Source organism: Anopheles stephensi, chromosome 2, assembly GCF_013141755.1.
Source record: "Anopheles stephensi strain Indian chromosome 2, UCI_ANSTEP_V1.0, whole genome shotgun sequence".
Lineage (NCBI taxonomy): Eukaryota > Metazoa > Arthropoda > Insecta > Diptera > Culicidae > Anopheles > Anopheles stephensi.
In genome coordinates, this window is record NC_050202.1 from 28,860,636 (window position 1) to 29,000,468 (window position 139,833).

The 139,833-nt window shown below is 44.9% G+C and overlaps 15 protein-coding genes and 2 non-coding genes across 20 annotated transcripts; 9 read left to right on the forward strand and 8 right to left on the reverse strand.

Annotated features, from left to right (window-relative positions):
- Positions 1-1,783: 1,783 nt before the first annotated feature.
- On the forward strand, positions 1,784-22,373 carry LOC118506092 (ATP-binding cassette sub-family A member 12). Of its 4 annotated transcripts, none has more exons than XM_036042772.1 (16): positions 1,784-1,988; positions 13,037-13,898; positions 15,224-15,590; positions 15,668-16,032; positions 16,099-17,183; positions 17,248-17,559; positions 17,702-18,039; positions 18,111-18,297; positions 18,365-18,848; positions 18,921-19,150; positions 19,230-19,991; positions 20,068-20,248; positions 20,325-21,179; positions 21,246-21,749; positions 21,823-22,104; positions 22,187-22,373. In XM_036042772.1, exons 2-16 carry the CDS (start codon positions 13,818-13,820, stop codon positions 22,250-22,252), a joined length of 6,099 nt encoding a protein of 2,032 aa, XP_035898665.1. In that variant the 5' UTR covers positions 1,784-1,988; positions 13,037-13,817; the 3' UTR covers positions 22,253-22,373. The 4 variants fall into 4 exon arrangements, with proteins under 4 accessions (XP_035898665.1, XP_035898666.1, XP_035898667.1 ...); XM_036042773.1 differs by having other exon boundaries at positions 1,784-1,965; positions 22,187-22,299; XM_036042774.1 differs by having other exon boundaries at positions 1,784-1,922; positions 22,187-22,299.
- Positions 22,374-25,076: 2,703 nt separating this feature from the next.
- On the forward strand, positions 25,077-25,148 carry Trnam-cau. Its single transcript has one exon. It is a non-coding gene; the product is annotated as a tRNA-Met (tRNA).
- A 6,161-nt stretch (positions 25,149-31,309) lies between these two features.
- LOC118506096 (DNA fragmentation factor subunit alpha-like) lies at positions 31,310-64,514 on the forward strand. The gene is made up of 4 exons (XM_036042780.1): positions 31,310-31,712; positions 58,394-58,606; positions 59,432-59,664; positions 62,074-64,514. The coding sequence occupies exons 1-4, from the start codon at positions 31,683-31,685 to the stop codon at positions 62,531-62,533; spliced, it is 936 nt and encodes a 311-aa protein (XP_035898673.1). The 5' UTR covers positions 31,310-31,682; the 3' UTR covers positions 62,534-64,514.
- A 716-nt stretch (positions 64,515-65,230) lies between these two features.
- LOC118506095 (aminoacyl tRNA synthase complex-interacting multifunctional protein 1) lies at positions 65,231-66,636 on the reverse strand. Its single transcript, XM_036042779.1, has 2 exons — positions 66,257-66,636; positions 65,231-66,173 (listed from the first exon to the last, which is right to left on the reverse strand). The coding sequence occupies exons 1-2, from the start codon at positions 66,389-66,391 to the stop codon at positions 65,301-65,303; spliced, it is 1,008 nt and encodes a 335-aa protein (XP_035898672.1). The 5' UTR covers positions 66,392-66,636; the 3' UTR covers positions 65,231-65,300.
- A 129-nt stretch (positions 66,637-66,765) lies between these two features.
- Positions 66,766-70,331, forward strand: LOC118506093 (tetratricopeptide repeat protein 7B). The gene is made up of 6 exons (XM_036042777.1): positions 66,766-67,061; positions 67,138-67,417; positions 67,479-68,965; positions 69,029-69,267; positions 69,349-69,545; positions 69,631-70,331. Exons 1-6 carry the CDS (start codon positions 66,938-66,940, stop codon positions 69,761-69,763), a joined length of 2,460 nt encoding a protein of 819 aa, XP_035898670.1. The 5' UTR covers positions 66,766-66,937; the 3' UTR covers positions 69,764-70,331.
- Positions 70,332-70,378: 47 nt separating this feature from the next.
- Positions 70,379-72,694, reverse strand: LOC118506094 (T-complex protein 1 subunit theta). Its single transcript, XM_036042778.1, has 2 exons — positions 72,528-72,694; positions 70,379-72,341 (listed from the first exon to the last, which is right to left on the reverse strand). Exons 1-2 carry the CDS (start codon positions 72,585-72,587, stop codon positions 70,761-70,763), a joined length of 1,641 nt encoding a protein of 546 aa, XP_035898671.1. The 5' UTR covers positions 72,588-72,694; the 3' UTR covers positions 70,379-70,760.
- A 236-nt stretch (positions 72,695-72,930) lies between these two features.
- LOC118506098 (guanine nucleotide-binding protein subunit gamma-1) lies at positions 72,931-74,750 on the forward strand. The gene has a single exon (XM_036042782.1). The coding sequence runs from the start codon at positions 73,265-73,267 to the stop codon at positions 73,475-73,477; it is 213 nt and encodes a 70-aa protein (XP_035898675.1). The 5' UTR covers positions 72,931-73,264; the 3' UTR covers positions 73,478-74,750.
- Positions 74,751-74,822: 72 nt separating this feature from the next.
- LOC118506097 (39S ribosomal protein L30, mitochondrial) lies at positions 74,823-75,690 on the reverse strand. Its single transcript, XM_036042781.1, has 3 exons — positions 75,453-75,690; positions 75,250-75,379; positions 74,823-75,177 (listed from the first exon to the last, which is right to left on the reverse strand). The coding sequence occupies exons 1-3, from the start codon at positions 75,590-75,592 to the stop codon at positions 74,881-74,883; spliced, it is 567 nt and encodes a 188-aa protein (XP_035898674.1). The 5' UTR covers positions 75,593-75,690; the 3' UTR covers positions 74,823-74,880.
- Positions 75,691-76,523: 833 nt separating this feature from the next.
- Positions 76,524-76,664, reverse strand: LOC118508594. The gene has a single exon (XR_004905811.1). It is a non-coding gene; the product is annotated as a U4 spliceosomal RNA (small nuclear RNA).
- Positions 76,665-77,367: 703 nt separating this feature from the next.
- Positions 77,368-79,555, reverse strand: LOC118506100 (rac guanine nucleotide exchange factor JJ). The gene has a single exon (XM_036042785.1). The coding sequence runs from the start codon at positions 79,266-79,268 to the stop codon at positions 77,499-77,501; it is 1,770 nt and encodes a 589-aa protein (XP_035898678.1). The 5' UTR covers positions 79,269-79,555; the 3' UTR covers positions 77,368-77,498.
- A 131-nt stretch (positions 79,556-79,686) lies between these two features.
- Positions 79,687-81,161, reverse strand: LOC118506106 (40S ribosomal protein S20). The gene is made up of 4 exons (XM_036042792.1): positions 80,883-81,161; positions 80,517-80,672; positions 80,337-80,426; positions 79,687-80,073 (listed from the first exon to the last, which is right to left on the reverse strand). Exons 1-4 carry the CDS (start codon positions 80,883-80,885, stop codon positions 79,957-79,959), a joined length of 366 nt encoding a protein of 121 aa, XP_035898685.1. The 5' UTR covers positions 80,886-81,161; the 3' UTR covers positions 79,687-79,956.
- A 222-nt stretch (positions 81,162-81,383) lies between these two features.
- LOC118506104 (40S ribosomal protein S7) lies at positions 81,384-82,940 on the forward strand. Its single transcript, XM_036042790.1, has 4 exons — positions 81,384-81,532; positions 81,895-82,062; positions 82,145-82,477; positions 82,702-82,940. The coding sequence occupies exons 2-4, from the start codon at positions 81,895-81,897 to the stop codon at positions 82,777-82,779; spliced, it is 579 nt and encodes a 192-aa protein (XP_035898683.1). The 5' UTR covers positions 81,384-81,532; the 3' UTR covers positions 82,780-82,940.
- A 1,376-nt stretch (positions 82,941-84,316) lies between these two features.
- Positions 84,317-87,661, forward strand: LOC118506101. Its single transcript, XM_036042786.1, has 3 exons — positions 84,317-85,044; positions 85,124-85,367; positions 85,444-87,661. Exons 1-3 carry the CDS (start codon positions 85,001-85,003, stop codon positions 86,275-86,277), a joined length of 1,122 nt encoding a protein of 373 aa, XP_035898679.1. The 5' UTR covers positions 84,317-85,000; the 3' UTR covers positions 86,278-87,661.
- A 122-nt stretch (positions 87,662-87,783) lies between these two features.
- Positions 87,784-89,806, reverse strand: LOC118506102 (protein CWC15 homolog). The gene is made up of 2 exons (XM_036042787.1): positions 89,583-89,806; positions 87,784-88,717 (listed from the first exon to the last, which is right to left on the reverse strand). Exon 2 carries the CDS (start codon positions 88,542-88,544, stop codon positions 87,852-87,854), a length of 693 nt encoding a protein of 230 aa, XP_035898680.1. The 5' UTR covers positions 88,545-88,717; positions 89,583-89,806; the 3' UTR covers positions 87,784-87,851.
- Positions 89,807-89,945: 139 nt separating this feature from the next.
- On the forward strand, positions 89,946-91,546 carry LOC118506103. Its single transcript, XM_036042789.1, has 4 exons — positions 89,946-90,662; positions 90,770-90,946; positions 91,092-91,217; positions 91,288-91,546. Exons 1-4 carry the CDS (start codon positions 90,575-90,577, stop codon positions 91,530-91,532), a joined length of 636 nt encoding a protein of 211 aa, XP_035898682.1. The 5' UTR covers positions 89,946-90,574; the 3' UTR covers positions 91,533-91,546.
- Positions 91,547-91,684: 138 nt separating this feature from the next.
- On the forward strand, positions 91,685-95,760 carry LOC118506105. The gene is made up of 3 exons (XM_036042791.1): positions 91,685-93,786; positions 93,858-94,159; positions 94,231-95,760. Exons 1-3 carry the CDS (start codon positions 93,722-93,724, stop codon positions 94,341-94,343), a joined length of 480 nt encoding a protein of 159 aa, XP_035898684.1. The 5' UTR covers positions 91,685-93,721; the 3' UTR covers positions 94,344-95,760.
- Positions 95,761-108,369: 12,609 nt separating this feature from the next.
- Positions 108,370-112,617, reverse strand: LOC118506107 (alkaline phosphatase 4-like). Its single transcript, XM_036042793.1, has 3 exons — positions 111,725-112,617; positions 109,036-110,172; positions 108,370-108,974 (listed from the first exon to the last, which is right to left on the reverse strand). The coding sequence occupies exons 1-3, from the start codon at positions 111,852-111,854 to the stop codon at positions 108,517-108,519; spliced, it is 1,725 nt and encodes a 574-aa protein (XP_035898686.1). The 5' UTR covers positions 111,855-112,617; the 3' UTR covers positions 108,370-108,516.
- Between the last annotated feature and the right edge of the window lie 27,216 nt (positions 112,618-139,833).

The window sequence follows — 139,833 nt, forward strand, 5'->3', positions numbered from 1 at the left end:
ATGTCTCGGTGCGGCAGGATGTGCATCGGGATTACGGTAATAAAAATGGGAAACGGTCATGATAAGAGCATGCCGGCGACCGTGACGATCATGCTGTACCGAAGCCTTTTCCCCTGCGCTGATGCTGAGGAACCGGTTTTGAGCATCTTCAACGGTTGTAAACGAAAGCGAGAGATGCAGCTGGATAGGTGGAATAGCCTACTGGGGCCTAGTGCAGAAGGCGGGGAAAGTGTCCCGCACGGAAACCTGTCCCGCACGAACGGCTTGACGCGCGGTGGAACCTTTGGCGAAGGTCGTTTGCAATGAGGGCGAGAATTGAGGGGTTGTTTTGGACGCTTTTGAACGTGACCAAGGGCGTGTTGGTAGCTTCGTCTCAAGAAGGCTGACATTTACATCATACACTGATTCTGGGCCGAAGCAATTGCGGCGCCGGTCTTCACACGGTTGGATCGGGGTTCAAATCCCATCCAGAAGACTGCCTAGGGTAAAAATCAAGTCACAGAAAGCCTGAATTTATGGCAGCCCTAGAAATCTCGAGATTGTACCAGAGTCACGCAAGAAGAAGATTCTGATCGCCAGCAGCAGCAATCGGCTCGAAGCTTATCGCTCAAATATTGGTACGAATTATTCAATTCCAATAAAAAGATAGACCGATGGATTTATAAGGGCGGCGGGAAATCAAATACAGCTCGCATTAAAATTGCATAATCTGACCGGGGTGCCGTTTTCCGCATAGCCCAACCCTTCGGCAGGGTTTGTTGAAGCGCTCCGATGCCGGAGATCACTCCAGAGGTGTGATGATGAAAGGTACTTTTCCATTTTTCCGCTTCGTTTGTCACGAATGATTATTTGTCCGGCCTGGTGCTGGTTGGTTTCGGTTGCCATTACCGTCCGACCGATGGGAGCAGAGTTATTTGATCTCTCGGAACCGGAACAAACCGTCATCAATTGTAGAGATGAGCCTCGGTGGAATGCGGTCGGAGTTGAGGAGATGTGTGCTGTCACGAGGTTAGCCTTTTATATCATACTAGCTTGGCACGGTTGCAGTACAAATCTCTTCTCGATACATTTTCACAATGGAATTGTGAGACTTGAATGCATGAGCTTATTCAAAACCAGATAATCGACTGCTGAAATGAACTATTGCATACATTCAGGCGTTCGAATGCATTGCACAATTTTGTTTGCAAACTCCGAATGAAAGTAAAATGATCGTGCGATCGTCACTTTCCAGTGTCTCTGTGACCAAGTAAACATGCAAAAGAATGAACTTGAACCACATTTGAACGAAGCACGAGGCTCTAATCAAATTATCGACTACCGTCAATGAGCGCATACAAAACTGAAGGTCATCATTGTGCAGAGATTCGAACAGTGGGAGAGATTGAGGGATTGATGCATGCTGTCACCAAAGACTCGTTCCTCGTATCTTAGTACGTGTTAACATAAGAAAATTTACCAGACCAAATAGCCCCTTTAGCCCATCGATCGTCGATCAAGGTTTCATCGATTCGTCGACTCTTCTTGCTGTCTGCACGATCATTTAATCGCTCGTTGCGTGTGGATGATGATCGTAAACCGATTATTCTCTCTCGGTGGTTGGTGCTCTTTCTATCTCTCTGTACCCGAGCTGGTGAGTGATGGCGCTAAAACCAGCTTTTCATGCGTGTGTTACCTGGCGGCATATGCTTGCTGGCAGCATGTTTCTACGCTCCTTCTTGGTGGTGTGTGCAGCTCGCGCTCGCGGAAGCTTCGCCTGAACGCACACTTCGTCCGCTCGCGAACGACAGTTCGGCACTGAATCTGATCGCTCGCGGTTGTGTTGTCCGTTGGCGGTGCAGCTCGTTCGTTCGTTCGCGCAGTGTGGTCGTTCACCGTGTGCGGATCGGTGCAAAGAAATCTGAGAGCCACGTGCCGCTCCGGTGTGTGTGTGTGTGTTTGTGGTGTTGTAATTGTGTAAATTTCGTACGTGTGCCGTACAAAATTAGGTGCAGTTTTATTCTACCTACAACCATGTTTTTGCAGTACAATTTTCGGCTGCAAGAGACATTTTTCTTTGCCCACTGTGGGCAAATGGTGTTACGGATCGTATGGAAGCAACCTGTCGTTCGTTGATCATCGTTTGCCGTTGACCCGTTTGGACGATTGTTTTGGCTACTTTAGACAAAATTTGTGGAAGTGTGCTTTTGGTGTTTATTTTTTGTGAGCATGGCGGTCAAGTGAGCTGATTGCGATCGAGTGACAACCGACATGGTTGCAGTGCCAGTCTTATAACACAGTGCTCTCAAAGTGTCGCGATCAAGCCATCGAATATTTAGTGCAAAGTACTAGTTTTTGCAACTCTGCACAACTTTCATCTGTGGCCCAATTTTCCGCGCGTGTCACACTGTGTCACGGTGAAAAGTGTGTGAGCCGTGCTGGTGCAACACGGCTGCACCAGTCGGTCGATTAAGCAAACGTTATTCGGAACTCGCTAGCTACCAGTGCTAGTTGTAGGACACTGTCGTTTTTTGTTGCTGTTGCTTTCGCCTTTTTTTGTTTGTTTTATTTATCTCCTTTACTTTTTAAACATTTTATTTGTTGTTTCAACATATAATGGCGATGTTTTGATATTTTCTCTTTCCTACCGCTCTAACTCGATCTCCTATACTTGTTGGTATAGGTATTTCTTCACTATTCTTCGGTTTCACTCTCCCTCTCGATCTATCGGTAAATTTCTCCTTTCTGTCTCTCTCTCCCTCTCACACACACACTCTCGATTCTGTTTTGGTTACTATTTCTGTTTTACTTTCCATCCGCACGATCGCCAACCAGCATCCCCCTTGGGGGTGAAGTTTTTTTTTCTTCCGCCGGCCCTTACACCACACCCACCGCAGCAGCTCTTGGTTGCTTGGTGGTGGGAAATGGTACAATTTTCACCTGTCCGCCAACTCCACCATTAAAGCTCCGCAAGATCGTCTCGCCCAGGGTTTGGACCAAGGGTTTGGAGCATCACATCGGTTTCGTTTTAACTGAACGCCGCATGTAAAAGCGCTGCATCGGAGCGGTGTGGTACCTTCACCACTGGGACCTGTGTGGAGGTGAGGTGTGTGTCGGCTGAGTCGGCATACCAAGCATGCCCGATTTCCTCCTTTCTCTTCCGATTTCTGCCCCGATCACGTATCACGCCACTGCACGGCGTTTTGCTTGCTGGGAGCACCCTGCCTATTTCTTTCTGTTGTAACGTGCGTGCAAAACAGTGATCGCGCGTGGTGATCACAAATACTAAAGCAAACGAACACGAATAAAAATAACAATAATATGGCCCAAGAGATACGGCGCACATGGCGCACCTATCAGCCAAACCGAAAGCAGTGACTTCCTTTCGTACTTCTTTCGGCACGGAACGCCGCACCACCAAAGCCGATGCCGGTGCTAGTACCCTCGAAAGATGCAGCTTTATCTCGTACAAAGTGTGCAAAAATAATTGTTTTACTTGCTACCAGCTTTTCGGTTCGGTTGTGGGACGATCCGAACGGAGCTGTAGCTGATCGATCGAGGCCGGTGTGAAAGCGGGCGATCGTGCTTCTACTACCATTGGACAGAGAGTAGTGCAATCGTGCTAAACGTCAATCAAAAGCGTCAGCCTGAAGGTAGGCTCCGGTCCGCGAGAGGTTCGTAATTCTTCATCCAAATTGGATGGACGCCGACTCGGCTCTGGTAAAGATGGATGAAAATTATAGTGACGCCAGCGCTATTGGTACGAATCAATCGATCAATCGATGCGATCAGTAGTTGCATTCCCCACATGAAAACTCACGAATTGTGCAACTTCACCGTCACTCGGAACTGAAGGGTACGTAATGGAATGATTTTCCAAATCTTCACAATCGTCGTCATTCCTACTGGCCTGATCGCTGATGTGAACAAAACAACAAAACAGCCACTCAGGTCAACAAATGCGGTGAATAATTATCTCCCTGCGAGTTCTTTCCTGAGGTTGAACAACAAGAAACAAAAACCAACAAAAAAGGCAAAACGAATTATAAATCTGTTGACTCATGGGTTCTTCTTCCTCGTGCAAAAAAAACCCTCGCTCTGTATCGTCCATGCTTGCTTGCAAGATGGTTTTTAAAATTTATGTATCGCTAAGCTACTTCCTGCTTTTCCGATTAAAACAACCGGTACAAGAAAACCCCCAAAATGACTTACCGTCGAAAAACACTCCTAACGCCAGTCTGTGCGCGTGTTGCCTTGAAGAAGTGTTCTCAACCGTGGCGAGATGCAATCGTTGCGACTCTGGCAGCATGTCACTTTCGCCTGTTTGCGCCAAAAAGTCCATTAGGCAGCAGCAGAGACCGCGTATGTGGTACGGAAAAGACGAAAATACGATCAATACGATACGTACGATCCGATCACCAAGACTTCAAAGCGGTTTTCCGTAAAACTACTCGTTGCGAACGGAGTGTGTTACAAACTTTAATACTAACAAGCAGCGACGATTAGTTCAACGAACAACTTCAAGGCCATTTTGCGAAATGTGCCATTTTATCAAGTATTATAACTTTGAAAACAGAGCCTACAACACCTCTCCGCTACATGCTCTACTGTAAACAGCTTTCAGCTGTATTAAAAGTGTGTTTTGGTCTGCGGTTTTCTTACCGTTTCTAGCTTGGGTTGCAATGCTGAGTGTACCTGGTCACTCCAAGTCGATACGGTTCGATCAAGAAAAAAATGTTTATCGAACGATAAGACGTTGGGAAATCCAAGAGAAAAACACACACAGTCCAGACATATCAGAAACAGTTGCTGCATATGGTGTTTCCTGGACAGTCGAGGAACAGTTTCTGAGTCTGGAGAACAGTGTCCCAACAAGGCCTTCAAACCAAGGCTTTACTGTCGGGGGGTTTAATCTCGCAGTCGTCGATCGAAGAGATACCCAACTGACCTCGGTGATAACCGATAGAATTGTTCCAATAGAACCTCTCTCTAAGGACCTTATTCAAGAAGTGGAAGAATCTGATCTCAGCTTAACCTCAGAAAGGTGTCAGCAACGAAGGATTCGTGCGAAATTTAAATTGAGCCGATCAAATAAAGGCAAATATTATTGATCATCAAGCTCCTAGTACACTGATGAATACAATCATCTGCTCGTAATTAATTGCTTCCCTAATGAATCTTAGCGGTCCAATTAGTGTACCCTTCCAGCAGCTCCGATCAGTGGCTGACTGACTCACCGAGCCAGTTGACTAAAAATAAATCCCAACGATGGGCGGCTTATCACCGTACAGTGGTCCGATCAAGGACTCGAACGTCGTTAGAGCCCTTTCAAACGTTCGAACGAAGATCACCGATAAGAACACGTTCACAAACAAGCACTACAAGCTTGACATTCGTTGCACTTCATCGTGACTACAGTTCCATGTTCATGCATCGCACGATCATCCCCCATATAATCCTTATCGGCGCTCCTGAGCGCCTGAGGATCATCAAACACTTATTGTGTCTGGGGTGAATTTTTGCTTCCCACACTGACCTATGCAGCTCGCAAAATCATGCTGGCCCACAAACCACCTCTACTTCTGCGTGATGACCCAGTGATACACATTCGACGCACTCGTTGGGCCAAATTCTTGTGGACAGACAGGTTAGACATGTCAGCGTACCGTCGGTCAGTTCTGCACCGAAGCAATAATCATCCCCGGGATCAACATCTGGCCTGGGGTTTTTTGTGCCCGTCGGATGATGGTGTCTTTTTTCACACCTCTCGTACAAGACGTCGGAAGTAATTAGGCTCTAATGACGTGCGTCCGCTGTTCGGCAGAGATTCCGTGCCGCGGTCAAACAGAAAACAAACAAAAAACTGTAAGTGCCCTGTGTGAGCGTGTTCACAGCCAAGACGTGTGTCGATCATTCGCATCATGTTATGATCATCATCACGAGGATAAGTTTCGATCCGATGGCTGATGATGGGAATAAAAAGAGTAGTGTTAATGCAGCTCATCAACAGTATGGACCTTGAAATGAGCGGGAATCCGATATATTCACCACCAAGATTTCCCGAATCCTATTCAGAGGGACAAACGTTTGGTGGGCAAATGAAGATAAAACCGCATCACTTTTCCTCGTTTAGTTTCATTTCCCCGCATGGGTATAATCACTGTTGCATTGCCACAGTCACGCACCCTGCGGCGTCGGCCCCACTCAGCGGAGTGATCCGAAGCTAGCTGGCCAAGCAACTGGTTGATTCGCCAGTCGAATGGGATGTAAACTCTCCTGCGAATAGATTGAAGCTATTTTTACGAAATCCGCCACCCGAAGAACGTTCCGCCACTTTCTGTCGCCACAACGCCCGTTCGACCAGGCCCGTTGGTATCGGGTCCGTGGTTTACGGACGTTGCGCGTTTAGTGTGCGCAATCTCGGCATACGCGCTGTGTGCCGAGTGAATGCGAGTTTCCATTACTGCTTGGGTCTTTTGCCCTGCTTCTACCTACTGGGATGCTTGTACCACGACTCACCGGGTTGTACAACCTACTCATTGCAACCCGGTGTGTCGTGTTTCTGCACAAAAAAAAAGAATTCTGGGTGGCCAGCTTCCCGGTTTCCTTTGCCCCGTTTGGTTTGCTTGCGTTTGGTGGTTCCGGCTATCGGGCCAGAGGAAAAGTTGGTCAATTTAACGAAGCTAAAAGAGGCAACAAAAAAAGGGCGACAAATAAGAGTTTTCTACGGTGATCGTGGTCAAACGGAACAGAGTTGCCGGTGTTTACACGATGGTATAATACGATAAATAAACATTCACATTTAATTGTCTTATATTAGTGCTGTTTGATGATTGTTGAAATGGGCAGAATGAAGGGCATTAAAACATCTGTCGAGTGGTTTCACACACGGTAGAGTAGAATATTTCAACTATTCTATAAACCAAAAGGGATAAAAAAAAACTCATTTTCCCCCTTTAAAAATTGGGATCTTTTGGCAGAAAGAATGTCTGTCTGGAACCTATCTGAATAATGGAAGTAAATTACTTGCCCAATACTTCCGGAATACAGAAAATTTCATCAAGCTTGAACTAGAGACTTGCTAGTCATCCGAGCACACCCAGAGTAAGATGCCAATGTTCACGGTTTGAAGATGGAGTGGCCTCCAAACCGACGTACATCGTCGGTAGCCTCCAAGCCGCTCCCAGCGAATAAGAAAGTGATGTGCTAGAACACTCCCCGCATAACACGGACTAAATTTCCGCCTAACTGTGTTGTTTTCGAATATTTATCCTCTTAAGTCGATGTGATACCTGATCATTTTTCACTGAGGGGCCTCAGGAAGACTTGTAAATATAATAACTCTAAAGTAAAGCCTTTGATCACAAAGGTAGACCGTCGAGAGAAAAGTCATAAATAGTTGACTGAAAATGAAACTCCCCAGACTTCAGCACCATGGATTATTTTGTACGAGAAGGCAGTTGATCTCTCTTTTTGGCCTAACGACCTCTTAAGGTCTTATGCCTGCCATTTCTGGCTTACCAGACTTAATGATATGACGTAGTTGGATAGTCAGTCCTCACACTAAGGGTAGGAACACGATCCGGATGCGATTCGTACTCCAGTCCTACCGTATAAAGGCCAGCGCCGTTGTCACCTCTAGCACCGGACCGCCCCACCTGAGGAGCTGTTGATATTCCAAGTAAATAGACGAATTTTGATACAGTTTTTGAGGCCTTTTCAAGTGAGACTTTAACGTCAGCTTGTTCGAGGTTATGATGCCGAATTGAAGCTGTGATCGATGCTCAATGTAATAATATAAATTTCCCTTAAGAATATACGATCGTTATACAAAAATTGAATTAGATTAGATTTTCTTGCTTTGTGACACAAGTTAAACCCCTCTATCTCCAATCAGAGCTCCGCAGTGGGGTGAAAAATTGACTAGTAGGGTTGAATAATCAACGGATACATTTTCCTCGAAACTTCCGGCATATCGTGCCGGCAATTGATTAGTCGACGGGTCGGTGTTTCCCCCCGCGGTGGATGATTACTAATGGGTGGAAAATCTCTCCTCACCGTACCGGAGAATGGCCCAACCACTCTGCCCTTTTATTCACCACCGGACCCTTACCCAACTTACGAGTCGCTTTAATGAAGTCATAATCGGCATGAGAATATCGGGATGAGATTTGTTACGTGTGACACGGCAGCGCAGTACCGAACACCGTGGGAGACAGTTTTATTACGGAACCGTAATATACATACGTGTCGAGTGTACGAGTGCGTCTGTGGAACTGTTTGAACAGATTGTATATTTGTACGGCTGAGTCCACTGGGCTGGAATAAAATTTCCCCACTAGAATAAGTGCTATGTTGCTAAATACTCCTCGGATCGGATCTGAGCATTTGGATTCGGAGATGGAGTTGTCTCTATCATCAGTTTTTTCAGCAAAACAGCCATCCGTCAATCTCCTGGCATCCCTCTGTTTACCGTTTTCCCCCTTGCTTTGTTATTTTGTGACGTGATTAAATGTCGATGCTAATCGCGACTTCCGGCTGCTTCACTGTCTAGATTGATAACCGTGCCGGGTTTGCTATTAAACAGCCCTACTCCACCCAACACACACTAACGGTGCACTACACCGGCACGAACATACCAATGGATCACGCAAGCCAGCGATCGCAGTGACTTGGGAGTGTTTGTGCAGAGGATCGCTCACGCTCGGACACAGAGAGTGAAAGACAACGGTTGAATAACCAAACAGTAAGTAACAGCCCCCGTCCAGCCCGTTGAAGTTGTTGCCGAAGTGGAGTCGTCCCATAGCCAGCAACTATAACAACACTACCGAGAATAGCCATCGTAAGATTGGGATGGAAGCCCAATCGTCCAATAGCCCATAACATACACTTCTGTACGCTGAACACGCTGACCGTGGTTCAAATTTTGCCGCCTTTTGCATAACATTTGCTTAAAGTAGCGCACGAAGTATTCCGACCTATTTTCCCACACCGGAACGGTGGAACTATGTTGCATGTTGCAATGGCTGGCGACTGCTAATGCCCGTCAGGTCACGTATCGGATCGGCATCCGTTGCCTGCTACCACCCTGATCGTTCTTAATCGCTTTATTCAGCCCGCGTGCAAGAACACGTTGTTTCCGTGTTGTTTGTGTTAATTGTAGAAAATATTGTTCTTTATTGAGAAACGTTTCCTTGATACGCGGGTATTGTGAGTTCTGAAAAATCTGGTTAAATATCTACTAATATTTGTCCTCCGAATTGCTAGCTGAATTCAGCGGATTTTAGTGAACGAGCCCGGCCAGTTCTTTTTTGGGCAATTCAGTTGCGAGTTCACTGAAGCATAACTACGGCCGACCATTCCGAGGTTACCGACCGGTGCGTGTTGCCGCAGGTTGCGTTGGACGTGACCTCAAGCGAAAGCACGCTTCGTTTATGGCCGCGTTGGCCCTTTTTGTTTTGTTCAGGCTAGGGATGGGCAGATCCGACCATTTGTCGGATCGGATCTGTCCGGAGCGCTCCGCCGCCCGGATCACGAAGAGGAAATGCCCGTCGCCTTCAAAATTCTTCCCGTAAATTATACCACCAAGCAACCGAAATGGCAAGGACAAAGAAGAGAGGAGATAACGCAGAACAATGTGTACGACATACATTTGCAGCAGAACGGAAATCCGGAGCGCGGAATCAAAAACTAGTCCGGAATCAAAAACGAGTCCGCAATCAAAGACGATTCCGGAACTGGTTGGAATCATTCTTTTGGATCGGATAGGACTCATTTATATGCTGGATCGGATCGGAATCGTGATTCCGAACCGGAGCGCCCATCCCTAGTTCAGGCACAACCAACGACGCAACAAAACAATGACGAGACGCCAGACAGCAAATGTATGAATGAACTGATGCCCAAGGGATGCACGATCGCCGGTGCTTGCGGGACCGATCTTTAAGTATTTAATTAAAACAGTGGACCTCCAGCAGCAGGAAGTAGCTAGCCAAGATTAGGGGGTTTTCCGGCGATTTCAAGTTTCGAATTCTTAAGTTGAGCTATCTTCGAAGGCTAAGGTCAGGTAGACCGATTGTTTGAAGTTTACGATATCCATTTCAAATTGAAAAATTTAGCAATCAGAAACAGATGAGCAGAAGAAGAAAAAATAACCTTCCGCCTAGACAAGAGTTCTGAAGGTTCGTTTCAAAGTCCAATCGACAACGAAACGTTTATAATAACATAAGTGATTTGAAAGATCCCCTTCGGCACCTTCGGCAAGGCGAAATTTGTGATGGTAATCAATTCCAACGAATCCCCTTCAACCCACTCGATGCGATAATCGCCAAAGGTGCATCGATGGCAAACGTGTGCAAAGCTTGCCAGCTTACCGTACTGTAGGAACAACTCTCGCTCCGAACGTCATCGCGATCAAGAATTCGTAATACGCGGTGCAAATCAAGCTGATCTATCGAACCGTCGGAATATTCCACCGAGGCAAGTCCACAACTGCTTCGATCAAACAATAAATACGCGAATAGAAACACTAACCTATCGAAGCGATCCTCTCCACGCGTCCAGCGATTGTTTGACGCAAAATGGAGGCAACATTCCGCACATTTGAAATCAACACTCGAAATCGAAAGCATCTTTAGTCGTCACCTCCACCGAACCCCGCCGAGCGAGCTTCAAACGAGTTCGTTAATCAACCCCCGGCTTAGGAACCGGTTCGTCGCTTCCGAAACGGAATGGCACTGTTGAAATCGTAAGAATGTCTTGAGCAAAAAAAAGGGGGTTGGCGTATTTTCCTGACGAGGTATCCACACTTCAAACCATCCACTGTTGCTTCTTCCTTTGCTTTGCCGACTCCGCAAACGATTTGATAATCTTCTTGCCTAACCTTGAACCGAACCGGAAAACTAGTCTTTTCTGGGGTTTTGGTCTTGATGGGCTGAAGCTTCGGTTGTTGAGCGATGCGCCACGAGTGGGATCTTCACATTGGTGCACAAGGGTAGCTTTTTTTTAGGGGGTTTTCAGGTTGGCTACAAGTTATTTGGGTTGGTTCTCCCAGAAAAAAAAGCATAACTGCAGATGGTCAATGTCGAAACACAAAACAGGGGGTCACCAGTGAAGCGTCAAGCACTTGTGGAGCAACAGAGCTCCACTCCTAAGCAACGGACGATCGCCACCGTTTGCCCATGAACGATCGGTTAATACGAGTGTAAATAAGGTGTACGTCAACGCAACATCCTAACCGGCGCTGATGCACTGCATGGTCGGGGAACCGGTTTTTCGTTGTCGATTTTGGTATACAACCTCTATCCATCTCCAGCTATGGTTGCGTCTGTGTAGTTCGATCTGCACCTGCACCGGCAATATCAGATCAATTACGGCGAAGATTAATTACGACGCTAAGGTGAGGTAAGGTGCGGACCAACTTGAAGCCTTCGGGAACATTGCGTAATGGGTGCGAGCCGAGGGTCTGGATCTGGGGAGGTCTCTACCAAGGTGGCATGATTCATATTCCGGTACTCCTAGCGTCATCAGACTGGATCAAGAAGAGGCTTCCTATTTGATTGCATCCCGCCGTAACGATCTTGTCGTGAAGAACCTGCCGAGAATGCTTAACCAACTTTGCAATGTACGCTGTAAATGCTATTTACATGAAGATGTGCTTTTTTTTCTCTCTCTCTCTCTCTCCCTGCCCAGAGAAAAAAATCGAGTGAGTCTAGCTGGCTAAAGTTTGTTTCGCACCTCCACATCGCCAACGTCTATGCAAATGATTCCACCAGCGATTAGCGTCTCGGAATTGCAATGACAACGCAAAGTGCAGTTTTTCCACCACCCCTTCTGCGGTTCCTCGGCCTACCCACCTGGCCAATAATCGTTTAAAATGGAAATAAGCCACCTTGCGTGTTTACGCTTTTAAGCGGCGTGTTTTTTGTTTCTCTGTTGTTCCCCGTTGACCAATTCGACCAAAGTTGATGGATGTATCAAGTGTCATCACCTACTTCGCGGTACGGTGATCGAAGTGCATTAAAACTGCGGACACCCTGCCAAAGACCTTACAAGAAGTTTGCGCCTTGGCTTAGGTCGTTTGCCTACGGTAATGAGAAGCAGAACCACCACTTAGCCGCAGTGAAGCCGTAAAGGGAGGGCGCGAGTTAAACGATTGCTTATGCTCGTGAGAACCACATTACTCATCGATCGGGCGATCCGAAACAGGTTACATTTTTAAATTGCGACCGAAGCATTACTCGTCGTAGTCGTCATTCGAGTTTTCCATTCTCACCAACCAGGGAAGCACCCACGATGACGTATCTGGGTTACTTATGTGGCCGGAGCACAATAAAGCTGTGAAGTAAAAATTTCCCTACCGACGATCGGATATCTAGAATGGTTTGAGTCATGCTCCAAGACCAGCCCGTCACAAGGAAATAGTTTAAAGGGCCTCGGACCTGCAACGCAGCTCGAGCGCATCTTTATGCAGTTGATCACTTGAGGTTTGTGAGTGAGTGCTTCAACACACTGTAAGCGACTTCCCATAACGAAAGCCCTAACTTAGGCTTCTTCCTTTGCCATTCGTGATCGGTATCGGCTTCCGCTCGTTCCAACACTCTTTCACACCAATTGCATGTTTCGTAACCTGCTAAACGTTCAATCACTGGCAGCACATCATTAGCCGGCGAGCCCCAAACTAACGTGGCGAACGCATCGCCATTCCCCCGGGAGGGACATTTCGTGAAAATGCGGTTCCCGCAGTGCAATTAGCAAAACACGCACCCGTTTCGGTCGTCGTCAGCTCCGTGTGCCGGGTCTATTAGTGAATTACATTAAGTGAGCGTTAATTACGTTAAGTCGTCGGTCGCACTTTGCGAAAAAAACTCCCACTCAGTTCCCGGATCACACAGCATCCTGGGGTGGAATGCGGCTGGAGAGGGAAGAACTTCCTTTCTATTGTGTTTTGTTTTCTCAACTGAGACTGAGTTTTTATGTGATGGTGATGATTTGAGATTGTGCAACGATCATATCGTTTTGTTTTTAATTTGTTTTTGGTTGTTCCTTTCTTCTGCAGAGCTTGCACTTGTAACGGTCAATTCAAATTTGTAGCCCCAGTGAACAAATCGTCCTCAGTAGAGCGTTGAGTGTGTGTTTGTGTTTTTTATATGTGTATGTGAATCTAAGCTAAATACATAAGTTGTGTGTGTGTTGTGTCCATTTCCGCAAGTTTTAGAGGGTCTGCAAAAAATCGGAACTGGTCCTCACCGGTAACCTTCAGGCGGTCTTTCTTCGGTGTATCAGTTTAAAATTAGTGCCAACCGACGGAAACGCTCGTTAAAGCGGTTAATGTGAAAATTAAGCTTTACCTCCCTTTCTGGCCGGTGTCTGTGTGCGTGTGTGTGATTGTGACGCCAAAAACGTAACCATACGTGTTGGAAAAGAAAGTGCAAATCACAATTACTACCGTTGCATGTAAGTGGCTAAGGGTTTGGTGTTGCCGGTTGCCATAATAGGGGGACCGATCGACCGAAAGTGAGGGTAAAAGGCGATTAGCAGTGAAAGAAAGTGTAGTTAAGGGAGTGTACCACTGTTCCCAAACCTTCAAACCACCTTCAAACGACAACATTCATCGTAGCAATCCGTATCACGGCTGCCATGACTAGGCTAGGCAGTGGCTAGGTAGGATACACGAAGGGCTAGCACACGATAAACAAAACAAACACACGAATTACGCCGCCTAGGGCCGCACGCTCAGACTCCCATTAACGCCCGCCGGTGGCGCATCTTCTGGTGAAAGTGCTTGGTTTGCCGCATTTGACATCGCCCGCCGAACACGCCACTACGGGAGCGGTAACATGAAACTGTCCAAGCATGCCGACTGCATGCAAATACGGGCTTTGCTAAGGAAGGATTATCTCGTCCGAATACGACAACCAGTAAGTATGACAATTCTTCAACTCCAGCTCCTAGTAATCGATAGCACCTACTATCGACCAGTAGTAAGAGATTTAATCTAAGTAGGTCAATTCGCAGCTTCACTGCGAGTGATGCTTTTCCCCTCAGAGTCGTCTGTGCGCAATATACTACTCGCATGGTATAACTGCGTCTCGCCATGACACATCCGGCAATTAAATTGGCAGCACTGGTTTTGCGTAATCGCCATTCGTTCTATGTAGTTTGATAAGGTCCGATTACACCGAAATTCCACGAATCCAACTCTTCGTCGGTGGTTTCACAGTGCCAGTAGACGATCATCGTTGATCGGATGTTTCATAATCACCATAAGCGTAGAGCGGACGAGATGAGGAGAAACGAAAAAAGCGCTCTGCATGACTAAATGCTGGATTTTTGTTTGCGCATCATGTGCGAAGCATAATCCTAAAAGTGAGTGATTATGGTTTGCGATTACGGGTAGAAAGTCAGTTCCATTCTAATTCCGGTAGTGATGGTGCGTCATTGAACTGTGATTCATGGGAGATCTTTTGTTCTGATGCGCCTTAAAATATGCAAACATATGTTCCACTGGCGGTGAGAATAATTATAACTGATTAAATCATTTCCTTATCAGTCAGCTTGTTTTGTTGGAACGTTTGCATAATTCGTATCCTTGAATTCGTGTCCTTAAACCCTCCAACTGTGCTAATCTCTAGTCGTTTACGTTCTTCGTGTTGGGTTGGCTTGACGTAGTGCTTCAAGTAGATGCCAGTTGACTGGTTTTCGAATCCCCTTTCAAACGTGTCCTTAATTCTCTATTCTTTGAGAATCTGATCAATCACTGATTTATGGGATTTTTCAGATTTCTGCGATCGGGCAATAGTGCTCTCAGACATTGTTCCTCTTGGGTTGTTCAGAATTTGCTCAAGCTTTATCCTTGTTAAAAACTGAGGAGTGTAGTTCGAGAGTGGCGTTATCCGAAAGTCTCATATCGACTCCATGGTTGCCAGAAAATGGATATTACCTGTGATCCAGAGTGATTAAAAACTGCTGCTCTGCTCGAATACTGCTCAGTAACCTGATCTCCTCGGCTATATAGAACGCATCGACCAGGTGCAGAGTACTGTCACAAGGTTTGCTGGTCGCAAATTCCTCGTGAAATTCATCTCCCTTGTGGCAGTTTGTGTGTCTAGGTGTTAGCTGCTGAGTCTAGACTCTCTCCAGGCCAGCAGTTGGTATTCTTAAACTTCATTCTCTTCTCAATCTTTCTAAGCTTTCTAATACAACCGGACGATCTCTCTTTCCCTTCGGTTCTATCAACTTTCAGTGGATGACTTTAATTCAGTACATATGGCCGTGCATGATCTTTGCCGCGCTGTACATACTGAGAAATCGGTTCCAGGCGGTGGAGATAAACGATTGCCAGTTCCCGACCCGTAACCTCCAAGCGAACGGTATCCTGCCCTTCTTCCAGTCGTACATCTGTACGTTCGAGAACGAGTGCCAAGATGCGAAAAACTTTGCCGAAACGGAAGAGTTCAACGATGCGCCCGTAACACCAGTGCTTAACATCATTCAAATTATCTTGGATAACGAGGCGCTGTACAATGAGATCATACAGCTACCGATCGATCGGAACTTCATCACCAGCGTTACCACGATCGTAACGCATCCCAAGTTTAAGGAAATTGAACGTAGGTTTCAAAATGGCAAGGTGAAGCTACTTCGAACCGTGTAATGCTCAGTTTGCCTGTATGCTTCGTTCCAACAGGTAATGGTGATCGGCTGGTGAAGATGCTGCCGGAGATCCGCAAAAAGATCGGTGGTTCGTTCGATATATTGCAACTGTTTTCCGACGATCAAACGTTCTCGAAATCGGGCAATATTCTGTGCGGCCGTCCTTTTCCACGCAGTGACAACATTCGGTTCGTGGACAACATTCTCTACACGCCGGACTACGCCGGAGCGGATAAGGACGAGCTGGACGTGATGCCGACGGCCTACTGCAAGCAGCTCTACCTGGACGTAACGAACACGAACAATGGCAAGATCACCTGGCGCTTTCTGAAACCGATTCTGCAGGGCAAGGTTCTGTACGGTCCAACGAGCGAGCGGAATGATGAAATTATGCAGCTGGTAAGCAATGTCGCAGGAGAGGTTTTTGGGGAGAGCTACGTCCAACGTTTCTATCCAAATTTTTAGGCCAACCAAACGTTCGCTGACATGGGTCGGCTGAGGGAGTTTTTCCGTGCGCTCGATACGACGCTGCAGCTTTTGCGCACCGATAAGGAGACGCAGGAAAGCTTCCAGGGTTTAATCGATCTGGCGAAAAGTCCGCTCGTTCAGATGCTTGCCGGTGGTAGTGTTAATATCGAGCTGATCGAGGGTATGATGAATGGTATCTTGCACGACGAAGAGGTTGCCAAGGCGGTGCACACGATCGCGAACATCTTTGACTGCTTTTCGGCCGACCGTTTCTTCCCGGTGGCGAACGAGCAAGCGCTGGAAGATCGTGCGTTTGAGCTGAATCGCAAAAAGATGTTCTTCGCCGGTGTTTACTTTGAAAGAGGCGCAACGGACAAGGATATCACGTACAAAATTCGTATGCGCACCGACGATACGCCGGTGACGGTGGAGAATCGCAATCGCTTCTGGTTCCCGGGACCGGAGGCAAGCTTCGAGCTGGACATGCGGTATCACCGTGGTTTCATCCAGATTCAGCACGCGATCGATATGGGTATTATACGGCAAAGGAAGAAGGAAGCGGCTGGTAAAGAGCGCCAGGCTGAACCGGAAGAAAGTTCTCCCTTTGGTGGTGGTGAGCTGGAGTTGGATGATGAATTGGATCAGGATGATGAGGATGAGACTGATGATAAGAGCGCTGAAACGGGAAGCGATGAGGAGACGGAAATGGCTACGGTTTCTCCATCTTCAGTTCCAACCGAAACTACCACTGAAAATTTAACAGCAGTGTATGCGGATCTCAGTAAGCGGGTGAACGTGTCACAGGACGTACTGGATCGGTTCGGCAGTGGCAGCAACAGTAGTGCGCTGGAAGATTTCCTCGACTTTAAGGACGATGAGGATGAGAGCTCCGATTCGGAACCGTCGGCAACAACCACCACCGTGACACCGTTACCTGCGCTCCGAAGACGGAAACGACAGTCGTTTCTGGATCTGATCTTCGGTGGGGGAAAGAAAAAACCTACCGGTGAGGTAGAGTACAAGGTGGCAAATGAAAAGTTCTACACGAAACAATTCCCCTACCCGAAGTACACGAAAGATGAGTAAGTTTTGAACTCAAATTGTGTTAAAGTCATTTTTTCTTACGAATTGCTTCGCCCGTTTCAGCTTCAAGAAGGGTCTTTACCTAGCGCAGTCCATACAAATGGCTTACTTCATCGCACTGATCGTGCACGTCGCATCGGCAGTTCGGCAAAAGATCTGGATGAAGGAGAGCGGCAATTCGATGTTGATGCGCGCGATGGGACTCAAGTCGGGTTCGGAAACCGTGTCCTGGATCATTGCCACATTCATCGAAATCGGTATCGTGTTCCTGATTGGGCTGATCATCCTGTACAGCGGCGGTATTCTGGTGCACTCCAGCCATATCTTCCTGTTCTGCTACCTGGTAGTGTTTGGCATTTGCTTGATCGCATTCTGGTGAGTCAACCCGCAGAGGTCCCCCCGCTTTCGACCTTACGAGGTTTGGGGGTGATAATTTACAAATGATTTCCTTTGTTTGATGGTTAGTAAAGCTCGTGCATGACCTTTCTTCCCCCCTTTGCCTCGCACTTCTTCACAGCTACATGTGCTCCATGTTCTTCAGCTCGGCCAGCATCGGATCGGTGTCGAGCGTGATACTGTTCCTGGTAACATTCCTTCCGTACATTATTATCATCTCGCTGGGCGCAACGCTGTCCACCGTGGCAAAGTTCGTCGCAAATCTGTCCTTCTCGACAGCCTTCTGCTATGCCTGGCGTCACGTGATGCGCATGGAGCTGCAGCATCGGGGCGCGAACTTTAGCAGCGCCTTCCGGGGTGCGATCGAGGACAATGATCTCAAGTTTGGCATCCTCATGATTTTGCTCGATGCCCTGATCTACTTTACCATAGGCTACCTGTACCAGTGTTTAAGGAAAGGTATTTAAATACACCCGGCTCATATCTGATTCGGCGGTCCACTAAACTGGTTGCACTCTCGTTCTCGGCAGATGAAACCACATTCCATACGGTAAAGCGCGTCAAGCTGGACAAAAGCATTGGTGCCGATCTCAGAAACGTGGACGTCACGTACGAGCAGGGTGGCAAGAAGGTATTGAGTGACGTTTCGATAACATTCCGCCGTGATGAAGTGTCCTGCCTGCTGGGACGGAACGGCGCTGGCAAAAGCACGATCATGTAATACCGCAAGCCGATTCCAGTCCGTTAGCCGTCCGATGAGCTAACGTGTTTGTTTCAATTATAGAAAACTGCTGACCGGTCAGGTAGTGCCCGTTGAAGGTGATGTTCATCTACCGCTGGACTACGATTTCATATCCGGCATAAGGAACAATGCGGAGAAAATTGGGCTTTGCCCACAGAACGATGTCCTCATACCGAATCTCACCGCCAAGGAGCACCTGCAGCTGTACGCACGGATCAAGCTGACGCGTGGGTTCGACACGGAAGTCTCGCGAACGCTGGACAATCTAAAGATGGGCCCATATCAGCACTATCGGGCGTCTGATTTGTCTGGAGGGTTCAAGCGCCGGCTCTGTATCGCAATCGCGTTCCTTGGTTCGCCCAATTTGGTAATTTTGGATGAACCGTGCAGCAGCGTGGACACGAAAGCTCGCAAGTATATCTGGGAGCTGATCCAAACGCTACGCAAAGACCGGGCGGTCATACTTGCGACACATCATCTGGACGAAGCCGAGTGTCTAAGTGATAAGATTGTCCTGTTGGAAAATGTATGTTAACAGGGATGTTGTGGTTCTTGGAGAAACGTTTCTTAATATGCATTCGGAATGATGTATTTTCAGGGAAAGGCGATACTGGAGCAATCACAAGAGGAGCTGAAGAAACGGTTCACCAACACGATATATTTGAAGGTTTTCTTGCGACATCAAACGGACCTGGAGCGGACGGCATTGATCGCGCAGCTGAGCAAACTGTTGGATGGGACGATTGATTTGCGATATGAAATGAGTGCTACCCTGCATCAATTGGACTTTAAGATCACTTCCTCTACCGGTGATAGTCAAGTGTTGAAGTAAGTTTTCAAATTGATCGTCCAACATCTTTCATTTTCACACTATTTGATGTTTTAATACCACTCTTCGATGTTTTAGCATTGAACCTCTGCTGGAGCATATGGCGCAGCTGAAAGCAAGCAAGCAAATTGAAACGTTCGAGCTGCGCAATGAAAACCTGCTCAACATCTTCAACACGGTCAACGCAAACGACCCAACGCCATCCGATCCGATGTTGCTAAATGGCAACGGTAACACCCCGGCACACATTCCAAACGGCTTCCACGGTCCGAAAACGAACGACTCCCAGCTCGGCACACTGTCCATCATGAGTACACTGTTCAGCAAGCGTATCCGCCATTTCCTGCGCAACTATCGACTGCTGGTGTGTTTGCTTGTGTTGCCAACCGTGTTTGAAATCATTGCCATGGGCTTCATGACTATTCGGCCGCCTGGAGAGTACGATCAGATGGTCAACTTTTCACCAGCGCTCTACCCGGGATCGGCCGAGTTCTACACTAACGTTACCGATGGGGACGAGTATCGGGACGCGATCGTCACTGATGTGGTGGCACACTGTACGGATGATTTGTGTTCCATGTTTAACACCTCGCTCGATGCTTACCGGTGGGTGTTGTCCACCACGGACGACTACACGGAGCGACGGTACGGGGGCATCACGATCAACAAGGAGAAAAATATCGTTTGGTACAACAACAAGGGCTATCATTCGATGCCAACCTGGCTGAACATGCTCGATACGGCTGTTTTGCGGGCCGAGCTGAACGATTCCGGCTACACGATCCGCACCATTAATCATCCGTTGAAGATCGAGGAGGATGATCTGTCCGTCTCGTCGATGTAGGTTATGGTGTACCGGGCCGATCGGTGCAGTGAGGACAAGATTTAACGCACCCGTTCTCTGCATCTTCCACAGCTTACAGCAAATAGCTGACGCGGGAATATCGCTCATCATGCTGTTGGCCTTCAGCCTGGTCGTCGCCGGTGCCTCGGTGTACATCGTCAGCGAGCGTATGCGCGGTGAAAAACTGCAGCAGCGTCTGGCCGGCGTAAACGTCTTTACCTACTGGACCGTAACGTACATCTGGGACGCTATGGTAAGTTGCGGCAAGATCGGTCGGATCTCACGTCGTCGCCTCATCCTCATGCTAACGACGCTCTTTGCCTTTGTAGATCTTCCTTATCGCCGTTGCATTGGCCATGATCGTGTTCAAGGTGTTTGCCATACCGGCGTACGTTGCGAGGGACCAGCTGGAAGGTATCTGCTTGCTGCTGGTGTTTTACGGCTTCGCCAGCATCCCATCGGTCCATCTGTTCGAGAAGCTGTTCACCGACGCTAGCTTTGCGAATATGTCTCTCTTCTGCCTGAACGTCATTACGGCGCTCGGTACGCTGACCATTATCATACTGTTCGATGTGCTCGGTGATAGCGATCAGGCGGAGAAGGTCAGAAACTTCCTGAACCGTGCGTTCCTGGTGCTGCCGCAACACGCTCTGGCCGATGGGCTGATTGAAATGTCGAAAAACTACATCACGGCGGAGATCTTCAAGCGCTACTACATCGACTCGTACAAATCGCCACTGAGCAGCGACCTCCTGCAACCGCATCTGATCGCCCTGGTGGTAATGGGACTTGTGTTCATGCTGCTGAACGTGGCCATCGAGTACAAACTGATACAGCGTCTGTTCAACCGGATTGCTGGTGTGTCTCGGCCGATAGCACAGGAACTGAACGGGATCGATACGACGGACTACAGCACCATGATAAGCCGTGTGGATGGCAAGAAGAAGTCCATTACGGCCGATCAGATCCTGTCGGTGGATAATCTGAGAAAGAAATATCGTGGATGTGGTGGCGGTGGAGGTGGTGCGAAAGGACTAGAGGTGGTTAAGAATGTGTCCTTCAAGCTGCACTATGGCGAGTGCTTTGGTTTGCTCGGCACGAACGGTGCAGGAAAGTCTACCATCTTTGCCATTCTTTCTGGAGAATTGCTTCCATCGGGTGGTAGCTTCACTTTCTACAGCAATGTAAGCAATATGCGTTTTATGTAGCTTTTGTGGATTGGATTTTAACGCGAGACTTTCTTCTTCCAGCACGGTCCCTCGTACTGTCCGCAGAACAATTTCCTTGATCCCCTGCTCACGGTGGAGGAGGTGATCGTGTTCTACGGGAAGCTGCGCAACATCGAATCGATCGACAAACTGGTAATGGAAACGCTCAAAGAGTACCATCTCGAGGCGTACCGGAAGGTGTTGGTAAAGAATCTGAGCGGAGGTAACCGCCGGAAGCTGTGCGTAGCCGTTGCCTGCTTCGGCCAGTCGGAAATCATCCTGATGGATGAGCCTACGAGCGATCTAGATCCGGTGACGCGCTCGATCGTGTACAGCACAATCGAGCGGCTCAATGGACAGAATCGCTCGATACTGCTCACCTCGCACAGCATCTCCGAAATCGATCGGATATGCCAGCGGATAGCGATCCTGAAGGATGGCGAACTGCTTACGGTTGATACACCGGACCGGCTGAAGGAACGTTTCGGGCACAGCTACCAGATAACGCTCTACCTGGAAGGCATCCGCGAGGTGGACTTTTTAAGGGTAAGCCTCATCACACTTCCGCCTGTGACTTCTGTACGCAATGTTAACCCAATCTGTAATCCACAATCGACAGGTCATCAAGCGTGAATTTGACGTGACGCGCGATATCATTCTGCACAAGAATTCCGTCCAGTTCGTGTGCCAGATTTATCCGGAGGCTGGTACGGTGGAAAAAGCTAAATCACCCAAAAACGGTCACGTAACGATCATGCTCAACGAGACCGGCAATGGGGTGGTAGCGCCGGGTACCTCCACCACCGCCACACGCACCGCCAGTGAACTTTTCCTCAAGCTGCAGCGCTTCGCCCAGGCAAACAAGCTGCGGTACACGATTTCACGCTGTCAGATGGATCAGGTGAGCACTACAAACCGAAGGTTTCAAATACAAGATATCAAGGCGGTCAGTGTGCTTATGGGTGTGATTTTTTTTGTTTCAGATATTTGAAAACGTCCTACAAAGTCACGAGGAGGACCACGCTAATCCGGGTTTCGTCGATAGCTAGAAGTAGGGGGTGATGTTGTGCGTTATCCTTTTGCTTGTAACATATAGGTAACTGATAGGATTACATTTTAAAATTTGGTAAAGTTAATAAACGGATGGAAACAGTGAATTTTACTTTTATATCACGTGGGGTTTTGCTTAAATTTTTAAGGTCCTTAATGTAATTTATTCTGTGCCACTGTGTGATGCGAGGAAAATTGCATCGTGACGTCACCGCGCTTTTGCTCTGACGTCAGCAGTAACGAAACTCCTCCTTGCCGAGCCCCTCCCTTCAGACACCAAAAAAGGACACCACCAGCTCGCCGCGACTCATCCTCAGCAGGGAACCCTTTTTACGTAATAACTTTGAACGGGCCCGCAAGTTCATTAACCTCCCACCCTCCGGTCCGGTTACATATGTACTTGCTTTACTTTGAGCAAGAGCCTGAAAACAACATTATTCACGGCCCTCACCAATTCCTCTCGGTGCGATTGGAATATTCCTATAGCCAATAAAGCCAAAGTGGCGCTAAACGCCGGAGCAAAAGAGATATGGGCTAGTAGTGTTCCTGGGAAAAAAAAACTGTCAGTGAGCAGCGCCGAAAGTAGGTCACTGGAGCTTTACCCAAAAGGCTCGCTGGAAAATTTTCTGTCTGGTAGAGTTTTCTCCACGCGGTCATGAGCACTCTCTTTTGCAGACGACCAACGGTGAGCAGTGGTCCCGTTTGAGCGACTTGCTCACCGCTTCTCGTTGCGAGAAATCAGGGGAACACGAGCTTTCGTGTGAGCTTTTAAAGAAGGTCCTTTTTTAAGAAAAAAGAAGACTTATAAGAATACTTCATGAAGTTATCCCAGTAATGTTAGTGCTGCACACACAAACATACAGACAGACTCATTCATTCGCACGGATACATAGTTGGAAGGAATATTTCCCCGGGACTCTGACTGACGCGTCTTCCTTTATGCTCCTAAACTCGTTATGTACATCGCCACGTGTCTGGTGTCTGATGGCGCGGCGTGTGGGGAGAATAGGATGAATAAAATGCAGGTTCGCTGGTTATCTACACCGCACTGCTCCAGACAACAAAGAAACACCTACTGGCTGCGGGATCCGGTCCGTTGGGCACTGATCTACACCAAACCGGCTAACCGGGTTCGTCTGGTCGGTCCCGTCATCGACCCAAAATGGGGTCATCCGAACCGCGGTTCGGGTAAGAAATAGCTGATAGAAGGATAGAAGAATTATGAGTTTAATCATTGTTTCACAGGTGGAATGTGGTTTATCACAACTCTATGAAAGTTTTTGTTCGGATCTTGTATCACTTTGTCGTATGTTTAAATTTTCCTATTCTCAACCTTTTGCGATTGCGATGGATTGTTTGAAAAATGATCTATTTTCACTTTGTACAATCTCCACCACTTCGGAAGGTCCTGGTCCAAATATCTAAATAAGATACATTCAAATGCCAAATCTTCTCACCGAACCGGGACCGGGTTTGGTAAATTATACTACACGCTCACTTAACCCTTACCTCACTCAACACAAAATCTCGTACCATTCGACGGCCGGCGTATGTTTTGCCGAGCGAGCTCGAGAAAATTGAAAAGAAAATGGAAATGTTTAGTCAGAACAGAGGAGATCGGCACGTTTTCGTGCAATTTTTCCCACTTCCATCTCAACCATTCGCGAAAAAGGACGTCTACTCTATCTCCAGTCTGGTTGGGAGCAACGGACCAGACGAAAATGGCTCGCTGGGTGGAATCACCGCGCCCGGAAACTTCCAAACGTACCACAAATCCACCCAAAACACGGCACGAATGGGGCAAATGATTATTTCGTTTCGGTTTTACCATTTTTGCTTACAAGAATGTTTTGTAAGAGCTTTGGCAAAGAATTTCCAATCATTCCTCTGCCAATATTGTGTACCGTTTGTCAACGGTTTGTTTGATCTCATCTGGTTTCGTTGTTTTGCTTCACGAGTTCCACGAGCTTCGGGGATTCTGGGGTGGGATATTCTTACCTTCGCATCTACAAGCAGCTTATCGGAGCTAAGGTAAAGTAAGGGAAAAGGCGAGAGAGCACAGCCACACATTCCCGTCTAGACAGTTTTAATAAGAAAACAAATGAAAAAGAGCGGACAAGAGATTCAGGCGACAACAACAAGAGCTTTCGCCCCATCTTGAGGAGTCCTGAGACGTTTGCGTCATCAACTTTAAGCAAAGATGGTAAGAGGACTGTGCGATAAAAGGAAGAAGACTTATATTTTCCTACTCTCGGTACGAGTTGCAAAGTAACCGCAACCGTCGGTGAATTCCTCGAACTCGGTACTCTCATTTTCAATTGTTTGGTCAAAGTGGGCTTTTGTTTGGCCCCGAAGCTGGCTATCGTCAGTCGCTACAGTTGCGTTGCTCGGTTTTGTTTGCACAATTCGTTTCGCTTACTGGTGCGGGTTTTCATATTTGCACAGCGACTGCAGACTGGAAACCTACCTCAAAATAGGTTGGATCTTCCGCACCTCCCGGGTTTTCATTTATCCTCCCGGGGCAAACACATGGGACTCCCAGGCAACCTTTTATGACACTTTGTTTTTATATTGGTTCACACACCCACTCTAACATCGGTCAGGATTAACCAGCAGGGTTCAGTGAACGAAGCGAATGTGTTTTTGGGGAGTTTTGAGTCGTCGAACCGGTCGGTTTGGGTGTCCTTTTCCGTTTTCTTGAATTATTTTTCCCATTTACGGTACATCAGGGCCGGTAGTGGTGTGGTATGGTGAATATTTATCCAGCCAACAGAGAGTGTGAGCAAGTGTTTTCGATTGCAATGACAGCTCGTCCTTCAAGCGAGCAGAGTGGCGCAGTGGAAGCGTGCTGGGCCCATAACCCAGAGGTCCGTAGATCGAAACTACGCTCTGCTATGGTGAGGATATATTGAATCCATCTAAATTTTTTTAAATGAAAGCTGGGGACGTTAGACACCACAGCGAACACATTTCCGCTAAAGCATGTTCGCTCGTTATACAATAAATGATGTTAAAACACTTAAAGGAAAACAAAGCTGAAAAATAACTTTTCGTTTGCTCATTGAACTTGAACCATTTTTCATCTAAAATATTTCGCCTTTTTTTGCCGGGTAACAGACTAGGATGAAGAGGAACAGATTTAAAAAAATAAATCAATAACTTTTACATGGCTCTCCTCTCTTTTGCTCATGCTCTGCCTAAATAACTCGCAAGCATCTGTACTTGAAATGATTCAGGGTGTCCCGAGGTTTTTTGATGTGTTGAACAAAATATTTTTGTTCTTGTTTCAGGATGTTTTGACACGTTTTCATGTGTTTTTAATTTTGCGTTCTGATTTTAATTTTATCTTGTATAAAATTTTATTAGCACTTTGAATGACTGCTGAGAAGCCGATTAGTGAATTTATTTAATTTTTTTAATTTTTTTGTTATTCTTTACTATTATTAAAGACAAAGTTTGTAACATATAAACAAATCAGGGTTTACAAATAAATAGGGTAGCTCGTTGGAAGAGACGCTAGTAACGCCGGTCTTCACACGGTAAGTATAAAGTCATGCCCGGACCGTTTCTCTGTTCTTGTGATGGGTGGGGCGATCCGAACCTACTGGATCAGAACCAATCGTAAGTTATTTCCAACGAGTCAACTAGGGGTTGCAGTCAGTTCGGGTCGTCGCTAAAGTTTGAGGAGTTCGGTCTAATTTATGGGTCGTCCCGTAATCGATGCCCTCACGGGCCGATCCGAACCTACGGGACGAACAAGCGTATGCTCTGCTGCATCTACGGTTTGACCCGAATTCATCACAACCACGGGTTGAACTCGATTCCTAAAAGGACGAACTTGACTCCGGATTGATCTGTGAATAGAGTCTTATAGAGACCCATCACTACTCTGTAAACAAGACTGACTATAAACCTTCGAACAAATTAAAGTCAAGAGAAGCCAATAAATGCAGGCAAAGACCTCTAGAAGCTTTGGAGCCAAATACAAATAAAACAAACAAAGATTTTTTAGTACAGTTTTACTAAAGGTGGATAGCATAAAAAATTATTAAATTTAACTAACAGTACTTTTTTTTAATATTGCAGCGATTTAAAAAATATTAAATAGGATACGATCGTAATAATTGATTTTCAGTTTTGGATTTTAGAATGGGTTGGATCGAAGGCTGGATTTTGGAATGGAATGGAATGAATTTTAGAATGAGTGAAGGAAACATCTCCACTCTAAATACCTGTCGCGAAGGACGAAGCTGGGACTGTACAGAACTTTTATAGTCCCAGTACTCACATACGCCTCTGAGACATGGACTCAGTCCAAAACTGACGAAGCCGCCTTAGCCGCGTTCGAGAGGAAGATGCTCAGAAGGATTTATGGCCCCGTATGTGTGGAAGGGCAATGGAGGAGCCGCTACAATGCCGAGCTCTACGAGCTGTACGATGATCTCACCGTCGTGCAGCGAATTAGACTCGCCAGGCTCCGGTGGGCTGATCACGTCATGAGAATGACACCGGACGTTCCAGCCCGTAAAGTCCTTTTAGGCAGTCAACACCGGATAGAGGACACGTGGTAGGCCCAAATTGAGATGGAGTGGTGGCGTTGATGCGTCCGCCAGAACGGCTGGGATAACGTATTGGCAGACGACGGCACTAAACCGTGAGCAGTATCGAGGATTGTTGCAGAAGGCCAAGACCGCAAAGCGGTTGTAGCGCCTGATAAGGAGGAAGGAAAGGATCGAATGCTTCTCTATCAGTACGATAGATCTTTTGCCTATTTAAATAATGTTAGAAATACTTATCTGGACGGTTTATCCTATCACTCTAAAAACTCCAAAAAATATAAAATATATGGGATCGCATTAAAAAAATCTCGGGAGGAGAACAAAGATAGCTAAGAACGAGTCAACAAACCATGGGAAAGCGTTAAAATGTACCCAGAAAAACGTTTGTCCCAAATCGCAATTATAGCTGCACAGCATGACTACGGTGGTGAAATCAATCAAAAAACGATATTTCCCACCAAAATTTCAATTATTATGCTTACTTATAAAATTTAACCCAAAAAATAGTACAATATGCTATCAAATTATATCCTCCGCCAAAAAAAAAAACACTTTTTTCTCGCTCTCTTATTCAAACCATCATTCAATCGAATCGATCGAAGCTGCCAATAGCACATAAATTGAAAAGGCTTTTCACGGTGCTTGGCAAATATTAAGTGGCGAGAAGGGGAAGGGGGCAAATTTTCCGTACCATTCACAGCAACACCAGCATCATTCATCGTGCCACCATCTCAGCCCGGCATAATAATTCTATTCCGTTCGACTTTTCCGTGTGAAGCGTGAAGCTTGAGCCCAGCTGCATCAATTCAATGCGAACATTTCCTTTCGTACCGAGGGTGGAAGAACGGCCCGGCAGAAGGTCAAATGATAAATCAGAGCATATTTTATGCAAATGCTATCCAGTTGGCCGGGAATCCTCACACATACACCCAGCAAACGTGGTAAGGATTTAATGGGTGGGGGAGGTGAATCCCGTTCTGGTGGGTGGGTTTTGAAAGTAAAATGTTTGTACTTGCATCCACAGACCATCTTCTGCATCCAGCTGAAAGCTGTTGAAACTACATTACTTCCACGTCCCAACACAACATCAAATGCCAAAATGTTGTACCATCCAACCTCCAAACTAGTTCAAAAACCAAATCAACCAAGATCAAAGTCGATTGGATTCTTCCTCCCTTAGTACTTTTACCCATCCGAATCTTGGTGGTGCACCACAACCAGGACCTTCACAACTCATCTCGTGTCGCGGGAGGTTGAAATAAGGACACTCTTTTGTTCTCGCCAACGCTGACAAACGGACAAGACAAACTTTCTAGACGTGGGTCGTGTGATTTGCCCATTCCATCGCAAACCCGAACGCTTAATTTAATTTACGCTCCGATCTGCCGATGCTCCGGCTCATCAGAACCCCGTCCAAAATGGTGGTGAAGTGGAACTATGAACTCGCGTAACCTTTTTTTGTGTGTGTGCGCGCCTGCTTATGTACCGTCCGGGCGCGATGATGAGCATCGCGAGGACCGTTGCAGACGCCACCGAATATGGTTCATTGAGCAATCTGTGCAGTCTGGATGGACTTTGTTCGTTCGTGTGTGTGTCCTATACCCGATACGATGGTCATGGCTGAAGTTGCGCTTTGAGCACGTCCTGCCACAACTTTATGCAACGTGAGGATCCGTCTGGGAATCTGGTCCCACACATTCCTTCTTGCGAGTAAGCCCGAGACATTGTACTACTTTTTCTTATTGCAACAACCTTATGTATCTGATATAGAAGCAAAGTTTCTGCACCTAAGCACTCTAGTTGGCTTAAGTATGTTGAATCGATGAAAAGTTTTATTTGATTGCCACTTATCCTAAGCAAAATTGCGAAGTCATTTGAATGGCAGCTATGACAACCGAACGGCATCACGTTCGAGATGTTTAATGAGATAAGTTTTTCTTCACAAAAATTATGTTTAATTTAGTATAATCTTTTGTATCTGAATGAAATCTAATAAAAATGGCACTCCAATAAAGCTCATTCCATCTGAATGCTGTCTGTCTATCAGCTCCTTTAGCGATCACTTGCAGCAGCAACCGACCGTATGCACCGCCGACACTTCTCACTACGACCAAGGTTGCTTGCGTGCACTTTACCCAGCGCTGACATTATATCCTCTCCACAGAAGGTAAGTATGTGAAGTTGTCCTTCACACGGTGCGATTTGTTCATCGCATCAGAAAATGGCACAGTTTTCCGCAAATGGTCATAAAACGGTGACCGCTTATGCGCTCCATTGCGAGCTGGTTGTACCGGACGGGAATGGAACGCTTTTTTATTCCTATACGATTCAATTGTCGGGAAGCGAGAGGGTGCACGCGAAAAACTGCATCGGCACGTGTTGAAAGAAGCTTTTCACCCGGGGTATGTTGGAAAAAGTGAAGGAGAAGTAAGAGTTTCTCACACTTTCTCGCACTCTCACTCGCTCTCACTCCGGCGGTTAGCTCACGGTCCTTCTCACTATCGTGAACTGTTTTCTCATCGTGATGATGCTCATTTAAAATCGAGAGAGAGAGAGACATGGTCAGAAGCTGTCCAAGTGGGCAAAAATGGTTTAAATTTGATGTTAAAAGGCGTTTCTGATTCTGATTTGATTAGAAATAACCAGCAGAATGAATTATCCAAGACTTCATGTTGGGGGATGATTTTTTGAGTTATCTTCAGAAAGTCATTATATACATCATTTGTTTGAGGCTTCTTTTGTGGCAGCAACTATTAAAAAGATATAACAACCGATGTAATTAATCGGGTTGACTATTAAGAAGTCAACCCTGCGATCGTGCTGTCAATAGAAACAACAGTATGAGGAAATTTATCTTCCCAAAATAATTGTTTTAACGAACAAAGGTGGAACAGAATAGAACATTTGAAGTTGGAATACAAACAAGAGCTTTAAGACATGGACTTTGTCCAAAATTGACATCTTTTAACATGCAATAGGATGATGCCTATACCAATTTTTCGACCCCGAATGTCTAGAAGAACAATGGAGCAGTCGCTATAATGGTGATACTCGTTAGGTTCCGGTGGGTTATTCATGTCATGCGAATGGCACCGTACGATCCAGCGTATAAAATCTTTTTAGAGCCAAATGTTGTGTTTCAATATTTCAGTTTCGCGATTTCGAGGAATTTCTGTAATTAGCCAACAGATGGACCCATTACAATGACCACTGTTATGATGTGTACAATGAACTGAATATTGGTTAGAACATGACAATAACACCGGACGACCCAGATTGTCCTCAAGGGTAAAGGAAACGTCATGCGAAGTTTAGATAAACAACTTTAAATATTTAAGTATCTTTCACTTTGGAATAAAACCTTGCAGACGGATATTATCTTACAGAAAAACCTATCTCACAGATGGCGACCTTCTACTATGAGAAAACGAAAGTATGGTGCGTTATTAAAAATCTCGGAAGAGCTAGAAGATCCAAGAATTATGTCATCGAGGTAAGGAAGAGGCATGAACAACATCTCCAGCACATGGTCATAAAACGACAGGGTAACGTTAGCTGCAATTGCGTCGGCATCGTAATGTAATGCTACGCTTATGACGACATTAACAGACCTCCTACACTAGCCGACGGATCGGCAAGGATCAAACGTATCGGCATACCTAGGCGTTAGGATGAGGAAGATCGATGTAATTTGACTTTGTAATTCAAATCTGAACGGAGAAGCTTGTGCGTTTCATCAGTAGGGTTTCTTTTACAGATCCGGGAAAGTTTCATCTTTGACTTCCCTACGGACGTTGGTCCCGCACTTCTTTAGTGTTTCCGCACTCCGTCGAAAGAATTAGGCGAAACTAGCCAGCTTCGGTCCACGGTTAAATACTTTTCCTGATCATCCAGGAAAAAGGCTTGACCCGCTTGACCGCTAAAACTGGTCTTTCCCGTTCCGGCGTTAAAAACTGCTCCTGGTTATCCAGGAAAAAAGGTTAACCGTCCGATTCTAACAAAGGCGATTCTAACAAAGGAAAAGGAATCTGCGCGAAGGGTTCCCGAATCGACCATTCCTTCGCGTGGTCGGTTCAACAACGGTTCGTTATCGAACTCACAAGACGACTGCTGCAGCTAATTGCCCATAGCGCTTAGGCCGTTAAGCTGTTGAGCGCCGGATATGTAAGTAAAGCAAAATTGTTGAGGAATTGCTGGGTTAAAATACATAAAAATACACAACTGTTTGTCAAGTATTTTTTAATCTACCAAAACTCTAGTTCAATTGATTCTAAAAACAATTCTCGACTCAGCGATAGATAATTTCCACAAGCTGATTCGCATGGCAACTGGCTACATGGGTATGCAATTGTTTGCAAACAACAACTCCGCGAGAGCAGCCGATGAGTTTCTCACGCAAGAAGAATTGCTCTCCCATTCGCAACGCGTTATTGCTCTCTCACCCAAAAGGTGGAGCCCTCGCGACGAATCATGCAACTCACGCGGTTTTTATCTCGCATTGCTCACAGCGTATTCAGTTCGCGCGGTCGTGTTTGTTGTTTGCAGCCAGCCAGCCAGCTGTCAAAAAAGAGGTGCGCTGGTTTTGCTTCTGTTTGTGGTGTTTTTGCGTGAAGTTTTCGCTACCAGCGGGCAAGTTTCATTCCGTCTGCTATTGACGGCTGCGTGTGTGTGTGTTCCCATTTGTGTGGTGATCAAATTGTAACAAAGTGCACGCTGCACTGTCGTCTGTCTGTGATATAAAGAATAACTTTCTGCCGCATACAGTGCCAGGCCGCACTTGTTCATCGTCTTACCGACGCCGTTGCTGCACGCACGCACCCATACACACGCACTCACACATATCGCGCAACGCTCGCATCACCCGGAAACCATGGAGGAGGACAACAAAAAGCCATACAAGGTAAGAAAACAATAGGGGCAAGAGTCCTTCGTTAGACCGAACCAGCCCCAAACAGATTGCAGTTGATAGCACGCTAAAATGAGAACACCTTCGCTGTGCTGTGTATGAAGGATACGCTGCAATTTGCTGTGCTGCGTCCCCATTATGCATTCTACCGTCGTCGTCATCTCGCGTCTCGCTCCTCAGTTTCAATGACACGATCCGGAGTACGAGCGTCCGCGGAAGGAATTTAGTGCTTGTGGAAGGAAATAATCTTTTCTTCTCGCGTCGGAAGCTTTACTGACCCGCTTTTCTGAGCGCGGTCGAGGAGTACTCCGGCACTTGGGCCGGAAGGTTGTGTGTGGTGGCATTAAGGGAAAGTGAACGTGCCAAGGGATGGTGCTGCATCTCAAGCACTTCTTGCGCACGAAGGATGGAAGGACAAGATTTGTTTGCTTGAGCTGTATGGCTCAAGGTGGCCGCCCCCTTTATTAGACTTTATTATTCGGAGGCGGGCGTACACTATTCAAAATATGAGACAAGAGTACTCGTATTTGCAAATTATTTAGCGTTCTTTTGTTTCCTGTGCCTGGGTAAAGTTATCTGGGATGACCCATTAGCGGAAAAGAAGCTTAACATAATAAAGAGGAAATGTTTTGATGTTGTGAACTTCAAAAAGACTATTTAAATCTAATACTTATTCAGTTGCATTAACCCTTAACTGTGTTTTTTATCCTAATGATTTTTTTATTACTTTGATAAAGATAAAAAAATAGTAATCATGTTTACTCATAGTTTAACTAATGAAAAACATTTGTTCTATTTTATTAACATAAATGTTGTCTATCTATCTAGAAAGATTTCTTGTTAATTAATATATTTATGTTGAAATTCAGATTCAACATCAGACAAGGACCGAAGAACTAAATGTGAAAATGTTTAAATTCTGATAAGATACTACTAAATTCAAACACTTTGATACCACTTTGATTTGATTTATCACAACAGCAGGACTGCTTCATAATGACGTGAAATCTGTCCAAAGTCCAATACGGCCGGTAGAACATGACACACATTTAAGGCAAAAATAAGAAGCACTACAGGGTTTTACGGTTTTTTTTTTAACGTTTTCACGAATAATTTTGAGCATTTTGGTTTTTAAGGTTTACATATACAATTTTGTTTGGGTGACAAACTTTTTGCCCAAAGGTCCAACTTTTGAAATTGCTGGAAAAAATGTTTGATTTGTTTCTTTTTAAAATAAATCATTAATTGAGTAGAGATTTGTCTATTATTTTTGCATATTTTTGAATATAATTTTTATTCTCTGTTTTCTGAAAAATTTTGTTTGTGAAATAAATTTTCAAAAAAATATCAAAGAAGATTTTTTTTTACAAAAGGAACAAAAGGAAGAACTAAATTTAGTTACTAAAAAGAACATAGCTATTTAACATATGTTTTTTTATATTCAAAAATATTTGGAAAACCTAGAAAAGATGTGAAGAAATAACTAAAATGCCCGGGTATTTTAACATAAAATAAAACATAGGAACAAAACCTTAAATATTTGGCGCACTGCCAAAAACCATGGAATTCTTCTTCTCCCTTGACACTACAACAGCGAGAGGTCTCGGCCTGCCATTTTTTGATTTTCTGTGACTTGATTATACCCGTAGCAAAGAAGTCAACCCTGCGTACGGGTAGGCGGGTCTGGATGGGATTTGAACCCCGGTCCTGCCGTGTGAAGACCGGCGCCGTTATCGCCTCGGCAACCGGACCGCCCCAAACCATGGAACCATGGAACCCTGTACCTCAACGTTTAATATTTTTAAAACTTCACTAGCCCTTTGATCACTGGAGCTTGTGTCTTGAGTAGAGCATTAACTCACACTCACCATATAAAAAAATATAAATATACAAATAAACCCGCCGTAATTCAGCATCAATCTATGTAACACATCAATCATCTAAAGTGTTTCGTACTTATTTCGCCGTATTTCTGGAACTGTTTTCCTAAAAACAGCAAAAAGCTCGTAAAATGTTATCCCATTGGAATATTTCGTTTTTTTTTTGTGCACGTCTCCTTCAACCACGAAAAACTCGGTACCATGCAGCCGGAAAAATTTCTTCCCCTACAACAACACGTGGCATTCGCAACCGAACCGTAAATGAACACATTTTTATTTACTTTACTCGCTTACCGCTTACCGCAACAGCACAGCACAGCTCACACCGGCACACTGAAAGTTTCGACCCATAACGATGAGAAAACCTTTTGCGCCACTGGTGTACATTACCGGCATGCGTTTCGTTGCCGACTGGCAGGCAAACACCGAAAGAGTTTCCTTCCAGAAAGGCGAGAGCTTTAATTTAAAGTGGCATTACACATTTGTAAGAATTCTGCGTTTGAAAGTTATGGATGGTGGAATGTGTCGGCACTTGTTTCAATGCGCATCCCTTGTGTTCTCGATATGCCGTGTTTATTCCGATTAATCGTAAAAGCAGCAACTTTTGTTTCGAGTACTGAAAGTTCTTGATAGCCTGATGGTACATAATACTCTCTCAAATATTAGTCTGACACAAAAAAAAGAAGTTATTCTTAATGGAAAGGATCGGTGTAGCGCTGACAACATTTTGAAGTACAAACAGACGCCATCATGGCGGTGTGTGTGTATCCATTTCAATGAGGTGATAAAAAGGTTTAAAAAAGCCTAACAACGTCAACCATCTGCAAGTAGCCGGAGCTAAACCAGGCAACTTTTTGACCTTTAAAGAAATTGAACGTACAAGACTGCTCTGCCACGCGCGGCACAGTCCAAGGACAGGCGTAGACGATCTGTGCGTAGGCTGGTCCTATGAGAAAAGGACATTGCACCGCGACGGCCACCCAGTTTTTCTTCACCAGACATACCGTCAACACACCACGCCCGGCATGCCAGAATTGTTCCAAGAATGCTGGTCCTCCCCCCCCTCCCCCCCCTCTCCCCTCGTTGAGCAGAATTGATTCTTCATTCATGAAATACCAGCAAAGCGCGTTGGCGTCGCTCGACTCGAACCGTTTTTCACAATTGAAATAAATATTGTGTTGCTCGCACGAAACGGTCGCTGAATGGGCCGTTCACATTTTCCGCATAAATCACTGGCACAATCAATTGCTTTCCTTCCGCTAGCTCAAGCTTCCTGATGGGATGGCTGGCTGGTCTGAGCTTTGATGAGGTTTCCTCGGGAAGGAAAATCAAACGATGAATAAATTATGCCACCGATCGTGTGCACCTTAAGAGTGTGTACATTGATTACGGCACGATTAAGCGGAATTTCTATTGATTGACACGCGTTTAGCGTTTTAATGAAAAGTTTGTGACAAACGTGGTTGATTCGGTTGCGAGAACCCTGTTGAGTTTCTTGATAAAAAATATTTTATCGAAGTTGTTTTAAGGACTTTAAATAATATAGCATTTTTCCTAAAATGCTCCTCTGTTCCGACGAATTTAAAGGCGAAAACCCCGTAACGCAGTACAAATCCTACTCGCAAGCTAACCGCAACCTCATTGAACATTCAAATTGGCTTCCTTTACCCCGTACTTTCAAGCGAGATCTCCACAATTATATCCTCCTTCTTCCGCATCCACTCGAGACATCGAAAAACCCTGGCCCAAAAACCCCACAAAAACCTTGACTTCGATCCATCAGCGGAAAATCTCCCCTCGAAAAACCCAAAACCCTTCAAAGTCGGACCCCTGAGCTGATGAAAAGGTTGTGCGACAAAGCTGTCACTGACGCGTCTCATTTGCATCCTCCTCTATAGGTTATGCTGGGTTCGAGTTTAGTGGAGGATAAGAGAAGTAAAGGAGAGGAAAAAGGAGGGATAGTAAAACGCTTTTCGGAGGCCACCTTGTCCAAACAACCGTCATAGCCATCATCATCATCAGCGGTCGTCATGATCCTGACCCGCGTCGTGTCTATTACCTCGGTAGATGATGGAAGATCCCGGCTAAGGGTTACACATCCTCGTGGACACATTTCGGTCTGCCATAATAGTGTCCCCTGCAGTGGCTGCCTTCCTGTCCCTTCCTGGTTGTGCCCCAGCATAGAAGAGTGCTGGTTGATGGTTGATGGATCTCGATAGGACCGTCCATGTTTATGTGGGAAGAAAGGCTTTATGTTTCCATTAAAATCCCCGAGCGCTACTAAAAACGGTAAGCCAACAAGCCATAGTGCACGGTTGCCTTTATTTTCCTCGGTTTGGCTAGGTTAGTCACCACCTGTCACCAGTGTAGGTGGAAGCAGGGCACGAAATATGCCTCCATGGCGGGGTATTTACTCCAGGTTGTCACGGTGTCACACTCACACGCCGTAGACACCACTGCAAGATAGCTTTTTGACTTGTACTATTTTTGGCTTTTCTTGTCTGTTCGTACCGAGCCCAACAAACCCTCAAAAGCTCGAACGGAAAGGCAAAAGAAAAATCAATTTCGTCTTTAACGAACCAAAGTAATGGCACTGTCAGGATTTTGCCAACTGTCTAATAATACAGTTTAGACAGTTCTCGAAGCTCTCGAAGGATTCAGAAGAATTCACAATCAATGGCAGAGTCCCCCACCAGCGGCAGAGATATAAATGGAACATAAACGAAACAGACAGCCCAAGGTAACAACTTTTCTCCGCAATAAAACCAATAATGCCACACATGCCTTACGCATTGCACAGGGTTGGTTACAGTGAGTTTGGAGTTTGGAGTTTTTCTTTTCTCTTCGATTCGCCTCCTCAATTCTCGAACTGGCCTGTTTACCGATGTGGGGAAGAAACCCCGTTGTGGAGATATTAATTGAGCTTCGCGTGCGTCATTGGCTGTTCGTAACAAAACCGCACCAACACCGACTATTTGTTGCGGTTTGTTTGGGCGCTAGAACTGCTGCTGCGCGTAAGCCAAACCGCATCCCATCAGTTGGCTGCACTACACGCACTGATACTCGGGCGCCCGGCTGCAGTGACGCTTTTCCTCCGTAGCTCGCCTTCAGCTAAATCACCGGAAGGTTGGGAGGAAAATCATACCTTCCATCGCAGTGACACAAGCACAGTGGTACGAGCTCCTGATGAGTTGATTGATCGTTTGTTTCCTTGTTAAAAAATACTGTAAAGTCATCTGATGCTCGGTTTGGATCAGCTCGGAGAATCTGCAGCACCGCTTGGCGTGCAACCGGACGGAATAAAACCATGAATCGGCGAAACGCAAGTCGGAAATTGCTTTTTTCTATCAACGAGCTTCTCCATTTTGTGTCCATTGCTCGCGGCGAACTAGAGAACCAGATTCGTTTTTATGTTGTTGTTGTTGCCGCTTGGGTACTATTTACTTTCCACCGGACTTCCGCTGTCTGGCTTTTCTGCCTCCAGCAATGGATCAGCAATAATGAGCACTGCAGTAATATTCCGCGTCGCGAATAGTGATATACGATCCGGAAAGGGGCTTAAGGAACGCTGGAGTGGACCCAGCTGGGCAGCTGAAACATTCGTCCGTAAAGCGAGATTATACCACCGATTATAACACGTACGATTGGGTTTTGTCTGTGTCGTGGGGAGAGAGAAAAAAAGATTAAAACAACTAGATTCCCCTACAGAGACCGTTCCCGGATTATGCTTTGGATATTGGTTTTGCGATAGAGCAGCAAAAAATCCGCTCTGCTTTGTTCCTATCGTGAATTCACAGTCCAATATCGCGATGAAAAAAAAATCATCCCAGCTCTGAGGTTGAACATTGGTCCACTCGAGATTCGTCTTTTGAGTGTGCCGTTGGTTAAGGGCTTTGACGTCCGAAAAATCCTAACAAGGGCTCAATCCCGGTACATCGCTTATTTCTCACGCTCCCTCTCTCTCTCTCGCTCTCGCTCTCTCGAACCTCTTATCAAACAAATCTGTCCAGTCAAACCATCTACCGGGAAGGCTACGTGTTCGATTCGGGCGAAATGCTTCATGCCTTCCAGTTGAGTAAATATTTGCCACGGTAAACATCCGCCATTCCTGTGCGTACTTGCCTTTATGGGCGGTGGATTCCGGGGATCGGGGGGCCATTCAATGGTCATCCTCAAAACATGGTGAAGGACTATTTTTTTCTGGCTAGAAAGCACTCACGCTGTTTGTTAGCATTACCGGTGTCCTGTTTCGATTTTGGACGATTCGGAGGACAACTCCATGTATGCTGGTAGGTATGCTTTACCAGTTAGCGTGTAGAACATTAGGACATATACTTTAATCGGACAAAGGGAAAATCTCTATTGCGTTTGTTGTAAAATATATTTTTGTAAAACAGTAGCCCTCAGTGTTTCATATGATTGGTCAACATGTTTATTTCGTTTGTTTCTCAGTATCTTTAGGGCCAAAGATAAATTTCATATGAGATACGTCTATACACATCTGGAGGCGCCCAGTACTTCATTAAGTAGGCAAATGATATATGCATTATAAACACTACGGAGCCTTAGTTAAGCTACAAAAAATAGCAAAATAGGATAAATTAATTTAAAAACTAAAAAAGTCTTTATCAAAAAGTAGTAGTAGAAGCAAAAACTACCAATATTTCAGATAAAAAATTCTCAGAGTCTTTTGCGACCATCAAGGATCTGCGCCAGGAAAATGGGCTTGCTTGCCTTCTTTTCAATCTGGCACTGGCGAGAGCCATCCGTGACTCCAAAGAAGAAACTTCGAGGACCATTTCTTTCTTGGCACTACAACCTCGAATTGTCTCGGCTTGCTTGCCACTTCTAGCACTCTGTGACTTAATTTTACCCACAGCAAGGTTCCCTGCGGTCTCTGATGGGATTTGAACCCCGGTCCTGTCGTGTGAAGACCGGCACAGCTGTCGCCTTAGCCACCAGAAAGCCAGTCAATCCAGATCCTGGTAAAAGCTTATGACACATACATCATTGGGTTGAAGTTCTCCTTTGAAGCAGACGCTTAAGAAAAAATCCAGGAAACTGCACATAACATCAGGATAAAGATTAACGAGAAGCAAAGCCAAACCATCAGCGGCCCTCCTGATTTACGCAGGGGTGATACACCCATATACCGCCCCTTTGAAGTCGTTCAAAACATTGCCTATCTGAGGGCAAAAGTTAGCACCGACAACAGTATTGACGTTGAAAAACGCACAAGAGTGGTGATTGCTAACCGGTCTTTATACAGCATGTGGAAACTTCTCTCACCTGTCGCGAAAGACAAAGTTGGGACTGTGCAGATCATTTATAGTCCCAGTACTCACTTTCGCCTCTGAGACATGGACTCTGTCCAAAACTGGAGAAACTCCTTTTCAGCCTCGAGAGGAAAATGCTCAGAAGGATTGTTGAGTTCCGTATGTGTAGAAGGATTATGAAGCATTCGCTTCAACGACAAGCTATACGCAAAATACGGTGATCTCACCATTGTCTAGTGAATTAAGCTCTATGGGCTCCGGTGGGCTGGGGCATTTTTGCAGCAGACCAGGACGACGAAGGAGTTGTAGCGCATGACAAGTGAGTCAGTCTATTTGAAATAGTGCTTTACTCAACAATTTTGAAGAACTTTGAAGAAGAAGTTCTGGAGACTTTATGTAATATCATGAACATCATTCCTTGAATGGTATGTCCCTGTGGTAGAGGCGACAGCGATGCCAGTCTTCACACGGCAAGACCAGGGTTCAAATCCCATTCGATCCATCACACCGTAGTGAGCACTGACTATCCAACTCTCTCTCTCTCTCACTCTCTTCTTGGCATAACGGCTTCTGGCTTACTAGACTTATTGGTACCACATAGTTGGATAATCAGTTCTCACTAAAAGGGGAAGGATTAGATTTGAACAAGTCCTCTACCGTATGAAGACCTTCGAGGGTTTGGACAAGAAAATGTCTTCATTCCACCGTGGATTTTATTCGTTTTGTAGTCTAGGTTAAAGTAATACGGCCTTAGAAGAAAAGTAAAAGGAAAACGGTTCTAAGACCATCAAGGGACATTTTTGAAGTTTTGCTACTTAGTTGTGAATGTGATGCAAAAGTGTGTTTTATCTTGCCTTAGCAATTCTGATATTTGACTGGTCCTTGAACCACACCTGTTTCAAACACTTTTTCCAGTTTTCGAACTTTTTTCTGTTAAATATTTAATACTTCTTCTATACAGAAGTAGAAGCCTATAAAATGCCTTTCCATCTCACAACGATACTCCAATTTATAGGCCCTTTTTTATGGGAGAACGTACGAAAAAAGCGATAAAGGCATGGTTCACTTGGATCATTCGAAAAGCTCACCCAATACAGCAAAAGCTCGTTCGATGTGAAGCAAAAAGAAAAGCTCCTACAGAATAGAAAATAGCCAAAAAATGAAACTGCATCGTACACGGTGACGGTGCTAGCCCTGGAAAACGATAAATTATGCAACATCATTAAAGGTGTGCAGTGTGCTGACGTGGCTAGCTTAGTTTGCTGTGTGTATGTGGATGGTGCTGGTGGTGGTGGTGGTGGTGCAATAACCGTTACCGTCATACTCACTTAGCACTTTTCCGCTGTGGCGAAAAGCTCAGTCCCAGCACGGGCTGGCCACACGCTGCAACCCTACAGGAAGATCCTAATTTATAACTTTCATTCGGGCGATTTTACTTTTTTTATGTGTTCATTTTCATGCTGCCATCATGCAGCACGATGAAAACTGACCCCATGTGCAGAAATATAAAGGAATGAAGGCCGTGAAATTTTCCAGCCGTTTTTTTGTTAATGTTGTTGGTCAATTTTCCATTCTCATTTTTCATCACGTTGGACAGCGACCGTCAGCTGTTTCTGGAACGGTGGAGTTTTTTAATAAAATTGTCTGTGTCAATTTTTGGGCACGGCCGGAACTAAGGGAGTCTGCTGCCGTGCAGCAAGTTATCCATATGACTTGCACATTTAATTTTCATATTAAACATTTCGTGCGCAAGTTTTGAAATGCCAGCGTGTCGACTCGGTCGGTCTGGATGTAATGAAACGCTTGGTTTCAGAGGTGGTGGCGAGCAAATATAATTAAAATCACATTTTCATTCTCATTTCTTGGCCAACCTTTCGGGAAAAAAGGGAATGCCCTTAAGCAACATTTGCTCCTTTTTTCTCGCTCGCTTCGTGGAATGATGCTGTTAACACCAACACGGGTTGCGTTTCGCTGCGAGTTTTCCACGCTAATAAGCACCGGGAAAGCACAATTCATTCAATTTAACCGTTTCCCCCTCTTTTTTTTGTTGGTCGTTACGCCGTTCAACAAAGAAAGAATGCCAAAGGCAAGCGAAACAAAGCCTGACACGAAATGCTTCAGGAAAGTTCAGAGGTTCGCGCGTGAAGGTCCTCTTGTACCGGGGGTTTTTGTCGGTGCGTTTGGTGAACCGTCCGCGAAAGTGATAAATAATTACCGAACGATCGAACACGATGGTGGTAACACTTTCGCTATTTAGCCGCGGCATTGGTTTTGCTTCGGTGAAAATGTAATTCAGTCCTTATTGAATTCCGTGTCCTGGAACTCCGTCAGACGGTTGTTCGCGGGCGTTTGAACTAATCTGTATTCGATATTCATTGGGTTTTATTATCTTTTTTGTGGCGTTTTGGCCTTGGGAATGGTTAGTTAATCAGTAGGTAGACGTTAATAGGACGGCAACTCGAAGGAACGGCACCATGTCGAGTGGGATGATTCGAGCAATAAAATAAATGAATCGTAAATAGATTATTTGTAATGGGTTTACATGAAACGCTAAATGGTTTGCACTGTTATCATCATACCATTAAGCAAATTACGGGTGTTAATGTTCTGTGCAAAAATTATCTTTGATTTCAGTAGCAAAGTTCATCTCACGATTAAAATCTGTGCCATTTCGTAAGTTATTGGCTGTTTTTCGCTTGTGGTTGATCGGTTAATTCGAGTTTATCGTCCGTTTCATGATACTACCATGAAAGGGTCATTTAAGAATTGATGCTATCGATCGTTCTGGACCATTCGAGTATGTGATTAATATGGATTAATACAGTTTGAAGCTTTAGAAAAATAACATTAAAGTTTTTCAAGTCTTTTTATCATTGATTATGTGGCTGGTCTTAAAATACTCTATGGACTCAATCGCGACAATGACATTCCCATGACTTGACTAACCTCTAATGGGTGTCATGCGCGAATTTTATTCTGTGTGACAGTGTTCATAATATTACTGACTGTCGTATTCAATTTCGGGTCATAACCTCCTTCTGAGAATTTTACTTTTCAATGTAGGAATTTTCGGAGAACTCTAGAATATCCCAAGGAGACATCCTACAACCGCCATTGCCCAATGTTTTCATTAATGATATTGCTTCTCCGTTACTGAACTGTCCCTTGTTTTTGTATGCTTACGTTTGGAACTACCTAATGCCCGATGCTAACGAAAGTCTACAGCTGATTCACCAATAATTGTCTACAGATTCATTGTATGATATATTAAAGTAGAATGAATTACAAGCTTTTGTGCTTGAAATCGTAATACTATTGTGTGTTTTGTCTAAGTATTGAATATGGAACACTAGCTAAGGCCAAAGCAACTTCAAACTTCTAGTTTACTGGTGGAGGATCTAGACTTTGAAAAGCTTTTGTCGACTTCAACTGTGGGCTATATGTGATGTAGCCAGAGGGCTTACACTTACCTGGTTAACGATCCTCGATATACCCGAGACACCTGCTCAGACACGCATACCTTCGAAGCATTTCCAGGCACAGCCGGAAGATCCGGACGATATGTACAACCTGACGGATAGTAGTGCCCATAACGCTGTGCCGTCCGTCTCAAAGGCTGGTTCACAAGGATCCAAAACCAAACCGTCTACGTCTTCCTCCACTGCAGCATCCTGCCTGCCTTTGTCGTCTTCGACGTTACAAAATTCGCCTCAGTAAGATGTACTTTCTCTAACTCTACACTAACGACTTTGACCATGATTTTTGAATCCTTTTGGACCATACTCAATAAGATCTCACATACGACAAAGCCCTCTGGACGATCAGATTCGTTTAGACTACATAGTCGTTAGGTACATGAAGGTTTTTATGAGTAGGAATTTCTTAGAAAGGCCTGATGAACGAACGAAGTTATTTTTTAGCTCGAAGATCTTTATTAGATAAAGCATCTTGAAAGACTCCTTTCGACTACGAGTTCTCTTTTGGACCAGGAGATCGTTTGGAAAATTGAGTATTGTTGAAGTCTTTCACACCAAGGATCTACAGGCTCACCACGTTTGCATTATGAACCTAGTCTTTCGATGTCTTAGAATACACTTAATGATTGTCTTAAGTTATTTCTATTTTGTGGAATTTAACTGTCAGTTTTAGAGCGACTAAGGCTAAGTAATAATTCTGAAGTATAAGCGGGAAATATAACCAGGGGTTATTATTTGTAAAGCAGCAGAATAAATATTCAATCAATAGCTAATTTCAAACAACCAGATCAAAAGGTATCATCAAATTGAAAATAATCTACAGAAAAACGTTTACCTGCTCTTGCAATAGCGCCCAAACTCAAATGCCGTGAAAAATATGCTACACTGCACCAGCGCTCCTAGACATTCAACATATTAATTACACACGTAAACCAGCATAATCGATCGTAAACGGTATGTGCTACTGACAGATTTTCTATCTCCAGTACCGCAGCTTCCATGTTTGGTCAGAGCCGAACTCAACTCTAGATGACCTAAAGGCTAGGTTCACGTTCACGTAATATTACGATGTGTCCAATGCAGGCAACATCACGGCGAAAGAAGCAAACAAAAACAAACAAAAAGCACCAGATAAATTTTTGCTCGTTCACTCGTTTCCACTGGACGACGTGCGAAGAATTTGCGATTATCCCGAAACGCTGCTGCGCCCATAATCGTTTTTGCTTGGGCCGGTCAACAGACCGAGGACGTAGCTGCAGATGGTCGACCGTATACATTAGCGTTTGAATAGGGATGGTTCTGACAGAAACCCGAGCACGCAGTTTCATTCGACGGACTCTAGCTCTGATGATGGCTAAGTGGCCAAATATCCGTAACTATACCACCCGCCTTAATACCATAGCGATTTTCGGGGAAATAATATTAAACGATTGTATACCCGCTTGAATATGCTTTTACGCCCAGCTGCCAATTTTTTTTTTGTCCTACTTCGATGGCCAATGCAAAAGCATCAAAATCATATACCAACACCGGGCAATGTTACCATAGTAACGATCCTTTTCTCCAACGCCATTATTCATCGTCAAATCAAATTACCACGTAATCAAATCAAGCACGACTACTACTGTCCATCCTTTCGCTGATCGTGTTTTTGGATGTTTGGTGCTTCCTTCGGAGTGTATTCCTATTTTTGCATCATCACTCACCGAACCGTTTGTGTGTGTGTGATCATTTTTTCTCGACTTTTGTTCTGTTTTGGAATGATTCATGTGCCGCTGACCAATCGATCATAATTGAAGTTTAGTCAAGCGAACGGAAACGGTGGCTGGTGGATGGGTCGGTTACATTCGCTTTCCCGTTTAAGATGGTCTGCCGGTAAGTGTTCTTCATTTCTAACCCATAGCCCCTTGACGAAGGAGCATAACAAAAGTCCGTCTTCTGTGCTGTTAGAAGGATGAATCCGACGCGATGTCTCGTCGGTCTGTTTTGTCGCCCCATCATCGGCACGTAGCAGGGTGCTTACACAAGATCACTGTTCGAGTGGAGCAAATGTTTTGGTGAAAATCCATCCCGAAACATACTTTAATCCACAACGGTCTCGTGGTGTCGGTCGGTAAAGCAGACTGGTTGCCTTTAGGCCTCCTCAAATATAGCAATAAGGCCTTTTTTAATATTGGCAGGATAAGGGTAGAATCGAAAAAGGGGAAACCCAGAAACGATTTCATCTCGTACTGTACATTAATCTTACTTTGAAGTAAATTGTTAGTCTGATATTGGGGTTGGCGTTGGAAAATCATTTTCGAGGAAGATTTCATATCCTCTGTTGTGTGATTGTGTGTTGAGGCCCACAAAATGCAACAAGCACTTCCAATGGTTTCTATATTCCCAGAAAAAAATGTTTTCCACGTTGCCTTTATAATACTTAAAGTAGCTGTAAGTTATTTCTACGAGCTGTACGATTATCTCACCATTAGACGCAGCGAATTAGACTCGCCTAGGCTCCGGTGGGCTGGTCACGTCATGAGAATGACACCGGACGACCCAGCCCATAAAGTCCTTTTAGGACGTCCACACGAGCAGAGATAACGGATTGGTCGACGATTGCGCTAAACCGTGAACGGTATCGAGGATTGTTGCAGCAGGCCTAGACCGCAAAGCGGTTGTAGCACCTGATAAGTAAGTAAGTAAGTTATTTCAATGCTTATGATTTCATGTGAGGTTTTGTGGGATAAAGTGAGCTGAATCACATATCCTTTTTTTTACTTTTCTGTAATTGGATAAGTGCTGTCCAGGTAGGTTATGTTGCATCGATCGGAAGAGATGGAAATCTTAAGGTACAATGTCTAGGCCGTTAGGCGGTTAGGGTAGGGATTCCCATTATTTGAATCGATCGACGTTATACAGCCGTATTTGTTTCCAATAACTTCCCCTTGGTATCTTTTTGATTGGTTGTAGCTCATGAACTTCATACGGCAGGGCAGGGTTCAAATCCCACACGGATCCGTTCCTCCGTAGCGTGAGGAGTGACTATCCAACTATGTGGTATCATTACGTATCATTAGCAAGCCAGAAATGAGAAGCAGGATCTTGAGAGGTATTTAAGCGGAGAAGGCAAAAGAAGAGAGAGAGAGAGAGAGAGAGAGCTCATAATATACAACATCCAGCTGATCCCACCAAACACACAACATCTTCGTCCTATGATTATTCGACTTGACTGTCGCTGGTGAGAGGCATGGCCAGGGTATCGTATATGTTGTACGACGATTTGGATTATTTTAGTTCACCTACATTTCATCCACAGTAACAATTTAATACTAAAATCCCTTCCGTTTTTTTGCCGTTGGAATAGTTATTCAAAAGTGAATAAACGGCTCTCATTATGTCTTGGACTAAGTTAATATGACAACCAGCGGATATGTTCCATTGTTTTTAATCGATACGAAATGACACCGGGCAAATGATCCCATCTTCTGGATCTTTCCCATTGCTTTTAGACTGTTCAGTCGCATATGACTAGATAACAGATGAGGTCGTGTAATCCAACTGTCATCCATCCTCATCCATCAAATTCCATACAAAGTTTATACAATTTGACGTATACGACTGAGCTGAGACTCCAGCCTCAAACGATAGCAAATGGCTGGTTGTGTTACTCCAAGTATCTCTCCACTAGTTTGATTGGTGATTGCGACGGATAATCATCGAGCAAAGCCTCCATTTTGCCATCTTCAAACTTTCATAGTGTTCTGGTACGTTTTTGATCTTTGAAAACAAAATGGTCACTCTTGAACCGTGCAAACCACTTTTGCTCACACATTTATTCATAAAGAGCATATTTTCTAAGCGTCAACTGATTGAAAATATCTTAAATCATCTTGAAACAGAAAAGTAAAGAAGAAATTATTTTAACAGCTCGAAATATGATCAATTTAAATACTATTAATACCTAAGCATTGGTAGTATTCGACAGTACTGATTTGCCATCTAAGATTCAAACTTGATACACATTTGAATACGTTAAGCGTCCAACCACCTGTTGGAATGTTGGGCCTTCATGCGAAGTCCATTACTATGGGACCACTCTTGAAACGGTTCAGCAATATTTCATCCCTTTTTTATTGTTCCATCTTTTTAAACACGCTCTTATTACGCTTATCACAAAATCAGTTTAATGTATTAGATTAGAGTTTTTTGTTCACAAAAATGATCGCTGCTTCGTGTTATGTGTTATGTGCACGGCTTACAAGAGCAACCCTGAATAGCCTCCATACTATAAATGGAAAGAAAACATGTTCTTCTGCTTCAAGTATGCGCCAGGTCGTCCAATTTCAAACCTGCAGCAAATGAAGCAATACGAACTAACACTTAATGAATAACACAAATACTCATTCCACCGTTTGCTATAAAACTCCCGGCCCATATGGTGCAGCTCTTCCAGCCTCCAGATGGTGACGTGTGCCGAATGTTTTCGTGGAATATGCTACTCTTGTTGTACGAGAGGATGTATTGCTGCTTTTTTTTCTCAAAATCCCCTAACAACCGTTTGTTTGTACGATGGGAAACCCATTAAAAGGATCCTTCTTTTTGTCCCTCCGCATCAGAGCTGGCAGTTGGGAATTTGGAATCAAAACCCGTCTAACGTTCGCAGATACTTGGCAGAAAGTTGGTGATTCGAAATGTTTGCGAAAGAAATGAAATTTCCTTCACGATCGATCGAGAAGACGCCGGGTATGCTTTCGGTAGCCCATGAAGATGATTGTAGTGAATCGGAATAAAGATTTGAATGCTTTTCAATTTTTTTTGAAAAACCCTTAACTTTAACTCATATTGGTAAGTGTACACTAATTCCCAGTAAAAACCGTTACCGAAAACATTCAACCATTGTCCATAAAATATTCAGGTTTAAGCGGTGTAAACTGTTGCTCGAACCGGTGTTTGGCGTTACAGCGCAGCGAACTACAAATCGTCATCTTTGCGTGTTTATCTTTCCCTTATGTTGAGCAACAGCAAAAATCCAGGCACCCTCCTTTGCCGTATAGCGCCACCTGGAGAGTACACAATACCGCAGCATAAAACATGCAACATAACGTGTGCCGGTGGAATGTTTCTTGTGGTGCGCGTGAACAAGTCGTGAATGCTGACGGGGTTTCTTTTCGTTTCGTACTCTGCCGAAAAGGGCGCTTGGTTCGTGCAGACATTCTTAAAAAGCAATGTTGTAGCTAATGTAGAAGTTGATAACATTTCCCCAAAAAAAAAAGTAATACAAAAATAGCATTTCTCTGCAGTAGGTTGGTGGATACTTTGGTGGCTTTTCCCACGAGTGAAATTGTTTTTAATCCGAGCGCTCAACACTCAACACCTTGCTGGTCGCGGTGCTTCGGGAAATGGAAAGCCTGGCCAGTAGATTGCATTATATGTTGCTCATAATCCAAGTGCATTAGCGTGGACTCGCCGGCCAATGGGGTTATGATAATTGCGTTTAAGTGCTGGCCGGTGGACACCAACTAGACCGGCCCCGGTGTAGACATACACCGTATGGCCATGTTTCCTTGGTTCGCTTCACAAAAATAGTTCAACGCGGATTTATAAAAAAAAACACACACACACACAAGTGTGAGCATCGTTTGCATACTTACCGTCCGGCAAGGTATCATCCTTTAGCAAAGTGCCTTAACCGTCTCGTGGGTAGGAGTAGGATAATAAAATGTATGCGGCAAATCATGACGAATGTAATTGCCATACTCACACAATACGCCACCCACCCCCCGGGGCGGGTGGGATGCGGTGTGGGAAGTGTTTGTTGGTCGGGGTGGGATCTGGACACTCATCTTTTATGTGCTCGTTTGACGCTCAAGCTCATGCAATATGCAGTAGCAGCAGCACTAGCTCTCGTTCTGCTGGCGACGATCAACTTGTGTCGAGTGGATGGTGGAAATGTTTCCCGTACTTTAGCAGCCGGAGAGAAGCATCAAACAGAAGAGTTTAGATATGTGGTTGCATTAATGCGCGGTTAGTAGAAATGCGCCGGCACACGGGACGTCCTTATTGTGTGCTTCATAAAGCCGCTTCGCATGATAAGCCTGTGTCTGTCTGCCTGCCTGTCAAATGTATTCAATGCATGGGGCCGTTGGTTGTGTAGTTGCATGCATTAATATGTTGTCCTAGATGATGCTTTTTTCTTTAGACAAAGCCTTTCGGCTGTATTAGCAGTAGCCTTGGGAGTCGTCAATCCTTAAGAGAGAATTTTCGCGTGATGATCTAGTGAGAGTAGCGCCTATCTTTCGAAAGAAAAACTCTAGGAAACTAGGATGGGCAGGCTCTCTACCTAAACTCTAAACTCTTTTAGGAAAAAGAAGAAGTTCAAGGAAGCTTTCGTCATCCAACTAGTTGGGTAAAGTCTCTTTACAAAATAACGATAATTCTATTGAAGTTTGTTTCAAGTATATATTTCATTTTTTATATTAATAATATATAAACTGATTAAGATACAAAGAGTTAATGTTTTATAGTTTTTTTAAGTATTATGGACCCTTTCTCATTTTTAGTATGAATATCATGTCAAAAGTCATTTGACAGCAAGGATGGATGACTGGAAGACACTTTAAATATTCGTGCCGGCCATCAAACAGGGTTATTGTGACTACTATCCAAAGCTCGCTGTATACAGCAAAACCAATCAGCTATGACATAGAGACTCGCTAGGACATTCCTCTTGTAATGTAGACCAAATCTCCCCTGATGAACCGGACTGTAATGGTTTTCGGGCCCCAGACTGACTTCAGATAGCTTTGTGGAGTTGCTAAACACGGTATGACTACAGCAGTGGTGGAGGTCCCGAGCGGAATAGCAGTTCAGAGGGGCCCTCTAATTGTGATATTAATGAGAAACAACAGAATTTCCCTGGTCGACGAGGCCCCCCTAACCGATGAGGTCCCGAGCGGCCGCTCCTTTCGCTCCTAGGTTGATACGCCACTGGACTACAGTGTGTGATAATAAAGGTTGCCAAGCATAGGCCGTACGGATGGCAACAAGATTCGGCCTGTTGCCACACCTTTCTTCTTCTTCTTTGGCTCTACAACCTTGAATGGTTTGGACTTGCCATGTCTGACTCTCTGGGACTTGATTTTACCCGTAACTAAGTAGTCAGCCCTGCGTACGAGGAGACGGTCTGGATAGGATTTGAATCCTTGCCATGTGAAGACCGGCGCCGCTGTCACCTCGGCCATCGGACCGCCCCATACCTTTACGAGGTATAAAAAAAGGGGTTTCAGAACATTTATTTGACTTCACTACACCAGGTTGTCCTAATCCATGATTGTATTGGATACAATGTAAATAGTTTGGAGGTTCCCTACCCAGAGAGCATGTCCAAGGTTCCGAAGCAGGACCACCGCGACGCGAGCGGTGGTTGTTTGGAGTTTCATCTTGTGAATAGTATTATAACTTACTCTGAATGTATTTTTTGTTCGATAATTCATTAAGAGTAACAGATACTAAGTCGGGCGGCCACGGCAGGACCGGAGTTCAAATCCCATCTGAGCCGTTCCCTTATCTCGAGCACTGACTATCCAACTATGTGGTATCAACAAGTTCAATAAGCAAGAAATGGCAGGCATGACCTAAGAGGTAATTTGGCTAAGAAATAGGAAGAAGAATAGATACTAAGAAGAATTATTTCCCTTTACGAAACTGTCTCTTGCAGAAATAGTCCAAGATGCGGAAGTCCATCATGTGGAAGGGTCCAAATTATTTATTTATATTTCAATTAACACGGCAAGCGCCGTATTGTCAGTACCGCATGTGCTGACGAGTTACAATTCTCAGTAACGACAAAAAATTTAAGATTTAAGAAAAGATTAACAAAAAAATTATTAGAAAAATGAGCAAGACATTTCCTCCCTCTTATTTTGCCTTATATCCGGCATGCTCGGTTAGAAGGATCCAAATTACTTCTAAAAAATATATTCGAAATATTAACAATTATGAATATAGCTGATTCTAATACCGAAACTAAGAAACTACTAGCAGAAATTGAAGCTTGATGCTGATGTATCTTAAACGTCACAAATCGACTAAGAGCAGATGGTGAGGTATCATTTTTTCATTAGAAAATAACACAAAAAGCTCTGAATTGCGCAAATATTGCTGATGCCATGTCCAGTAAGTGTCATTTAGGGATTTTTATATTAAAAAAAACGGCATTTGAGTCCAACGACAATTGAAAACTGTGAAGGAGACTTCGGGTGACTCAAAGTGCAAGGAGTGGTGCACAAAGTTCATCGCTTAAGAAACGGTTAGATCGAGGGCGACGATAGTTATCGTGAAGAAGTATCTTCACAGACCGAGTGAGGATCTTATAATGTGGGGCCACTCTCTAGCGGACTCTTGGTCTCACGGTTATATGCTGAACTTGCAGTTTCCCAGCCCTGCTGCTGCACAGCTAAAACCCAGTATTCTTTAGGCAGAACACTATAACTCGTTTATCAGTACAGTCAGCATCAGGGCAATGCAAGCCTTCCCATTATCCATTTGCATTTATATTAGATTTTATCAGTTTTCAACCGAATCTCCCATCTGCCCCCGGGGGGGACCGATTTACAATTTCGTCTAGCGGCGTTATTGTTAGCCGTCCCGTTCCCTCCAAAACACCACCGTAAGATAGTGAAATCCACCCTGTTTATCTACAATTTCACCCGTTTATCTTCATCCTGCAAACGATCGTACCAGCCAGTTTCTCGTACCATCCCGGCAAGCGGCAAAACTTCTCTCCGGAGCAAACTTGTTTCCAATTAAAAACTTACCATCCAGTTGTGCGCCTACCGGTGGTGCACTGACTGCTGAGCCATTCATTCTAATTATGATTGCTCAAACGACCCGTACCGAGCCGCTCCGGTAAGATGGTTTAAGCTTCTTCGGAATCCTTGGTGAACCCTCATCGTTCATCTCGGGTTCTGGCTGCCGTGTTTTAAGCGCCCACAAAAAGGGAGGAAGATTTGGTAGTGTTCTTTGTTGGTGCGCTTGCTCGTAAGATTTTAGTTTTTGAGACAAATTCGTGGAGTAGTTTGTTCTTCGTCTTAATTATCATGCCGAGTCCCAAAAAAAAACCTTCTCGAGACTATTCAATGAAATAGGTCACGACTGTGGCCGCCCCCTTTTGAACTGCGGTTACAAAGCATGGGAGGTCCTATTGTTCCTAGTTTTTTTTTTCATTCAAACAATGTGCAATATCATCTTTTGAGTGGTGTATGGCTAATGCTTAAAGTGTTCAGTGCTATCAGTGTAAAGGCAAAAGCGAACTGCACTTGACGGTAACACTATATATATATTGGCACATTTCTCCTAACAATTTCCCGACTGTCACTGCAGTCATCGAGAAAACTCGAACTCTCAACTTCGGTAATGGAATCGGGCAGAAACTTTTTCTCGATCGGTCGTTTGCAAGCAACAGCAGCAGCACCAGTAGCACCATATTGTCTTGTGGGAGAAGTTTTTAGTTTAGGGCTGTCGTGCCGTTCAGGCTGGATTGGTAATGCTCTAGTTTATGTTTAGCCATAATTCATGATTTACTTGGTCAATTTCGAATTTTCTTCCAAGCCACTGACGGGCGCAAAGTTCGACTTGTTGTCTGTATGTCGTTTGAATAGAATTAATTTTCAACTGATTTAAATTTACCGTAAATGTTTAATGCACTATGCACTGCCTCAACAAAAGTTAGGCATTTTGTGATCTATTGCTTGATTACAACGACAAAGGATTGCGCCTTCACCATTCAATTTATCATCGCACGTTCAATGGTAGACAAAGTTCTCTATTGTTTCACTATAAATAGAGGTTTTCTCCATCGTACCAAATCAGTGCCGCCGGAAATTATCCTTTCCCTACTCCAGTTCAATTTGTCCTCCGACAATGCTCGTGCTGAAATTGGCGATGGCAAAACACAAGTCTCCCAAAAACAACAGTGTCACCACCAGCTTCGTTTGACGAAACGGGGCGACGAAAAAAGGTTGGCACAACTTCATCTCCACACACACACACACACACACACCGTGCCATCGAGTCATCAAAATGCCATCGAGAAGTGAAACGACGGATATACGGTTCCAAGCATCGATCGGAGCACATGCAGCAACTCGCCCAACCTAGCTGGGAGAATCGATGAAAAATGAAGCGGAAATGGCAATGAATATTTGATTCGTAGATTCGTGGTGTGTTCCGGCGCGTAATTCGGTTTATTTTATGTCGCACGACCCTTCCCCCAAAAACGGTGAGCAGCAAGGGCGGTGGTGATGTGTTTTGTGTGGTGAAACATTTTATCGATTCGTTACCGGGAGGGCTTTGGAAAAACCCTGGAGAGAGAAAGAGAGAGAGCGAGACAGAGGGCGCGGAAATTGCTTTAAATTTTAATGTTTTCATCCGTATCCTGGGCAGCCAGGCCAGGCTAGACGGACGATTAATTGGATTTTGTTTGGGGTCGGGAAATAATGGGTCTGAATGGGTGGATTGTCCCCGGGGTAGGTATTGTCAACCTGGATGCAGATATTTTAACGCGAGTGGAGGGATTTGACATTGGAAAGAGAACCAACGCAATGCAATCGATGCACCAACGGGTTGCAGATGTTCTACCCACCAAATCCATGCTACCCCAATCGACATGGATGAAGCTTTTACATGGAGCTTTATTAAAATTTATACCTTCCTGACCAAAGTTACGGTCAAATGTTTAAAAGTTAATCTGCCATTCGTTGTAAAAGCTATGGGATTATTATTGTACCATTGATTTTTTCCCCCGTTATTGATGCCCTCATTAGCAGCAACGTTAATTACCCATGAAGCCATTCCATTCCTGTATCCTTTTGAAGCCTTCTCCCAAGCACTACTCTAAAAGAGTATTAAACAGAAAATTAAGAAAATGGCTGCTGGTCTACTTGAAAGCTTTTTCCAATAATACGCTTTCAAGACATTTTCACACCTTTTCCCCAACGAACCCATTATCTGATTAATTTTCACCGTCGGATAATACACTTTAAAATGCGGTCGAAAACTTTCTACCCAATCCAGGGGGTCTCGAGAAGAAGAAGGCAACCGTTTGCGTAGAGTAATGATGATCTGCCAGACTTTTGGCATCCTTATGGTGTGGATTGCTTTCCCATCTGGTCGTTAAGTGCCCAATCTGCGTCTTACTGCTAGCCTCGGTTTCGGAACCGACCTTGAAATGTTCGTGTCCGATGGGATTGAAGAAAAAAACGCACTCACACACACATACATTTTACCCGTGTACGTTAACCCATGATTGACAGCTGGCAGGTGGAAAAATCGTTTCACTTCATCCAGATCATAATCACGTTACGCTTCGCCGAATCGCTCTGGAAGTGATGGAGAACGAAAGGAAAGCTTTCCTTTGAGTCGTACATTCTTTGTGAAAGCAAAAGATGAAGTACTCTTGAACTGTCCACGGGCACTGCATCCAGCTGGATTCGCTCAGCGGGGTGAATAAAAGGTGAATAAAAGGATGACAAACTTATTGCATTAATAAGTAATCAAATTCAGTACCCCGAGAAGTGACGTGCCACCGAGGGAAAGATCATAATCGTATCACTTTTCCTGTTTCATCCGGTGAGCGTGTTCGTGACGGTCTCGTCTATCGGTGTTCGATTCGTACAAGAGGTTTAGTGGTTCGTACGAACAGATCCAGATGGTTCTTTGGTTCCTTAACGTTAATCGAACTAGGCATTACTTATTATGTACTCTCGTAGATCGATCAAGATGGAGGTCGCAGAGGCTAGAAATGATTGCAATATGTTTGATTAGTCCCGATTGCAATACAGTTTGTTCCCTTCCCTTGGGCTTGGTGTACTGAATGTCGAAGGAACTAACGAAGGAAGCGAAAATGATAATCTGCTTCTTTTCCACTCAATTCAAGTTCAACTTGCCTTACAGGTTATGGCACTGATACCACTTACTATAGCCGCAGCTACAATAACGATCAAACGGCATAAGATCACTTTTATATTTCCGAAGCAATAAAAAAAAATGTTTGAATTTTTTATTTGTTATTAAGCCCTATTTGATTGTAGAATATGTTTTGGCCATATTTTCATCAGAATTACAAAACAGATACACACAATCGAGTGCATGATTGATTGTAAGCTGGCATTGTAAACTCATATTATAACAGTTTTAAAACGATTTGCTATAATTCCGTCCATCACTGTGTACATTAGGTAAAACTCAAACATTAAGTTAAAATTGCCATTTTTTTCCTTCAACATATGAATAGTTCTGGTTTTGATGTCCTGGTGGAGTTTCGTGACAAAATCATGCCATACATATTTATCACTGAGCTCTGACCAAACACTGGCCAGACTAGCATAGCGATCAAAAATTGTTCCCAATAGATAACGATTGCTGGACAAAATAGATGAATTGGCTAAAATTATCGTACAGAAAGGTCGGCGGCAGTTGGTATTCATGCTTTTCGTGCTTGTATGTTGGTGAGTCATGATTCGGTCGTAGGTCCAACTAAATCGTACTAAATCCAAATGTCACTACGACCCTCAAACCATTACGACTTAATAGCAGAATGTCATTAAACAAGTTTTTGAAACATATTTTTCTGATTCTTTCCTCGGAACTGGCGTTAGTCTACAAAAGCTATTGGACTGGCCAGAGACTTTTTTTAACACTTAAAACAGTTAAAATTTGTTAGCTAGTTGATTAGTTAAAATAGAACCATTTTTTAATCTAATAAAACGGCCTGGTTGACAATACGGCATCTGTCCGTAGTAATTAATAAACAAATAAAGAAAAATAAAGGCCTGGGCGTACTGCTGAAATACATTTAAACAGTAAATACAAGTCGAAACTGATGATGAGTTCCCATACGCCAAAAACATACTACTACATATTACTACATATTTACTCTCTAAACTTACTCGGCGGGCATATTTAGTAGCATATTTGGCAACTCCAAATGCTTCATAATTACACGTATGCTCAAACTTTTCGAACCTATTTAATTCTTTTTTCAATACTTTTTTTGTGTTTGTAAGTCATACCGAACGAAAAGATCCTCTTGCTTGTTTAATTAAGCTAGAGCCGCCTGTATTTTTATCGACCCAAAAATGGAGTTTGAATTTGTTTCAAGTTACTGTTATGTTGTTGTAGGTCATTGTGTTTAATTTTTTAAAATTAATATCACCCTTTTTACACATAATTTATTATGAATGTGCTTACCTGTAAGTCCTATGAGTAAGTGAAGATTTGGATGCATCTTCCTTTTTATATTATAGAAGCGGTCTGTCTGGACTGTTCTCTTTTTCAATTAATCATTTAATTTACTTTTTTTCAGAAAGTTTCAATAACTAATTTCAAAGTAAAAAACTGATGATTGTGGCTATGGAAAATCGATCACGCTAATTAAGGATGGAAAGATTTTGTGGCTTATTCAACCAACCGAATCTTATAAGATTTGATTAAAATTCTAACGGATAATAATTCATTTTGCTTACGTTTCCAACATCATTCTTGCCACGTTGTACTTTAAAATTCATGCCTAACCTTCACAAGGTTCGTAGTTTTCCTTCCCCACCCCACCTTCGTGGGAAAAGTCCCAGAAGGTGTGCTTTTCCCCGTTCATCATAATTAAGGTTTTTTCCCCTAAGGTACGTCTGATTATGCCCGGTAAGCTTTTGCCACGCCACACGCACACACAGACACAGTGAAAACCATGCCATTGTTTACCGTCGCACATTCATCCTTTCTTGTCGCATTGCTCCGGTAGCCGGTACGCTCAATGACCAGGCGTCTCCATCGCCCATCGGCTCGTTCCTCGCGCACTGCAAGCAATTTGTCTAGTCTGTGCCGTTGTGCCTGTGTGCCATTAATTATAATCATACCAATTCATTCCGCATGCCGAACGAATGGTGGTGGGGGAAATATTTCCGTTTCGCTACAGTGCTTACCGGAGCGGCAGCCGCCATTACTGGATAGTGACTAGGGCACGTGCCGAAAGCAGCAGTGAATTAAATGATTGCTGCCAGCATTCCGCCGCACTTCGGGCTGTCAAAGCTGTCAGCCAATGATTGATTGGACGGCTCCGGGATATAACTTACCGTTTTATTGCTGACCAATAAAACACCTCACGCTGCCATGCTTTGGCAAGGAATTCACAACACTGTCACGTGTCATGAAAAACAGTTTATTTCTCACCAACTGAAAAAGAAAAGACCAACACGACCAAACACCCCCGTAAAGACAGGAGACTGCATTTTCGGTAGCGTAAAGATCGGTTCTTGCTGGACCGGTTGACACCAGCCGGAAAAGTAGAGCATCGAAACCGCTCAGGGACTGTACAGCAGTCGCGTACGTTAAAGTGATGAATTATAATAATACATTAGGATACGACGTAGTACCAGGTAGCCCGGTTACTCCATCAAACCGGGCACCCATGATCTAGTCACCTATGGGGAGTATAACGTCCCACAGCATAAAACCAACCAACGCGCCTGCATGTAGGCAATGCAGGGTTGCTGCAGGGTTTGCCGGAGCGTACCGTTTTCTCGGAAACAAATTTTATGTCTACCGACGGACCGACGTGCGCCTTATACGCACCATGAAAAAGAGGTTCAGCTTTTATTCTATAGAAAACACGGAGTTGGTTCTGTTTTCCTAGCCGGTCTGCTACGCGCACAAACAGCCGGTGTCTGGGTGGCAAAGACAAACAGATCGTTAGTGCTAAACGGATTTTCCAACGGGTGGCAATTGGTACAACTTGAGGAAGCCGGGGTTTTCTGCTTGCCCTGACTTTTCCGGGAATTCTCTGAAAGCATGAACATAATCTCCGAGCTTTTCAGTGTTCGGTGTGCTGGTAATGTGTTTTATTCGTTGCATTTAAGTTGTGTCGATACAACAGTGCATCTGGTACGAGGTATTTGAACGCTTAAAGAGTCTTCCGATTTCATTTAAAGGGTTTAAAAAAATTTACGTAAGCTACGTGATAACTTTAAATAATTTAACAGTTTTTTGAGTACCTACAAAACTTTTGATTATTTCATAATTATTTTACAATACTAAAATCTAGTCTCAGCATGTCTACAGCTTCTTCAAAAAAGTATAAAAATTTGACAAAATTCATCTTCACCCCTGCAAATGGCATCGAAACACAGATCCAATTATCGTAGCATGCTGTATTTCAGCAAAACCAGTCCGTCCGTCGTAGCTCGTTATGGCATCAAAAGATGTTATCAGTATTTCTTTCCGTGTGATTAAAATGCCATCAGCCTTTAAAGCATTTCTGCCCCACCTATTGCCATCCGTACAGAACGCATCTTTCGAGGCCCTTTTAAACTGTTAGAACACGGTAAGAACCATAACTAGTCTTGGCATTGACAACTAACAGGATGCTCGTTTTCTCGCTCGAACACAGCAATGCTATCACAACCGCAAATGAACCTCACTAGCAACGAAAACACAATCCTTTCCACCAGGGCGGAGAAGAAGGAGCGGTCGAACTTCGTTGACCCAAACAACTTCCGGGCGTGTATGTGTAGGGGCCAAATTTCGAATCCTTGATGCAGCATTGCACCTGCTCTGTGAAGCAAGTGTTCTCCTGTGGGAAGAATGTTTTCGTGTACCTTAGCCATACGAGCTGTTTGCTACGTGCGCCTGTCTCTTTGCACTGTCCGATGGGCATTGTGTTGTTTTCTTGCACTCTAACGCACTTGCAGCTGCATCGTGCTGCATCGAGTTGTGGTGCCGTTTTGTGGTTTGTGGCCATCGGAGAGAGTTTTCTGTTCGAATATCGATCAATTTGCTGAGCACCACTAAGACGACCTGCACGCCAGTAGAACATTGTGTTCACCACTAACTATTGTTGAAGTTTCTACATTCGCCATTCCAATGGTGAACCGCTGCCGTAAAGTTGCAAATGAACATACTTTTCTATTGTTTCCTCTTCTAAAGAAGTTCTCCCTTTTCAAATTCAAAAAGAATAATTCACTACTGCTAATGTGTCCAATGATCCCAACGGCTATTTTTCGTTCCAGATAAAGGATGTGACGAGAGCGATTAAGAAGGCGGTGGTGGCCGGCACGCTGGACGAGGTACGGTCGAAGGCGGCGGAAAAGTTTGGCCGTACGGATCTGCCCAACATACATCTCGACTCGGACGGTACCGAGGTGGACGACGAGGACTACTTCCAGACGCTCGAACCGAACGCCGAGCTGATTGCGGTCTTCTCCGGCGAACAGTGGATAGACGTAAGTTCCGTTCACCGCGCGCATCGATCGCGCTGTTGTCCGTCCTATTTTTGGGACGTCCAAATGCTGGACCGTAAATCTTCCGATCCAACTGATCTTAGCTTCACGAACGACAACGAGCACAAAGCATGAAGGCAAACCCCCATTAACAACTTGTAGAGCGATTCACAATTTGGCGTTACCTTGCGTTACCCCGCCACGAGCGAGAAGGATTTATTGATTAATGGTGACACCGAGTGGTGGCAGGACACGGACAAGAAGTTACACGAACCTTCACCTCATCACAGCACAAAGACGACTGGGCGGAGAAAGCCTTGGTCAACTTTCCCTTAGCATGTTTGGGAAAAGTTGGAGCTTTTTTTGTTTGTTGCCCTAGACGAACTCCCCTGCTGGGGAGACAAAGCAATTTGGAAGGAACAGATGGAGAGCATCTAATGTACTTTGCCGCTTTTTTTTTAATGTTGACATGTTTGGTAACGGCAGGAAGCGAGCGTCGTCGAATGTTGGTGCCGTAATTCAATTTTAGTTTGATTATGAAGCTTTTGGAGCGATCTACTTTGAAGCAATTGAGCTAAAGGTAGATAAGAAGCTTTTTTTTTTTTGGTAATTTAAGGTCGCTTCTTTAATCTAAATGAGTAATAACTTTATCAAAAGCGAGGTAACGAAGGTCTAGGATGCATGGATCTTAAAGTTAGGCCATAGGAGTATGCGATTAAATAGCTTTTAGGCTGGCGAAACAAAGCCCAATATTTCAACTAGTCTGCCCATCCTATACTCAAACAGTTTCTTCTCTCTACTAATTGCACTCCGATTTGGTGCTTGCAGCCGACACATTACGTCACCATCACGACGCGCCGGGACTCGGCCGACATTACCGACAGCCCGGACGTGGAGCGAATACATCTGAAGAAGCTGGTCGCGCAGATGAAAACCAACCTGTGCAACGTGTCGGTGCTGAGCGAACCGGACCTGGAGCTGCTGTCCAACATGGACCCGAACTCGGTGGCGGACATTACCGGCAAGGACTTTATCGAGCAGCTGAAGGAAGCATCAGGCAGGTTAGGGGGAAGAAAGAGACCGGGATGTGGTTCTGGTTTCTTGAAACCCCCATCTAAATACGTCTCTGGCTCTTTTTGTTTTTGTTTTTGTTAGGGTTTTTTTCGTTTTGTGCTAACCGTTTGTTCGTTTGTTTGTTGTCTTAGGTTTACTTATTTGTTTTATTTGTTATTTATTTACTAATTATTTATGTTTTCAATTGCGCTTTTCAAAATTCATCGTTTTCACATCATATCGCGATATCAAAGATGTCTGTCTATAGCCGGTACATCGCCAAGCAGTTAACAGATTTGAACAGTCATTAAAAGTTTATCGACGCACTTTAAATTGCTATAATTCCTATCCCTTACTTACTTACTTACTTATCAGGCGCTACAACCGCTTTGCGGTCTTGGCCTGCTGCAACAATCCTCGATACCACTCACGTCTAATGCACTTCACGATGGTGAGATCATCGTTCAGCTCGTAGAGCTCGTCATTGTAGCGGCTCCTCCATTGTCCTTCAGTTTTGGATAGTCATTCAGTTTTGGATAGAGTCCTTGTCTCAGAGGTGTATGTGAGCTCCGGGACTACAAATGTTCTGTCTTTACAGTCCCAGCTTCGTCCGTCGCGACAGGTATTTAGAGTGGAGAAGTTTCCTCAGGCTGTGGTATGACAGGTTGGCAGCCAGCATCCTTGCGCGTAACTCAACATCAATGTTGTTGTCGGTACTGATTTTTGACCCCGGATAGGTGAAGTTTTAGACGACTTCGAAGGTAGGGGTCTGTACATCACCCCTGCGTAAATCAGTGTTTGTTAGCAGGACCGCTGGTGGTGCCACCATCATTTTGGTTTTCGGCTCGTTAATCTCCAACCCAAGGTTCTGTGCCGCAAGCTCGATCCTTTGATAAGCTTCTGCTACATGGGAGAGCCTCAAACCAATGATGTCTATGTCATCAGCGTATGCCAGGATCTGGTCTGACTTATAGAAGTTGGTCCCCGAAGTTTCCACCTCCGAGTCGAAGATGGCTCTCTCTAGCGCCAGGTTGAAAAGGAGATATGCAAGCTCATCTCCATGTCGCAGGCCCTTGGTGGTAGCAAAGGGCCCTGAGAGTTTTCCATTCACCTTCACCTGGCATGGGATGTTGGCCATTGTCATTCTTACTAGCATGGTAAGCTTGGCCAGGATTCCAAAAGAGCTCATTGCGTCGTACAATTTTACCATGGCTATGCTGTCATAGGCGGCTTTAAAATCAATGAAGAGATGGTAGGAGTGGAGCTGTTGCTCCGCCATCTTCTCCAAGATTTGCCGCATCGTGAATTCCTATCCCAGTCGTTAAAAATATAGAATCGAATCGCTCGTTGCAGTAAAGGAGGATAAATAATTAAATTAAAGAGAACTTATCTTATCATTAAGAATTTTCGTTTGTACATTTCCATCTTTCTCAGTGAAGTCTGGCTTTCTACGATAGTTGATACAGTAAATTCCCTATCTTTCAAACGTTTCCTTTGCTTCATTCCAAGGCGCTTCATAGTCCAAGAAAAATAAGCAGTTGCTTGGGGCCCAGAGCTTTCAAAGGACCTCGTAAATATCTAAAAGTATTCCTATAAGCTGGTTATGGGATCCCGAGGCTCAATAGCTAAGAATCTCGACACAAAACAGCTCAGGTAGTCCTGGTTTTTGTTAACTTGCAGATCAATTTTCCAACTTGCTTTCAACTACGATCAGAAATGCGAGTAGTCCTTAAAGAAGACATTAAAGATGATCTGTGTCGTGGTATCCGTGGTAGCAACCACATACTTTAGAGCCAACCTGTCCTGTACACTCCTGAGATCTCATAGCACCAAGGTTTGCAGGACGATTAACGAGTGATCGAATATAACATTCATCTGGATGATCTGTGCCCCACATAATCAGCCACCAAGCTATGCAGAGAGATTGTGGGTCATACAGGGGTTCGAGAGAGACAGAAAAAACCCAGTTAAAAAGGACCGTTTCTAACGACTGTTAAACTTTTAATGATCTTTTTCGCGTTACCGGCTTATATTTCTTGTAATTCCGATAAGTGGACTCAATGTCCTCTAAAATTTCAATGTCCCGTAGAAGACTTTATCTATAGTACATGCTTCTTGGCATGCGCTCAAAGTAGTCTCTTAACAAGTTAATTGGTTTCTAAACGTTGACTTAGCATAAGCTTTGCCCGTTCATTCCGTTCTACGCTTAATTATGTTCTAATTCTTCATTGTCTTACTTATGTGTTGGGGTATTTAATATTATTTTTGTAAAAAGTGTTCGCGCTCTAGAGGCACCGCACAGTACTTGTAGCCACGAACGATCGATCAAACACCCCGTTACATCATCTTCATCCACATCAATTGAATCGAATATTGCATTTTCTTCGTATCCGTCTCCATTCTCTTTTAACGGGCAGAATCTTGCATGAAAAACGAAAGGCTGCTGACGCAATTGAGCTGCTAAAGCTGATCGCGAAGCAACCGATCGCGAGCCACGACCCGGACAACAATGGTGCTGATGATGATGGTGATGGTGATGGCAGTGCACGCCAGCTTCGCTCCTTCCTGACCGCAACGACGGTAACGACGGTACGGTCCGGTCCGATCGTTAATCAACCGCAGCGCGCCGACATGACTGCTGCCGCTGCTGCCGAAGAATCGTCCTGCTCGCCTTCCACCACCACCACCACCACGCCGCCGCCTTCCACGACGATCCTTTCGATTCCGGCTACGCTCGATAGCTACAGCGATGGCAAGCACAACATCACCGTACACCTGCAACCGGCCGTTGGCAGTTGCCACTTCGGCGAACACACCCCTGACACCTGCCGGAAGCCAATGGACAGCGAACCCGCGGAACACGGCAAACCCATTTGATATCTAATGTATCAAGTCAACGTGTGTCACAAGTAGACGACGGCGACGACGACGACGACGATTGGCTTCGATTAGTTGCGATTCTTTTCGAACCGTTTTGTGCTGAACAGAGGAAGCTGCCTTTTTTTTAATCAAAAAAACGAGTGAGTGAACGATTAATGTGCGGCCAATTTATCTTGATTGTTTGAAGGGTTTTTTTTTAGGCCAGGAAAAGCGTCCGCAAAGAAACAGTAAACAGAAGTTTGGAGCAACACCTAACGATTAACATTAGTTTAACTGCCAACCACCGCTTGTAAGGTCGGTCACAATGATGAAAGTATTACCGCTAGCAGTAAACAATAGCATGCGCAATAGTACACAGAAGAACACGAAATTCAATAGACTAGACGAGTGTAACCTAGCGAGCAGCGTTTAGCATTCGACAGCACATTGTTGCGTGGTACCAATAGGACAAGAAACCGCATAGAAACAACACTAGCAAAGCATCAAATCGAACGTCTATAGCACAAGTAAGCTTCATCAGAAAGATCAGACCAGGAATCAGGCTTCCACAACTGCTACGTCAAGTAAATATCCACATTTTAACAGGTATGCTATCCGTTTCGCACCATTAGCATAGAACCTTTACCTAGCATCTGGACATACTTCCCAGGAATACTGAACCTCAATCGTGGGTACAGGATGCGATAGGAAACTCTTTCGTTCGATAATACTTTCAAGATTACGATGGAACTCTCGAACACGTCTTTCCTCAGATATTGACTTCCACTTGCTAATTATCAAAGACGTAAGGGTCTCCACGCCACCGGCAAATGGCTAGGGCTTCAACGTTGGTCCTAATGCAGTAATCCAATCGGTTGAGGTTCGTACTGCTAGAGGAATTGTCACACATATTTGGACAAAATCTGAAGGGTTTTCCATCCGCCATTTTTGGGTCAATCCTGTTGTTGGGTAACGTTTAAAGGTGCAATAGAAGTTGACCTGTTGGTCTGCTCAAATGATATGATCTACAACAGGATTATCAGTATCGTTTCTTCTAGCAAATGCTTCGAATGTGTCCTTTGTAGTTGACCTGAGACCTTCATTTGCCGATGTTCGGATCTTGGGATTCCATTCGACAATTATTGATCAGTAATAGGCCATTAATTGGGGAGCATTTAGGGAGCAGTCCGGTGCTCATCTGGGCTGTCCCTCTATACTGAGGACTCGTCTATCCGGTTAGAGGACGTTTGGCCAAAAAGGAGAAGAAGAATAGGCCATTAAGAACACAGGTCGACCCCAACATTCCTCAGTTTTATCCTTTGTTCCGCAGTTTTCCTATCGCATATCAGAAGTTGGTTCGCAAAATAAAACAGGAACAAGCAAGGATCATAACACAAGTTTGCATAAGAAAAAACCAAGCAAATTAACCTAATCGCGCACCTGGCCACATTCATGCGCATCGGGTCGGTACAACGCCTAACACTATACAGGTTTAAATGTAAAACTAAATTACATAACTTAAAACGCATACCGCACACACACACACACAAACACCCCGGTACACGTGGAACCCGAGGAAGCGCCCGGAAAAAAAGCGAAACATTTGCAGGCAACTCAATTACGTGCCGTATGAGGGTGATTATTATAAAGACTGAGCAGTTCATTTTAGTTGTTCGAGACGGAAGGCGAAGGGAACGGCAAGCGGATCACGGCGGCTCGCGACGCGGATGATGGAAATGAACTGTCTAAAATTAATCGAAAACATTAAAAGTAATTAAAAATCAATTTTGCCCTTGAACGCGAACCGATGATGCGATCGATACGAGTGTTGGTGGGAGAGAGAAAGGGATGCAACAATACTACACACACCCAATTACAGGGGAGACAGCGAAACAAATGGAAACTTAACGTAACCCAAAGCCTGAATGATTGTGAAATCGAGTGTGGTAAGCGTACGTGGCTAAACAAGGAAAAAATTAAAAAATCAAATCACAAACAACCTTGCTGGCGGAACTGCTGGTTTTGATGAGAGAGAGAGTGTTTTGTTTAACATTTAAATTTTGTGACACGAAGTCAGTTGTGGGCTGCAACTACACATAGGCTAGCATTTTCAAAAACCGTACGTTAAAACGCGCGAATCGCCGGTGTGGCTCCAAGGGATAACTATTCGTGAGGAACGTTGAGCCGTTGTTGGTCACAGACTAGTTTTCTTTTTCCGCACCAACATGCACCCATTTTGTCGACACAACCCAAAGGGAGATCAATGAAGGAATGCACCAATTTGAACCTAAAGAAAGATACAAAAACATAATTCCACGCTGCCAAATGTGCACCGAACACGATCACCGATCACTGATTCTACACAGGGAACACGTGCACTGCAGTGAAAGGGACATTCCGCACGACTGGTACGTCCCGTATCAACCAACACGAGGATTGCGATAGTAGCTCTCTGCAGGAAGTAGGATTCTAACCGCTTAGTACGGAACCGAACGGTATGTTAACATGAGTGCATCATCTACTGTAACAAACATCCCCAGCTCATCCGTGCGCCGTAGCGATCCTTACGCCGATCTGCAATCTATTGAACGTTAAATAAACAGGTTTTAATCATACGTTTAGTAAAAAATACCTTACAAAAAACCTTTCGCGTTTCGTGGTTCGATCAGTCACCGGATGACTTCTGCCTAGTAAATGGGCGAATTCGTGCTTCGGTCAAGGTTCTAACAACGTTTTTTTTTATTCAAACATCCAGCTGTGCTTCACAACCCGCCCCATGGGGCAGTTATTTCACTTGTACGTTTTTCAGCGTTTGTGCTTTAACTGCACCCTTGCCGGGGACCACGAACGATCCCTCCCTGTAGCACGCCACCAGCTCACCGTTCGTCTTCAGGTCCGGTGCGACCGTTTCGAAGATTTTCTTCTTCGGATTCATCACCGCATCCGGCACGCGCGGATATCCCTCCACGTGTACCAGATCGCCCGGGACGGCACCCTCCGGCGGGGCTAGAATTTCTACCCTGTCCGGTGTCGAGGCGCACATCACCATCGCCTCCGACAGAATGCCGCGCATTTTGGCCGGCTTCAGATTGCACAGTGCAACCACCATGCGGTTCTTCATCTCCTCGATCGGTACGTACTTCACCAGACCGGAAATGACGGTGCGCGGCCCGTTCGGTTCGCCACAGTCGATCTTCTCCACGTACAGACTGTCCGCGTCGGGATGGCGTGAAACTTCCACAATACGGCCTACCCGCATATCCAACCGGCCCACATCGACCGGCGGTTCCTCGACAGCCGGTGCACCTGCGGCCTGTTTACTGTCGCCCGCTGGTTTTTCCTTCTTCGGTTTCTTTTCCTTCGGGGCTTTACTTTCATTCTGCTGCTGTTGCTGCTGCTTTTGTGCCTTCGCCGGTGCTTCCGTGGGCGTTTCCTTGGCAACCGGTGGTTCGGCAACGGGTTCCATCTTCACTGTCACTGGACCACTGCCAGCACGCACCTGGTCCGGTGTCGGGACGGGAATCTGTACCTTGCCGTGAGCTACCTCCAGTGCAACTAGCTTCTTCAGGCATGCATCCACCTGCCGACGGAGCGTATCATTTTCGGCCTGCAGCACGGTGATTTTGCGCTGCACCTGCTCATTCTTTATCGTCTTCAGCTGTGGGGGTAAACAAGATTGCGTTACTCGAGCGCCGGGTTGTTGACCGTGTGGAAAGTACGAAAATAAATCAGTACACTCACCTCCTGCTTCAGCGACTCGAGCAGCTCCTCCGCTGCCTTGTTGTTGGACAGGATGCGCTGTAGATCGCTCATCTTCACGAACCGTGGCACGGAGAATATTCGTTTTACGACAGTGCCAAAGGCGATACTAAACATTCGCTGCAAAGTCTGAGCTGAGGGAGACCCGGTATCGGTGAAATGTCTAACCAAAACACTTTCCGTTCCGTTTTGCCCGATTGCGAGCGCTCTGAAACGTGGAGACAGTTGATTTGGCTGAGCTGTCAAACTGCTGGCGGTTTGTTTACATTTGTCCACGGCACAGTCACACGACCGTTGGGCGAATAAATAGGGCAAAAATGATAAATAAATTAAAACGAAATGCTCATTTGAATCTCTTGCTGTCGTGATTACGCTCTGTTTACGATAATTTCTTTTCAGAATAAACGGTCATATTTTCGATTCAAACACCTTGCGAAATGTCACACGATTTTATTGCTGTTGTTGTTGTTCGATCCGGATGATAACAAACAGCTGTCAAGAGTGTCATTCTGATTGGGAGGAACAATTTATTGAAAACACAAAACACGGTCGCGAAAATTGTGCTGTTTTGTAATTTATCCTCCCCTAAGGGATTTTATCGATTGAATTGGAAGGAAAAGGACCTAGTATAATCGTAAGCCATAAAGTGCGTAACCACACACCATGACTGGACGTGGCCGTAATCAAGGAACGAAACTCGAAACAACCATCGAGCAGTGTCGCAGTGAAGGACGCTGGAAACGGGTGATCGAGTTGGCCGAAGAGCTGAAAACGGGATACCCGCAAGGTATCGTACTAAGCAATGAGTCATTTCCCGTACAATCTTGCCCCATCCTCCGCTACTGATGTACTTTGCTTTGCAGAATGTCTCGCAAACTTTCTCACGGGCGAAGGAAAGCTTGAATGCTACCTAGAGGAACACCCCCCGATAGAGGACAACTACTCCAAGGCGAAGCTCGGATTGTCCGAGGCCAAACGCTACCTAAACTCCGTCACTGGGGAGAATGGCAAGAAGGCTGGCTTTGCGCTGGATGCACACTTGCTGCTGGCGAAGCTGTACTTTGCCTGTGGCCAGTACGACGAGTCGCTGCAGAACTTTGTGCTGGCAGAGTTGAACACACTGTCGGAGAAGCATCTTTCATCGTAAGATCCCGGTTAGGGCCATCGCTCACACGCATACTAATCGTTTCCTTTATCATTGCAGGCGAAGCATTCGAATTCTTGCCGAATCGTACGCCATCAAGGGGATGTGTCTGGAAAGGAAGGGCTCGAAAGCACCGTCCAAGTTTAAGCAGGCGGAGCAGGAAACGGAAATGATTACGTGCTTTGAGCGAGCGGCCGATCTCGGCATACTTTACCTCCAGGGGCAGGACAATAACAACCAGGGCGAGGTTCGGCGGATGGGCGCAATCCTCGAGACGGGCCTGCAGCGAGCTCCGATCGTGCTGATTAAGGCAGGAAAGCTGCAAAACGCGATCGACCGTTACCGGGTAATGCTGAGCGCGGTCGAAACGAAAGCGACACAAACGCTGCGTCTAACGCTGGCCCGCCAGTTGGCGGAAGTTTTGCTGCGTGGCGTGTCAGGCACCATATACACCCTCCCGGCCAGTAACACTCCGACGCGCAACGCATCCGGTGGCAACAAACGGCTCTGGGAGCCGCGCAAATATTCCGGCCGGCAGCAATTCATCCCGAAAAACCAGCACGAGGAAACGATACTGCTGCTGCTGATCGCGGAAACGCTCGCCGTGCGGGATGCCGTACTGTCGCAGTCGCCCGAGTTCCGTGACGCACGCGTACACTCGCTAGGCAATGCGACGGCCATCTACGATCTGCTAACGCTCGCCACCGTGCGCTGGAATCAGGTGGCGCTGTTGCACGATTCGCTCGAGAAAGCACTGAAATTTGCGTTCGGAGAAAGCCACGTGTGGAAGCAGTACGCAACCTGTCTGATGGCACTCGGACGCCACATGCATGCCGTATGTGCGCTCAAGGAACACTCCAACCTGGAGCCGGGCGACAGTCTGTCCTGCCTGATGGCGGCTCGCGTTTGCTACGAGCATTTGGATCAGGTAAAGGAAGGGCTCGCGTTTGCCGAGCAAGCACTGCGCAAAGAGCAGAAAAGCCCAGTTGCGCGAAGGTCACGCGCTCAGCTGTACGTCGGTATCGGACTGCAACAGATGGCGGTATCGTCCAACCTAGTGTCCGAGCGCGATCGCTACAATCGTCTTGCGTACGAAGCGCTCGAGCGTGCTGTACAGCAGGATCCAAACGATCATCTGGTGGAGTACTATTTGGCCTGCCAGCATGCACACAATTACAACATCACGGAAGCGCTGGTGCACATAACGACCGCCCTATCGCTGCGGGCCGAACATGCATCCAGCCTGCTGCTGTTCGCCCTACTGCTAACGGCCAATCGACGCCCGAAGGAGGCGCTAGCCGTGGTGCAGGACGCGGTCGAAGAGTTCCCGGACAACTTGAATCTGCTGCACGTGAAGGCTCACCTGGAGCTGTACTTGCGCGACGTCGAGACGGCGCTCGAAACGGTGCAGCAGATGTTCGGCATCTGGCGCGAGGTGTACGAGGAGCAGCTGGCCAACGCGGCCAACGAGCATGACCACGAGAAACATTCGGATACGCGCAGCGTCATACAGATGCAATCGTCCCAAATGTCCGACAAAGATTCAAGTAAGCAAACCGTCTCTGTTCGCTGGTTGTAGCTCTAAAATGGGGTGATTCTTCGTTTTGCAGATTCCATTCATGCCGCATCGTTGGCAGCGTCGCGCATTGAGCACGCGCTCAGCGAGGCGGCCAGCTCGCTTAGCTCGTTCAGTCCGCGGCCCGGACCGCAAACAGCTTGGATGGTTCAGTTCAAGATATGGCTGCTGCTAGCCGATGTGTATCTGGCCATCGAGCAGCCAAATGAAGCGATCAACTGCATCCAGGAAGCGAGCCTGATCAATCCCGTTTCGCATCAGGTTATGTACATGGTGTGTACGGCACGGCCAACCTAATGCTCGACTCCCGGCCTTTTATGTCCGCTTTTCTTACTTAATTCGTTTCCATTCCAGCGTGGCCAACTTCACATCTTTCAGTCGCAGTGGAATGAAGCGAAACAGTGCTTCCTGAATGCGGTTTCGGCCAATCCGTATCACACGGACGCTTTGCGCGCCCTTGGCGAAGCACATCTGACGCTCGGTGAGCCCCGGTTAGCGGAGAAAACGCTCAAGGATGCGGCCAAAATAGATCCCAACTGTCCGAAGATATGGTACGGAGCTGGGGGGGGGGGGCGTGCTTTGTTCGGCCACCAATCATTCACTGCGCGACGCTCTCTCTCTCTCTCTCTTTCGCAGGTTCCTCCTTGGACGTGTGATGGAAAGTCTGGGTGATTATACGGCTTCGGCCGATTGTATGTCGACGGCGCTCCAGCTCGAACCGTACTGCCCCGTGCTGCCGTTCAACGCTATCGGGCTCGTTTTCGATTGAGCGACCCTGGTGCGACTTGACTTCAGACTTTCGCGTTCTCTCACCATTTTTACTATTCTTATCGATCGTTGACTAATTTTAGGACCCAGCCAATCAACCAGTGGGCATCGCTTGCTCCTCTTCACAGTCACAGTTGTTTATAGCCCAGCCAACGGCATAATCATATCAGTTTTTATACTAGCCGAAGGAATGGTCTCTTTTAGCATGAAAGTATTATGCGACGTTGCGTGTCATTTCCCTGTTGTTGCCGTAGGGTAATACCGGTCCCTTCTATTCGGGGAAGAAGAATTGCATTTTAAAGATGTTTGTTTGTTATTCATGTGGTTATTTTGTTATTCGCTACACCTCAAAGTCCCTATGCTCCCAGATAGTTTTCCTTTATCTCCCTGTGATCGTTTCATTGTTAATAGGTTTAGGTAGGTTCGTGAAATGGATAGGCTATATTCAGTACACGAATATAAGAAAATATTATAAAACAGTACGGGCTCATGAGGTATTATCAATCGGTGTGTTGGAAGGAAATGGAAAACCAAAAATATACAATAAAGTTCGGACATGGTTAACTCTAGTTTGAACCGTTTTCTCTTGCGCTTGAACGAAAGAATCACTCTGCACTTCGGTTATTCTCCCAGCTGAAGGAGCAGGTTTAAGGTGCTTTATTTGAGTTCCTTTTTTTTCAGCACACAGCGCCGTTCATCAAACCGTCGTGCGGCGATGAGTGAATCAGTAGCGGTAACAGCGGCTCAAAGGAAATGATCGATCAAATACCAACAGCACCACTGTGGGTTAAATCCTCGTTTTAGTCGCTTTAGCGCAGTACAGTGTATTAAGCATGAATCCTGCAATCCAAAATGAGCGCAGCAGCGGGTGCGAGAGGTGTGTTAGCAAAAGAAAAAGATTAAATTAGAGTAGATGGAGACAAAAATGCTGACCGAACGAAACAACGAACGCTCCGAATGAAAGATGTAATCAGCCCAACCGTCCGGGCCGCGGCCGCTTACGACTCATCGTCACTTCCCGGACCACCGGCTCGCGGTTTCGGACCGCCGGCCCGCTTGGCCATGATGATTTCGTCCACCTTCAGGATCGTGCAGGCGGCGCCGACCGCATACTTCAAGCCCCAGTACTTCGTGGTGTACAGGTCGAAAATGTTTTTCGTCGTGACGTCGATCGTGGCCGGCTGTTCCGATTCGATGTCGAAGCCCTCCGTCTTTTTGCCCTGCTTGTGCGCCAGGTACAGCTGGTGCAGTACCTCCGTCGCATTCACGCCACTGTTTTCGGCCAACGCTTTCGGGAAGTATTCCAGCGCTTTGGCGAACTTGCGCACGGCGTACTGCTCCAGCCCGGGCAGCGTATCGGCAAACTCGGCCAACTGTTGGGCCAGCTCAATTTCCACCGCACCGGCACCGGGCAGGAAACGTGCGTCGCGGGTCAATCCCTTGAACGTGTTCACACCATCATCGACGACGCGCTCGATGTCGTCCATGTAGTTGTCGGTCGAGCCACGAATGACGACCGTCGCGATGCGGCTTTCCGTGCCGTCCGATTTGAAGATCGTAACCGACGTGTCGCCCAGCTCGTGCACGTACACGTTATCGCAGTAGCCAAGCTCTTCCGTGCTGGGAGGGGTAAGGCGCGGCAACACCGTACCGTTCACGGCCTTGCTGAGACGGCGCAGATCGAACTTGGAGTTCAGGCGCACCGCCATCAGCCCGTACTTGTTCATGTAGTGCAGTGCCATATCACCGAACTTGGCACCGGCCACGATCACCTTTGCGCCCGTATCCACGATCGCCTTAATCTGTGCCTCCAGCAGGTTCTCCTCGCCCTGGCTGAACGTCTTCAGCTCTTCGGCCGATTTGATCAACACCGTGCCCTTCGTTTCCGTCTGGATGATGTCCACCGGGCAGGAGTACAGGGCGATCTTGGCCTTCGTTGCCGACGTTACCTCCCCCTCGACGTAGCGCTTGAAAACCATGCCGGGAATGACTTCCGACATCTGCAGTCCGCTGCCCAGAATCTTGCACACACGGATATTGTCCACGTTGAACGTCGTATTCTCGGGCATAATTGAGATGCATGCCTTTGCGATCAGATCAGCTAGGAAGTCTTCGTTGCCGAGCTGCTTGGACATTACCGTCGCACGGATTGCATTCCGCACCGGCAGCAGGCTACGATAATCCTTGATCTCGTGGCAGGAGAGCGTGGGCAGTATGTCGAGCGTCTTCTGTAGCGCCCTCTCGTATCCCTCCGTAATGTCGCTGCTGGTCACACCCAAACGCAGCAGCTCCTCCGCCTCCTCGAGCAGTGCGCCACAGAAAACGACCACAAAGTTCGTACCGTCGCCGGCTTCCGCTTCCTGCATCTGGCTCGCCTCGATCATCAGCTTTGCAGCCGGGTGCTCCACATCCAGCTCGCGCATAATCGTACCGGCATCGGATGTGACGAACTGCTTCTCGATGTGGTTGATGATCATCTTGTTCATGCCATTGGGACCGTAGGCCGAGCGGACCGAGTTGGCGAACTCTTTGCAGGCGTTAATGTTGCGGTACACCGCTTCCTCGAGACCGGAATAGGCCTGCAAACAAACATGTGTGTGTTCCTCACGTGAATCATCGTCGTCATGCACCGGTGGGGGCAGATTGTCAAGTTTTTTTTTTCTTCCTACTTTTGGTTCTCTCTACCCATCCGTCCAACACGCTGCCGGGATGCCGGGCGTGCTGGATGATGCTTTTCCGCTGTTTCCCCATTATTTTCCACTTACCCGAGCTCCCTCCTTGAGCATCGACGCGAATCCGGGTGCTTTCGGTACGTGTAGAGCCATTTTTGTGCACAGATTTTTCTCGCTTCACGGAAACAGCGGTTATAACTCGGAACAAAAACGCAATGCTCTCGCTCTCGAACAAGGCTCGTTCGCTTCTTCTGCCTAGTGAGGTTAGATCGAAGCTGTCACTTTTGTCTCCCTTGTTGATGACTCCAAGTTCGATACTTGTACTTTTGAATACCATATTTTGTGATAGTTTTAGTAATTATCGGAGCTTTGAGCTTGTTTTATCTTAATCAAATCAGCTGACGTTGTTTTGCCTGACTTTACACTCCCGTTTGGTGATTATTTACAAAAATAAGTTGTTTACTTTTGGAATTTTACCACAGTTGATTTTTCCACAATCAATTCCAACTGTCAAGCAAGCTGTCAAATGGTAAAAATTTTCTCAGTCCAAAAAAGAAAAAAGAAAGCAAAACTTCGATTGAAACGATCATCCAATTAAAGCTTGCTGGAATTTCTTCGCACGGTAAAAAAAGCGCAAGCAAAGCAGCGTAATTCACACGCCCTAAAATACTCAATCTAACCCCGTTTGCCTTATCGCGTGCTGTGTCACCCGCTGTGCTGAGGTCCGTGTCCACCCGGAGCTCGGTGTGTTTGGAACCAATTTTGCTGTGTTTTTGTGCGCGGAAGCTACCGTAAAAGCATTCACCATAGGGCTATCCGAGACAGCCGTGATGGATATAATGGCCTCGAACCTGCAGCAGCAACGAGCTATTACCGAGCAGCTCCGACGCGAGGCTGCCATCCAGCGCATCACGGTTTCGCAGGCCGTGGCGGACATCGTGAAGTATGTGACGGAGCATCAGGCCGAGGATTGCCTGCTGGTGGGATTCTCCAGCCAGAAGGTAAACCCGTTCCGCGAGAAGAGCTCCTGCAGTATCCTGTAAGCTGTTGAACGAAGGCTCCGGCCCATCTCTGCCGTCACCGCAACAGGATCTATCCCGAAAAGCTGGAAGGGATGGAACGATCTCGCGATGCGAACGGCCCGATGACGTCATCGGTGGTGGTGGAGGAGTCGGAAGCTCAAGCTCAAAATTGCGTACCGACAAGTTAATTGATGTGTTAAGTGTCTATTTGGAACAAAAGGAAGCAGCGCCCTGGCATACTAACACGTACCATCCTATATATACAGCCTATAAAGAAAAGAAAAACATGCCAAACGTAAAACGGAATTGCCTGTAGTGAAGGGAGGAGGAGGAGAGAAGCAACAGTTTGCTGCTTCGAATGTCACACTGGTCACACAACCCCACCTATCGCTTGCAATAGAACCTCAACGGCCCCCACCGTGTATCGCAACAGCTGTGGTAGTAGCATTTACAACCTCATCCACATCAGACGCTCACATCATCAAGTTCCACCAAACCACCTACCAGCATCACCGTCACATCCGGAACCATAGGGAGGATTTTTCTACCAAGAAAAATCCAACGAGTATCCATGCCAGACGTGTTTTGATAGAAATTTTACTCCAGCACAACAACACGCCCCACGCCAAAGGGTGGCCATTCGAGCAATCTATTGAATCTTATCAACAACAGACTGGGGTTTCTCAGATGCTTCCATTCGTTTTTAACCTACATGTATACTGGAAATGGGGATGACGGGCGTCAAAGCTAGTTCCGCAATTTCGTATCATTTTAAACGACGGGGAATCTCATGCGCACAACATTGTAAACCAAACTCTATTTAGTAACACGGAGGCGAAAATCACAATATGCTTACACTACAAGCAACCAAAAAAGGGTAAAGAAACACAGGACAAATAAGGTAACCACTGCTCTCGTTCAACAAGGTGTAGTAGCCAATTTAGACTATTATAGCTGCTGACTGTCGTCGGTGTTGTACAAGTATATTAGGGGGAGAAAAAAAACCAGCAAAGCGCGAAAACAAAAGCAAATCTTATATCAATGTTACTACTATATTATATTTACCGCTACCGGAACTACGCTCAGCTGTCGTCGTCGTCGTCGTTGGTGGTCCCTCGATGGATTTGTCATCGAGCGTGCAGGGTATTAGCCTCGGTGGCCGGGCGGTTTTACGACCGGTCCCTGCTTGCGGCTAGCCACAGCTACCCATCGATGCATCGACAGCGAACGGCAGACGGCAAACAATGTGTAACGTGCAACTAATAAACAGTGGACTATTTAAATGTATCGTGTACATGGGACCGGTCTTGATAAGTTTGTAACAAGTAACATCCGAACAGCAGAAGAGAAAAACAACGGCAACTACTACTATCGATTGGGAGTTTCCACGTTAACTGACTCTTATATTAGTGCACGAAAGTGTTTTACCACGCATTTAACCACTTCAGCCGGGAATCCTTCCGTAACGTTTCCCCATCCATACGCTCTTTCGCGTTGCGGATCTGTTCGGCAGCCGTTAGCTTCGTGTTGGCCACCTCGACCGCTTCCAGCTTACGGATCACCACGCACTCGCCGTTCTCCTTCAGGAACGTGCGCTCCACATCGTCCTGCGTTGGTTCACCGTACCGGTACGTGATGGGAAGAATTTCTACCAAATGTTTCACCTTCCACAGGCGGGCATTATTTTCCGGGATGTTTTTCACCACGGCTACGGCATTTTTCTACGAATGGATGTGAAATTGTTAATTGTGTTGTGTTGCAAACGGAACCTGCAGATCGCTCGAAAGTTATACCTCGTACAAGCCCAGTCCGCGCAGTATCCGCTTCTCCCAGTACGGCAATCCCTTGATCGGTTTCAACCGTCGGACGCTGAACAGTTTCGATGGTTCACCGTCGAGTGCCGGTATTTCACGGTTACTATCCCTGAAGGAACAAACGAAACCCGAATGTGAATGTGCTGTTGAGTGATGTAAACACAGGCGCGTGCATATATTACCTCGGGTAGTAATAGATCTGATCCTTCAGGATGCCATCTTTGTAGAGGAACTTTTTGTTCGGTTTGCCGTAGTGCCGGACCGAGACCAGTGCTTTCAGCTGTTGGCCTAGCAGCGTTGAGTTTTGGAACAGTTTCAGCATCTTGCGAGGGCCGGCAGGCTAGTTTATTTTACATAACAAACACCATGCCGCACGCTTCGATCCGTGTGCTTTCGCTGTGTTTGTGTCATTCTGGCGACGGACCGCGTTTGACAGATGTGTGCTTGCAAGTGACAGATTGAGAAAGGTAAACAAAAAACCTCAACAATTGTTTGAGTTTCGCGAAAAATTACGTTAATTTAATAAAAATACAAGGAAAATGTTACTACAATCGATGTCCAGAGAATAAACAAGATAAATTATGCTCGTAAGAACTGGAATGACCTTCAGCATAATTTCGTTTATTGTATTAAAACAATATTTTACTGTAAATTAATATAACCAAGAAAGCTTTCCCGACTTCTACAACAATAATTGCATCGCATATTGCTTACTTTCGAGAAACAATATAGGCAGTAAATTTTCGACTCGAGTGTCAAAACGCAATTGAGATAAGCATTTTCCCTCCAAGCATCATGACGGGGCTAGCGGCTTCCGATGTAATGCAAGCTCACACGACCTAACGCCGGCCTAAACACCGACCTACAACAATGTTTCAGCTTACTGTAAAACCGCCACAATTATTAAAAAAAAAGTTAATCGTGTGATAGCGGATGCGTGGAACGAGTGTCTTCTAATCGAAGAGAACTGACCCGACGTCGGTCTTACTGAACACACCTATGAAAGAAGAAGCGCTTCCTCCACCTAATCACATCACACAGCCATAAACCAAAGAAGCCGGCTGTAATGCTAATTAGAAATCTAGGTGAAACTATTATCCTCACGTGTCTGATAAAAGCTTCGTTATCACAGAGATGTAGAAGGATATTACCGAGATCCGATTAATTACAACCTTCAGAAGAGGATGATAACACATTCGACCTTCCAAATCTATAATATTAGAGTAAATAGAAATTTGTTTATGAAATTGTTACCCCTTTCGGGGTTTTCAAAAATTGCCATAGCGGACGGTATTTCACGTCCCCAAGGCGGGGTATTGGTATTAGTTTTCAACTAGCAATAATCGCACCTCGGTTGAACCTCATTGGTTACGATATCGCCACTGCGCAAAGCTAACCCAACCATGCTCTTCCCGGACCGCCTCGTTACGCACCGACATGCTGCACTAGCGATGCGTACACAGATCGCCAACATACACGCACCCGGCACAAACATAACCACACACACACACACACACACCACCGTATGTGCCGTCGCGGTCATCCTCGCTGATCAAATGCAACCGGGATTTTCGGACGCATCTGGACGAAACCCGTTTGCCACCCCACTGCAATTAGTTGCACTGTTGCAACTGGGGTGCAGATGCATTTCGGATGCACCCTTTTGCAGAGCAGATGCAGTTTCAAGGACAGACGACGAATCATCCCATATCCTTGATGCAGCCCGGCGGGGGCAAACAACAATTGCCTCATCGGTCAATCAACTCACTGGAACCGCCGGCAGGAACACACGGCTTACTTTGATTCCCTTCTGTTTCATGGACCTGAGGTGTGGATATAATCTCCTTCCCGTTATTGCTAAAAGCCTAATATCTAAAACCAAAATGCATCAATCGTTTTGTTTGGCGTATAAGCCAACATTTTCCAGTATAAACTTATAGGGAAATCTTAAAAACTCAACATAAACTCTAATAAAGACCGTTGCGAACGAACGTTGTACCAGCAGCAGGCTTTACCTGAACAGATCAGATCAGCCCGCTCCGCTGCAACATTTGTACGGTTCTGTACATCTTCTTTCAGGTAGTGATAGACCAACGGTTTTCGTTTCCAAGGATACCCCCGATAGACTCATCTCTTTTATTACACAGGACGTTCGTATAGAAAAACCATATGAAAAGGAGCAAGAAAACTCCCTTTTGTGTTGCGCTTTCTTCTCTCTCTCTCTCTGCCTACTTTATCCGTACCACATCGAGCAGTCTGTGCGGGACGACCGCCGGTCCAACCGCAGCAATCGAGCCGGCGACGGAACGTGCAGAAGAACCACAGCGTGGTCCAGCCTGCTGCTGGACGACCGAACCGGGCCGGGTGTTGCTGGCCGAAACGGTCACCACGGTGGCCGAACTTCCCGGCCCGATCGTATGTCGCACCATGTCCCGCAGTGCGGCGGTCGTTTTCGCCCGTGTCTTCAGCTGATCGAAGATACGCTTCTTGCTGTCCTTGAACTTCTGAAACCGGCTTTCGCGCACCAGGATGCGTTCCTTCAGCAGCGACAGCTTGTACCGCTCCTGCTCGAGCGTTTGCTTCAGGTTGTGTGCGTGCATTTTCCGCTCGAGCTGGTTGTCGATTTTCAACCGCCGCCGGTACACATCCATCACCTTCCGGCGCAAACCTTCCGCCCGGTTCGCACGCTCCTCCAGCGTTTCCACCAACGATTGGCGCCAGATGTCCCGATCGAGCCCCCGCTCTTCCTGGTTAACCGTCGCATCTTCGAGGCGTTTCAGCTCGCGGCTTCTACGTTCGCACTCCCGGATGCCTTTCTTAATTTCGATGTTCTTCAGCAGACTGGCCGACCGGAGATCCTTTTCGCTGATTTCGTTCTGTATCTTTTCGATCTGCTGCTGCTCGAGACGGGCCAGCCGCTGCTTTCGATTGCGCACCTCGATCATCTCGATGGTACGCTTCTGGCGGATCGCTTTCCGATAGTTGCGCTCCTGCTGGTCGAGCAACGATTTGCGGAACACCTTCTCCTGCTCCCAGCACTGCTTGGCCAGGACCGCTTCCTCCAGCTGTTCCAGCTCCTTGATGCGCTTCAGCACCATGCAGTGCAGGATACGGCGGTCGTGATCGGTTAGATCTGGCCGGTTCGCGATGGGATCGCCTTCGGATGGGTCGTCGGTCTCCTGTCGAAGCGAGACCGCATGCAACCGACGGCAAATGGTGCGATAGTCTGCGGACACCGAATCAGTACCGGCGGTTTCGAGCGATTCGGCCCGGCCTCGCTGAGATGCTGAACGTGGTCGCAGCACTCGACCGCCGGATGATGACGGTTTTCCTTTTTTCGCTCCCGCGCCTTGGTGTGAACGTTGCTCGGATCGGCTTTTGTACGAGGAAAGGTCGCTGGTCGAAAGGCACCGGGTAGCCGTTTTATTCTCACTCGCCAATAGTCTCTTGTTACCGACATCCGGTTCCGAAGAAACTTTCGTTGAGGACGCACTGGATCCGGCTCGGGTCCGCTGGGATCGATGCTCGGTGGACACTGGACGAGTTTTTCGTGGCAGCTCCGCAGAGCTTTCTGACCCCAGCCCTGTCATACAGCTCGTACTCCCGAACGGCGTTCCCTCGGTATCGTCCGTCCCTTCCCGACCGTTGCCATGGTGATGGTGATGTCCCAGATGATGTTGCAACCGGTGATGCACGTTGTAATTGATGTGGAAATTGTAGTTGTAGCAGCAATTGTAGCTAAAAAGGGAGGAATTCTCGCTACTGGCGCTACCAGGCCCTCTTCGTGCTCCGGCGACCGGTGCACTGCAGCAGCCTCGGGTGTGTCTATGGTAACCGCCACCTTCCGGCACTGCCACCGATGTATCGGATTGTTCCGATGCGGGCCTTGCCGGACTTTCGGATTCAAACGAGCGCACATCGTAATCTACCCGATTGCTATTGCAGTCGATCTTTGATGAGCGGAACTTTCGTTTCAGCTTACTTTTCAACTTCCACATGTCGCTGGGAGCACCACGAACGGAACGACCAAACTACTGACCGATTCACTTGCACTTTCGAATCTGTGCGCTCTAGACTAGCGATAACAATAATAACAGGGAGAAGTGAGTCCGAGTGTTTCGCATTTTATCGACCCAACAAACGGAAGCGACGCTTTTCTTTATCAAAACCCTTTTCCCTCACCATGGAAACCATGGTTGGTGGGGGGGGATTGTTGCGCGTGTAGTTACCAATGACGATGGCATTTCTTTTTTGTTCCTGCCGTTATTTCGTTGCGGCGGGGTGAAGAAGCTTTTAAATAATTAGACAATTACAGTGCGAACTGATTCACCTGTACTGGAATGTCTGCAGGAGCGCACAGCCTAAGGGGAAATGTTTTCTTTCAGAGGAACTTATAAATTACATCAACAGGCTATATCCCTTTCACACGTTCAAATGCGTTGTTTTCTTATTTTCCATATAAATGTTTCACTCTGATGATGGAACATTCATCAGAGAAGCAAACAAAAAATACGGGAACGTGTTTCCGTTACTTCGTTGCAGTGATGTTAGGTGAAGTAACGGGCTAGAGCAATACCATGCCCTAGGCTTTAGTTGCACACAGTGCAATGGTCGAGCGACCAGTGAGACAGAGAGAACTGATCACATACCGGTCGTCTTCCGAACGCGGGTGCTACGGGCAGCAGCTTATGGGTCGGCGATCGTCACCTCGACCTCTACACCGGGTTCCATGTTAATCGAGGTGATTTGTTTCACGATTTCCGATGGCGAGTGCAGATCGATGATACGCTTGTGGATGCGCATCTACAAAGAGAGAAAGAAGAGGAAAATTAGACATAATATTTCAATGATTCCGCAGTTGCCAAGTACTGATCAGAGGCGGAATGTTTGAACCAATCGGAGACTTGAAAAATTATTGACAATCGATCAAGCACTATGATGGCAGTTTAATCTGGGCCTGCCTTTTGAAGATGACGCTATCAAGGATTAAAAGTTGACCCCCACTAACGTACACCTTGCTTTCAACTTGCCCGGTCAACGTATGGTCTTGTTTTTGCTAAACGTACCTGGAAACGATCCCAAGTCTTCGAACCCTCACCGCAAGGAGTCTTACGGGTAGTGATGCGGAGGATCTTGGTCGGCATACGGACTGGACCCTGTAAATGCGTAAAAAAAAGGATACGGTAAATACGGTAATTCTTTAGCTGCAAAACGTGAGCCTCGTGGCTCATAGTATGTAGACGTACCTTGACGCGCAGCTTCTGCTTCTTAGCTCCGGCGATCAGATCGGCACACACCTTCTCCAGGCTGCGAACATTCCGGGAGGTCAGCGTGATACGGATGCGATGCACGGTCGCAGTCTCGACGACCGGTTTCTCAATGTCCTTGGTAGCTACGGCAGCCTAAAAACAAACCAGTAGAAAAAAAATATAAGCATTTACTATCCATGACACGTGTATCAACACATAAGCTGTCCGAGCCCGCGCGCCCGGGACACGAGCAACATAACCTAGCATAATAACACTACGCTGTTATCATCCAGCTACCGTGTAAAAGCGCTTCAAAACTCTATCATTTGTACACCAATGGCAAGAGCGCACAAAATTACGTACCATGATAATCGTCAATAAGAGAGAAGAATTTCCTGGTCGAGATAATCAACAAACGATTGACCAGCGCTGAACCAGTCCAATCCACTCTGTTGTACAACTTTTGACGAAATGGAAGAGTGTAGGTTTTTTTCTTTTCGGCATCAGCTGTCATTGGGCTGACAGTGAAACCGACTCAACATATGTCTGTTTTGGGGTTATTTTGTATGAGAATGTAAAACAATGCGTAAAACAACCACTAGCAACAGACATCCGTCTTGCTAAACGCAGGATTTTTGAACCAAACTGCAGGTTGTAAACGCAAAACGCAAACTCAAGTGTGCGTTTTTACAATTTCCCTTATTTTACGACTGAGAGGTGGAAATACAAGGGAAAATGTTGTAAAAAGAAGTAAAACTAATTTGAAACAATTTTATGTAGGAATTGCGCTGAACAGATTGATAAGGAAGCAATAAACCGATAGCGCTGAGTAAATGTAGCATTCAACACAACCCTGATCGCTCGCCGACAGTTGACAGCTGCCGCGAAGCGCTAGGTTAACTTCCGGGCCAGAAGGGTAAGAACTGTCAAACTCGGGCTCCTCTCGCTCTTTTTCCGGGCATCTTTGATGTGCTAGTGGACACATTTCGTTGTGAACCCAAATAAAAATCGCTGTAAGTGTCGCTTAAAATGGGCCAATTCCATCGAAATGGTGTTCAACCGTTAGCCGAACAGTGGCCACGTCCGAAGATGATTGAATGGTTGTGTGCTGCGGTTGATTTTATTTGCGAAAAGTGCTGCTATGTGTTTGGGCTGTGATGCGGATTGGTTTCCCGGTGGTTGATGTTGTCAGAGCAGGCGAATGTTGATGACATGACACCGCTGAGAAGGCGCCGCCGTTATCCGAAAAGCTTTTGCTATCGTGCTGCACGCGCTTACTGGAGATTGAATCGACTCTCACGAGCATTACGTTTCGTTCGTTGTGCAGAAAATGTTACTGACCATGGTGCATTGCTTTCTCGCTTCCTTTCCCTAGATGGTGTTCGGTTCCAAGGTGATCAAAGCCGGCAACGGCGAACCCGATGCGTTCGAGACGCAGATCGGCCAGGCCATCCTGGAGCTGGAAATGAACTCGGATCTGAAGCCGCAGCTGCGTGATCTGTACATCACCCGCGCCCGTGAGGTCGAGTTCAACAACAAGAAGGTAAGCAGCACGCCTGCGGTTAGAGGAATGCAGAGGCGGGAAGCATTGTGTTGAATTAACATTGTTTTGTGTTGCGTTACAGGCGATCATCATCTACGTGCCGGTGCCGAAACAGAAGGCCTTCCAGAAGGTTCAGACCCGGCTGGTGCGTGAATTGGAGAAGAAGTTCTCCGGCAAGCACGTCGTGTTCATTGCGGAGCGTCGCATTCTGCCCAAGCCAATGCGCGGACGCCGCGATCCCAACAAGCAGAAGAGACCGCGCTCGCGAACGCTCACCGCTGTGTACGATGCCATCCTGGAGGATCTGGTGTTCCCCGCGGAGGTTGTCGGCAAGCGTATCCGCGTCAAGCTCGACGGTTCTCAGCTGATCAAGGTGCACCTGGATAAGAACCAGCAGACCACCATCGAACACAAAGTAAGTGTGAGAGTGTGTGTAGATCGAGTGAGATCAGTGGTCGTTGTACTGATGCGAGTGGAAATGCATCGAAATGGAGTTCTCCTTCATTCGATCTTAATTCGGACCGTGAAGGTTTTACCGGATGGGAAGACCCATTCATGTTTGCTAACGACACGAAGACCACAAGGTTTTAAAGCGATTACAACAGATTAATGTTTGGTTTTTGTTTTGCTTCGTTGCAGGTTGACACGTTCGCGTCGGTGTACAAGAAGCTGACTGGCCGTGACGTTACGTTCGAATTCCCAGAGAACTACCTGTAAAATAAGAGGGCGTACTAGGATAGCCGAAGTCAGCAGCAGCAGCACTTGATTTTGGAGTGTTTGTGCTACTGTGCGTCGTGGGAGATGAAGGACTAAGGGGTGGACGCAGAAAAGCCGTTAAAAGTATCCATCAATAAAAGCGTATGGATAGGAAAAATTAATACTCCTCGACCGTGAGTCAATTTCAACCGGATTGAGAATGAGGATTCAAAGCCTGGCGTGTATGAATGTTGGCGTAAGGTACATATGATCGGTTTTGTATTGGTTGTATTTATTATCTTAGGAATGATAATCATGCTTACTTTCGGTCTTTGCGAACGGCTTCTCACGGTATGGAATCCTTTCTGGACCGGGAATACGTAGCATGTCGTTACGCGAAAAAGATATCGTTAACGATCAGCAGAAAAATGTTTCAGCAAGTCCATAATGCTCGTTACACGAGAGGCTCGTTAAAAGGGAGTTTTTCATTACAGACCGATTTGCTTTTATTTGAGAAAATGCTATTTTTTCATTCATAAAGGATGGTCTGGTCGTATTGTCGACCTGAGCCATGACACTTTTGAAATAGGTGATTGATCCCTTATCCAGTATTCATACACTGCCATCAAGTAGTCATGAAAACGGCGCCCTTTGCTGGCTGAACTGTAATGTTGATAGTTGTTGAACGCGCCAAATATGGCGCAATTGAAGAGGTATATGACACAATTTCAATGGATAATTGTACTGTATTGTATTAACTTCATAATATTCTGGCGCTTTAACCCCTTCGCGATCTTGATCTGCTAAAGAATTACTCGCACCCGTTCACGGTTTAGCGCCCTCATCTGGGAATCCAATACAATATACAGGTCTTTACTGCTGATGCCATCTTAATACGAATCTACCAGGACTTTTCTGTCCATGTCGACGGCATCAAAAAAATCTACAGGTTGGGTCGTCTAGTGCCACTCTCATGACATATTCAGACCAGAGGAACTGGGCTTGTATCGTCGTTAGAGCGAATACTCCTTCCAAAAATTCGGGATCAAAAAGATTTCTGATCATGCTGTTCTCGAACGCGATTAAAGTTGCCGTTTGACTAGCAGTTCAAATGTGAGTTATCCTATCTGTACAGCACTCTGCCATGTAATATTTTTAAATAGCGACGCTGATCCGTAGCGTATGTTCTTGCTTTTGGTTAGGTAGGATTAGTTACTTAGACGAGCTCCAACTATGTCTATGTCATCAGGATGGTCTTAAAGAAGAAAATTAATATCTAGCTATCTGCTTCAACATCCGGCATACGGCGAAGATCATCAAATCAAATCATTGTCATTGATTTTCAATTGTGGATATTGCATCCATACGTTAGTCTTAAAGACGGTATTTAGCGGTACAGGTATATATTCTGAGTTGATTACAAACATACAATCGATTAGACCACGTTCGCCGTTCGACAGTATTGTTTTGCATCTTTGAATCGCAACTGCCTGCGAAGCGCCATCTAGCGGTGAGTAGCATCGTTACCGGGCTGATGTTCGAATTCGGCCATCGGTTCGATATCGAAACCGGTTCGGCAAACTTCGACCGACTTCGGCTTTCAAAACCGCGGATGACATTTACTAGGGGGGTGAAGAAAAAAAAATCTTCAAAACAAGGAAAGAAAAATCAGAAGGACGACGACGAAGCAGGGACAGCGAAAGAAAGAAAAGCCAGCAGCACTCACTCCTCGGAACGGGGGCGGCAGGGGGAAAGTTTTTCCTGCTGCAATCGGGTGAAAATTCTGTGCGCAAAACGAGTGAAAACGAAACGAAAGCGACGAATCCGCCACAGTAAACCATCCGTTTGGCGCGGCATTTGTTTTCGTCGCGGCACACAAACCACCGTTAAATTTGGTCACCATCAACATTTGCTGCTGCGGGGGTTTTTGGGCAGTTTATTTTTTACCTTTGTAGCATTGTCCCAGGGCCCCCGAGACGGGTGGCGGACGGTTTGATGCGTTCGTTGTGGGGTAAGTAATTCCCTGAGGACATTGCGTACGGAAAAGCTGCAAAAAGACAACAAAAAATGCAACCGAGCGGTGTGTTTTGAGTGAAAAGTGATCGTTTTCCTTGTTCCTTCTGCCGTTTCCCCGTGGGGTGGGGGTAGTGTTGGTGGGAAGTGGTGGTAGGGTGTTCTGCTTTGCGTGTCGTCCTTTGCGTAGTGTTCCGGTGCCGTTGTGCTGCTTTATCCTGACCGGGGTATGGAAAGGCAAATCGTAAATGATCCTATCGCAACAATGCTCAGGTCAGTTTTTTGTTGTTGTTTTAATTCACATCGGCCCAGAGAAAAATAACAATAACAATTTGTGTGTTTTTCTTTACAGCTCGACCACCGGGACGGGGCAGAACATGAAACAGGTGGAGTGTAAATTACCGCAAGCTACCGAGCTGACCGAGCACACAGTAGCACCGCAGAAAAACTCCGCCGGCCTCAACGGTACGAAGGAACCGCTCAGAACATGTTTAATGTGTTTGTTACCCTTCGAGGAGCTGAGTTCGATCGGAACCGATTCGGCGGAAGAGTTGAAACGGATAGTGGATAATATTTATAAGATTGCCAAAATAGAGGTAAGATACGGGAGTGGATTTTTTTTTAAACAGTGTACCAACAATTACACGCTTTTTTTTCTTCATGATACGGCAGGTTAAACCAGTCAACGGAAAGATTGAACCCCTGTGCAACGGGTGTCGTGCGAAGCTGGGCTACGATTACGACGAGGATGCGTACTTCGACATGCTTAGCCAGATGTACAACAGTGAGGCACAGTGTAAATCGCCCACAATCACAATGCACAACGGCATCCCGGTGCACGTGGCCGTACCGTGCGATGCCGCCAGTCCCGACTCGCCGGCGTTGGGTGCCGGTGGCCACTACATCGATGCCGCCTGCGGTACGTTCGTGGTGACGGAGCTGGGCGTCGAAGCGCTGAACGCCGACAAGGACGAGCTGGTGTGTGCCATCTGCTCGAAAGCGTTCAACTTCAAGTCCACGCTCCGGTTGCACATCCGCAGCCACCATCAAACCGCACCCCGGGACACGATCGAGCTGCCGAAGCATCCGCGCAAACCGCGCACGTACGAGTGTACCGAGTGCAATCTTAGCTTTAAGCTAAAGTACGACTTTGACAAACACATCGGCAGCCACAAGAAGCCGAGCATGCACCAGTGCGAAGGTTGCTTCAAGCTGTTTAAGCACAAATCCTACTATCTGATGCACCGGAACCTGAAGCGGTGCAAGGCACAGTGTTCGATCGATCTGACCAACCCGCTAGAATCGTTCCTGACGGCGGTCGATGTTCAGCAGGCAGTGGCAATGGACACGGTCCCGGTTGCACCTTCGACCGGGCGGCGAAAGAACGGTGCCGCAAAGGATCGGACCGGCGGTTCCGCCACGCTCAGCTCCGTGTCGGCGTTTCCCTTGCAGTGCACCCCGGAGCTGGGTTCCCTAACTGACTGTGGCATCAGGAATGCCAGCTAAGGTATTATACTGTATTCTACTGTACGGTGCCGCATTTACGGCGCCGGATGTTGCCAGATATCGGTTCCTAGGTGGTACCGTGTTAGCACAGTACTTGTACATAGAGTAAGCGAATTGGTGATGAATTGCTTGCCGATTTTTAAAAATCTACTAACTGATCACATCCATATTCTGTTCTATGTCATGCAACGTAACCCGTTCCAAAGAATGCAACCAAATCTTTACGTTAATCCGGTGGCCATACTCTATTGCATTAGGAATTAGTAACGATAGCCAAGAATAGCCAAGAGAGTTTATGTCTTTGGTATTTTTTCCCCACCGAGGAAGTTAAGGTTAATTTTCAAAAATTTTCTTAACCTATCCTTTTTAGATGGGTGTGCAATGTTTATTTGTTTAATTTCTGTTAAGTTTATTCATCCTTTAACTTATTTTTAATTTATTCAATTTTAAACTCTTTTTATATTTCTTATTTACCTTGGCGTGCTGCAAAAAAAAAGAAGAAGGGAAAACCTCTTTTCCCCGATTGATTAGGGGAAATGAGGGCAATTAGTTTCCCTCCCCCCGCATCTTAGTGTCTACGTTTGATACAACGTTTCTCGGTGTGTTTGAATGGATGTATGGATGGGGTATGATACACAACCGAACGGATCGGTACTGTGGGCCCCACGCTAGACTTAAGGATAGGGATAAAAAGTTTCATCATTATTTAACGGCGCGAACAGTCCATATCGCTCTGTCAGTCAGCTAAACTTTATCAGACTTAGGGTGTAGGGTTATGATCAGTGCCATGGGCGAACAAACACGAGCATTACATCAATTCTTTACCGTCTTTTAGGTCTTAATGAACGAGAATGAAGCTAACGGTAGCTGTAAGAGAAGGGAGGGTAGAATTGTAAACTCAAACCTTTTTGCCATTTTACTTTCTACTGCCGTGTGGCAGTAAAGCGGTGCCACATTCGTTTGCTTTTTCCGCGTAATTTGAATTTTCGCTACCTTGCCAATGTTTCACATTTCCCGAAGAAACTTGTAGCTCAACTTCTAAGTTACATTGCCGGGACATAAATGTGTCGACGATGCCCGGATGTGGGAGCGAGAAGAAGTAGCACCGCTCCACGCGTGTCCCTGTATCCGCGTGTGGTTCGTGTTATTGTGATGAAGTTGGCATATACGAAGGAATTTACCAAATAAGAACTATAGATGTATAAATGCTTGAACGCGTACTACGGTAAGAAGGGAACCGACTATTTAGGAACAAACAAAAGAGAGCGAGAGAGAGAGAAACCAAATCGAATTCATACGTCTTATTTTTATGTTTGAATAACAGTTTCGCTGCATTCGGACACTTAAGATGAGGAATAAATTAAGAATGGAAACTCGTACCATATTAAAAAAAAGGTATTGCTTTGCTATCGGTGGTAAGATCCAAATGGTTGAGAAAACGGTGTGGGAAACAGGTCAATCAATCTCAACTAATTCAACGGGTTCAAATGAAGGAACAGACATTGATTTTACAGATAAACCCATAGAAACGGGGAGGAAAGAAAGGTACCTTATTTATTGACGACTGTTACGCCTTACTTAATATATTTATCCATAAACTTTTTGTGAAAGTCAGACCGTAACGAATCATTTACGAACTGGTTCGCCTTCTTCTCCGGTTCGGAACGGGCACAATTTTTAAACACCACATCATCATCCCAACGGCGTTTCACCTTCATTTCCGCTTTGGCAGTGGAGGAATAGTTTAGCAGCGGATTTCCCGACAGTATGTTTTCCATCCGAATGCGTTCCTCTTCCTGCTGCTTGCTGTGCTCCTTTTTCGCCGTTTCGGCCGCACGCTCTTGCTTGATTTTGTTCAACTCGGCCAGCAGCGCCGCCGTATCGTCCTCATCCGAATCCGTGTCCGAGTTTTCACTGTCAACCGGATCGTCTGCGTCTAGGTTCTGTGGTGCCTCTAGCTTCTGTCGCTTGGTGCTGCCACCGCTCACACTGCCCGAACCTTGTTGCTCCAAAGCGCGGCGGGCGGCCGTCGGTGCGGCCGATCCCTTGCCCTGCTTGTTATCGCGCTCCCGTTTCTCGAGCTCCTCGCGGAAATCACGGTTGCGTAGCTCCTCGCTGGTGCTCTGGCCCTGGTCGCGATACTTTAGCTTTGTGTGTCCGGGCAGATCGCGACTGCTGTACTGTTTGGAAAGGGCGCTCAGATCCTTCTCGCCACGGCCACTACCACCGCGCGCGGGATCGAATGTTGGACGGGCAGCGGTCGTCATTGTGTTGGTGGTTTAATAAGTTCGCTTTTATCACAAAACCAACTTTCTGGACGCTTTATGTTGGTGTTTTTACCCTACGGAACTGCGGCGATGCGTTTTGTTTTGGCGAAGGATGACAGAACGAAGGTAGTTTTTGCTTTTTTCCTTCTTCTACTCGACAAACGTCATTCCAACTGTCAAAATAAGGGTAGAAAATGTGTCATTTGAAATGAGGGAACAAAAACCGTTGGAACTGAGTCGGTCCTTAATTAAATATTTAGCATATTAATTAGAATTCATAAGAAAAGCTATAAAAATACTTAAAAATGAATGTGAATTAAGTATTTTAATTGTTGAAGTTAAATTTAAAACCAAAGCTTAGCTATGTTTCACTCAACGTAAAAGACAAGAAAATGCGAGACATGGGCTTAGAGGAGACAGGTGCAAAATGAGTGCCTAGGAAAGTCCATGCGAGGATAATAATAAATTTGAATTTATTCAAATACGTTTGCTTCATGCTTTATCGTTAAAAAAAGATTTAACCCAAAAATCAGTGACAATTTACGCGATTTTTCCCTGTTACTTTGAAGCTCATGTTGATTACTTAAACAATCGTTTCTACAGTACATGTAAAACTACATTTCAGAGTGATCTACTTAAACCGTAGATCGAATGATTATGATAGATCCAAGATCAAGCATGATCAATTCTTTCTCGATCTATATGGAGCAAGACAGGTCGACAACGACAAAAGGAAAAAAAGTACAAACAATCGTCTCTCAGGTCAGTCTAGCTCTAGTCTCAAAAACCGACTGATAAAGCTATTTTTTTATTTATCTTCCTGAATAAATCTGGTTTTCCTGACCTGGGGCGGTCCGGTGGCCGAGGCGACAGCGGCGCCTGTCTTCACAAGGCAAGGCCGGGGTTCAAATCCCATCCAGACCGCCTCCCCTTGATCCCTTGATTTTGCCACATCAAATCTACTGATCGGAAGCGAGGTTCTTTATGAATTAAAACTAACGAGCTCAGAGTCCAACCAGCGCCACTCAGTCCACGCACCGTTCATTCCACCACTGTACCCAGAACATTTGATTTTATACTTTATTAAACACATTTTAACAGAAAAATACTAATCTCGCAATGAATACGAAACACTGCACACTCTATACGACCTGTTGAAGTAACAGCAATATCCACACGCCAGCAGGTCGTCACGTAGCTGACTCAACGTGTGCCTCCGCGCAGCGGTGCATTCGATGACGGTCGGCGCCACATTGTCGCGAACGTTGCGTATTTTATGTGCGCGAACCTTTGTTTTGCGTGCAGAAACTTATCCGATTGATAAGCCAGCACAAGAGAGCTTGTAAAATGTGGCATTCAATACACGATAGTTTTCAAGTAGGTGTGAAGATATTCAGGGAGATCAATTTTGTTGGTGGAGCCGCTGCCATCTTGCCCAGAGACTTGAGTGTACCACCACACTAGGCAGTGTTAAGGTTCCACCTGAAATCTCGATATCTCGGTGCGAGTGAGTGGGCGAAGTAGGTAACACACATATCGATGATGGGAGGTCATCGTTCACACAATTGGCGCACAGTTTTCGAAGCACCCGTGTGTGATAAGATAATCAAGAGAAAACACACGATACCATTTCTTGGCGCTTCAATGCTGTTTTCCTTCTTCCCCCTTCTTCGCACTTGTTATCGGATGCAGCTATGTACGAGCGCGCGTGTGTGTGTGTGTGTGTGTGTGCATGTAAAGTTCTTTCGTTATTGAACGATACTGATAAGCTTTCTTTTCGTGGCGAAAGGGCAATAGTTTTCTTGGGGGACCAGTTGCAATTGTGATACTCCACCTTCCGGTCATCTTGATCGTCTGCCACATCGTCGCGCTGTGATGCATTCATTGCAGCAAGGCTAATCTTGAACGACGATAAACGTTGCGACGCTGCAATAAATAATCCCACCGTCAACGGCCACCTCTAGTGGTAATCTTGCCCGTTGGTCAGATCCGAAGGATATCCCAAACCCAATACAGCTCAGCAACATCAAATGTCGATCAGTTTCGGTTCGGAAATGAAAGCAATTTATGTGCTGTCGCTTGGTTTGATTTATTTCTGCAACCCCGTTACCAGCCTCGGTAGGTGCCTGTGCCACGTTCAGCGGCGGCATCGGTGCCATGTGAACACAACCGCCAGGAATGCGAACGCAGCTAGTTCAAACCGTGGGTGTAATTCCATTTTTCAGAGGAACCAAACACAACGCTAGCGCCGGTGGAAAATTACAAAATCAATCCGTACTGCTTCCGGTTTACGTGGATGGGCCCGAAATACAACAAGGACACGCCGTACAAAAACCTCAGCTGCGACAACATCCTGAAGAAGGCGAAAGGCATACCGTGCTTTCACCCGCTGGTCATCACGAGTGAGTATGCTCAGCGAAAGGCAACTTGGCTTGGCTGTGCAGTTCCGGTTCTGGTGGCCACCGGTGTGGTTTGTTTGCTTTCCACTACATTTTGTTGACTTTAAGTATTTTTTTTGCGTGTGTGGGTTCCCCATTTTCTTTCCAGACAACACGAACGTACCGGACACTAACTACATGTGGGAAGAGTACAAGGATAAACCGTCCCAAATTGCCTGCCGGCTGGTACGTGGCGAGGTGTGCGCCCGGTACTCGTACCGCTACAATGGTGCCAGTAAGTGTCTGCGTCATAACTTCCCTAACCCTATCCTAATGGGGTGGTTGGGTACACTTTTCTTTCACAGTCGAAAACATAACGTACATGTGCGCCAAGCTGAACGTGGACAATGAATCGTCCACCTCGTCCAGCTGCTTCAAGGAGGACCGGCTCGGGCGGGAGATTGAGGTGTGCGTATGCGAATCGGCCGCCGGCCGCACGCCCTGCAATCGATCGGCGATCGTACTGGCGGATGGGGCTCCGGTTGCGCCGATGATGCTGGCGCTGGCCATGATTCAGTTGTTGCTAATAAAGTGTTTACAGATGCGGTAGTTGTGGGTTAAAAAGGTTGCTTCATCCCATTTTTTTTTGTGGTGGTTGGTTTTGAGTAGTGGTGAAGTGAATCGTTTGGTCGCCATATTTGTGTCATCAGTGCTTGTGATTGCGTCGGTGATAGTGACGGTGATAGTGTGGGCCATATTACGTGTCACATGAATGATAACAAGTGCGACATTGACACCAGGGAAGGGCTCGACACAAACGGTCTTCATGAACTTTACCAATTAGTAACTTATTGCTTCAATATCAATCAGACCTCTCCTAGACACTGTATAAGTAGCTTAAAAGCGTTCGGTGAATTGAGATGCACAATTTTTGATAGCATCGTTGGAGTTCTGATAACTTCCGGAATTGTCCAATACCTCTGGAGCTCAGGTACGATGCGAATAGGCAATCCCTGTGACAGTATCGATTGTGTGGCTCTGTTCCTAGAGATCGAAACCAGGAGAGATAAATGCATCCACCGTCACAAACGCTACGCTGATCCCCGGGAAAGCGAAACCGAAGGACCGGAATATCTTCATACCTTCATACCTTTCAGAATGGCGGGTCCCGGGAGGTCCTGGAAGGCCCCGGAGTCAAACCACGGACCACGGATGGACAGTTCGAGCGTGAAAAAGGCACATCACACATTTTCCGCTGACATTAGCAAATTAATGACCGGTTCGGTTTTGACTGCTGCCAGCTTCGCAGCACGTACGGACCTTTGTGCGAAGGCTCGCCGGGACGACACGAACCCCCAAAACCGCAACGCAACGGGGTAGGACACATCGAGAGAGAAAGAGAGAGAAGGGGGAAAGGGTAGAAGCATTCGCCTGTCGGCTGCCGAATCGGGTTTGCTTATGATGTGCATGTGACGTCTCTGTAAAGGTTTCATCATTTTTGCCGAGTTTGCAGAAACATCGTGGTTTGCGTACCGTGGTTCCAGTGCCAGGACATCTCAGTTTTCTGACGATGGCTTTCGCTTTCGCAAGTGACGGCAGACGTGGTTGAGAAAGCGAGAAAGTTTTGCCACACTAAAACCGGGGAACCAGTCCATCCGGCCGGGTCCATCGACGGGTTCATATTCCAAGCCCTGGTATCGATTCGACGAAACGAAGTCCCCGGGGGAAGAGGAGGAGAAGGCGAAGGCTTTGGAATTCTCATTTCATATGCGGCAGTGCTATTTGATACGAGCCGAGTTTGGCATTATTAAATTTTCCATTTGCACCCCCCCGTGACGCACCGGCTAGCTGACATTTCGGCACAACCACGGGTGTCGTCGATGGCTCCGGTGCACCGGTACACCGTTTATGCAAATTACGTATAAACGCGCATTTTGAGCGTGCATTCTCTCGGTGTGCATTGCATTACGCGGTGGGAAACACATTTTCAATAAACACGCGGGTTGCTGAGGAATAAATGTACGATTTTCTGCTGGGAATAAGGATTCCGGAAATCGGTGTCGCATGTGCGTGTGTGGATGTGCGACTTACCAATCCAATTAGCGACACTGACACGCGTTTCCAGTTTACTAGGATGCAAGATTTTTCTCAACACACATAGACCTAACTACCGATACAGGTCGACGGATTTTTGCAGAGCTTATCAAAAAGAGGCTTCCAATAAAAATAAATCGCTTGCAGTGGATTGCACATAAAAACAGAAACCAACAAACAAGATGGATGTTTGGGGCTGTTTCACCAGACCACCGCATGCAGGCAAGACCTTAATCTAGATCGATCTCGTGCGTGGAAGATGTTCGCTCGAGAGTCCGTGGACGTGTATCAGATAAGAAGCGATTTTACAGCCATGAGCCCCGAGCCACTCGAGACGCTTTATAGCCTGCGGCAAACGGCATGGACAGGATGTTTTTTGTCCGGCGAGAGCCTTTATTTGTCAACACCAAAATGGTACTTCGGGCTAGTTGAACAGTTCCGTCCGATGGTGCAACGCTTGGTGCTGGTAGCTTATCTGGATTGATGTAGTGCAGCAAATTCCGCGTGTGTGTGTGTGTGAGTCTGCCTCGTACTTGCTGAGTGTACTTTATAACCATCCCAAAACATCAATTCGGCTACAATCCGGTGGACAAGTTTCGTGTACTCCAGCATCAAATTGGCCCCCGACTTTTCTTCGCTTCGTGCTTTACAATGGTTTTCGGGGTTTTAGTATCGCTCGAAGGCAGCATCACATGCCTTTCGTAGATGAGCTTTCTGGTTCGATGCGGCTGCCCCAATGCAGTGCCAGAAAGTCGAAATCGTTTTACATGGTTTGTACATTTATATTGTCCTGGTGTGGTAAAAAAAGAAATGGAACCTCTCACCTCTCCTTTCTCTGCAGTGATGCTGGCGGGTTTTTTTTGCTGAACCTAAGCTCGCGTTCGATCGTGTACTTCCAAATTGGAACGCCGGAAGGACTGCTAGGTAGGCCAAAATTTGCTACAGTAAGCGGATGCTTAAGGAGCTGGAAGAATTCCCCATCCCGATGGCCGTTTGTGCGGTTCTGGTCAAGCGTAAAAGAAAACACACCGAAGAACGGTGTTCCTGGAGATGCATACGTAATGGCGGAAGGATATGTGCTGGGTAGAAGAGGAACCGAAAAATGTTTGGAGCTAAGGCACGCGCACGGAAATGCTTCGGCAAGTAAATGCAAACATTCAAATGATGATCGTTGTAAGTCTGCCCGTTCAATGTCATTTGGCTCTATTTTGCAGTCGCTCCGGTTCGTCTCTCCTTGGTCGTCGTGGACATCCTTAAGGCATCCCCGAGTTTGAAGATATTTTTAGCGATGCACCGCGAGTACCGGCGACTGCAGCGTGCGACGTAACGATGTCCTCTCGATGGCGTACAATCGGCATAGTGATGACGCTGTTCCAGGCCAGTACACTCACTCGCAACTCGTTTGCCGCCGCCGAATCCTGATCTGATCGCAACCTTTCCCAGCGTGACCAAGCGCTGGCATGGCATTTGTTTTGCCCATTCCCATCACGTTCGTCACACGTGAAGAACTGGAGCGAATGCACACAAAAAAACACACGGACTCGCTTATGGAAATAGGGATGTCTATAGCGAATCTCTCCTTTCTCTCGGGACAAAATCATCCCAACACACACACACCCCGATCGATCGATGTGGTGGGCAGGCAGGCAATTGAATCCCCGTTTGCAGAAGGCAAATTTGCGTCCACACAGCATTGACATTCGAGAATGGGCGGTCGCCCAACGGCCGCTGTGACACTGAACCCCGTGGAAGCAATGTCAGAAGGACGTGCGGACAGAAGTTTGCTGAACAATTTTTCTCAATGTACACCCCCCCCGGTCGAGGACGTGATTTGTTGTCCCGGTTCGTTTCAAATGCATGATGTCAGCAGTGTGGTGTCATTTGTATCAATTTTTCTCAGCCGTTCTTCCCTCTACGCGAGAATCGGAACCGCACGTCGGTAGTACGCGATCGAAGCTTTATTCCTGCCGGAAAATCATTTATTCAAGATCACATCTTAGTAGGCGGCCTTAAGTTCCACAAGCGTACTGGAAGCTCTGGTTGCTGGGTGGAGAGCTTTTTTTTGATTGGAAGAAACAGGAGATGTTCTATTCTGTGCCTCGAGACTTGTGAGGATAAGACTTAGCGTGCATGCTTAATTAATTTAAATGAATTAATTTAATCCCATGCTAATGATAATGGAAGCTACAGCAAGCTTTTCACCTTCCGGGCCGCCTATTCTGGAAGCTTTCGTTTGCACTTAATGTCTCGTCCAATCGCGCGTTTAAGACGCTAAAGAACAAGATACTTAGGATAAGGGGCATCGTTTCTTTAACTTTGTAGCTTGCGTGCGATGTAACATCACTCAAGGTAAAGTAGAAACCCATGTCGGACACGTTTCCGAAACGCACAGCGACAAGCATGGGTGACGATAGGAGTACGCTTTCTCCAGGCACAATTGGACACGGAAGCCTGGATTGGCGGCTTATCTTTTTCCTACCATCAACACATCCCGACCGTAAAACCCCGAACGTTATTTATCGTTTCAATTTGCTGGTTAATGGCTTGGTTAAGGAGTTACCGCTGCTACTTCCCTTCGGGATGTCACCGTCAGTTTCTTCGCGTAGAATCTCGTCCGGTTGGTTCGTAAAATTTTAATTAGCATCCGATCATAAAGTACCACCCTCTGTGGGAGTAGAGGAAATGCGTGCCATTCCAGGGGTTGCACCGTTGTTGCAATAAATTTCATCCACTTACGGCAGGGACTTACGGGCAACCCTGGCGTAACGGTTGGCACCTGGCAAGCCGATGGTGCAAATTTGCACCGTTGAATATAACCGATCCGATTCGCTTACCTGTGACCGGTAACGCGCTGTTCCACAAGACCCTTTTGTGGAATATTTTGTGGACGTTAATCCTTGGGTAAATATTCTCCCGCCCTTATTGTCCGGGACCGTCCGACCGTGCTCGGAAAGAAAGGTGGCATAAGGTTGCACCAAGGCAAGGCATTGTGGACGCGCCCCGGTTACGGGGTGTGTTTGATAATAGATTATCCCATAACTTAGCCGAAAACGAGCGATGGCTTAGTGTACACTTAGCATATGTTTTGTCTGCTTGTCCGATGCGTGGCGTTGTGGGAAAAATACCCCCCACCCCCTACGCTTTCTGATCTTCAAACCAGAACCCACCCAGGTTCACCTGCTCGGTATGCATAATCGAGTGCAGCGGCATCCGTTTCCCAGGTCCAAGGCCATATGTGGTGTGGTTTGTGCTGCGATGCTTCTTGACGGATGTAGCCCTCGCTGGTAGGACCGAACTCCGTAGAATCTAACATCCTGCACACAACGTCCACAACACTGCTTTTTACGGTGGGCGGTGATCACATGCGGGTATAGCAGGAGGGCAACACAGGAACCAAGATGGTTAAAGTTTTCCCGAGAAGACCAATCTACTAACTACCACATTCGGGCGGAAGGTTTCTGGCGTCATTTTGCTGTAGGTACGACGGTGGTGTGGTTCGAGTAACGCACAGGTGTGGTGTTGGGTTGGTTCACTTTAGAGGGCACTTTGCAAAACTCCTGCACCGGTCGGTGTGCCCTCACCCCCCACAAAAGCCAAACATAAAACATTCATTATAGCAATGGACAAACATCACTATCTTAAACACCTTTCCTTCTTTTGTTCTGGTGGTAGGGTGAGTCGTTTGATAAGTGCTGGAGGTACAGCATTTTGGATATTCGTTGGGTGTAGAAACTGTGAAGTGATGTGGAGTTTACTTGGAATTTGTGAACATTTCCAATTCATGCTCAACTTGTAATATTCGCACAGTCGACTCCAAGGAGAATGTTGATGATTACCTTAACTTATCAATTAGTTTACCCCTACGACGTAAGGGTTTCTTTCTACCTGCCACAACTCCGACTCCATCATCCCTAAACTATGGGGTAAATTAACCCAAAAACACACTTTAACACAAACCATGTTTTATCCTTTAACAAGGCGACTGGGCAGCCAGGTGAGTGAGCCAGGTTTTCCGGTGAATGCGCCCTAAACCCGAAGCACCAAAAACCCTGTGACTGTGAGCACACGACTGAATAGGGTGTGTGTTTAGAAGACACTTTTAACTTTTATTTATAATTAGTTTTTTGATTTGCACTCCCGGAAGGTAGGGTTGGCCAAATACGCCTGTCTCTGTCTGTCTCGCGTAGCTCGGCTTGGTATTTTGGGAACGTGTGAGGTCAGAAATAGTTGTGGCCATCCCGGTTCCAACGCACGTAAAAGCATCCTAAACGCATCGTTCTGTGTACTCGCAGTCTTCGGAATGGCTAGACAAATATGGCACACTTTGGCGTACTTATCGATAAAATCTAAACACACTTTCGACGCGAAGGGGACAAACATTCTGTGGTTGTGCAGCGGGAAAAGGACATCTTATGTGTGGAGTTGCGGTACCCGGGTAGCCACTTAGGCGCCTTTGCTGTCTGTCGACCATGTTTGATGGTCGGTCGGTGATGGTGACCCGTTTCTTTCGAAATTAGAATAGAAAGGAGGCCCACTCACCACTACACGAGTAGGGCCGGTACGGTGAGCTTAAACGTATGTGTGTAGTATTTGCTTATGCCACACTGCATGCGAGGCACACACGGGACCGACGGGACTGTGCAGTGGTTAGCACTTTTCAATTAAATAAAATGGTTTCCTTAATAGTGGGCTATTTTAAAGGTCAAAAGGTTAGGATTGTTGGGAAGCTTTTACGATGTAGTTGAAAGATATGGAAAATGGAAAAGGCAGCGCGACCGAGCGTGTGGAATGCTCAGGTTCAGATAGTGGATGTTGTTTTTGCTTAACTTTGAAAACAAAAGTGTTGCGAATGAAATAATTGAAAGCAATTTGAATTGTAGCGTTATAACATAGTTAGAATAAACTGAATATATCATAGTGTGGACTAACTATCCAATTATGTGGAATCATTAAGTCTAGTAAGCCAGCGACGAGGTACTTGACACTTCTACTAGGTGTAACAATTACGCATGTAGAAAATTATACATTCTTTTCTGTTTATGCTATATTTATATTATTTTTGTTGTACTACCGGGCATTTAATTTATTTATTTATTTAAAGTTGTCCGCCACTAGGGTTTAACAGAATTTGTCTTAATTACTAAGGAAAGAGGAGTAAACCTAATCAATTGCCTACTATTAAATACCGTACATGCACGTAACTAGGGATTATTCTGGCCATAAATCGATTGGCGGTAGGGGATAAAGATAGGAGGCCTATCACGAAAACAACGAGAAGGAATATAAAGGGGTATCAGACGGCGCTGGTATAGTCCAGGTATAGGCCTTCAGACAGAACAGTTCTCGAATTTCAGAGGCCTTCCTGGTAATAAAACCCAGAGTTCGATTTGATTTACCGATTGGATAACATAAGTTACATGTTCGTCAAACGATAGTTTTTTGTCCAACCAAACTCCCCGGAGGAGCCGCTACATCGACGAGCTCTACGAGCTGTACGATGATCTCACTATCGTACAGCGCATTAGACACGCCAGGCTTCGGTGGGCTGGTCACGTCATAAGAATGACACCGGACGACCCAGCCCGTAAAGTCCTTTTAGGCCGTCCACACGGACAGAGGAGGCGTTGTAGGCCCAAATTGAGATGGAGTGATGGCGTTGATGCGTCCGCCAGAACGGCTGGGATAACGGATTGGCAGACGACGGCGCTGAACCGTGAGCGGTATCGAGGATTGTTGCAGCAGGCCAAGACCGCAAAGCGGTTGTAGCGCCTGATAAGTAAGTAAGTTAATATTTTTTAAACATCCCAACGGCATGACTTAATGTTTCGGCCATCATGAAAGACCATGCGTCTCCTTCACATGTTTGTCGTCCCCGGCACGAACTGCGTTTACCGAGATTTGATCGCTGCTGCACTCGATTTTAACTCACCAACGGTGTTCATTTCCATTTGTATGCAAGTATTGTCTAAATGTCATATTGAGCAGCGGATTCGCGCGGAAAAATTACCTTTGGAGTTTTTTTAAGGGGGTTTTTAAATGTTTTAGCGTGACACCAATACAATCGAACAAGTAAACAAAGCATCAAGAGCAATTATAAAACTATCTTCAATTATAATAATAAGTCTTTAATTGCAATAAATTTCTTTAGTAGAGATAACAATTAGGAGAAAAAAAGTTGATTGTTTTAGCTTCATCGGCTATATTAGCTTAAGGCTTAATTAGCTTTAATATCCAAAAAATGTTCAAAAATTATATCTCTTCCAAGTGCATATCTCCTCAACATATACATTATATATGTTTAAAACAAATACATTATCCACAAAATTTTAGAGCAAACAGATGCTCGAAGTCATAGTGGTGTCCGTTTTCACACGGCAGGATTCAGTATCGATTCCCGTCTGGACCGACTCTCAGGTCACCGACTGCCGACGAATGAGCTACTACGCAGGCTATTCAAACTGAATAGGTGGGACTTCTTTTTTTAGCTTCTTGAGGTTGTGGAGCTAAAAAAAGAAGGAAGTATTTGGGCCGTAAAAAGCAAAGTTGAATATGTGTTTCATCACAATGCGTGGTTATAATGCATTAAAATGAAATACTACTCCTTGTGTCCTTTTTATCGTACGTTGAGATGTAGTATTTCCCGCTGTGGCTTTAAATAATATCTTGAACGTTTTTGTTTTCCCTATATTCACTTGCATACTCATTTGCACTCTTGGTGCTAGCAATGGCATTGTTATTATGTGCAGAATAGATTGCGACTTTTCTACAACAGTCTCACCTCAATACCCCTTATGAATTGTGGCTAGAAAAGTAGTAAAAAAGCCCACACACACAAGGGTCGTGCACAATGTGCCTACTCGTGATGCACGCATGCAATCGGTCAGACCGGTTTTTTCCTACACTCAACCAACAATCATCACGATGCAGAACAACAAAAAAAGGTCTGGCATGGGATGCTTATGCAGGAAAACTACAAAAAAACCATCTCCTCATACACACGCTGGCTTTTCGCACGCCACTCAGCGCGCACTGCACGCCACCGCGCTGCTAGCCACTCCACCGAGACAGTTGATCCGTGGCACTTATACTCACCGGTACTGACTGACCGACTGACCGGAAGTGACGGCTAAAGAATACGTGTTGCGCTTTCCCGGCAGCTATTTATAGGCTGTCCATCCGAACGCGGCGTACCGTGATGCTCGCGAAGTGTGCGAATCAATGAAAGCTATAACGCAACGGTCAGGTCTTTACGAGGAAGCTTTTCAATGATTTTAATCTACACATACTTTCAATCACCGGCTCACCCTGTGGGTACCGCTGTTCTATTGTTTTATTGAAAAGGAGTGTGGGAGGTTTTTATTGTTGGTGTTCCTGGCTCACGCTCTACCCTGAGCCTTCGATCGATTTCGTTGATTAATACAAAATCGTTGAGTTTCCTGTTGAGTGTGCTCGTGCTATCGGGTTTGGCTTTGTTGTGGGTTTTATTATGCCGAGGTGCGTTTTTGCATACATATTCTTGACAGGGATGTGGTGGATGAGTGGTGTAGCGCGGGAGGAAGAGCTGTATTGTACAACATTGTAAGCATAATGGATTAATGAGAAAAACACGAAACAGATGGATGATCATTGCACTAGGTGTGCTGTTAAATGGTTAACAATTAATTGGGAATTCTATTTATAGTCAAATGCTTATTTTTTAGTTTATTGACTATTTTTTATGTAATTAAAAAAAGAATGATAAAATCATGTATGTTTGGTTTGAAAGTATTTTGCAATGCACTTTTGTGCGATAGAACCTGTTTTATACGAAGGATACATTGTACAATATACTAATTGTACAATATAGCCATTGTTATCCAACAAGCATAACGTTTATGGCGAATTGTTATAATATTTCTATGTTTATGTAATAATTATTCTCTTCCTTTTCTTTCCTAAAATAATCGAAAGTTATTAGCAAATGAGTACGGTGCAGTAAATTTATGACGCTTATTTTTTAAAAAAAGTGTTACTATGAGGTTATGGACCGGAATTCAACAAATCGTATTAATTTTTCCTTCAATCTCAGTAAAACGATCGACTGACTATCCAGCAATAGGTAAAATCACTTTACGGAATATCAGATATGGCTGGTCAAGACTTCTCGTGGTTGTTGTGCTAACGAAGAAGAAAAGGGAGAACCCAGTTGAAGATCTTGGGGAATCGTTCATATTGCTGAATCAAACAAGGATTCGATTATGATTCACAGTTTTGTTATTATCAGTTGTAAATAGTAGCCAAAATATAGCAAATTACTAAATAAAACCTTTAGTGAAATATAAAGGGGCCAGGTAGTAGATGCTACAGAAGTACCTGTGGTCACACGGCAAGACCGGAGTTCAAATCCCATCTGGGCCATTCCCCCATGGTGAGGACCAACTATCAAACTATGCGGCCAACTTTTATTGATCTTGTAAGTTAGAAATGGCAGGCATGACTTAAGAGGTTGTTGTTCCAAGAAAGAAGAAGAAGAATGATTTATATTTCATTCTACCAAACTTATCTTTATTGTAAATGCGTTCTTAGACATTAATATGGTCTGGCTCAGTAACAACTCAGTATAAATGGCTACAAATGTACGAATCAATTAATTCTTTCGGAATCCAGGTCTAGCTTACCCAGGTTTGTAAGAATAAAAATGATCAACACTACATGTGGCGGACAGGACCGGGGCTAAAATTCCATCCAGACCGCCTACGGACCGTACGCCGTACTGACTATCCAGCTATGGGATAAATTAAGCCAAAGAAATTCAGAAATGGCGGGCCAAGACCTCTCGAGGTTGTGGTGCCAAGGAAGAAGAACATCACATGTCACGTTAAGGCGGATGCAAAATTCCCAGGACCCTTTTCACCAACAAGTATCGGTAGAAGAAAATCAGATTTTTCTGTCTTCTACTCTGTCTGGCGCTAGAGAGGGCGCTACCGAAAAACTCAGAGGGCTCAGAGGTGAAAACTTTGGTGACCATCTTCTATGGGTCAATCTCGATTATTGGTAGACATTATTGGAGTGAGAATTACCTATGTGGCAGAAGCTTACCAAAGGATCGAGCAAGTGATACTAATCCTCAATGGCCCCCGTTGAAGCCATCCAAAACATCACCTACTTGGGGTCAAAACTAAGCCTGTAAACCGGTTATACTACAGTCTTGAGACACCTGCTCTGATCAAAACGCCTGTCGCGACGAACGAAGCAGGAAATGTATGGAACCTTTACAGTCCTAGTACTCACATGCACTTCTGAGACATGGACTCGAGCAGGAGGATAATCGAACGGGCGGAAGGACAACATGCAAGCAGTCTTAACGCTTACGGTGGGAGCTTTAAATCTTGGTAATGATCTCACGATTGAGAAGCGCATTACACTCGATTGGCTACGTTTGGTTGGTAGAGTCATTAAAATGGCGCTGAACAATCATATCCTTGTTCAAACCGCAACACATGAACAAAGTAGACAGAATGGACTCAAATTGAAATGGAGTGATGGCGTTGATGCATCATTCAAGAAGGCCTGGATATTGGATTAGTAGATAACAGCTCTAGAGCATTAGCTGAATTAAAGACTCCTGCAGTAACCAACAACTCCCAAGCAGATGTAGTGCTGGTATTTTAGTAAGTAAGCTCAGATATTATAAAAGTGTTTTTTGTAAAAAAATGACAACTTTAACCTGATGACCTGATTATCTGGTGTTCGATTTTAACGCAAAGAATCGGTCATTTCCAAACGAACGCAAAATTGCGGTACGATATCAAGATAGGTTCAATTAAAGATGTTTTTGATAACTCTGTGAAAATTACTGAAACTATTACACGTTTTACCTATAAAACAACAATCTTCAAAACATTTAAACATATAAGAATGGTCTTATTGTTTTGTCTAATGTAGTTAGTCAATTTGACTTCTATTTTCGAATTTTCCTTTTAAAAGCCGAACTAAATTTTTACATTTAAACTTTACATGCATCCAAACGTTCGATTTCGTGCTATCTATTGAACTGTCGAATCCGAAAGGCTGTTTACAAAAGCCCATCACTCGAACCCGTCCGCCCTAATCCTTCCACCCAGGGACGAAACACAGCTGAAACAGATACCACACCGGGGGATTAGAAGGATACGTGACGAAATCTGGTCAAACAAGATTAAAATCACTGCAAACAACCGGCCCGGGGTTTTGGTTGCCGATCCCTTCGGGCACACACGTTACAGCTGTTTGTTGATTGAATCGAATCCGAAACGGACGTTCGGGCCAAGTCACATAACAGCATGAGCGGATATGGCGGGATCGAAATAGTAAATGCCCCCGGGGAGTATGCAATCAATCGTTCTGCTACATGCTCCTTTAGCCGCCAGAAAATCGCCTTTAATGATAAGAGGCTTTAAAAAAAAACTAAATTGGGTACTCGAAGCGCCTTCCGCGGTCTAATGGATCCCGTTGGTTGCCAAAAACGGAACCATCAGCGTTCACTTTATCACGACGGTGATCCCATTGATAAATCCCGTGATGGGTTTTGTGTGTGATTTTTTTCTTCTGTCGGGCTTTAAGGTGAATAAAATCTACTCCCGATCGCGGACAATATGGACGCAAAAACATTCGGCGCACAAAAAGGTAACGCCAGGTCCGAACCAGGCCCAAACCTATTAGCTAGGAAAATTACCTTTTTTCCCCTTAACGAGCCAAGCTTGTTAGCTTTTCATCCATAAATGAAATTGTTTGTGTGTGTGTGTGCGGCGGCACTATTTTTTTCGATTTGCCATTTAAAACCTACGATATGCCGTTTTCCAATCACCATTTTCGGTGGGCTCTATTAGCCATTTCGAGCCAATAGAAATGGTCGCTGCGTGTGAATATTATCCATTCGAACGTTTAGCCGACAAGGAGCACATACAAAAAAACCCCGGAAAAGAAACAACTTGCTACCATCAGTAACAAGAGCAGCGAGATAAAATCGACAGTCGAGAATTTTAGTCCATTCTCCAGTAGTCTCGTATCCTGCTCCTACTCCGTACTCCGGTGCGCTGATCCGCTAAATCTTTCGTCCTTGTAACGATGAGCACCCTTATACATACACACACCATTCCGGATGGCCGTTCGAATCTTGGACAATCGTTCGTACTGCGTTCGGCAATTCGGTTTGCCATTTGCACTGACCGGACGGTTATCGAAGTTCTGGATGGGATAGCTTTCGGATTGGAAAAACCATGATAAATGCCTTAGAAAAGCTTATCTTATCTACCGAGCTGGCTTTGTGCTGTTTCGCCCGACCGGAGCCATCGACTGCACACTGTTTGGCAATCGACAAAAAGAGGCATCGCATCGTACTGTAAAAAGACTCCCTTCTATTCGGAGCGCATCATACGATCAGATTTCTGGTACCCCGGGGAAGGTTTTTCCCGGGAAAAAGGGGAAAGTTAATACAAATTGTACAGAATTAATAGCATTCAATCTGGGATTAGAGGAAAAAAAGGGCAAGTTTGTTATGGGCGCACCCATGAGCACCATGAGGTTGTGAGTGCTGTTTGTTTTGCGGGAGTCAATTTTGGTTCGGTGAATTTCTCCGGCGTGAAGCTGAAACCGGAAGGGGCACGGAAAATAATGCCCCGTGTGGTGAAGGCTAAATTCTAATAATTGCTAGGTTATGTGATTTATAAACCTTTGTGTGGGAAGTTGTGTACCAGCTCCGTACAGTGGGGGATCGGTGTGTATGCTATTATATGCGATTTTACAGCTGACTGCAGACCTGCTTGGAGTAGCGTGCTGCTCGAGTATGGGTGTGGGAGCATCGGTAGACTAACTATTCGTTAGTGGAAGCGGTTGAGGGTTTCTAGCGAATGATGGTATGATGTTGCCAGTCAATTTGAGAAATAGATTATTTTGTCAGCACATTTTGATAAATAGAGAGGAAAGAAGAGTTATTGACCAACATTCAATGGGTTTCGAGCATTTTTATTAGGGTTGTAATTGTAACGAAATGTACCAATTCTTATATATTGCTTATAAAGCCTTTTGCTACTCCCACAGTTCTGCACTCGACTAGGGTAGACATTTGAAGTTGAGTGGAAATGTGCCTCAGTTGACACGGCATCTGCTAAGCCTGCCATACCGTATCAACTCATGACATATCAACAGATTTTTCTGACGTCATGCCTGCGGCTACTGCCTTTATAGTAGATGATTCTGCCATATTAACATAATAATCCTGTGGCACAAATTTAAGGCATGGTAATGTTGCATCAAGAGGCGGTCCGGTGGCCGAGGTGATAACGGCGCACGATCAAATCTTCACACGGCAGGACCGGGATTCGAATCCCATGAAGACCACTTCCCCGTACAACGGACTGACTATAGCTGAATAGGGTGAAATGTGAAAGAGGGTGAAACCAATACACTAAATGCGAGCAATGGCAGGCCAAGACCTCTCGAGGTTGTAGTGCCAAGAAAGAAGAAGAAGAATACTACATTAAAATGTGTATTAAACTATATTGAAATGAAATGAAATATACAGCTCTCTACTCTCTCTCTCTCTAGGCTTGTTCATAATATATGAAATAAAAATGAAACAAAAGCCAATTGTTTGAGGTGGACGAGGAAATGCGGTTGGTCTTCATACGGCAGGACCGGGGATCAAAACCCGTCCAAACCGTTCCCATGCAGTGAGGACTGATTATCCAACTACGTAGTCTGATGAAGTCTAGTAAGTCATTTTATGGCTGTCATGACCAAGCAGATCGTTACGTCACGATGGAGAAGATAGCCAAAGAACAACGCTTCATGAATTCTTCAATATCATTCGGTTCGATAGTCGTTTGTCCTTAAGTGTTATTGCTAGTTGTCCATTCCAAATGTATTTAAAATGGGGGGCCTTTGGGCCTACTACGCCTCCTCTGTCTGTACGGACGGCCTAAAAGGACTTTACGGGCTGGGTCGTCCGGTGTCATTCTCATGACGTGACCAGCCCACTGGAGCCTGGCGAGTCTAATGCGCTGAACTATAGTGAGATCATCGTACAGCTCGTAGAGCTCGGCATTGTAGCGGCTCCTCCATTGCCCTTCCACACATACGGGGCCAAAAATCCTTCTGAGCATCTTCCTCTCGAACGCGGCTAAGAGGGTTTCGTCAGTTTTCGGCAGAGTCCATGTCTCAGAGGCGTTTGTGAGTACTGGGACTATAAATGTTCTGTACAGTCCCAGCTTCGTCCGTCGCGACAGGTATTTAGAGTGGAGAAGTTTCCTCAGGCTGTAGCGTGGCCGGTTGGCAGCCAGCACCCGTGCGCGTAACTCAACATCAAAGTTGTTGTCGGTGCTGACTTTTGACCCCATATAGGTGAAGTTTTGGACGACTTCGAAGGGGCGGTCACCTATCTGTACATCACCCCAGCGTAAATCAGTGTTTGTTAGCAGGACCGCTGGTTGTGCCACCATCATTTAGGGTATCGCCTCGTTAATCTCCAACCCAAGGTTCTATGCCGCACGCTCGATCCTTTGATAAGCTTCTGCTGCATGGGAGAGCCTCAAACCAATGATGTCTATGTCATCAGCGTGTGCCATGATCTGGATTGATTTATAGAAGATGGTCCTCGAAGTTTTCGCATCTGAGTCGCGGATGGCTCTCTCTCTACGGCCAGATTGAAGAGGAGATAGGCAAGCCCGTCTCCCTGGCGCAGGTCCTTGGTGGATTTTTTGTGTTACTAGCTGATAAATTGAAGTATTTTATCAAGCGGAATGATGATCATCAGTAAACCCGAGAAACAAGATAAACATTTGTCTAACTCCAGAAAACTCAAGAACAATTGCCTTTTAGTTGGAAAATGCATACCATATCTGTACCGCCTACAGGGCTGACTTTCTGACTAACGAAGGAAGCAAACATTTAGAGCCCAACACTGCTAGGCTAATATGTAGTCCTAGTGAAGATTCTAAATATGTTCAGGTCTTTTCTTAATGGTATATGGTCTTCGAAATCATTAGAGAAATCGAATTGTCTGTCAATTTAGTGACATGATTTCTGAAATTTTCCCATCTATTTAAAACATCCCAACTATTTTAATGAAACATTCTGCTATACATTGTACATACCGAATTATGATCATTATATCGTAATGATAAATAATTAATCCATTAATGATAAACACAAACAACAATGGAGGAATTGCTATCAATGGCGCGCCTACCTGCTCCAAACAATATCAACCATCAGGCATAATTGGCGATGTTATGCAGTCGACCCTTCTAAAGCTAGAGATGTAATTTAATTGAATGGAATTATAATTAGCGTCCCTCACCAACATATACTTCCCACACCCAACCATCGTCCAATGTTCATTCACCTGTTTATCATATGACCTACAGGGTGATAAGATTGTCGGGACGGGTCACGGGGGCATAAGCAGTACCGTACAGCCACGTTTCGAAACACCAGCAACAGCAGTCGCTGCAGTTTATGCAGGTAAATGAGACGAAGCGTAAGCATAAGCGAATCTATTCTGTTACACCCCTGCTTATAAGGTGGAACAGCTAAAGAACCTTTACCAATGGTGGGCGAACATGGAACCAGCATCTTTTGCCTGGGTAGAATATCGGTCCCAATGCATCATCACCTTTATAATCATCTTGGCACCTCCAGCAAGGAAAGTGGGGAATTGTTTCTAACGTGCAGCGCTGCGTAGCATTATAGCCTTTCGGACGGTGTATGCGTGCATTCATTGCTTGCACCGCTTGGTTTCTTATTTATGAAGCGCGACGTGTGATAAATGGAGTTTGTAAGAAGCATGCGACACATGATAAGGAACCGTTTTCGTTCGCGGGACAGTGTATGAACCGGGAGTGGTTTATGTGTGTCCCTGGGAATGAATATGAAAACACACATTTGGTAGGGTTAGGTGGCAGGGTGTGTTGCTGTTCTCATGAAAGGATAGACAAATGGGACCGTGCGAGATGTAGGTTATGAACAATAGCATGTCGTGTAAATGGCTAAGGGAGCTTCAAGCATGTACGCTTGTGAAAAGAAGGGCGAAGTCCTGTGTGAAAGCGCTGTATTACTTAAAGGGCTATTATAAAGGTGTTTAGAGTTGAATAGAGATGCTTTAGAGACACTCGTTAGTATTACTCTAAATACGGTGATGATACATTTCACACGATTTAAAATCTTATTTCGGTATTTATCCGTACACAGGAATGATCATCCAGCAAGCAATAAAAAAGTGCTGAGGTAGTTTCGATAAGTGCTGAGGTATTATCAGACAAGGCAGACATGACATAAGAGGTTCGTTAGGTCAAGGAGTAGTGTTGGAAAACAGAATAAACACCAACGACAATACGTAAGCTTTCCATTTGTATCCAACGCTGTATATTTTGTATGCTTATTTTTGTAAACCTTCCTCTAAGATTTCGACGCCAGCATCTTTCGATCAATGTAAAGAACAGTACTTAACGGTCTACCCGTACAATACAATAACACTTAACAAATTAAATTCGCCCCACTAATCCTACGATGGCATGCAAGAGGCCGATGACTAGCACAATACTGCAGGCGGCACGTTCCGCACCGGACGCTTTGGTAAACTCCTGGAGGAACCCATCGTCACAGGCAACGTTAAATCGTTTGGCAGGTCCCATGCACCCGGCGTAGCTCATGACGTACGCGATGTAGTTCTGCTCGAACGTACCCCGAACGAGATTGGCTCCGGGACCGGCAGCAAACACGGCCACATCCTCACCGCCGTGTGTTTCATCCGGCAGCGGAAACGCGGACAGATGCCGGTAGGTGACTTCACTTCTGTTGAGCTGGTTCAGCTTAACCCAGGTCGCCCAATCGGTAGACTCTTCCGTCAGTAAGCTGGAGTTCCAGCGGTGCTGCAGGAAGCCGGGTCCGTTTGCATAGGTAATCGTCTCGTACGGTGTCGCGTTCGGTCGATTACCGAAACCTAGGGCAAATAGAATTGAAATGAGTATTGTAACAAGAATGTTGGCTCCTCTGTTGCTTACCCAGGATATCGTTCCCTCGGTCTGGATAGCCGTTGAAGGTCATCGCGTGCGAATGGTCGGCCGTAACAATAATGAGCGTTTCGTCGAGATCGACCATATTGAGTGCTGTTTCGACCGCTTTATCCAACTCCACGACCTCAGCCAACGCTAGGTGTGCATGGTTCTGATGATGTGCGTGATCGATGCGACCTCCTTCAACCATTAGCGCAAAGCCGGGCGAATCTGGCCGCTTCAGTACCTTGATCGCCGCCTCCGTCATCTCACTCAGCGAGGGTTCTCCGTCGGGCGATCGGTCGCGCACCGAATCGTAGCTAAGATGATCATCGTTAAACAGCCCCAACAGATGCTCTACCTTATCCAGCTCGACTGCCCTCAGATCGGACGTTTTCCAGGCGTAGGCAGCTTCAGTACCGTTCCAGCGTTGCTTCCACTCCTCGACCAAATTACGACCGTCGGTACGTATGCAAGTCTTCTCCATGGCACCCTGAAACTGGTACTCCGGCTTCAGATGCGATGGCATGGATGCACCGAAATGGTTTCGTCCTCCACCGAGCACAACGTTAAGATTCTTGCCCGGTGCATCCTCCATCATCTGGCGCGCAATGTCCTTAATGCGGTTCTTCAGATTGGCCGGAATCTTTGCACCACACTCGTAGTTGCGGTTAATGGTGTGCGCGTAGCAGGCGGCGGGTGTTGCATGCGTAACGCGCGTGGTCGTTACTATGCCCGTCCGCTTACCGACCGCCTGTGCCCAGTCCATGAACGACGGCACTTTGGCTGCCTCCAAATTCGTCTCGGTGATGGTAAAGTCCACCCCCAGCACACCGTACTTTGTTTTCACGCCCGAGAACATGGCGGTAGCGGTACCGGCAGAATCCGGTACTTGTCGGTCGGTGTTGTATGTTTTCGACATACCCGTGTTGGGGAAGTTGTCGAAGCTCAGCTGCTCCTCCTCACCCGAGCGCCCGGCCCGTTGACCCTTGAAGATGCGGCCAGTCGATAGTGACGCAATTCCCATACCGTCGCCCACGAAGATGATAATGTTCTTTGCCACCGCCGGTGTGATACGACGATTCTCGTCGTACATGAGAACTTTCTTGAGGTAAGCTTCAGCATTCCGTCGCCAAAAACGTGCATCTGGAAGTGGAAGGAAACGAACGTTTAGTAACACGAATGAGTATCAAAACAACGCTTAAACACTTTGGGAAAGATTAAAACAGTTTGTTTACAGTGCTGTACCAAAGATCATCTGTTTGGTTCCTATGTGATAAGGGTTGCGCAATTGAACTACATTAGTTGCGCCGCACTGGAACTAAATGCCGCAATCGCCACCGTACTCCGTAACGATCTTGCACCACTTGTAATGCTTTTAAAAATAAAAACAAAACCAGTTCCACAGCATCCAAACACGAGCCATGCGGCGCGGGTCTAAAAATAGTCTGTCCAGCACGTGCCGCAGCATGATAGATTATGTTGCTGGTGGTGGTGAACCAGTCTCAAGACGCCAGCTGCTCACATGCAAGGATGGCGGAAATGGCACAAATTATGCAATAAGACGAGGGATTCCCCGGAGGCTCATTGCGAACCTGTGCAACCAGATGCACTTCGGTGCGGGGGGAATGTCTTCACTGCCAGTAAAATTAGTGCCCGAAGCCTGATTGGAAAACAGGGAGGCGATACCGCGATTATGATCGGTTCAGTGCGACCGGCTCCGATTGGATCGAATCGTTCGACTGTGGTCTCGGTTTTTTTAATGTCTCCCTGCTTTGGACCAGGTGATCAGCAAACGGGGTGCAATCGGAGCCCAACACACTGTTGCTATCTGGGTGAACGCGTGAACCTGCTGTGAGGTAGGCAGGCAGTTAATTACTATTCGATTTGCATTGAACCTAACCGACAGTCAGCTGTTGGGTGGGATGGAATTAATGGCTAAAGCGTAGCTTTTGTGTACAATTCGCACATAACCGTTAATTGGAAGAACAACTAAATAGCTTAAAGAGCTATTTGCAATAAGCTCTTCTTAACCCACTATGTCGTAATGGACGAAAGCAAGCCAATATTATTGGAACGCATGGACACGTTTACGATCGAAAAAGAAACCAATTCCCAAACACTTCACTGCGTCATATTGCCAATGTCACAGCTGCGAACAATTGTTGGAGTGCGGGTCTGCAAGCCGCAAAACCGGGCGCTGAGCATGTGACCGTGAGGGGGTTTTATTTTTCTTTTTAAATTGTTCACAAATGGGTTATTCGTTTGGCATGGTTTCAGTTTTGTTTTTGTCGATTTGGAATGATAATTGATTTGTGGCCAAGGAGAAACAAAATACTTGTCCATATTAGTGTTAAAATCTTGACTAGAGCGTGCCCTCGATTCGAAGGTCTGCGGTATGCAAATAGCATAGATTCGGAATGTTGAGCTGAGACTTGAATTTCATATTAAAAAAAGTCGATAAAAAGCACCTTAAAAGGATTATCAGACCAACAACGATTGTATCAACAGTTGGTTTGGCATTCTATATTGGCATTGGCATTCTATAGAGAAGAGAACACTATCGAAGTGGCGACGTAATATGAAACTTCAAACTAAAACTGCATCGATTCAATAATTTAATAAAGTGATCTACTGCACAAAATGTCACGGTTTCAATTTGAAAGGTGGTGCTGTGTGCACGGCTTACGATACGTACCGTCAAGATTAGGTGATTTGTAGACGGAAGCACCCTGTGCACGATCAATATCACAGATTAGGACGAACAATAGGCCACTTAGCAGCAATAACACGCACCGAGCGGTTGCAAACCTCAAACACGACGCCATGATAATAGTTTGCGATATCAGCAATCGCAACAGCACGGATCAACTATAGAACGGCGTCAAGGTATCGGATGCTAGATGGCGACCGTGGTTTTTGCAGGACACTTTCACTAACACTGCACGAGGGGACCGGAACCAAGGCACAACACAACGCTCAGCAAGCCATCGTCGCATACAAATGATCGGGGTGTCCGATCCAACACTGTCGATACAGCCGCTCCAACGTGTCGTCGGGTTTGATCTTAACACACACTCCACAAACGCCGCAGGTGTGCTCGGGTGTGCTATGGCCGATATCGAGGCGCACACTTTCACTGCGTCCGATCCGAAGAAGCCGCCCGAAACGATCGCCGAATGCTGTCTGCTGACCTTCTCCGGGGCCCGATCGTGCTTAAATACTGAAAGCGATGTACCTAGGCCGTATGCGAACCGGCTGGGTTCGCCACACGGTTCTGGCCGGGAACGTGGGAGAGGGAGGGGGGGGGGTTGGGGGAAGAGGGGTCAGCGGATGGGCGTGGGGATGATCGTGCGACGGTTAGGTAAGTGGGGTGTTGTTGTGCGTGCGGGAAGGGAGAGAACAACACGAACAAATAGACGAGATAAGAGGAGGAGGGCAATAATAAGCAATAGGTCTTGACAATCGAGACCGACCACCGGATGGATGGCCGTGATGAATGTTGTTTTTGCTCGCTTTCGGCGGTTCGGTGGCCCACCGCTCACGTGCGGCACATGCTGTTTACGGTGCAGCACTGCCGGCCCGTAAGCTTTTGTGCAGGTGTCATACGAAGCTCCAATTTAAACTGTCTCCGATCGATGTGCCACGCGTATGATTAGAGCAGCCCGAGAGATGAAATGCCAGACACGATTATAGGCGATGAAGAGAGCAAGAGAGAGAGAGAGAGAGAGGGAGAGATAGGTGCGAGAGAGCGAGAGATGCAAAGTATCATATTTTAGGTGCATAAGCATGCGATCGCGATCAGTATAGTCGTATCGCTGCGATACCTACGCACATACGTTCTCGTCGACCTTCCCCCTTCTTTTTGGATTCCGATGCCCGATACCCTTCCACTAACTACACGATCGGCACCGTCACGCATGTGTGTGGCGCTTATCAGCCTAACAACCTGTGTGTTTGACAGTAGCAAAAGCCGATGATGATCGGTCCATTCGTCTATGGGTAGTCGGCAAGCTGTAGTCAAAGTAGAGGGGCCACAATTTAAGCCTTGTCAGTGCCGACATTAAATGATCGGCTGTAAAACAAAGTAAACATACCCGTGAGGTGAGTGTGCGAACTCTGCGTTGGTTGAAATGGCAACTCGAATACTTGGGGCTGCAAGCGGTACAACCTGGACAAGTCTCAGGGCGCCAGTATGGCTCGTGTACGGTGCGTGCCTCTGACGTCACGCAGTGACGCAAACATCAGATCACGTGGTAGATGGGCAGACTGAATCTCTATCTGCTGATTAATAACCAGTGACGAATTATAAGCGTTCGTTCCGTGCCGAATGGGCAGCGCAAACGAACGTAGCTGATCTTTGCTCGTGGCCAAAGGAAAGACCCTGATAATGACCCGTGCTGGAACAAGTTTCCGTTCGGAACGATTTTAATGCGAACGTGTCGATAAGCTGTGTTCACCATTGAAAATATCACACCCGTCACACCTGTTCCGCCGCATTTTCCATTTCCTCTTACAGTTTTCTGTTCTGGGCAAGGTCTCGCCGGTGCTGTCTTGGGAAAGGGTGTGTGTGTGTGAGTTGTTGTGTGGGGAGAAAACGAAATAATAAATAATGGTGTTTGCAGCGTTTTGCCAGTCGCTTTTGTACACGAGTATGCGGTGTGAGAACGTGATTAGAATACTGAAGGCAGGTGTGTTCCATGGTTTTCGGGGGATGTACCCAGACATTAACGGCCGGTCGTAGGGGATATTTGGCGTCGGAGCGCAGGTACATAAAGAAAACAATTTTATTGTCAACCGGTTGCAAACGGGGTGTCCAATGTATCCATCATAACTTCCATCTATTCCACGTGTTGGATGACTCGGGAACAGTTTGCCACTGTGAAATAAAATAATGAAGTATGACTTACTTCAGATATAGCAGCATATATAATTCTAGTTAGAAACGGTGCTGCTAGATGTGAAAATTGCAATTAAAGTTTAATTAATGTACCTGTGAGTGTCCCATTGCCTCTGGTCCCTGTGAAGCATCCTCCGGCCAGACTCACTTTGTTCAAATTCACACTAATTACTCAGTACAAAGTATTACAAATTCTAGCACCGCTACGAGCGCTACTATATAATGCATCATAAACGATGCAATAACCTTTGAAGTTGAACATACCCCGTTCGGCACTGAGGCTGCCAGGTAAAGCCAAAGTGTGCAATCAGCATTAGCTCCCCCCAATAATGGACGATTGTGTGCTCCAGTGTAAATTCCTGCTAAATCCACCCGAAGTGTTCAGTGTTCGCTAATTGCGTACAAATTGACCATCTACAACCCAACCCAACTCGATACCGGCTGCCTAGAATCTTGAAGAGCTGCTGAAAAACCGCTAATACAAAGCCACAAATTTGTCGCGCAACTAATAATACCTGCCGGGTAGCGTACCGGAAAGTCAGGATCGAAATCGAAGTTTAAATATTTGTTCGTAGAATGCACGTAGATACCTCGCGTACGCGAAGCGCACCAGCGGTAGACAGCGGGGATAAATTAGGCACAGCTTCAGTTTGAAATGGATCGAAAACGTTTAGAGCCGGGACGGCCAAATCCTTTCCTCGCGGTAAATACTGCTAATACAGCATGAGATGGATACGATGGATACTTCTAGTGCAGTTCTACCGTGGTGCAAACGTGTACCGTATTTGGTGGAAACGGTAAGGTGGACTGTAGCATGACTCCGCCAGGAGAAGCCAGTGCATACGTCGACATTGACAGCATTAAGCGCTTGGACATGGTCACTGTTTGGCAATGGCACTAGCTTTCCGTGCCGGTCTGCGCGCGAAAGATGCCTCATGCCGCTGACGCAAAACAGATAACGGAGGGGCACTAGGCAGAAGCTTAGTGGACGCGTCGGCACCAGGGATTCGCACTGACGTCTGTTCAATTGGCTGTCAATTGCAGTGACGATGCGGCGCTTTCGTTTTGAAGCTGTCAGAATCTATGATGGTTCGGTCGACAAACAACAAGCGCCGTGGGTTTAGGTCCGCATGGTGGATGGAATTGGTGGGTCTTGCGAGAACGTGATCAGCGTCAGGTGACGTTTTGCTGCTGCCGAAGGAACGGATTGCAAAATGAGCGGAAATAAATGAGCGAATGGAAAAGTGTCTAGCACAGCTAGAACATTAAATAGTTTCTATCAAATTCATTGCTATAAATTCAGAGAGTTCAGAGTTCCTCCAAAGGTAAGGTATCTCAGATATTGTTGCATGGATTAATAAGACACCTGATTTTAACTTAGAATAAACTCTCGGACATCTTTCGAACAACTAAACCAACTGGCTTAAATAGTTCTAAAGATAACTTGACTAAACTAACTTACTAATATGATTAGATTATAACATTTGACACTCGTGATGGGTTGAAACAGAAGTTATGTTTTTGGCTTATTGTTTGTTTAAATTAGCTCATAGTGATATTATAATATAGTGTATATATATAAGTAAAATTTTTCATAAATACTAACTAGTTTATTGATTGTGACTTCTTCTTCTTCTTCTTCTTCTTTGGTGGCCCTACAGCCTCGAACGCACTCGAACTGCTATTTATTGCCTTACGTCAGGGGAGGCAATCCGGATGGGATTTGAACCCCGATCCTGTGAAGACCGCTGATATCCACTTTAATATCATAAATATCTTCATCTACACGGCTTAACAACCTACTTGGTCATACCGACTTTGAAAAGGATTTTAAGACTTAGTAAGCTCAAGGGGCGGTCCAGTGGTAGATGCGCCTACGGTGCCGGTCTTCCCACGGCGGGAACGTGGTTCAGATCCCATCTGGACCGTTCCTCCGTAGCGAGGACAGACTATTATCAAACTATGCGGTATCATTAAGTCTAATAAGCCAGAAATGGCAGGCATGACCTAAGAGGGCGTGCTCAAGGATTTGGGCATTCTTAACAAATAAGCCGTGGTATTCAGACGCTACGCATTTTCATTCAGAATGATCAAAGAGTATTGTGATCAAACAATAGCTTTTCCGATCGCTAGTCTGATCAAGGTGAGAGTACGACAGTATTGTTTAATGCTTATCTGTCCACATCCAGAGCCAATAAAACGAAAAAAAAAAATGGCTAAAGTCTGAAATAAGATCCTTTCCTACTCACGGGCACTGATTTATGTGACTGAGTTACGCAAAAGGGTATCTTTTTGAATCTTTTTAGTATAATTATTGATTTATTTATTGTTAATAATTATTATAAATATTTATTACAACCTTTTTTTACTTTTTTGCCTAATTTTTACCTGAACGAAAAATGAGTGCCGTGAGTGGGTTGAAGAGGCGAATGAAGTCTCAAAGACCCAAAGCCTCTATAAATAACCGAAAAAAAAGTGCCTTGAGTGGGGAGGAGATCTTATTTCAGACCTTAGCTAAACATTTAAAGTCCTTTAGAGTACTCCTATCGTCCAATTCCATTAGCATTTTAATGCATCGCCTTGGAGTCTATGAGTACGGGAAAAGATCGCTTCTATGTCGGTTTATTTTATTTTATTTTATACATTTTAAAATAAAATAAATACACCTGAACGCATTCTACAAACTTTTCGTTCGGCGAACAAAGCTTTTCCCATGCTGCTCCGTTCTGCCGTCTAGAGTGCCAGCCCCCAAAACGACAATTGCATGTCGAGTTGTCCGATTTTTATGTCATTACGACCTGTTATTAAGCGTCTGTTGACACGATCTGGCCGTGCTTAGGTATGGCAGCGAAACAGACCGAGCGCACTGGTAGTTTGGCGTGAATAAAAGCGAATCTGACTAGACAAAACCATCGATTTGAGCGAAGGCAGACGGGTGCTGAACGTTTGCCTCACGTGAGCCGAACGTGAGAGGATTGTTCGAAGGGAGGGAGTTTTTATTACAATTTAAGCTGTACCGATGTCGTCAGATGAGATGACAAAATAAAGTGTAATCGGTCTCGAGCTGGCGACAGGTTCACGTGCACCGCATGAAGCGTCGTCCTTCGGCTTGAGCACGGTGAGTCGCTTCTTCAAGATACAAACGGTGGGTTAGCTTGTACAGACTGCGGCTGAGTTTATGTGTGTGCAGCTTGCCAAGAAGCCTATCAGCAAAGTGCCGGCCGAGAATCCATCTGTTTACGCTCACATCGTTTGATGAACGGGCGGCAGTGTGCTTTTCCCCAGTTATTGACGTGAGCTATTTCAGCATCACACGTTGGCGGATGTATTTATTACTTCATGTTAGCGGACGGTTGCTAATTGTGTGTCACTTGCATGATGCTCATTGCCCACAGCCCCGGGGGCACCGTCAAGCTGACCGTGATTATTCATAAATCGCTACAATGAACAGTTTAAGATCAAGATCACGGGAGTGCGAGATACGGCACGGTTGCGTTCCTGTGATGGGAGAATGTAGTAAAAGTGATAAGTAATTGGTGGTGAATGTGTAACAATTTTATTAATGTACTTAGCGTATGGAATGGACGTCGTTAGGACGCTATTGCTGAGTACATTCGAATAGAGTAAGAGTACAATGTGACAGGTTTTTAGTGTTCTTTAATGTTGACCAGGGTTAGTACTGATTTTGTTTTGGATGTTGCGTTTTTTTTAAGAGCTGTTGATGCATTATTGATTTTTTTATTCATGAAGGACAGGCCAGCCGTATTGCTATAATTGGTTTTACAGGGAACTAAAATTTTTAATAAGTAAAGAAGCAAAGATTTTTTACATCTTATCCAATCCCTCTATCTCTTACAATTTTCTTCACTTTTTGTCATCTCGAAGACAGATAAAGAAGCAATACGGCTAGGCCGTTTATTAGAATAAAAAACAGACATGAGAAAAGCTTTCTTGTGCTCTTCATACATTTCGATTTCATAAGTTCGCAAAAGAAAAGTTTTGAACTGAAATTTGGTCTTTTTACTGATGCTGGCCTATGGAAGCCAATCCAATTAAAAGTCATTGATGAGATTTTGTGGAGATAATTACGGTACTCCCTCTTCCTTGTTCTATATAATTATCATTCCATGCCGGACTGCCCGCTGATTAACGGTTTTGGCGCTCTTATTGATATTCTCAGAACAAACTGGTTTTTATACTGTGCGTAACAAGACAATAAAGCCACTAGTATTTTAAGAATAATTGGAAAAGTTAGAAACATATTAGAAAAAATGTTGTTCTGCAATGTTTGACAGTATAAAAAATACTACATAAATACAAATTGAAAGGCATTTGCCAGCTATGTATAATAAAATGGGGCGGTCTGGTGGCCGAGGTGACAGCGGCGTCGGTCTTCACACGACTGGGCCGGGGCTCAAATCCCATCCAGAGACCACCTCTCCGAACGGTAGGCTGAATAATTTGCTACGTGTAAAATTAAGTCACAGAAAGCCAGATTTGGCAGGTCGAGACCGAGACCTCTAGAAGGGTTGTAGCATTTTTTTATTCATAAAGAACGGCCTGGCCGTAATGCTTTGTAGCAATTTTCAACATGGTGATTTTTTTTTAATTAGTGTGCGTCAGAATATGCAAACAACATGATAAAACGTTTTTTTTTCTCTAAAATCTCGCAGCACATCATTTTTACGTACTTTTTCAACTTTTTTTCAAATTTTTGTGAATTTGATTTTTTTTAAATAAATTTGTAATTTGTCAGCACATGCGGTGCTGACAATACGGCGTCAAGCCATCACAATTAAAAACAAATAACTAAATAAATATTCTCAAAAACTTAGTGACCTTATATTTTTGTTACGCAATGTATTATTGATTGTATTGTAAACAGGATTTTTAACACAAACAAATTTATTGAGTTAAGATCTCGTTTAAAGTAATTTCTTTTTTTTTTTCAATCGTCGAAAAATGCTTTAACGGTAATTAACACAATAATTTTATCCACTCTTTACCGTGAGACATACAGTGTGTCCCAGGGCTTTAAGTTGAAAACGTTATTGGTTTAATCATCCACTTTTTATATGCACTAGAGGACCGTGTAACTGTGTCATAGAAAGGTACTACTTGTGTTAATAAGTTTCTTTTACTTATTAAGCTTAAACACCCTTCCATGTTCGTTGGGAAACTTATCATAGCCAAGTACCAAACATAATGGGAACGTTATCAATTTCCATGCGAACCACCTTTCCGGACGCAGGACGATCATAAGCTATGAGTTTATCAATCTAAGGGAAACGGAAGAAATTTGAAAATCCTACATAATATTAAATTGTCTGTTAATTCTTTCTTAGGATTTTATTTAAATAATTATATTTTCTACTTTTTTACGTTCGAGTTACACACCAACACAATCGTTCAGGATCTGTCATTGTTTAGGACATAAAATGATCCTACCATTGGATCCATCAATAAATTGAATCTAAGTATCTGTACACATAGCAGTATATACAAAACAATAGTATAAGAATATTTGACCAAATTTTAATTATAAAATGTGCCAATTTAGGTCATTATTTACAAACAAACAAAATATTCCAGTTACCCTTTTTTCTACTTTTCAACTTTAATCCAGCCCATGTTTTTTAAAGCTATGATTTGTTGATTTTAATTCGTTTTTTTATTCTTACCACATGATTAGGTTATCAAAAACACACCAAAAACAAAAAACTATATGGAAATTTGGTCAAATTTTTGTTTGATTATACTTGGTAGAAGTATCGCAAGTAGTGGTCAGACAATCGTATATTAAAGAGGTCTTATTTTTTCTACGTTAACGTATAAAGCATAAAATGATTGCTCAAGATGTATCCAACCTAGCCACAGATAAAAGTATTAAGATAGCAAAATTATAAGGAAAATTTTTCAATAAACCCATTCCACACACTAAAATGAACGTTGCATCTGGCACTTTATGACGTACACAGTGATGGGTAAACTTCATTACTGACCAAGCGTTCGTTACGATACAACCGCCCGCAAGGTAACGTAAAAGCTTTACGTAAGCTTTTCGCTTGAATTGCAAAGTATTTCATTACAACCAGTAGGCGCTGGCCAACGAGGGCTAAACTCTCACCTCAATGCGATGGTTCGATAATTGATTTAGTACCGTCCGACAAAATGGCGCTCGGCAGTAGTAAAACGAGCATCACTATCACGGCAACCTAAATACGGTGTGGCGCTACGCTGTGCGAGAAAATGGGTACTTTAAGAAGCTTCGCCTGCTGCTATTACTGCATCCGTTCTGGAGCATCCCCGTAGCAGCCGGTCGTCAGACCTTAGGTGGTAAGATTTATGATCACCCGGCGTTCGAGGATATGTTTCCGTTTTAATTAGAACCAGCTTCCTCATACCTCCCGACGAAAGGATGCCGGTGCTGGTAGTGATGAGCGGAATATGTTGCGATACTGAAACCGCCAGCGTACAAATTTTATGACGCAGTGTTTACTACCACACTCCCGGTGTGTGTGTGTGTGTGTATGTGTGTGAGTCTGTATGCCTGTGTACGGCAGGATTTAGATGGTCGTTCGTTAGCGTAGTTTATCGTTAACGGTGGCCGCGCGGCATAATCCTCCTCGTCATCGTTCGCGCTGTATAACCGCGTGCGTCCGTCGGCGACACGGCCGTTGAAGTTGTTGATTTAATTAAATTCCTTAATCATATCGATGAGCAATTTAATAAGCGCCACCGACAGCTACGCGGTCAAATTTCGACGCAGCCAGAATTGGTTTCGGTGGCCGCGCCGCTTTACCGATCAATGCCGTTTGGCACGAGCACGATATAATTCCAAATACAATATTTTGCCCCCATTTGAAAGCCCTAATGGCCCCGCATTGAATCATTGCGTTGCACCTCTTCATCCGGTTTGCTGGTAAGGTTTTTCGCATTCTTTTCGTTCGCCACGGACGTGGAATGTCCTTTTTCCTTCTGGGGTTTTTGTTGTTGCTGTTGGTGTTTCTTCGTTTCGGTCATTTGTTGCTTATCCGAATCGTCTCTGCTGACCACAAATCTCCTTCACCCGGAACCGAAAGGTCTTACCCGGTATGGCGGCCGGACAGGATAGGGCAGCTTTGCCCTACCATGCCTCATTAAACACTTTAATGCCGGCCGAGATCTCCCACGGGGTTCGGTGTAATTGAATTTTCACTGTACCGCACGCGCAGACCGTAGCAACACAATCGAACGTCTCGGGAGTGATTAATCAGGGTCGGGTTTGTTTGGTGGCCTTCCTTTTGCTTCCGATAAAAGGGCTGTGAATATGGGGAGTGAAAATGGGAGGATGAAGAAGAGAAGGAAGGGGGATGGGTTTGGGACGGATTTTAGGTGATGGACACGGGATAGAAGAAAGCTTTAATGAATTTATTGTGTAATGTTTAGTGACCAACGTGCATTAAACATCGAAATGATGACATTTAAGAAATCTTTTAAAAGGATCCTAAGAATCAAGTGAAAATACTGTGCTTAAACAAATTGAAGGATATTAAGGTGTTTTTCAATATAGTTTCTGAATACTGTTTTTTGAATTTGTTGTTAGTAATACTCTGAATTGTATTAAATATAGGTATAGGTCTTCACACGGCAGAGCCGGGGTTCAAATCCCATCCGGACCGCCCCCTCGTACGCAGGGCTGTGACTACTTTACTACGGGTAAAATCAAGTCCCAAAAACACAAAAATAGCAGGCCAAGACATCTCGAGGTTGTAGTGTCAATTCAGAAGAAGAAGAAAAAGTATTTGGTTGAGCACCCCTGCGAGGGAACGTGTTAGTGCTGCGAGGAGCGTATAAAAGAAGGTCGAATAAAAATGTAGTTCAGTCGCAATCAGTTTACATACATAAAAAGTAAACTTCTTCTTATCTTTCTTACTGCAGCCTCGAGAGGTCTTGGCCTGCCATTTCTGGCTTTCTGTTTTACCCGTAGCTGGACTAGCCGTATGAAGATTACCACCGGATTACCTCATACATATTCAAAAGCTCAAAAGCAATGGTGAAAAAATACATGAAGAGATGGACAATATAATAAGACCAGATTTGGTAAAAATTTTTAGAAACATCATAAACATTTCAGCGTTTTATGACAAATTTGACTAGCAATACGGACAATCAACGTGAAAATGCCATAACGTGTTTTTAAGCTAATTGGCGCAAAAGCATAAAAACTAATAAAAGGTTGATGTCCTAGTAGTATGATTACTATGAAAGATAAACTCATTCTATACATTGCTTATTTTTCTGCTACATTTGATCATTACCGATGGACCAAAGATGGAAAATATTGTATTCATTGATGCGAAAAATAAGATTCGCTTCTGACACACGCTAGCTTGATGAAGTCCTGCCATTCCGTTCTGCCTCTAACTGTATGTGTGTTATACAAAAAAAGAAGCTAAGATTGAATGTTTTTGTATGCTCTTCTTAAAGGCATTCCTTCGTTTAAGAAGACATAGGGAAAAAGTTCTTACCAAACACGAATGCGGTCAACCTTAAGGTTTAGCACTGCCTAAAACTGTGGTGTATTGTTTTTGAAGCGGTTTCTGGTGCCCGATTTGTTTATTGCTTTCCACGCGTTGGTGATTCAGCGAAAACGGCCGGACAGAACATAAATCTTTGACAGGATCATAAATAACCGATCGGTACGTTTGCCTCACTGTGTGAAGCCGGTGTTTGGTAGGGGTTTAATGGTCGTCTGGGAGTCTCGGCTTATTTTGTACCAGGAGTGTGCGAATAGAGGGTTTGCTAAACGAAAAGATTTTTACCGTATTTGGTATTTTTTTTTGTATTTGGTATATTTGATTTCAACGGGCCGTGAGTGGCCCCCTTGTAGCATGCTAGATAATAATTACAATTAACACGTATAAGGCCGCACAGTACGAATACAATTTAAAAACGTGGTACGAGACATACAAGGTTCATAACGTTTACACACGGCGTTGAATTCACGACACATTAAAATAAGTGGGTCAGAGGAGCCAAATCGAGTGCGGCGCTCCTCCACGTCAAGTAGCGATCGTGCACGGAGAGATCTCGGCGGGACGTAGAGACCTAGTCGGGAAAGGAGCGCGGGCGAGTCAATCCGATTGTCCAGTAATGCCGCGACGAATAGCCTTTGTGCGTTGCAATTGCGTTGTTTTAGCGGCTCTAGACCACGCAGCGCACAGCGTCCAGTGTAGTCCACCTGCTCCCCCCAATAACGCAGAGCCAAACGGGTAAACTTCCTCTGGATCGATTCCAACCGGGCCAAGGAACTCGCTGCAGTAGGCCACCAAACGATTGACGCATATTCGACCACGGAGCGTATCAGCGAACAATAAAGCTGCTTCATCGTGATGGGGTCTTTGACGTCACGCGTGATGTGTTTCAGCAGTCCAGTTAGTTGGTTACCCTTAGCAACAACATGCTCAAGCTGGTCGTGAAAGCTCAACTTCTCGTCAAGGAGCACTCCTAGGTTACGTACACAGCTTTTGCGCTCAAGAGATGAGCCATCTAAAGCATAGTTGAATGCTAAGGGATAACGTTTCCTCGTGAAAGAGACGACGACGCATTTCTCAACACTGAGTTTAAGACCGTTTGTAGAGCACCACTGCTGGAACGCTTATAGGGCATTCTGAAGACGCACCTGGTCAGCTTGGCATCGAAACGGGAGGTATAGCTTCAGGTCGTCGGCATACAGGAGGTAACTACCAGTGGCAAGCACACGCGTAACGTCATTAAGGAAGATGACGAACGCCCCTGTGGCACGCCCGAGAAGGCTTTAACACGTTCGGCGCCAAGCGCAAATCGGTATAGTTTCCTGCTGGCCCAAAAATCATAGAGCGCAGCACCGAACAATGCAATCGCTCAGAACGCGCTTGAGATCTCATTGGCTTTATTGGAGAGAAAGAGACAGCTCAGTCGGTGTTTCGTTCGTTCTAACAGAAAAAGAGTGAAAGAGTGGTTAAAAAATCTGCAAAAGACGCCAACAATAACAAAAAGTTGGGCAAAAAAATGCACATTTTGGAGATGTGAAAAAAACCGCACGGAAAACCTGTGCGAAGATTGTGTGTTTCGTGCTACAGGAACAAACGCCAGGATGCGGAACGTGATCATGTTAGGAAAACAAATGCTTTTTGTGTAAATTGCCCAAAGTCTCCGCAGATGTGTAAGAATTGTTTTTACCGAAATTCACTCTGGTTTGATGTGAACAGAAGTTTCAATAAATAAGAAAAAGTCTAATTGAAAAAATAGTTTACTGCATTTTTTTATTCAGTTAGAACAGCCATTATTGTGTTTTTAAATTTTCGCACTCAAACATTTAAATTGTTTTTAACTTGCACAGGAGCGTCACCCATGCACGTGTTTCTGTTACCTATACTTGTATACCCGTCTCCCATATTTTGGTGACGCGGGCCCCTGGGAAACATACCTGTCACCCATATTTGGGTGACGAGGTACTGAGCGTGTTAATAGAATTCTTACGGAGGGAAAATAGCAGGCGACAACTTTTAACTGACTCAACCAAGAAGTATTCATAATTGCATAATTGCTCGCCTTCTTACTGTCTAATTTGAACTAGTGACAGTCGGCAATCTATCGCTCGAATATAATTGGCTCTTAAATCATATTTACAACTCTCTATGTTTTAATAACTCATTTACTATCGCCCTGCTAACCAATTACATACGTTTAGTATTATGAAGAGAAATTCCGTCTCAAGAAATATGTCTCGAGCCAACTGTCTTAAGAAACGCCGGTTTGTCTTCGCTAGCCTAAGCGAGCAAACGCTCCATGCGTAGATTTATGGCGTCCGGAAATCTGTCCAAATCCTGCCCAAGCCTTCCAAACACCGGCCATTGATGTCCGGCAGTTGTGACTGCTGGTTGTGTTCGCACAGTATTCGCATCCTGTGATGAATGATTTTCGGTAATTCTATTTTCCCCGTTCAAGCGTGTTTGGGTTTTGGGCAGGAAACGTATTGCAGTAATGTATGCTTGAAACAAGGAATGGCCAGCGAGCCGAAAGTTTGTTTTGTGTGGTGCTGGAGAATATTGTTTTATGATTGCATACCAGATCCCGCACGAACCGTCCGAAGTCTATGAACTTTACTGCTAATTGGTTTTGTATGGTCTTGCGCCGTAGTCCCGGGGGAATGGTCGGAGCGTACTTTCGGGGGAGGGAACACTGAACCATATGCCGAGTCTCAATAAAAATGTGCAATCGATCGGAAAATTTGTTTTGTATCGGCCATAAAAATGGCCATACGTTTGTTATAGTTTATTGCGCCATCTGCGAAAAGGCCCAGGGTGAAGGGTGGTTAGAAACGCCTTCTCGATGTTTGTCCGGTGGAAAGACATTGGAATGTAATATTTTGCCATGGACAAACGGGCCCGACATTGAATCTGATAATGCGTGACAATCGCAGGCAAGGCACAAAACTGCGTAAAATTGGAAAAAATATGTTTGATTGTTTGAACCGTTTTCTGTCAGTGGTTGGAGCAGTTAGCTTATAAATTTGCTTTCATGGTCAGGCTGATGCTGAAACAGTCCCTAACAGAATTATAGCAACCCATTTTTTTTAGGAATAATAGACCAAACCAAAAAAGATAGCTTAATTTTATTTGCAAGTTATTTGTAAAAAATAAAAAACAACCATTTTTTTTAAACCGATTTTAATTTTATATACACTGATTGAATGTTTTTTGCAATATTTTCAAAATTCAAATTTAAATTCCAAAATTCCAGTTTTAAATGTAGAATTTTGAAGCAACCTATTTAAAGCCTTTTTGATTATTTTTTATTTATTTATGTTTTAGGTATGCAAGCTCGCATGTGCTTCTTCTTGTATTGTATGAATTTTTATCTTTTGAACATTTAATTTTGTAAAAACCGTTTGCATTCGAGTCGATTTATTTATGCAAAATTTTCATAAAAAGGGTATGAAGTTAAAATAGCAAACGAAACTTCCTGCTCAATTATTTACACTTTTTCTTTGTTTTTGCACAGTTGCTGTCAATTCCTAGAAAAAATGAAGGTCGTACCAAAACATTAATCAATCAGGCATCTCTCCTCAACAGAAGTCTGTTATCTTCTATCTTGGCCTGCCATTTCTGGCTTACTAAACTTTATAATATCACATAGTTGGATAGTCACTATGGGGGAACGGCCAAGACGGATTTTGAACCTCGGTCCTGTCGTGTGAAGACCGGCGCCGTTATCGCCTCGGTCACCGGACCGCTCCATCGGTTATAATATTTACAAATCACATGCCTAAGTCGTGCAGTTCTTGAAAAATGTTCATTATTACGGCTGCACTGTGATACGTGGGATATGAAGCTGAACTATGAAGCAGTATGAGCGGATGTTTATAGAATACTAGTGTTCCGGCAGAGAAGACCATCCTTAATTCGTGTAGATGAAGACATGTGCAGCATATTTTGTATAACACTCGGATCAGCCTTAAGTCTTTATCAATCCAACTTCACGGAGCGCCATAATTCGAATCGGTTCAATATCAGAAAATTTGTTAACTTTTTTTACATGAAATGATGTTTAACTGTGATGGTTAATCTTATTTTCATCAATTTTAGCAAGATCTACTCAAAGATCCCTAATCTGATATAAGCTGGAACATTGATGCCCGTGAACTGATAATTTGAGGAGCTTTTTCAACCTGAACGAGACTGTAGTCTCGTGACCCAGACTTCGTTTAGCATCAGAAAAATGACGTGAATCAAGGCTTTAAATTGTTTATGGAGCATGACGGATTTTACTCACCAGTTTGATGGATTTTGAAGTTTTATAACGTTCTACGGACTTGTATTCATTACAAAACCTCACATTTTACCTTCTTACCTTTAATTTTACTTTAACAAGCCACAGTCCTTAACACAACTATACTTATCGACTATATTTTTAAGAATAAAAAAAGAACTAGAAGAGAAAGCGTAACCTGGTACTGTAGTAGGTTGTAGAGAATCACAAAACATACATGTTGAAGCAAAAAGAATTATTTTACACACACTTTAACATTTTGTTTTGCCATCTGCTAAATTTAAAATATATTTCTCAGTCCTTGTAATGGTTCTAAAAATAGTTGAAAAATACAAGAAGCTTAAAACAAACTATTTTGAAGTAAATATATTGTTGAAGCTATTTTATTCCACGGGTTTGGCTCCGTGCCGTACAGTGTTTTACGGGAAACACAAGATTTTTGGTATTTTTGCTATTGCATGTATTTATTCTAATTTTTTACTAGATACGCCTTTTTTGGTAACCTTTTATGAAATGTATTTGCATTGAAGAAGTGACAGCCACAGGCAGTACAAGAAATAGATAAGCAAAGTGAAAAATCGGATGGACAAAGCTTTACAAGGGTACAGAAAATCGAAAACTTAGTGCAAAAATTAGGTAAACTATTTTTCAGAAAGGTAAAATGTAACAAATTTTTGGAAAAATAAAGCAAAATTAATCCCACAGCACGAGTCGGCTAGGAAAACTTATTCGATAAGGCATAATATTAGCTAAAATAAAAATGGCTTAAGTCTAAAATAAAAGCCCTCCCACACACGGCACTCATTTTTCACTCACTGAGATACTTTAAATTTAGGTAAAAGGTAGGTAAAAATGTTAAATACATTTGTAATAATAATTCATGATAATTATAAATAATAAATTAATGAAAAATTATAGTCCGAAATCTGAATTCATTTGCAAAAATGAGTGCTCGTGAGTGGAGCGGATCTTATTTCAGACTTAAACCATAACAATTTAGTTGAATAATATTTTGTTAAAATAAGGGTTAATAGTGGAAAAGTATCCCAAACTTAATTCTACCATTGTGTCCTTATAGGGAAAATAATGCGATCGATAATCTCGTTCGTTTTGAGGATAGAAATTGGATGTCGTGTTTCCAGCAAAACATTCCAAGGATTTTTTTTTAAATTCCGCTTCCATATTCTACAAAGTTTGAATATTCCCAAACAATCCTAAGGAAATGTACATTGTTTAAATGAAATGAAGATATAGAATAAAGCACAGTTCATTTTAACTATGGGGTGAGTCACAGTATCGTCGATGGAGGACAGCATTTCCATGTCATCCGAGTCCGAAGAATGGTGCGAAGCTATTAAAACTTTACTACACGTACATTCAGCAAGACATTTCAATCAATTTGAGCTGCCAAGATGTTGGTTGCAGCGGCCCTCAGCTTCCATTTCACCCGCCAGTGTTAGGGTACATTGTACGGAAGGATTATCTTTGCCCAACACACAAAAGCTGCAATGCACATCCAGTTGCCGGGCTGGGGATAATGTGGTAGAACTCTTAGCTGAATGTTTTAGGACGGCACTAATCCCTAAATGAAGATGGTTAAATTTACGTAGTGTGACCCTTTTGTTTAGCCTTCCGGTAGGGTGGCGGATACTTTCTCGAAGGTTCCGTTTATGCCACATAGCTAGACACTTCCGGGGTGTTTTTTTTCAGTTCTTACGTTTCGTCCTTTGAGCCGGCTGGAGCCGCTGACCACTGAGGCTTGGAGTGTGAGTGTGTTAATATATCGCACTGTAGGATTATGATGTTCTGAGGCAAACATGGCCCGTTGGTCAGCCCGTAATGTTTATGTCGATAAGTTTTGCCTCTTTGTTTTCGAACCATTTGTGTGTGCGTGTGTTTGTGCATTTGAACAGTTTCTCAGTACGTGCCAATGAATTCATTAGGGTGTCTTATCATGAAGACGGTTGCTAAGCCTCTATCCCGGTCGTGTGGTTCACTGTTGAGATACGATCAGTTCTTTGCAGGCATTTGCTTGCTGACACTCATGGAGTGAAGGGTAAATGATAGCGATCCTTCTCGGCAGGCGACCGGGCAAAGCTCATGCAACAAGCTTTTTTGCTTTGATGGGAAACAGATGGATGATAGCGTTAGATAGAATACGCTTTTCGGTACGCCCCATCGAGCCATTGGGATTGGTTCCGGAGCAAATAGGATTGAAGTTGTCATTTTTCCTACATTTCATGAAAAAGACACACTCTCTCTCCAGCAACATGATGTATCCAGTCTGTTGCATGCATCAATTCAATTTTGATGTGATAATGTGCGGAGCTACAGACCGATTTAATGCAATTATTTGTGTGCTCCTATGTGAAAGAATATCCGATTTCGTTATACTTCATCAAAAATCGTTTCATGCTCGGAAGGGCTGAATTTCGAATTGAGTTATGAAGAAAAGGGATATTATCTGAGGCATGCATGCTACGCTGTGCTTTGTGTTGTTCTTATCGACCAGGAATTGAATAATGACGCGTAGCTGCATAGCTTGACCAGTTAAATTTGTGTGTACTGTTATTTGAGCTTGCATACATGCTTTATTGGGTGTAACAGATATGGAAAAGAAATGTATTCATACTGTTAAGTGTTGGATAAATTATTTACTTTTTGTTGAATCATGTTCGAAAGAACGATAACTTAAGACAATGCATTGTTTGAACGTTTGCTATGTTGGTAGTTTGAATACGATCTGATGCCTTATGAAATGGTAAGCAAACTAAGCAGATCCTTGGATCTCCGAAGTTATGAGGGTCTAGGACCTCCTGTAAATCTGCTAGTCCCTGTAAGAGCTGCTAGTCCTTGCTATTTATTTGCGATTAGAATAGAATATTTTGAGATCTTTTATGTTTCTAGTTTCCCAAACTCACCTGTGTCCTGTTTTCAAAGATCATTTCTGTCGATATCCTTTTCAACTTGCTCAAAGGCGGATGAAGGCCCTTGGAGGCCCGCCACAGCATGACACTAAGAGACCCCTAACACATTGCATCTGCTGACTGGGTTAGTGATCCTTCGACTCTGCGCGAAGATATTATACGAGTGAGGACAATCAAGCGAAGACATTATACAAGCCTTTCGGGCCCTCTAAGTGATCGAGGTCTATTGGACCGTACATCTAATTTTGAAGAAGATATGCCTCTGTCAATATGGCTTCTTGAAAGCTCGGAGCTCCAAGCATCTAATCAGTATATTGATATCTGCCAAGTTTGCTTATACAATGATCCGCCCATATTCTTACTCCAGTATCTTTTTTCTTAAACCTAGTAGAACTTCTTCTACATTTTATTGGTACTAATATCTTGAAAGGTCTCGGCCTGTCATTTCTGGCTTTCTGTGACTTGATTTTCTCCGAGCTGAATAGTCAGTCCTGCATACAGGGAGGTGGTCTGGACCGTCTGATCAGCGCCGCAATCGCCTCGGCCAATGGACCGCCCCATAAACTATTGAAGGTACTGAAACACGCAGCTGTTGTCGACGTTAATTTATACAAAAAAAACTTCTATTGTCTTCGAAACTAATGTTCTTTGAGAATTCTTCCATATTTTTCTCAGGCCGGATAAAATTAACCGACGGGCTAGTTTGGCCCACGGGAGTCAGATATATCAGAACCCTGATAAAAGATTCTGCTTCTTCCTTGGCACTACAACCTCGAGAGGTCTCGGCCTGCCATTTCTGGCTTTCTGTGACTTAATTTTACCCGTAGTAAAGTAGTCAGGGGCGGTCCCGGTGGCAGAGGCGACAGCGGCGCCGGTCTTCACACGGCAGGGCCGAGGTTCAAATCCCATTCAGACCGCCTCCCCGTACGTAAGACTGACTACTTTACTGCGGGTAAAATTAAGTCACAAAAATGGCAGGCCGAGACCTCTCGAGGTTGTAGTGCCAAGGAAGAAGAAGAAGAAAGTAGTCAGCCCTACGTACTGGGAGGTGGTCTGGATAGGATTTGAACCCCGATCCGGCCGTGTGAAGACCGGCGCCGCTATCGCCTCGGCCTCCGGACCGCTCTTTTACATCTATCAATAAATATGACGACTTGGTCTGTTATATTGGCTTGAAAACCTGCTGAGTCTTGTTGGCCATCTGAATGTCTACTAGGATTCAGGAAGGGACTCGATTGGATTTGAACCTTGATCCTCCCTGTACCTTTAGCTGCACGGTGTCGTCAATTCTAGTCCCAATACGTTGAGTCTAGACCAATAATTGGTAGACTTCAATTTCCAGACAGAGGTCTTCCATTTGATAGACTTATTTTTGAGTTAATATATTTTCTTAGCTTAATTGCTCAAATAACCTTTCACCTTCTCATCAGGAATGTCTCGTGCTCAGGAATTCATAAATTACAAAAGTCTGCCTGCTCACAACGTTGCAATATGTTTGAACAAATCTGACCATTTTCCGCATCTCACGCCGACAAATTACCTTCATCATTTGTGACAAAGCAACACTACAAACCATTTGCAGAGCGACAGAAACGTTTTTAACAGACGAAGAATGGTAGCTTATGATGAATTTGAGAAACACGAACGCTAAATACGCCCGTAACCGTAACCCAAGTGGTTTGTTGGCTCTGTCACCCAATCGTCGAACTAATTCATCTCGGAAGCAGCTCACTTAAAGCCGTCCGGAAGTGCTAGCGGAAGTGAAAGCAGAGGATAATAATAATCTTCACTGCTGTTGCTGCTCCCGCAATGACTACTCCCGGCTGTGTTTCCGTTTTTCGCTTTTCCCATTAAGTCCGGCCCGGTTACGGCGAGGAGACAATTTTTCAGCCCCAACTTTTTTTTCCGGTACAAATCACCATCTTTCACCGTCTGGCTTTAAGACCTTTGTCGCTGATGGTAAAGATTCGATTCTGGTTGTTCTTACTATGTCCTTCAGAGAAAACTGGGGGTCATCACACAAAAAGTAACAACTGGGAAGCGAATGGTGTACATGACGTATATTTCAAGTGCCAGGCAGACACTCTGAAGTGTTGGTGCGGCCTGTATGTCCGCACCGTCCGAGGGTTTCTAGTAGGTTTTAATTTATATCCATTTATAGACACACACATACACACATCCGGACAAAGTGTGTTTGGTGGCAGAGTAGGAACTTTGTTTCATTTGTCGCTTTCTTTGGGGATACACGCGGGACAACACAAATCCGTAGCTTTATACGTAACGACAGTGAGTAAAAATTATGAGATAATTTATTTCGCCGGATAAGGTGGTAAATTTTCTCGCCTAACGGGCAAAAGTTTATCCGTCCGGGTTTTGCCCAAGGAGAAGAAATAAAAGAAAAACTTCTGCACAAGGTGGTGGAAAGTGAGAAAAATTACCATTGGCACCATGTGCATTGTGGCTCTTGTTGGAGCACTTTCGGGCTCTAGGACTTTTCGGGGCGCGTGCTTGCCTGCGACGGACAGAAAATTGTCATGCTTGCGCCTTTGGTTAGTGCGCGCGACCGTACGGGCGGTGGTGTTGGAGTGTTAGCATAAATTAAGGCGCCAACCACTGGGTGCTGGGCGGTTATCTTTTAGTGGTGAGTTTGCTCATTCGCGCTCGCCTAATGGTGGTGAGTAGTTGTTAAATGTGGCAGTTAGCAGTCTTCAAGGTTTTTGTTTTGGTTTAGCACTTGGACATCGGGTTTTGATGTCATGCTGTGTTGTTGGGAATAAAGTTTTATTTTTTGTATCGATTAAAAGGCGATTTTTCTATGATGGTGATCAGTTGGAACCGGAATCAGAGACCTCTTTTTTAATGTGTAAGATTTCTATAGACCAACAGCACGCTAAGAGGTAGAACCGCTTAACCAAATGCGATTAAAAATTAATCCTCAAGTTCACACCTATCACTTAGAGCTAGCCTACAATTACTAGCCAATACATGGTGTAGTTTTGCTATGGATCACCCTGCGAGAACTGATCCTCATCCACAAAAAAAAAACTGCCCCAATCTGCTACGCATGATTTATAGTTCAGCACACACAAGACACGGAACCAAAAATCAAACACCCAAATCGGGGAACCATATTAAGTGATTCTATTTTTACGATCGGCGCAAAAATTTAGGAGCGCCAACATCCGTCACAAACGCAACCTTGCACTGGTTAAACGTTTTTTTCCTTGCCGGATGCGTTCAGAAGTAACTTGACGGGCAGTGTGAGTAGAATTGAACTCCATTTGTGGTGATTAATCACTGAGGAGGGTGCTTTTTTCAATAGAGAATGAGATGTTTTGGATGGCTTGTTGGGTGATGAGTGATGTGATTTGGTTGTAAGATGATTAAATTTAAGGTAAGGTTTTAATTTAATTGTACACTGAATTATGTTACCTGAGATAAAGAAGAGGAAGAGTGATATGTGTTTTCATTCACGAAAGAAGATTAAATTTGGCGAACTTGTCGAATACGCATGGATGAGACAACGACTCTCATAAATTTACAGTACTGGACGAAAAAATCGATTGGCGAATACTGAATTGTTTTTTTATATTTTCGTTAATGTTACTGTTTAGGATTTATTCGCAAAAAAATTAATTCAATAATTCAAGAGGAGTAGAATTTTTATTCGTTGTGTTGTCTTTGTCTTGTGTTTTTTTTTTTGTAACGCCACGAGTGATCCGTTGACGGAACAATGGCATCCGGGCTCAATGACTGCGTTGTCGTAAGAAGAGGGACAGACTTTATGCAACAGTGTTCTTCATCTCAGTCCAGCCTTGGTGGAGTGGGTTCGGCCTTGCTGGCGTTGGGTTCGGAGGTGGTCGGCGGGTTCAACCCCGTAATTAGCAGAGATCCTGCCGTTGCGGGATGGAACTCGCCGATAGCTTCTGAGTTCGGTGCTGGCTTGATCGAGCTCGGGCTATCACTGCTGGGATGCTTGAGGAACACCCTTCGCAGGCAATTTTGTGGGCTGTCTAGTTTGCTGTTTTGATTATTGTTTTAACCCAGACCCGATAGACGGAAGGACGATGTCCAAATTCCGATCCGCCGACAACTGGACCCCAAATCCAGCCATCACATCCATAGAAGAAGCAATAGAACCGGATAGAGCAAATAACAGGGAGGAAATGCCTTGTTAATTTTTGTAAATTTGTAATAATCAACACATGCGGTGTTGACAATACGGTGTCAAGACGTAGTACTAAAAATATAAATAAATAAAATTATTTAAGAACCGAGCATGCCCGGGATAAGGCTAAATACCAGGGAGGAAATGCCTTGGTAATTTCTTTGTGAATTTTTTGTATTTGACATTTGTATTACGTCAGCACATGCGGTGCTGACAATACGGCTTCTAGCCGTCATAATAATAAATAAATAAATAAGTAAAATAATTTAAGAGGAATAAAATGATATCATTATTATAGTATTTTTTCAAGGAATAATAACATCAAACAGTAGAGTTTCTAGTATCGATAACATAATTAAAACACTTCAAATGTCAATTCTGTGTTACTGTTCCAATGAGTCGCCCTCCGTATATCGAGCATGACTGTACTTGAAAAAATCAAAACTTGCAAGTTCTTTTAATGTGAAGCCTGTGGAACATAGGGTTATTATGTCTGAACGGTAGTTAATAAGATATGATATTGTAGGGCATGTTGAAAATGATTGTTACCGATTTAATGGTTTGATTCTATTTATAGTCGTATTCCTCACAATCCTGTTCACTGTTACATACGTTATTTCCTAACCCTAACTTATGTTTGCCTAATTGCGGTCATTTTGGCGCATTTTCGTAATAAATTTCTTGTGTCATTTACCTTATACTTTTTTAATTTCAGGTGAGCAATTTTGCTAGTTACGAGAAATCTGGTAATTTGCCAAAATCTTTGAAAGGTACTCAATTTCACATACAGGAAAAAATGAAGAAATGGAATTGGGCGCAATTTATCTGACTAGGGATGACCTCGTGTGGTACCTCGTGTGGCCATCGTGATGCCTTCAAGAATTATTCGAATGACTAATCAGATTCCGAAGTTTTCATCAAGGGAAATTGTGGATTTGATGTATCTGTATGTCAATCGCCTACCATACGCCGGCGTCTCGACGAGAGTAGTGTTAAGAATAGTTTGACATTGTCAGCAACAAAATAACGGGAGGAAATTAAAAAAAGTGCACTGGGATGTTCATAGCCTATTAGAAAATAGTATGAAATGAAAAATGAAAACTTGGAAGAGGCCCGTTAGAAATCTGGCCTGGAAACGATCTATATTTCACGACCAGACAACGATCCCAAACTTACGGCGAAAGGAACAACTGACAAGTTAACATGGCCATCTCAATATCCGGAATTGGTGGCTTATGTTATTTGAACAATCAAGTGGACAAAACATCAGTGTTCAATAAAAACACCTATTTTGAATTTATGAAAAGGGCGTGGAAGAATATCGATCATGGATACCTACCGACGGCCCCAACGATTGTAATCGGTGCTGAAGTAATAAGGTGGTCATACTAAATAATGAGAATTCCAAAATATAAGCTAACAACTGGTATAAAAATCAATTCTAAACAAAACATTTGGTGTATAGTTTAGTTTGTCCATTCTTATAGATATTGAGACATTGAGCATTATAAAAAAATAATGACAACGTATGATTTATTTTGTCCAGTACTGTAGAAATTCAACCGACCACGAGCTTTGAATGATTTTCGAAGTGGATAAACATGACCTCTACATCGTTTTTAAAATACTAATTTTATGCAACTTTGTGTGGTCTTTTTTTGCAATATTTAAAGTTGATTGCAGTATCCATTACACTGTTCGATCGATCGTTTAGTAATGGTGCTCCATAAAATTGATGATTTGCAATGCCTTCCAAAAGTGGAGATAGCAAGAGAAATGTCACAAGCCAAGTTCACTGTCACTCACCTTAAGGCACATCAATCGGGGCACGATGATCGCAGAATGTGATCCCAAAAATGGGCACAGCGAGCGTAGCTTATCCATCCCGCTAATAGTCCGCAGTGCAATGATGGATGGCCACAGTGGCCGTGTACTGTTTTACCCGAATACCGAGCTAAGATTGCACGTATCGCACGAGATGCAATCAATTTTTCCACCGGTTAATTGAGGGGAATACCCGCTGGAACTGTATTAATCACTGTTCATTGCCCGCTCGGCTTCATTTTTCGACCGACGACCACCATTGCAACACGCTCATTGAACGCTTCGGGGATGGTATGGTGCTGCTGATGTTTGATAGAATAGGAAGGCTCACCATTGTGTGTGCCCGACTATAGTGTGATGCGAGAGAATAATCATTTTTCAAAAAATGGGGTTCGATTAAAACTGTTGCAGTGATGTGAGCGGATGTGTGTGTGTGTGTGTGAGTTGGCCATTCACACACTTCCTCTCATTTTGCTCGATTTTCCACATCTCCGGTATCGTTAGAAACACTTTGTAAATGTCATCTAGTGGGTTGAGCGATTGCTTTCGTTAGGACCCTATCGTGTGCCAAGGTCAGGACAGGTGCGAGCACGATTTTTCCGACACTGAACACCGGGCATCTTTAGTGGGAAAAAATAGAGCTTCTCCCTGCGGCGATCACAACTAAACCACGAGATCGCGAAGATGGTTCGTGCAATAGTAGGGTTCGTCGCTTGCAGTTGGACGGTAGCGTTGTAGTTCTTCGTGTTGTTCAAAGGTTGTATGGACTGGCCGGTCGTTTCGGTCTATTATTTTTACCTTTGGTAGGTGGAATCGGTCAATGTATACTTTATGCTGTTATTTAGCTCATTGCACTGGAGCAGCTTCAATAAATAAGTACTGGTCGATAAATGGCGTCAAAGGTTAAAGGGGAGTTTGCAAACGTGATCGATCGATTTGCGATGCTGTTGTTTGGCAATTTCCATTGGCTGAATGTAAAATGATGGCAATTACGACGCATAGTTAGATGTTTGATGCTACGATTAGTATTTTGTATCAGTAAGACGCATTTAGTAGATTTTATTTCAAGCTTAAGAATTTAAGTATTGACTACTATCTTCTTTAGCTAGTTAAATAAAGGATATGAGGGGAAAAGAAACGAATTGAATAAACGTTTTGGCTAATAAGCTCTCAGCTGCAGAGGCCAGTGGTTTGAACTTATCCAATTAGCTTAGAATTCGAAAAATCTTGTAACGGATCTGACAGCCTAGCTAAGCTTTCTACTTAAAAAAACCCCCGACACACCATTAAAACCATACGCTCGCGATCGATTACTTTAAGCTCCGCACTCCGCAAGCCAAGGTAAATGCATTTTAAAGTGCATTATCCGTGTGTCAAAAATCTCTCAAACCAAAATCCCCTTTCTACCCGTACCCATATGCACGGCGTTCGATGTGTCCAGCCAACCGGGCCAAAGCGTTTCGTAGGTGTCCCATAATTTGTGCCTTAAACTTGCGTTCACCATCGCAACAGGGCCGGCCAATACGGAACGATGCAAATTATGGGCTCGAAAAGAGTTATGAGCATTTGCTTCCACCGGACAGTGGACCACAGCAGTCGAGTGGCGATGGGAACTGGTTCGAATTCCGTTGGCGGACGGTTATTGTGCAAGCCTAGTCAGTCTAAGACTAAGATTTTGTATCGATATTCGGTGGAGACGTATGAGGAGTTTTTTTCGGTTTAAAGGGAGCTAACTTCGAAAGAAGTTAAACAATCTATAACTCATATCAGTTGGTTGGACAAATAAATAATATTCCCGTGTGTAACTGGTAGCGCTGGCTTCATGTAGGAACTATTACAATAAACGCTCGAGAGGTTCAAACGGGTGAAAGAAAATGAAACCCCATTTAAGGAGAATGTCACCCGGCTATTAGTCATAATGCAATGGGAAAGCATTAGTTCTTTGATCGCAGCAGAACAATTTACGAAATGGAACGAAACGAAACTGTAGTGAGTTAACGTAAAGCTAAGGAGGTTTTGCGAAAGGCAAAAGGGAACGTTAATCAGTTCCGAGTTGAGCTGTGCAATAAATATGAGGATTAGTCGTAGGAGGAAAGCTATTTCTAAGTGGTTGATGACGAATTGTATTTGAAAAATTGTATTTGCAATTGTTGAAGAAGGAATGTTTTTACTATGGCTGGCATTGATCATTGGGCTTTGGGTTCAAGAACTCACTTTAAAATGTCAACAGCTTTTATAATATAATAAATAAACCATTTTTTGGGAACGTTAGGTACGTAACGTAAAAAAACGTAGGTTTTTTGATCCTACACTCATATGTCAACTGAAAATTGTAAAAGTGGAAGCGTCTTTCGTGCAGTAATTGTCACTGTACTCTTTGCGTCTACACAACAATAGCGTGGAACAAGGACAGCCGTATCCTTATAGTAGAGAAACTCACATTACCACGAGATTTTTTAAACTGTGATTTTATTTTAACCTTGGTTCGATCGTTTCATTGAAGGAACGCTAGGAACCTAATAGGTTCAGAACAAAATACCCATCACTATTGTTAAGCATTCATTAAACTAAATTTAGTTTTCGGTGCATTTTTGATCACCAATGTGACATTAATTTTTTATGAAAAACTAAAAAACAAATACAATTCACTTTGATTTAAACAATAATCGACGATCATTCATAATCTCCGGACCTCGAAATTTCATTGCGGAAGTGACTTACTTGCAACAAAATCGTCAGGTTTGGCGAACTTATATCTTGCTTAAAATGACAACTCTGCTTTGAAGATTCCAGAAGCAAAACTTTAATACATAAATGTTTCCAGGACATCCTTGGGCTAGACATCCAAGACTAGTGATGGCCAAAATTATGTTTTTGATGTTTGGAATCGATTCCGGACGGCTTCGAATTTGCAGGAATTGATTCCGAAATTGGTTTTGGAATCGGTTCCCGAGTCAAAATCTGTTCCGAAATTGGTATCGGTATCGGAGCCGTCCGGAATCGATTCCTACCAAAACAAGGATGTTTGATGAAATTTTTGAAAAGATTTCCCAATCTCGATCACTAGTCGGTCACCTGTTTTACTCCAAACTCCTCGGAATCGGTTCGGGAGTCGAAATATGCTCCCGAAATATGCAGTTCCAGAAATTATTCCGGAATCGGAACCAGCTAGTTCGGATTCTGAGCGCCCATCACTAATAAATAACTCACATTAGAAAGGGGGTTTTCGATGTTCATCGGTGGATCTAGTCAGTCAGATGATTTTGATACTAAGATGAAATATCTTTCAATGAAATATTCGAGATTTGAGATCTTACTTTGGACAGGGGGACACTCAAAACTCTGGGAAGAAATTGAACGCCAAATTTTGCCTTCTTCAACTCTCTTCGAGGTATTTTCATCTATGCCCATCCATTTTTCCATTTTTACTGAATCCTTTTGCTTACAGGGTTTCTCAGTTGATAAGGTAATAGCATCCATTTTTATGGCAGGCTTCTTAGATGGAATGGTAAAGAAAGCTAGTAGATATGGAAACAGCTTCAGATGACAGGGATATCAAATATCTTTTATTGTGATAGATATTCTCATAGTAGCCGTTAATATTGTACATGTCCTTTCAGCGCTCAGGTAAGTGCGTGCAATATCAACGGCTACTATGTCAATTTATCTGAGTACATTTTGATAAAAGGTATGTTTGCCATTCCATCTAAGAAGCCTGCCATAAAAATGGAAGCTATTACCTGCTCAACTGAAAACCCCTGTAATATTATGAAGTGAGTTTGATAAACAAAATAAATTTAAATAACATTTTGAAACCATAAGAACTGTTAAGCCTCACCTAATAGGTTTTTACAATGCAATGTTTACGTTTACAATGCAAAGGTAAAACATGATTTAAAGAAGAAAAAAAAGGAAAAGAGACAGAACGAAGGGATAAATATTTCGGTAACCACAGAATCGATTAAAATAACGACCAATTTGGTACACGCGTTTGCCAAACCGTTTATGGGCAATCTAGTCCGTCCGTTGCAAACGCCTCCATTTAACGAAGCACCACCAATAACGCAAAATCCTCTCCCACCGTAGCCCCGGCCGGTTATCGTGCATGTTCGCCGACAACGCGCCCCATTTTAAAAGGTGCCAATTCTAACCGGTGCACCGGTCGTTATTGCAAATTTTGCTCTCCGGTTTTT

Bases quoted from the DNA above. Each gene is read 5' to 3' on its own strand.
- LOC118506092 (XM_036042772.1), top strand. From the start codon at position 13,818: ATGAAACTGTCCAAGCATGCCGACTGCATGCAAATACGGGCTTTGCTA. The intron at 21,750-21,822 runs GTAAGCCTCATC...CACAATCGACAG, and splicing joins GCGAGGTGGACTTTTTAAGG to GTCATCAAGCGTGAATTTGA. The intron at 22,105-22,186 runs GTGAGCACTACA...TTTTTGTTTCAG, and splicing joins CACGCTGTCAGATGGATCAG to ATATTTGAAAACGTCCTACA.
- LOC118506096 (XM_036042780.1), top strand. From the start codon at position 31,683: ATGGAGGAGGACAACAAAAAGCCATACAAG. The intron at 31,713-58,393 runs GTAAGAAAACAA...TTTTCGTTCCAG, and splicing joins ACAACAAAAAGCCATACAAG to ATAAAGGATGTGACGAGAGC. The intron at 59,665-62,073 runs GTTAGGGGGAAG...TTTAACGGGCAG, and splicing joins CTGAAGGAAGCATCAGGCAG to AATCTTGCATGAAAAACGAA.
- LOC118506095 (XM_036042779.1), bottom strand. From the start codon at position 66,391: ATGTTTAGTATCGCCTTTGGCACTGTCGTAAAACGAATATTCTCCGTG. The intron at 66,174-66,256 runs GTGAGTGTACTG...TTACCCCCACAG, and splicing joins TCGAGTCGCTGAAGCAGGAG to CTGAAGACGATAAAGAATGA.
- LOC118506093 (XM_036042777.1), top strand. From the start codon at position 66,938: ATGACTGGACGTGGCCGTAATCAAGGAACGAAACTCGAAACAACCATC. The intron at 67,062-67,137 runs GTATCGTACTAA...TTTGCTTTGCAG, and splicing joins GAAAACGGGATACCCGCAAG to AATGTCTCGCAAACTTTCTC. The intron at 67,418-67,478 runs GTAAGATCCCGG...TTATCATTGCAG, and splicing joins TCGGAGAAGCATCTTTCATC to GCGAAGCATTCGAATTCTTG.
- LOC118506094 (XM_036042778.1), bottom strand. From the start codon at position 72,587: ATGGCTCTACACGTACCGAAAGCACCCGGATTCGCGTCGATGCTCAAG. The intron at 72,342-72,527 runs GTAAGTGGAAAA...GTTTGTTTGCAG, and splicing joins TGCTCAAGGAGGGAGCTCGG to GCCTATTCCGGTCTCGAGGA.
- LOC118506098 (XM_036042782.1), top strand. From the start codon at position 73,265: ATGGATATAATGGCCTCGAACCTGCAGCAGCAACGAGCTATTACCGAG.
- LOC118506097 (XM_036042781.1), bottom strand. From the start codon at position 75,592: ATGCTGAAACTGTTCCAAAACTCAACGCTGCTAGGCCAACAGCTGAAA. The intron at 75,380-75,452 runs GTAATATATGCA...TTGTTCCTTCAG, and splicing joins CAGATCTATTACTACCCGAG to GGATAGTAACCGTGAAATAC. The intron at 75,178-75,249 runs GTATAACTTTCG...ATCCATTCGTAG, and splicing joins GCGGACTGGGCTTGTACGAG to AAAAATGCCGTAGCCGTGGT.
- LOC118506100 (XM_036042785.1), bottom strand. From the start codon at position 79,268: ATGTGGAAGTTGAAAAGTAAGCTGAAACGAAAGTTCCGCTCATCAAAG.
- LOC118506106 (XM_036042792.1), bottom strand. The intron at 80,427-80,516 runs GTACGTCTACAT...ACGCATTTACAG, and splicing joins AGCAGAAGCTGCGCGTCAAG to GGTCCAGTCCGTATGCCGAC. The intron at 80,074-80,336 runs GTACGTTTAGCA...CTCTCTTTGTAG, and splicing joins AGACTTGGGATCGTTTCCAG to ATGCGCATCCACAAGCGTAT.
- LOC118506104 (XM_036042790.1), top strand. From the start codon at position 81,895: ATGGTGTTCGGTTCCAAGGTGATCAAAGCCGGCAACGGCGAACCCGAT. The intron at 82,063-82,144 runs GTAAGCAGCACG...GTTGCGTTACAG, and splicing joins TCGAGTTCAACAACAAGAAG to GCGATCATCATCTACGTGCC. The intron at 82,478-82,701 runs GTAAGTGTGAGA...GCTTCGTTGCAG, and splicing joins AGACCACCATCGAACACAAA to GTTGACACGTTCGCGTCGGT.
- LOC118506101 (XM_036042786.1), top strand. From the start codon at position 85,001: ATGGAAAGGCAAATCGTAAATGATCCTATCGCAACAATGCTCAG. The intron at 85,045-85,123 runs GTCAGTTTTTTG...TTTTCTTTACAG, and splicing joins CCTATCGCAACAATGCTCAG to CTCGACCACCGGGACGGGGC. The intron at 85,368-85,443 runs GTAAGATACGGG...ATGATACGGCAG, and splicing joins ATAAGATTGCCAAAATAGAG to GTTAAACCAGTCAACGGAAA.
- LOC118506102 (XM_036042787.1), bottom strand. From the start codon at position 88,544: ATGACGACCGCTGCCCGTCCAACATTCGATCCCGCGCGCGGTGGTAGT.
- LOC118506103 (XM_036042789.1), top strand. From the start codon at position 90,575: ATGTCGATCAGTTTCGGTTCGGAAATGAAAGCAATTTATGTGCTGTCG. The intron at 90,663-90,769 runs GTAGGTGCCTGT...TCCATTTTTCAG, and splicing joins CAACCCCGTTACCAGCCTCG to AGGAACCAAACACAACGCTA. The intron at 90,947-91,091 runs GTGAGTATGCTC...TTTTCTTTCCAG, and splicing joins TCACCCGCTGGTCATCACGA to ACAACACGAACGTACCGGAC.
- LOC118506105 (XM_036042791.1), top strand. From the start codon at position 93,722: ATGAGCTTTCTGGTTCGATGCGGCTGCCCCAATGCAGTGCCAGAAAGT. The intron at 93,787-93,857 runs GTTTGTACATTT...CTTTCTCTGCAG, and splicing joins AGTCGAAATCGTTTTACATG to TGATGCTGGCGGGTTTTTTT. The intron at 94,160-94,230 runs GTAAATGCAAAC...TCTATTTTGCAG, and splicing joins GCACGGAAATGCTTCGGCAA to TCGCTCCGGTTCGTCTCTCC.
- LOC118506107 (XM_036042793.1), bottom strand. From the start codon at position 111,854: ATGGCGTCGTGTTTGAGGTTTGCAACCGCTCGGTGCGTGTTATTGCTG. The intron at 110,173-111,724 runs GTACGTATCGTA...TTCCACTTCCAG, and splicing joins CAAATCACCTAATCTTGACG to ATGCACGTTTTTGGCGACGG. The intron at 108,975-109,035 runs GTAAGCAACAGA...TATTTGCCCTAG, and splicing joins CCGAGGGAACGATATCCTGG to GTTTCGGTAATCGACCGAAC.